General features: G+C 41.0%; 1 protein-coding gene and 3 long non-coding RNA genes across 6 annotated transcripts; 1 reads left to right on the top strand and 3 right to left on the bottom strand.

Moving 5' to 3' along the window:
• The first annotated feature begins 18,192 nt into the window (after positions 1-18,192).
• On the top strand, positions 18,193-80,712 carry TMEM200A (transmembrane protein 200A). Of its 3 annotated transcripts, XM_072996810.2 has the most exons (3): positions 18,195-18,592; positions 73,691-73,793; positions 75,778-80,712. In XM_072996810.2, exon 3 carries the CDS (start codon positions 75,796-75,798, stop codon positions 77,269-77,271), a length of 1,476 nt encoding a protein of 491 aa, XP_072852911.2. In that variant the 5' UTR covers positions 18,195-18,592; positions 73,691-73,793; positions 75,778-75,795; the 3' UTR covers positions 77,272-80,712. The 3 variants fall into 3 exon arrangements, with proteins under 3 accessions (XP_078239484.1, XP_072852911.2, XP_020646344.3); XM_078383358.1 differs by lacking the exon at positions 73,691-73,793 and having other exon boundaries at positions 18,193-18,592; XM_020790685.3 differs by lacking the exon at positions 18,195-18,592 and having other exon boundaries at positions 70,202-73,793.
• On the bottom strand, positions 32,281-46,360 carry LOC140706493 (uncharacterized). The gene is made up of 3 exons (XR_012086116.2): positions 41,964-46,360; positions 40,804-41,137; positions 32,281-36,152 (listed from the first exon to the last, which is right to left on the bottom strand). It is a non-coding gene; the product is annotated as an uncharacterized LOC140706493 (long non-coding RNA).
• On the bottom strand, positions 49,267-57,565 carry LOC144585972 (uncharacterized). The gene is made up of 2 exons (XR_013540627.1): positions 51,189-57,565; positions 49,267-49,429 (listed from the first exon to the last, which is right to left on the bottom strand). It is a non-coding gene; the product is annotated as an uncharacterized LOC144585972 (long non-coding RNA).
• LOC144585973 (uncharacterized) lies at positions 80,095-82,826 on the bottom strand. The gene is made up of 2 exons (XR_013540628.1): positions 82,619-82,826; positions 80,095-81,083 (listed from the first exon to the last, which is right to left on the bottom strand). It is a non-coding gene; the product is annotated as an uncharacterized LOC144585973 (long non-coding RNA).
• Positions 82,827-108,638: the final 25,812 nt, after the last annotated feature.

Here is a 108,638-nt window from a genome sequence, read left to right as displayed (position 1 = left end):
CAGCAAGTCCTGGACCCTTTGTGCACGGCAGGAGAGGAAGATGAACACATTCCATATGCGTTGTCTTTGATGCATTTTTGTTATCACCTGGCAGGACAAAGTTCCAAATAGAGTAGTCCTAGAACGAGCTGGAATTTTCAGCATGTATATATTATTGAAACAGCAGTGTCTACGTTGGCATGGGCATGTCATGAGAATGGCTGATGGTCAGATTCCAAAAGATCTCCTGTATGGAGAATTAGTGCAGGGAAGCCGCCCCCGAGGGAGACCATAACTGCGATACAAGGACATCTGCAAGCGGGATCTGAAGGCCTTAGGAATGGACCTCAGCAGATGGGAAACCTTGACATCTGAGCGTTCAGCCTGGAGGCAGGCGGTGCATCATGGCCTCTCCCAATTTGAAGAGACCCTTGTACAGCAGGCCGAGGCAAAGAGGCAGTCCCGAAACAAGCAAAACCAGGGAGCTGGACAGGGGACAGATTGTATTTGTCTTCAATGTGGAAGAGATTGCCACTCTCAAATTGGCCTTCTCAGCCACACAAGATACTGTTCCAAGACCTCCATACAGAGCACATTACCATAGTCTCTTGAGACTGAAGGATGCCTACTACTACTGCCCATTAGATTTTCCAAAAGGCAATCTTGTATTTGTAAGCTATTATACAGTTTTAGTTCTTGGAATTACAGAGCTGGAAGGGGCCTTATGGATCAGTGAGTCCAGCCCCTTTCAAGGAGGCACAGGGAGAATTGAACTCCCAGATACCTAAATCACTGAGCTATCCAGCAGCTTGAACAAGTCCACTTGTTTAACCACTGTGCCACAAGCCTCGTGGCACAGTGCTTAAACTGCTCTGCTGCATCCCAAACTCTGCTCATGACCTGGGGTTCAGTCCTAAGGAGCTGGCTCAAGGTTGACTCAGCTTTCTATCCTTCCAGGGTTGATAAAATGAGTACCCAGCTCACGCGGGGGGTGGAGAGAAATGTGTAGCCTGCATAATTAACTTGTAAACCGCCCAGAGAATGTTGTAAGTACTATGGGGCAGGATATAAGCAGCACACTTTGCTTTTTTTGCTTTGTGTATGAACAGTTTTCTTTGTTTGAAATTCAGGCCAATACATTGTTTTCAGAACTGGGCGGTACTTTATCTATTGGCGGAGAGAAAAGGTACCCACCTATCTCTCTAACATGAATGCTGCCATACGTATGTGTGAACAAGGCCTTGGGAATTTATTTTATTTATTTATTTTATTCATTCATTCATTCATTCATTCATTCATTCATTCATTCATTCCATTTCTATACAGTCCATCTGGCTACAATGCCACTCTGAGCAGTTTACACTCGAAATGACAAGTGACAACAGCCAGTACCTGTTCAATTTACTGTGCAGGGCAATCACAGAAGCAATTTTCTTCATTCTCCAGGGCATTTGTTGCATGATGGAAATACGGCCCTAAACGGTTTGGGACCTCGATACTTGGCGGAACGCCTGCTCCCACGATGATCTACCTGGATCACCCGCGCGAGCCAGGAGGTGAGGCTGAGGAGCCTGACGCTGAGGGAGGCCCGGTGGGAAAAGACGCGAAACCGGGCCTTCTCGGCGGTGGCTCCTCGCCTTTGGAACAATCTCCCTCCTGTGATTCGCATGGCCCCTACGCTGGGTACATTTAAAACACAATTAAAAACATGTCTCTACACCCAGGCCTTCCCTCCTGCCAGCATTTAATTTGACTTAATTTTCTTCTTTTTTCTATCTATCATTTATTATGTTTATGGATTTTTATTTTAATTGTATATCCTTGCTGTTAGCCGCCCAGAGTGGTATGATATACCAGATGGGCGGGATATAAATTAAATAAATAAATAAATAAATAAATACATAAATAAATACATAAATAAATACATAAATAAATACATAAATAAACAAACAAACAAACGGGAAATATCAGTGCATAATGGAAATACTGGAGAATGGAGAAAACCCCTTTTGTGGTTGCTATTTCATATGTGGTAAATAAAACAGGATACTGGCCATAATTCAAGAGTAAACAATCATCCTGTAATTGGTGTTAACAACAGCCCTGAATAAAGTTATCTGAACAGAAGGTTTGCAGCTCTTTCTTGCTTGGCTCAAAGGATGCTTGATTTTACAAGGTGAAATCTTACAGAGCTTGTTTCAGATGAGGCTTTTATGATCCCATTGTCTTGCCTCATTCACTGAATTTTGTAAGGACTTCACACAACATCTTCTCTGCTAAAAATCTTCCCTTGTTTTTTATTGCTTCTTACACATTTTTCCTCACCACAGAAAATCTCTTAAGGAGAAAAAAAGACAGAGTAGCTATATAGAACCAGATTGTACAGTACTAGTCTGAAGAGCCCCCCCCCCAACCTTTGCAAACACCCCTAACTGTAGCTCATAAGCAAATACTGCCAGGCAGGATGTGAAGCCCCCTCATTTGTTTCATCACAGCATGGTGGAAGGGAGAGACACCTGCCCCTCCTATGCCATGCTGAGAGGAAGTCTGATAACCATAATTTCAAAAGTTCTGGACCTTAAAATACTGACCAAAATAAAGTGCAGATATAGAGCTGGACTGAAGTCCTAGCACTGTATGTGAGAATATACATCAATTCATTTAATCAAATCTTTCTTGGACCAAAAGCTGGCAGGGTGAAGTCGTTTGTTATAATGACAGACTTGTACAGATTTCTTGGTAAATTGTGTATTTGTTTTAATGATCATGAATGGACTAGTTCTGGGTTTGATTTGAATCTGGGTTTGATTTGCACAACCCGTTCTGTCACAATGAAACGAAGTGCAAAACTTTGTTCTTTTTGACCCTTTGTTTTGTATTCAGGCAGAGCAGATGCCCACCCCTGCCCCGTTGCCTCCCTTCCTTGTCTTCTAGCCACTGCCGCCACCGGCTTCTTACACGGAAGCTGGGCCTTCTGTCTGTGCATATATGTCCACTGCTCAACTGAGTAGTAGGCAGATGCACACAGACATGGCTTCCATGCGAGGAACCGGGCTTGCTGCCTCTCTAGATGGCAGTGGCAGAGGCGGTGGCAGCTTCAAGACAAAGTAGGGAGGTGGTTTGTGGTTCATGGCTACCCACAAACCATGAACCACCGTGAACCACTGGTTTTCAGTTTTGTGTCCATCTCTACATATTAATAAATCTCAAGACTCAGGGTGAACTTTCGAAAGGTTCATTTAAATCATTTCAGTATTCCAGATGACGTTCACTTAATTAAATGGTTTGTATTGCTCAGTGATATTTAGCTGGGGATCTGAATAAGGAGCTTGCAGCAGAACCTTCAGAATCACTACTAAACATATGCCAACATTTGTACTGAATCACCTCCCACATCACTACAGCATGAAATACCTCTTAATGTGTTGGAGTTTTGTTTGCAATCTTGCATGCTCTCTGTGCTGGGTGTGATGGGGAGGGACTTCTGGGCTGAGGTGAGTGTCTATCCAGCACTAACTAATTGTTCCTTCCAGTCTTTGAACTGAAAAATTCTGATCCGTTCAGCTGGTTGCCAGTATATATGCACAAGTCTGCAACATCAAGCAACAGTAAGTAATGTTTTTTATTTTTTTCTACTACATAGTGAGTTATTGAGACTGTAAGTGCTTTTTAATGAGAAAGGGCTGGACTCTGGGGAACTTGTAGCTATTCTCTTCTGTGAGTCTCTGTAGGTCTACTGCAGGGGTCTCAAACTCAATTTACCTGGGGGCCGCTGGAGGCAGAGGCTGGGTGAGGCTGGGCCGTATCAGATTTTCTGCCAAGCGGAGCAACAGCCCAAGGAAGCCACCCAGGAGTTTCCTTAGCCCGGCTGGGGCTCCGAGGAGGAGGAGGGGCGTGCAAGCCCTCGTTGCTGGCCACGACCCCCTCCAGCTCCTTCTTCACTGTCACCACCAATACCAGCAGCAGAACAAAGAAGCGGAGAAGGGAGGGAGCACCGGTGACTGCCTAGTGGGGGGTGGAGGGCACGACATAAATTTTTTTTTAAAAAAAACCCTCACAGAATTGCCTTGCCAAAGGAGAAAAACCACCATCGATACCCGCAAAATTAAACAGAATGGGGCGCCCCCCCCACAGGTGCTTGTGGGCATGTGCGCACGCACAAACACACACACACACACACACACACACACACACACACAGAGGTCCGGCAACTTTGCTCTGAGGGCCCCACTCAAAAAAAGGCGCACTCAAGCAGCAGCAGCTACCCCCACCATGACAGAGGAGCAAACTTTGCGAGGCGAGCCCAGGCAGCCTCCAGAGCTGAGGCGCCTGAAGCAGGACGAAGAGGAGGAGGAGGAGGAAGCAACGCTGGGTGCTGAGGCGGCCGCTGGCCGGGCTGGTGCTGGGGGTGCTGAGAGAGAGAGCCAGAGAGCCGCTTCCCTGGAAGAGGCGGCGGTGGCAGCTGCTGTTGGCAGCTTGAAGGCGCTCTTCAAGGCCGGACTGGGAGCAAGCTCCACTCTCAAGCATCGCTTGGTGGCAGCTCAGGCGCTGGGGAAAAAGGACTGGCAGTGCACCTCGCTCACTGACTCTTCCCCAAGACAGCGCCTCTTGCACCCTCCATCCGGCAGACAGGCTGGCTGGCTGGTAGGCTGCAGTTCCGGATGGAGGGTGCAAGAGGCGCTGTCTTGGGGGAAAGCCAGTGAGCGAGGTGAGGCTTTTTTTTTACTCTTGACAGCAGAGGATACGTGGGTGCTTTGGGGGGCAGGCAAGGCAGGGCCCACAAACTATCAACCGGCAGGCCGCAAATGGCCCCCGGGCCGCATGTTTGAGATCCCTGGTCTACTGCATAGTAAAAGGGAAATTTTACCAGTGTCTGGGATTTCTTATTTTTAAGCCTGTCAATAAATAAAACACATTAAAGAAACCTAACAAGGCATCATAATTCCAATTTGGGAGAAATGATGAATAATAATTACTAAATATACCAGAGGCATAGGACCTAGACACATCTCCTGTCATCTCCCAAATCAGAGTTGAAAACACATTCATGTTTTTTAGAACTGAAACTTCATCAAATATTGTCTGGCATCTTTTAATTCTTCTGTGTATTTAAGGCAGACCTGTAATAACTGACATAATAATAACCTGTTCATCATTTATCATGAACTTGGAGAATATTGTTTAAGTTTGTTCTCGCTCCACCCCTTCTATCTGTCTTCATCTGATCACTTTTTGTTCTTAGTTACTGAAATGATTATTACTACAAAAAAGAGTATCCCTGTCTATTGAAGGGTTGTGTGTAATCTGAAATAGTTCAGGTATTGTACTCGTATGTAGCCAGTTCAGTGAAATATATTAGGGCCAGACGGGCATTACTAATTGATTGTTCAGAGACATTTAAAAGTAAAGACAACAGGCATTCTTTTCCAGTCTCCTCCCCCCACCCCAACATGGAAGAGGGTAAGGGTAGGGTCAGACTGGCTAGGAAAGTTAAGGGCAATCTTATATGCACAGATATACCCCACCGTATTTTTTAGCCTTCACATGAGCAGGTAGAACACTTGACTTGGCTTGGGCCCATATATAATTCTGCAATAATGTAAAGGTGTGTCCAGCCTTAGGCCTAGCTGGAGATAGGTTGCCATGGTGCTCAGGTACGACACAGGTAAGGTAAGAGGCACATGAACCAGAAGTGGGAGGCATGGGTGTGAACTGGCTAGCAGCCAGGTATTTGATCAGGCAAACATAACCTGAGGACCAGAATGAAAATAAGCAGCCCGAGAGTGCTTAGTGGTCAGATATTGGATTTGATAGTCAAGGTGACGAAAAGGAAGGAGAAGGAACCCATGTTGTTACTGAATGCAACAAATTGTTTCACTGACAAATTAAGTCTGGAAAGAAGGGCTTTATAGTAGTGGTCCCCAAACTTGGGCCTCCAGATCTTCTTAGACTTCAACTTCCAGAAATCCTTGCCAGCAGAGGTGGTGGTGAAGGCTTCTGGGAGTTGTAGTCCAAGAACATCTGGAGGCCCAAGGTTGAGGACCACTGCTTTATAGGACCTGGAGTCTTCCAATAGGTCGAGAGATCACCTGGCTATCTTCTTCAGGCTTGCATGTAAGGGGGTCACCTGACAGCTCTTGGGTGGAGGGTTTGTGCTTCTCCATCTGCATTGCTATTCCAAACTAGCCAGATCCATCTTTTGACTGGAATGTAGATGCTCACTTGAATTCAGAGCAATCAAAAACCACCTGTGACTGCAACAGAATTGGGGCCACTGACTCTGAAGGACGTTTTGACATAATGATATATTTTTTTTGGTTGATTGACTCTGAATGGAGGGGTCTGAGTAGAATGGCCTTCTAATAGCACATTATTTGTGACATTCAACCCCTATATAATTTAGTACTAGAAGCATCTGCACATGAAAATGTTTTTGTTCCCCACCTCCTTTTTTAAAATATATATATAATATATATATTTAAAACTGTCACTGACAGAAATTTATTCCAATAGCAGTATTGAGTTATGGATATTATGTCTTTGCCTGCAAGCATTTATTCATAAAACTGCCACATTTCCCAACACTGTGCATATTTAATACATTGTCTTTTTTTTCTCACTCTTAAAAAAACATAGCAAGGAGTCTTTCACATTCTGTGTGAATCCAGGCAATTCAATGTACTGTACACAATTAGGCACAAAGTTAATGTGAAATTAGTTTATATGATGACATAATTTGGGCATTTGAGAGAGAGAGAGAGAGAGAGAGAGAGAGAGAGAGAGAGAGAATAGTACCTAATCTATTTGCTGCTCGAATTCAGGACACTATTCCCAGGGAGAATTATGCTTCACTTCTTCCATGTTTTGTCAGTTCAGCTATAAGTCCCTGATGGAATTTTGTAGAGAGACAGAATTAATAATATTCTCATCACCACTCATGTGTGGGAAGTCTGTTGTTATGGAATCAGGTAGTGAAATATTCTTCCTTCCTGCAAACAAAGGGTGACAGTTCCTTCTGCCATTCCTTTCGTAGACAATCACTGATTCAAATATTTTGAGGTCATACGTCTAATTCCACACATCTTATAAAATATACAAAGGAAATCAATAGGAAATCATATGACAAAGGCATGTCTACTCATGTTGTCATAGTCAAGGAAACAGATAGGTATGCTACTTCTGATGCCCATAGTTTGTCACACTCTTTGACATCTCACATTGACTGTCATGAACAACTATGGAACCATTAAAAGGGATGCATTCTGCACAGCTTGCTTTTGTTCAGCATCAGTTTCCACATACCAAGTTTGTCACATCAACATTGGGGATATACTGATATCCTTTCAGCCAGGTCCTTTTCCTTCCTGGACAATGCACACGTAACCCCTCCCTGGTTTCTTGCCCATTCCAGAAGAAAGCAGTTCTGAGACAGTCATACTGGCTGAAATCATGTTTCACAGTTAGGTAAACAGTGTACCTTTTTGGAAAATGAGTTGCCATAGTTAAGAAATCTCCACATATTCTGCTGTATATACAGCCTTATATGCTTGCCTCTATTTCTTTGCTCTGTTCATTTAAGAAGGCACTCTTTGTCTCTCCTTGCTATTCTTTGGAAGTCTGCATTCAATTTTCTGTAACCTTCCCTATCTCCCTTGCATTTTATTTCCCTTCTCTTCTTTGCTATATGTAAGGCCTCATTGGACAGTCACTTTGCTTTCTTGCTGCCTCCTGTACAATGTTATGAGTCTCTATCCATAGTTCTTCAGGCACTCTGTCCACCAAATCTAGTTCCTTAAATCTTTTCTTCACTTCCACTGTGTATTCATAAGGGATTTGGTTTAGATTATAACTGACTAGCCTAGTGGCTTTTCCTACTTTCTTCAGTTTAAGCTTGAATTTTGCTATAAGAAGCTGATGATGAGAGCCATAATCAGCTCCAGGCCTTGTTTTTGCTGACTATATAGAGCTTTTCCATCTTTGGCTGCAGAGAACATAATCAATCTAATTTCGGTATTGCTCATCTGGTGATGTCCATGTATAAAGTCACATCTTGTGTTGTTGGAAAAGAGTGTTTGTGATGACTAGCTTGTTCTCTTGACAAAACTCTATTAGCCTTTTCCCTGCTTCATTTTGAACTCCAAGGCCAAATTTACCTGTTGTTCCTTTTATCTCTTGAGGATGAGATCTTACTGAGTCTTGATTGGACCAAAATCTGACAGTCTCCCATTATGAGAACAGGGCTACCCCTGGAACAACTGAAGCTGCTCCCTTACTTTAAACTTATAATAAAGAATTTGAAGTTGTTAATGATTTTATATGCCTTGGTTCAATAAGCAGTCCAAATGAAGACTACAGCCAAGAAATCAGAAGATATTAGAGATGTGATGTTGAAGGAGATCTTTACAGATAATAAGAGAACCAGAAAGAGAAATAAGTGTGTGTTAGATCAAATCTGAACTATTCCTAGAAGTCAAAGTCACTGAATTGAAGCTATGGTGCAATATCATATTATAAGAAGAAAGGAGTTACAGGAAAAGACAACACCACTGGGAAAAGTTGAAGACAACAGGACAAAAGGAAGAATAAAGAAGAGATGGATTGACTTCAAAAATGAAGCCATGGCCTTGAGTTTGCAAGACCTAGATACTAATTAATAGGGTTGCCATAAGTCACAAGTGACTCCTGGGTATGCAATGACAACACAGACTAAAGGTTTTGGAATCTATACATTTGAAACAGAACCTGAAATCTAGTGTAGAGAACAGAGCCAATTTTTAGGCTATAGTATGTATAATAGAGGACACATATGCTAAAGAATGTGAGAAGCAATGAGTTCGGTTTGGGAGGATCTACTCACTCAGGAGCAGAAGCTCTAAAGCCAATCTCTGGAATTCTGTTACAGCTGCTTCTAATTTACAGTGTTCCTATGAATTAATGACCTCCAAAAAGTCCAGTCATTAGCAGCTCTGCTCAGTTCCTGCAAACTCAAGGCCATGGCTCTTTCACAGAGTCAATCAATCTCATGTTTTGTCTTTTCCTACTGCCTTCCACTTTTCCTAGTACTATTGTGTTTTCCAATGGATCTTGCATTCTCCAAAAATGCCAATAGGTGGGCCATTTGAAGCTAGGCAAAAATTCCAGTCTGATGCCATGGAAAGCTACTGCCAGTGTAGATAGTCTTGAGTTAAATAGACTAATAGGACAGTGAGAATATGTTTTATTCATAAATACTGAAGCAGAACTGTCCTCTGTAACAAAGCAGCTCCATGGATTTGGGTTCAAAATACATGAAGATGAATCCATTTTTATGTTTTGTGGTCAGATCTGTGGAGGTTACATGACTGAGTTTCTCAAACAAAATGCCTATTTTAATATGAACTATTAAAATGCCCTTGTTTATAATATTCAGCAATATTTTGCACATTTCCTCCTCAGTAGTAACATCTGTTAAGCATTTAATCCTACAGTCAGTCATAACCATCATAATGTGTTTTTCTGTGCTCATTCTTGCAAGTTTAATGGCCATAGTAAACTGGTTTTGAAATAATAATTGCTCAACAAAGTGAGAGCATTGTAATTTTGGAAGAAACCCAGGCAAAGCCAGGGTGTTTTATATACAAAAAAATCCCCAAATTTTTATATATATCTCAACAGCATCCACCCAAATATACAATTCACCATGGAAAAAGAAATAGAGGGCCAGCTCCCGTTCTTAGATGTCATGGTCCTACACAAAACTGACCTCCGACTGGGACACAAGGTCTACAGAAAACCCACCCACACAGACCGGTACCTAAACAAAAACTCCAACCACCACCCACAGCAAAAAAGAGGCATAATCAAAACACTGGTAGACCGGGCAAATCGGAACTGTGAAGCTCAGTTTCTCAGCACTGAACTCAACCATCTGAATTGGGCCCTACAGGCAAATGGCTACTCCAAAAATGAAATCACAAGAGCCATCAAACCTAGAAAACAACACCAAACTGAAGAAGAAAAACAGCCACCCACAAATAAAGTATTTCTGCCATACATCAAAGGTGTCATGGACTGCATGGGGAAACTTTTTAAAAAACACAACCTACAAACAGTATTCAAGCCCACTACAAAAATACAACAAATGTTATGGTCAGCAAAGGACAGAAGGGACCCCCTCACCACTGCAGGAGTATACCGGATACCTTGCAGTTGCGGCCAGGTATATATGGGAACCACAAAACGAAGCATCCACACCAGAATCAAAGAACATGAAAGACACTGCAGACTAAAACAACCAGAAAAATCTGCAGTAGCTAAACATGCCCTGAAACAAACTGGACATGAAATTCTATTTCAAAATACTGGAATACTGGACAACACCAGCAATCATTACGTCAGACTGCACAGGGAAGCCATTGAAATCCACAAGCACAAGAACAGTTTCAACAAAAAAGAGGAAAGTATGAAGCTCAACAAAACTTGGCTCCCAGCTATCAAACATACTATGTGCAAAAGGTCAATGACCTCTACCCACCCACAAGGACAGGGGATCACCACACACAAAAGACCAGCTAATGACACCCATCAACCACAGGAACAGATCTCTTCCCCTTAGCACAACAATACACCCACAACAATACACACTAATCACCTATCTACAGAAAAAGACAAAAGCCTATGTCACAGACATAAATACTGCACTCCCAAGCCAACTACACCAGAGCACAGGTTGCTGTCCTCTGAAGATGCCAGCCACAGAGACTGGTGAAACGTCAGGAAGAACACGGCCAAAGAGCCCAAAAAACCCAGAACAACCAAACTCCTTTCCTTAGATACAATTTAACTCCCACTCCCCTTCATTCTCTTCATCTCTCCTTTTTATATCATCTGTTGGCTCCTTTGGATTGGCTATCCTTTCTGACATCTAGCCAATCTCTTTCATTCTGTTGTTGTTGCTGGGTAAAATAGGTGAGGGTTCCTTCAGATTCTCCCTGATATTTCTCATCAGGTTTTTCAGTATTCCTGAGAAGCAATGAATTCAAAATTGCCCATCTCTTTGCTCTGCCATTCCCTACATGTATTTACTTATTTGGCCAATTAGTGAGTAAATTAATTAGTTCAGGAGATTTTCCATTGCAGGACCAAAAGCAGCTTACAATATAAATTGTGTGTGTGGGGGAACCCAGATTAATTTAGACATCAAAATAAATACAATATTAAAATGGCACTAAGTAATTATCTGATTACTTACAATTACTGTAACTGATTAATTATAATGTACAATTAAAACAATTTATAACAATTCAAAATCCACTGAAATAATTTAAAAACAAGAAAAACAGCAAAATGAAACACAGCAGTATTTATTTGATTGTTTGTTTGATTGATTGACTTATTTATATACCAACCCACTGGTCAACGGCCACTCTGGGTGGTTTACAACACAAAATAGCAACAAACAGACCTCACAAAGTGCAACCAAACAACAAAAATAATGTAGAATAACAATAATCAGACAGTTTTAAAATACATTCTAAAATATCTAAATCATTTAAATTTGTGGTAATCGGTTTCAATATAAGCTGTAAAAATCCTGATCAGTAGCCAAAGGCCTGTTTGAATAAAAGGGTCTGTGCCTTCTCACAAAGACTATGAGGAGGGGGTAGCCTAGACCTCCTTAGAAGGAAGACTGATGCACTGAGATCAAATAAAATATTCAACCTTGCTATAATAAATCATACTTGACTTGCTAAAATTACAAACAGAAAAACAATTGTTAATAAACTCTCAGTCAGTCATGAATTTAAAACAGGTGATAATTAATTAAAATAACAGCATCTAGCTAGACATGGGAGCTTTGTATTCATATTTCAGGGGATACAAGTATGAAGTGCAGCACCACAGGTGCCATGGAGGTCCATTCCCTCCCCCAGAACCATCCTAGTCTACTCATCAGGCTTTGTGTGGCATGTGTCGCCATCGTCGGTATAACCTGATGATCTAACACTAGAAAATAAAAATATGTAACTGCATAGCACAACTAAAACACCTTTTAAACGGGGTCATCCCCCATGAGTCTGGAATTAAATTAATTACTGAATTATTGTGGATATATTAAAAAAAAGAGAGGGGAAAAAAACACTGTCATGATTAATAGCTCAAAGCAACAATAGAACTGTATATCTGGTTTGAAATGGAAACTAGAGTGTCAGTCATTGCTCTGAGATAACTCATGCTACTGGTACTCCACTCATTAATCTCTGTTGCCAGCACAGTGAAAAAAGGAAGCTCTGAAAGGACTGGGACTAAGTAATAGGAATGAGTGTCGGCATTCTAGTTAGGCCCATCCTCTCTGTCAGTTCACTGAGACTACCTTCCCCATGCTGGTGGGGGGATTCTGAAGTCAGGAACTTGTCCTATGTGTGGAGGATTGTTAAGTGACCCAGATGTAGAAGATTATAGATCACTTTGCACCTGCACACATAGAGCAGAAACCTCCTCTCAGATCTTCCTGCTCCCAACTATTGAAGACAGCACTTGAGACATGAAGGGAGAGAAGGGTCCTTCTGGGTGTTTGAGGTTGGGAGACCTCTCTGCTCAGATCACAGTTTGTTTATGAAGACATTGCAAAGGGGCTCAGAACAAACGTAACTCCGTTGCCCTCCCAACTGTAATTATGTGAAGGAAAATGTCCAGATACTTTTGTGTGCATCAAGTCATTTAATAATAATAAAAATGTGCTGTCAAGTCTATTCAGATTTATGGCAACTCTTTTCAGGGTTTTCAAGGTAAAGAATACTTAGAAGTGGTTCACCATTTTCTTCTTCTGGGGGTCTACTGGGACTGTGCATCTTGCACAGTCCTGGCTCTATGCACTGGAGGTACAGTGGGGAATTGAACTCCCAACCTCTGTCTCCATAGCCAGATACCTAAACCATTCCTCCCATACAGATCAAGGCAAAGGGATTTTGTTTGACAAAGTCTTCCATGTACTTCTTATTCAAAGCCACTACAGGTTCTTTAAAACCCTCTTCCCTTGGCTTGAATTACAGATTGTAGCAGTATCTTCTTGGCTCTTCCAGGGCCACCAGTGATTGAGACAAATAATCAGAGATCTCTTAGAGACCCACAGTGGCTGGTGTCCTGTGCTCTCATTAGTATCTTTACTCCGACCACTGGGTGCAAAACGGATTACTCACCAATGACCTCTGGTTCTGTAACAGGCAATAAGGGTATACTTGTTTTACAGCCCTCATTTGCATCTATTTATATTATAGTCTCCTTTGATTCTCTTTGTATAGTTCTTATCCATATGTATTTTCTTTCCTTGGCTCATTCTTTAGTGCTGGTAATGTTATAAAAATGTTAAATACGCTTCCAGAGCTGTATCCAACAAAAACAAGGGAAGAAAAACCAGCAACGCGCTGTCCTGATACAGCCAATGTCCTTTATTTTATTTGACTTAATTTTATTTTGAATAGTGTGGACTGTATCCGTTCTTAAACGATCAAGGTTGTTATTTGCCTTCGGGATAAGTGAAAGAGCACGGCATGGATATTAAGCCCATCCTGCAGAGACAAGAAGTGCTCAGCCATTAAAAAAACAAAACAAAACCAACGAGCCCCCCCCCCGCCCAACTCCTACCTCTCAAAGAGGAAGAAATTATCTCCTCTACATCTGATTATCTCCTACATTTTTGCATATGTTCCCCCAAGCTCTACAAATGTCAGAGTTAGAGATCTCTCATACAGCAGTGCAATCGAAATGAATAAATATGAATCCTGGGAGACCAGAACAAAGGGCACAAATGCTGCTAATAATTGATAACTGTTGTTAGAGCAAGAGGATATTATAAACAAATAGTCATTGTTACTTAAGAATGCAGCAGAACAGCCCTGCTGGACCAGATCAAAAGCCTGGTTCGTTCAGCAGTCTGTTCCCAGAATGGTCACCCAGATGACTACAGAAAGTCAACAAGCAGGATCTGGGTGCAGCACCATATGCCCCACTCACGTTCACCAGCAACTGATCTTCCGAACTGCCTCTGAAGCTGTTGTTACATGTCATCAAGTCACTTCCAACTTACGGCAGTGGATGGATCAAGAACTTCCAGACGTTTCTGTCATTAACAGCCCTGCTCATGTGTTGCAAACTCAAGGCTGTGTGTGCCTTCCTTTATTGGATAAATCCATCTCGTTCCCAGTGTTGACACTGGCACTGAAACAACCTGGAGGTTCATGTGGTCATCTAAACTGAATATAGTCATTCCGATTTGGCTTGCCCGTGGCTGCAATTGAAAATAATGTAGCTTTGCACTAGCTTGATTCATAGTTTGTTTCGGCGATCATATGAAGACCTTGGATTGTTTCGGTGGCAGTGTCCACACTGTCTCCGCAATCCAACGTGGCTTGATCTGCACCCACAAAACCCCCTTCCTTTGATCCACCCCTCCTGCCAATCCCCTGCTTTCATGTTATGGTCCTCTGTCATGCCACTGGTGTTATTTAAAGGGCTGCATAATGGTCAGGAAAAAGGAACAGTTTCCCAGAGTTCTCTCCACATGTTGTTATACACACATGCATGAATATACTGCAGTATGCTGGATTTTGTCAAAGTTGTTTCGATTTTTTAATCATTTCTTTTTCTTTCTTTCTTTCTTTCTTTCTTTCTTTCTTTCTTTCTTTCTTTCTTTCTTTCTTTCTTTCTTTCTTTCTTTTCCCCTTTTTCTTTTTTTCTTTTTGGCCTGTGCTGAAGCAATTTAGCATGACTCCAGTGAAAGGTTACGGAGTGGATGTTCCTGCTGTCCCAAAAACAGCACATCCCAGCTTACTATGTCACCAGAGATCCACATAAAGTTACACCTCCTGGTCCTTCGGCAGAACAAAACAAATGCTCACAGAAGGAAAACCCTCTTTGGATCATTAGGAAAAAGTAGAAGCCCCTAGCAACAGGGAAAAAGAAGACTAATTTGGAAGCAAAATGAGGACAGACTGATTCACATTGATCTTTGCATCTTGCAGTCATGGAAAAATCCTTCAAATTAAGCCATGCCAATTCCACAGCAAATCCCAAAGTATTTGTTAGTGTAGTCACTGACATACTGTTGACTGGTATGTTTACTCCGTGGTGTCAATTTGCTCTGCACCAGTCGTAGCTGCCAGGCAGTCGTATGTTTTAGACATTACTGGAGGGAGGGGAATTTCATCTTCTCATATAAGGATCACAACAGGAGGTGGTCACATGTTGAACTTTATAACCTCAGGAGTGTACTATAATCTGCTTCCAGTTTAATTTAAACCACCAGAAGGGTTGTTGGTATAACTATTTCTTTTATTATTGGTGTGAGTGACTGAAAAGAAATGAGTCCTTAATATTTCCAGGTACAGGAACCTCACACCTACTTTCGAGGTTTGAACACAATTATTGGCTTCCTGTGTCAATGGAGTTACTTGTTTCCAGAGTCAATAGAGTGATGTGCTGGGCTTTTATTACCACAGCAGGAAAGGATTATGTACCCAGAGCAGCTGTTGGCCACAGCAATATGATCACTGTGAATTGTTTGTAAGTGCTTACTATGTGCTTTGTGTGCTATAAAGCCAAATAATAAGACAAAAATATTTGCCAGTGAGATCAGTTTTCTCTCTTGTACATAGACAGCCACAGCCACCACTTGGGGGGGGGGTGTCCTTTAAAATAGGATAAGAAATTGAGTGCAGAGGGATGAAATATTTGGATCATACCTGCTTAAAAGGTTTTGCCAGTTTTGTTTTGTCCCAAAGGTGAGAAATTCAAAATACTATATATTTTTAAAATAAACAATGTTTTTGTGTGTTTGTGTGTGCATGTGTAAGAAAGAGAAAGGCAAGGTTAGAAAGCAGTAAAGAACAGTAATTTTCCTTCCTGAAAGTTCACATTCTTCTTGAGAAGGCACCAGAAGTGAACCTGTTTCTTGGAGACCAACATATTTCCAACATCCCAAGTAAGTCTTGCTAAAATTAAAATATTTCAAAGAATGCACCACCCCGTTATCCAAACAATTCGCTCCAACAGCACCAAGACTTTTCTTACTCATTGAACAACTCTGAATAACAAGGATGTGAAATCTCCAAGGGACCCAGAAGAAGAACTTGGTTCTCTGACACAAAAGTCCTTTGGAATGCCACAGGTTCAGAAGGGGCTGTGTCCCCCAACACTGCTGAAAAATAACCATTTCTCACCCCCTGCCAGATATGCTCCCTCCCACCCTTGCTGTGCTGTTCACCACCGAGGAAGCCATTGTAGAACATATGGAGACTTTTCTTGACAAGTCCAGTGAAGTTATCAATGGTACACTAATGGTGATGATGCCAAAAAATACCCAATACATTCTTAAGTACCGTGTTTGTTTGTCTGTTTCCCTTATTTTCTTCCAGATATGAATTATTCATAGGGTGATTTTCCTTACTGCACATAAAATTTTTGCTGGCGTTCCCGATGCCCTTGTCTTCTGCATTAGCGTTGATATATTCTAACTTGATTTCTTCCACCGTGCAGGCTTCTAAATGCACTGAATGTAACTTTATAGATAGAATAAGGGAAATCTGCAGGTGTGTTGCAGTGGCATGCAGTAACCAAATTTATGCTCATAAAACAGAGCTGGGACTGGCAGGAGGTACAGTATTTTGGACTTATAACCAGTCCAGAGGATCAAGCAGGAGGAGTCTCACCCTCGTATTTTGTGTGCGTGTTTTGTGTTCTGGCCACAAGCTGCTTACGGCTATAACTTCAGAATTTCCCAGCAAGTGGTCAAATTAGTTGTTGGTGGTGGGAAGCCTGTGGTCTATGAAAGTAACTTTTTCATGCTCTGGTCGCATACCATTTATTCCAGAGGAAACATCTGTCCTCCCATAAGACAAGGCTAACTCCATCTGCTCATGATGCCTCAGGAAAACGAGACCTTTCTGCGGGCCTGGGAAACATGCCATTGTCCATAAGAAGAAGGGGACATTTTCTCTCCCCCGCAACCCTTTGGGGAGTTCCGCCCGTCTCACCCGCACTCGCCCCTTCGGGCTCAACATAACGTATGTTCAAGGAAGCGCCGCAAGAAGCCTCCGCGAGCACTGGGGTAATATTTGCTCTCTTGAAGCTGCAAAGTGGCGCGGGGATGAGACGGGAGATCGGGGTGAGACGGGGTGAGATCAAGGGAAGGGAGACAGCAGGAGTCCGGCAAAAACTCCAAAACACCTAACGTGAGCTGGGGTGGTGGTGGAGGAGAGGTGGTCTCACGTCGCATCAAAGCAAACGCTGCCCTTGCAGTATGGGAGGCGCCCCTCTGCTGACTCCTCCTTGTCTCCCCCCCCCCCTTTGTCCTCTCGGGTCACGCTTTCCCCTTTTATTCGTTATTCTCCGTCTCTGTTGACAATGTTTTGCGCCCCCGCGCCTTTTTAGACACAAAGATTTTGGGAAACGGAGTTTCGTTGACAGCGATCATAAAGAATTCCTGACGAAGTTACTTATCAGCCTGCCGGCTCCGATCTTCCCCGGACCGTCGGATGACGGGAGCGTTGCAAAAGCGCTTCAGTGCCCAGGGACGCTTTTGTCTACAGAACCGCTCGCTATTCCGGATCAGCCAATGCGAAGTATTAGCAGAGTTACTACTAGGCAAAACAACCAACGATAACATAACTTGCTGGTGGGGAAAATGCGCGCGCCTACACTGGTTGGTTTTATTCTAGGAGCTCCTCCAGGCCACGGGGTTCCGTTTCTGTTGCCCACACCCAGGAATCGCGTCAGTTGGACAACCTGACGGTCCCTGGAAAGCGCGGTCCAAGAGATTTAGTGGCCGCTCCCTGGGGAACGAGTTGGAAGGCGTGGCGGGGAGCGAAGAGCGAGCTTCTTCTCCACGTCGCCCACCCCTCCCCACCGATAGGGCGCCGATGGTTGTGCCCAGGCAGAATGGCCTTCTGACCCGGCTTAGCTTGGGGTCGGGAGAGCGCATTTCTACCACGCGGAGGGGGGGGGAGAGAAGGAGCGAGCGGGAGGGGCGAGTGGCTCTCGAATCGAGGAAGAGCAGCAAAACTTTTCGAGCTCGCCTGTTGTTGAGCTGCTGTTGCTCTCCGTTCCGCCCCCCTTCTCTCTCTCTTCCCCCCCCCGAGCCGCGACCCCATCCTGGGAGACGCCTCCCATTCGCCGCTGCCGAGGAGGTGCCCGCTGGCCCCGCCCCCAGGAGGGAAAGCCCCTCCCGCCCATGGCCCCTCTCTGCCTTTCCCACGGAGCCGCCGGGGCTCCCACATCTGGCTGCGCTTCGGCGGAGGCGGGCAGGCGGGAGACGAGCGGGAGCGGCGCTAGACCTTCGCCAGACGCTCGCCTAAGCCCACCAGGCGTGCCCTCCTCGTGCACCCCTGCTCCGCCCTTTCCCTTCGCCGGCTTTGTGTGAGTGCCTGACACCTTCGCCCCGGCCTCCCTCCGTGGCTCTTCCTTCTGCCCCAGCCCCGTTGGGAACGCGGGGGGGGGGGAGGATGGAGCCAGGCGCGGCTGCCCCGGCGGGTCTGCCTCACGCGAAGCCGCCTCGCCGGTGAAGGAAGGCACTCCGCGGACCGAGGCGGCGGCGAGAGGAGCCGCTCGACCACCGGGGAGCCTCACGCCTTTGCTACAGGTAAGTGACGGTGACGCCCCGGGGAAGGGAGGGAGTACCGGACCCCCCACCCCACCCCCTGGCCCCATCTCTGCGCAGTCGTCGCCCTCCCGCGCCTCGGTTCCTGAAAGAAGCGCCCGCAGAACAGGGGAGCCGCCGCCGCCGCGCGCCTCGGGATTCCCGCCGAAGGGAAGGAGCCACTCTTTGTTCTTCCTGCGGCTTCGGCTGCGCTGAGATCGGGAGGGGAGGCAGGCTTCCGATGACGAAAGAAAGGGACGGGAGCGAAGAGCGGGGACTCCTCGAAGAGGAGGGCGCCCCTGCCTCCTAAATAGGGTCACCAGGCTCGCCGGCTCCTCTCTTGTAGGCTTGGCTCTGAAGGAGCCCGAATTTCTTCCGCAACCGTTCCTTGTAAGCCTCTTGTTGCTTAAGAAATGGACCTTCGCCTGGGGTGGATGGGGGGAGTTGGTGTTCTCTCAGGAGTAGTTCCGAGGCTACATTTAAAGGATCGTCGCTTTTTATATATAGGATTTATACCTTTCGCGCACATAGTCTCTCTCACACACAACAGTTGTTTTGGTTCATGCATGGATGAGTGGAACAGATGGAAGGTATCAAAGGTGGGGGGGGGCGGGAGCATACTTTCCTTACTCAGGGTAGCAGTAACAAGGCATTCCGGTCACTCTGACCTTAAATCGCATTAGAACTGCATCCCGGATTGTTAATTAATCGGGCAGATGGTGGCAAGCAGAGTGTCACACACAGATGACCCGTTAATGAAGAGTTCAGTGGTCCCTAGTTAAAATTCGCTATGTTTGATCGCTTCACACAGAATCCATATGCTGCACTGCAGAAGTCAAAGTGTGGAGACTTCCTTAATCCAGAATTCTTTTGAAAGCAAAATAGTTTACTTTTAACCTGAATTCTAGTGTAAGCCTTATTATGTTTACTTAGAAAATTTATATTTGTTTCCATTCTATATAGGATATAGACAAACTGCACTTGTAAAACAGAACACCAAGTAAAACTAGAAATGAAATCCCAAATGCTAGATTCTGACTAACTTAACTTTTTGAAAGTTGTGGAATTAATCAGAGTGGAATCACAATTTGATCAGTGTTCTTTAGTACCATACAAGCTTTTCTCTGAAATCCTACATCCAAATACAGTTTTAAAGATGAATGTTTTAGTCATGTGAGCTGCAATCTTGCACACAAGAAAGCAGTTTAAATGTTATAGCCACTGTAAGGGGAGGATTGTGGCCATAGGAGTGAGAGCTAGAATTTTCTCACTCAGTAAAACTCTTTCTCGAGAGAAGTTACAAAATTTGTGACGGATTTCAGTAAGGTGATGATGTCCTTTGGGATGACGCAAGTGAAATATGCTCCTATTCCTAAAGTAGGTGTGCAGACTGACTAAGTGTTTTCCTTCAAAAAAGAAAAATCAATCTGGGAAGAAAAAGCAAGAGATAATGGCTATATTATTTAATGAGAGTATTATAGCTGAGTGATTTGGCAATCATGGTTCATCTTTTTTTTCTTAAAATACTGTATAACACTTTAACATCTATACTGTGTTGCCAGTAACATTTCTTTTTTCAGCACAATACTTGTTAGAGTATAATTATGAGGCAATTTGGGTAATTTAGTGCATGGATAACAATGTCTTTTTCTCTGAACAGAAAGCAGTTTTCACACGGAGAAAAGCTGAGGTGCAGATATATAGTAATTTGGAGAAGAAAATCGTATGCATTTTGTATTGTGTTGGCATAGAAACATATTTTACTTGTTGCTCCTTTGTTGGCATCAGCATGATTCAGATGTAAGCTCACTGTGAGGAAAAGAAGGAAAGGCTTGAATTTACTCTTCTCTCCACTTGTGGACAGTCAGGCTAAATAAGGACTCCCACCTGTCCTCAGAGACAGACCTTGCTTGGACTTACAGAATGAGTCTATAATGAGACTGACGTTTTAGCTGTCGAGCATAAGTGAATGTTTAGTGTCCTTCACACCAATAAATCTGGTTACCCAGCAGTTCCTCTTGGTGAGATTTCTCTTTCATATAAATACCTCTGTCAACCTGCCCCAGCCTGCCAGACAGGGTGGACTACACATTGGCCTGGGGTGATGGAGTTGCAGGTGACAAAGGGACCCTTGCATGTCACCTCACCAACTGCTGCTCAAAAGTTTGCCTCTTGTCACTTTCTGTTACATTCTCATCTAAGCAAAGGGAGAAAGAAGACCTGAAGTATAACCCTTGTTTGATGTGGGTATGAATATTCAATATACATACTGTACAATATAGAAATTGCATTTTGCACTGGTATACATGCCAATACATGCAGATTTTCATATATGTAACAAAGGAGGATGAGTATGCCTTCATTAAGGAACTCCTCTATCCCATGTATGGAGATTGAATGCCGTGTCACAAATGCATAGGAAGCCTTACGTTGAGTCAGACTGTTGGTCCATCCAGCAGAGATGTAACCACTTAATTTCTGAATGTAAATTTATTGGGGGAGGCGGTCTCTGCGCCCTCTTGTTCTTTGATGCTTCCCTGAAGGAGTGGAGTGAGTAGGGGAGCAGGCAACACAAAACCACAGACATAAACAATATTCCACAAAGTTTGAGTTTTGCAACCCTTGACTCAATGTGATTAAGCTTTGTCCAGTCATTTCCTATCCAGATCAGCTTTCCAGGCTTACACAGGAACACTAGACTGGAAACCCTGAAAATGTCTTATCTTGAAACCGAAGAGCTAGATGGGACTTTGTGGATCACAGAGTCCAACCCTTGTCAGGGAGGCACAGTGTAGAACTGAACTTCCGGCTCCAGAGCCAGATATTTAAATCACTTTCTTGGCTGTACTCGTGTCACTGCCTCTCTGTTACTTTCCACATATAGAAGAGGACAAGGGAGATGAGAAAGGCTTCTCTCTAAGCATGGTGAGCTTATCTGTGTAGGAATACTTGGATAGGACTTATGAAATGCCTCCTTGGGGTAGTGTGTGTGTGTATGTGTGTGTACACACACACACACACACACACACACACTGCACCTCTCTTAGCTTCACATACGCAATGGAAGTGGCTCATTTTTCTCACCCTATTGTGGCTTTGTGATCCATTGCAGTATTATCTTGCTGACTGGCAGCAAATTTCCAAGCTTTCAGGAAGGATTCTTTCCTAGTTCTACCTGGAGTGACCAAAAATAGAGCCTGGCTCCCTCTGTATGCAGTACGTATGCTCTATTATTGAACTGTCCATTGCCCTTTGAAGGTAAAATAGGAAGCAGTGCGACATCCTGGTTGTTTTTTTCCTGGTGGCTGGGCAACCCATTGACTTTGGCAAAGATGTCCCATTGTCCTTTTTCAGCTAATAATCCTAGCATGCTCTTGTTTGTATGCACACAGATATTCACACAAGTGGGAATCTTTGTAGAATTGACTCTAGAAATCTAGCTGCCTCTAGATGGCAATTTCCAACATTACCAGTTGTCTACACTACTAACGGCTGGGGTGCTTGAGCAGAAAATCCAGAGAATTGTACAGGACTTTTGTTAGATAGAGTGTATTACCAAGTGGTGTCTCTGCTGGTTCGTCTTTTCTGTCATCAAGATTGGTAGACATGACCGAAAGAGCTGCCATAAGCCCTGGATAGTTTGGACATGATGATGGGTGCCAAATGTTCAACTCTATCTAACATGAATTTTTTGGACATAAGGACATGCTGGTTTTTACCATTGGGTAGGCATGAAATAAACTTTGAAATCAACCCTAATCCCAGCTGCAAAAGAAAAGGAGGGGGTGATGAACATATCATCAGTAGAGAATCACTAGACAGATCCAGACTAATGTTATCATTTATAGCACTGATTTCCCCCATTCTAACCCATGGTTAAACTGGTGCAGTTTCATTGTAGCATCCTTTAAAAATGGACACAGTTATCAATGTCTGTAGTAGATACAGCATCCTCTACTATGGTATTTTTCTGGTGAAAGAGTAGCTATGTTTCAACCTTAACAACAGAGGCTGTCAGCATTTGGGATAGGATTCTGCTATCAGTTGTGAAGCACTTCTAAAGACTCTCTTCGTCGCTTTGATGAATCTGAAAGCTGATGAAACTGAGAAATCAAAAGGACATTCTTTGATACACTGTCATCAAGGTTCCTTTATAATTCACTATGAAAGGGTTCTCTTTTTTTCTCTCTCTCTCTCTGTATGTATGTAACTACAAATAGCGTGCAAAATACATGGCAGTATATATTTATTGCAAAATTCTGTCTCACAAGACATATCATAAAGTATGGAAAGCATTTTTGAGCAGGACCCATTACTCAGGAAAGAATTCAGTGATGGGACTCTGATGGTTACTGTAAGGTTTGTCTTTTTCTGAGAGTTAAAATGCTGGGGAAACAAATTCTGAAAAAAATGGGCTGCAGGCCATGACAGTGAATGTGAAATAAAACTTGATAGTCTTAGATCTGCCACAAGACTTTTTCATGATTTTGCTGCAACGTACTCACATAATGTATCAGGCTGTAAAGTTTTAAAAGCAGAATTTTTTTTGGGGGGGGGGGAAGAAGAGCTTTTTATCACATGATAAAAAGGTACACAAAGTTACATAGTTGAAATCTTAATTTCCTTCTTTAATTATGCATTATTTTGTAGCATGATTAATTTGAGCAGAGATAATATTACACGATAAGAGCTGTGATAATTTTTCAATATGCTTCACGTAGTTGGGAACTTTTCAATTAAACTTTGCGGGTGATTTGAAGAGATTAATTAAAAAAATTCTGAAGGGTAAAGTAGCAACCACCTGTAAATTAATTAAATGTGGCAGAAGTTAATGAGTTTCTAGTGCATTTAGTGAAGGACGTCCATGGAAAAAAGATCACTGTCTCTTGGAAAATCTTTAATTTAAAGCCCTGCTGTTGAATACATAGTTGGGTTGATGGATCTGAGATCTTTATAGAGTTACAAGGGAGTGAGTCCTACTCTGATTAATGGAACTATCTCAGCCAAATATGTTTGCCATGGAAAACCTATGTGAAACAAAACACTGTAAGTAACAATCCTCCTATGTTTGCATTGGCATACGAATGCTGCAAATATTAACGTATCCTAAGTATAGCTGGCAACAGTTTTTCCTAGATTTGCTTCTGTGTCATTGCCAGCTTCTTTATATGACCAAATGAAGTGGTGAGAAAACCCTCTTTAGAATTTCTGCCCATCAGATGTCTGTTTAAAAATGAAGTAAGATCAGTTTTAAAAAAAACTAAAGGTAGCAGCCCAGCTGAAATGTGTGTTTTGAAAGCCATCTGGTGTTCTGGGTAAAAATGTAAAAGTAAGTGTTTCTTGTCATCATTCCACCTTAAACATGTAAACAATAGTATGACAAGTCTAGGATCAAACCATTAGAGCTAATTTGTATTTGTTTTTAAGTTAAATTCATATTTTCAGAGGTAAAACCTCAGAAATTATGAATCAACTATAATGCTTTGACAACTATTTGGAAGTAACCTGCTCTTCCCACAGAGAAAATAAACACTTTGGTGGGTAAAAAAATGCACATTTTCTTTAAAATGGTGGTGAAGAATGGAACTAATGCTTCAAGCCACAGTGTTGGTGTATCTGTGAGAAAGGTGATCCTTTCATTAAATGTGAAGCCATTATAGTTTTTGTTTGTTTTGTTTTGTAAGGGACAAATGTAAGCCAGATCTAAGCCTCAGGATCTGTTCAGTACCAGTACTTATCATTGCAATATGGTAAAGGTAAAGGTTCCCCTTGACATTTAGTCCAGTCGTGTCTGACTCTAGGGTGTGATGCTCATCCCCTGTCTCCAAGCCGTAGAGCCAGCATTTGTCCATAGACAGTTTCCATGGTCACGTGGCCAGCGCGGCTAGACATGGAACGCCGTTACCTTCCCACTAAGGTGGTACCTATTTATCTACTCACATTTTTACATGTTTTCAAACTGCTAGGTTGGCAGGAGCTGGGACAAGAGACGGGAGCTCACTCCGTCACGTGGATTCAATCTTACGACTGCTAGTCTTCTGACCCTGCAGCCCAGAGGCTTCTGCAGTTTAACTGGGAGTGCCACCACGTCCTTTATCATTGCAATAGGTTTTGTTAAATTTATAGTGAAAAGAATAGTACTTGTTGGCATGTGCAGAGTACTAAATAACCCCATCTACACATCTGAAATTGAAAAGGAAGGGTCAAAATGATAGATATTTCTGACAGCTTGGTCTTGCAATTTAAATACTTTTTGCACATACTTAGGACATTCCCACAAAGGATTGCTATGTGGAAAACCACAGCCCTGCTAAATCCTTTATTTAGTTCTCTGATAGTGTTTAAAAATGTTGCTCTATGTGGGTAAATTTTTCTTGGTAGGAGATAAATTCATCCTTGAAGATCATACTAGTAAGAGGACAGACTATGATGTAGATCATAAATTAAAGGGTTCAAAGAAGGTACTCTTTGAGATTATATACATGAACTAATTTTGTCACCTGCCCATTCTCTAGGGCATGATATATATTATTCTAATGCCAAAATCTAAGCCTACATTTCAATCCATACCATCTCTTGCAAAAATTTTCATAAAGCATAAATGTAATAGACATATAATAAATGCAAGACAATGCAGGTACAATACTGTGATCAGGTAACTGGTGTTCTTGTCCAGTCTGCTGTCAAGTACTGTTGATGGGTACCTTTTTGTAGTTGTTTTACTCTGAAACTGGACTTTGAATGGAAGGTCATTCAAAATAGAGAACTGTCCTCTGTAAAGTGGATGTATGGAGAACCACTGCCAGTCATCATAGATAATAATAAGCTAAATGAGGCAATGGTCTGACTTAGAATAGGTTTGCTTTGTGCAGTTGTATGCTATGGTTTAAACAGAGATCACAAAGGGTGCTGCATATTTAAAACTACAAGATATCCTGGTTCAAATCTTTTGAACTCACTAAATATTCTTCAGCAAGCTAATTATCCTCTCAGACACAGCACTCTCCCTGCAATAAGATGGCAGCAAGCTTCTTGTAAGGATGGATGAAACAATGTTTGTGGAACATTTGGAGTAAAGCACTTATTTGCAGGAAATTTTTTATATACCTATATTAGCAATACTGAAACACACTGCAGGTTTTGGGTGAGCCCCAAGTTTTGAAGAATGATAAAACCAACAGAATCCTATTAGTGTTTGTGTAAGGTTTTCATAACCTGCCATGGGTAATTGTGATTAATTGAGAGAGTGCTTGGAGGGGTTCTCAACTGTGCAGTGAGGCACCTGAACAGGCATTCAATGTGCCCCAGCACTATATCAGTTAGCTGCAGTTCACTGTAACAAGTTATACTGTTCTTATAGAAACACCTGTAGGATTCTAGCCAAAATCTTTTTCTGGTGACATCCACCCAAAAAAGCTAGTATAGAGAGAACAGGTTCAGTGACCATGAAATGCTGATTTGACCAGGAAAGAGACAGGGAAAAGAGGGGATTTGGCATGGAACATCTGCAGTGTAGGTATGACTGGGGGGGAGGGGCAAGCATAGAATAAAATATTGTATAGGACAGCATAACCGGCTAACTGGTTTTATTGATTTATTTGATTTATATACCACCCATCTAGCAAATTGCTACTCTGAGTGGTGAACAACAGAAATGAAAAACACATTTTAGATAAAACATAAATTATATAAAGATTAATTACTACAGACTCTCTCATTGAGAATAACAAGACTGACAGCAGAATAAAATGATCAGTATGTGTCTCTCCTTCGTCTTCCTCTATCCCAGTTAATTGGGGAGAACCTTCTCAAAATCTTCTCTAAAAAGCTATGTTTTGAGATGCTTTTTAAAGACACAAAGGAAGGGCACTTGATGTAACCCTTTGGTCATTGCATTCCCTAAGAAGGGCATCTCTGCTGAGGAGGCCTGACCTTAGGTTGTTGTTTTCCGGGCCGTTGGTGGCGTTAACACCCATAGGCAGGAGGTCTGTAAGCACTGGGTCAGATGGGCAGTCGAACCTGGCAGAAGGCAAATAGCGAGGTCCTAAACATTTAGGGCTTTAGATGTTAGAACCAAGACCTTGAATCTGCATGGTAACCAGCGCAGGCAGACCAGAATTGGGGTTATATGACTGAATTTCGAACTGACTAGTACAATAAGCAACAGCACCCTATGTACAACATTTTGTTTCATTTGAGACACATTACTGTTAAGGGACGTGGTGGCGCTGCGGGCTAAACCGCAGAAGCCTGTGCTGCAGGGTCAGAAGACCAGCAGTCGTAAGATCGAATCAATGCGACCGAGTGAGCTCCCGTCACTTGTCCCAGCTCCCGCCAACCTAGCGGTTCGAAAGCATGCAAATGCGAGTAGATTAATAGGGACCACCTCAGTGGGAAGGTAACAGTGTTCCATGTCTAAGTCGCACTGGCCATGTGACCACAGAAGATTGTCTTCAGACAAAACGCTGGCTCTATGGCTTGGAAACGGGGATGAGCACCGCCCCCTAGAGTCGAACATGACTGGACAAAAATTGTCAAGGGGTACCTTTACCTTTACCTTACTATTAGCCAAAGGACACTGGGAGGAAAGTGTATCTGCTTGTACAGCTGGGTAGCTCAGTGGTTTAGGAAGCTGACTGTGAAGTCAGAGGTTGGGAGTTCAATTCTTGCCTTGACAGGGGCTACACTTGATGATCTATAGCAGTGGTTTCCGATCTTTTTCAAGTCACTACTCCCTTTTATAATAGGCAAGTAACCTGTGACCCCACTGCCATATTTGCCTAAAAAAGCATTTTGACTGGGGTAAAGTCATCCCATTTTAGAAAGCAGAGGCTTCTTTCTCTCCCGAGGGCCTGTTTCTTATACATACACATACACACTAATTTTAATATCTGGCTCTGAAAGGTCAAGGTAGAAATTATTTAACAAGGATGACAACACATAAGGTGACTCAAGACTTCCCAGAAAACACTTTGTCGCCCCCTTGGGAGTCATGACACTCAGGTTGGGAAACACTGATCTATAAGGTCCCTTCTAGCTCTGCAGTTCAAAGATTATATAAATGGTTCCAGGATTATGGTAGTGATAAGCACCCATAGACCATCAAGAAAGGGTCCTTTTACAGGTCAGTGCTCTTGTACACTCAAGAAACATTATCTCGATTTAGCAAATCTCTTCAGACTTTGAATAGGGCTGGATTATAGCTGGCACTTAAGAGTGGTCTACTTTCAGGATAGCCCTACCATAGGGCAAAAGAAGATAGTCACTTCATGTAAAAGGTAACTGAGCATGCAAAACTGCAGAAAATAATACAAATGTGTGACTCTAGCTGCTGTGCTAACATCAGGTGCAATGGGGGATGCCCTCTCATTGGCAGTGAAGTAAGATTTTGCAGAGAGCCTGTTTAGTTCTTCTTCGTGGCCTCTCTGAATCACACTATGGGTGATCCACTTCTGCACGGAGCCTCTTTGGAATATTCTAGAACAAGGGTCTCAAACATGCGGCCCAAGGGTGATTTGTGGCCTGCCGAACAATAGTTTGTGGCCCCCACCTTGCTTGCCTCCCCTGAAGTGCCCACGTATCCTCTGCTGTCAAGAGTAAAAAAAAAAAAGCCTCGCCTCGCTTCCCGGCTCTCCCCCAAGACAGCACCTCTTGCACCCTCCATCCGGAACTGCAGCCTGCCAGTCAGCCCACCTGTCTGCCGGCTGCAGTTCCGGATGGAGGATGCAAGAAGCGCTATCTTGGGAGAGAGCTGGCGAGCAAGGCACGCTGCCGGCCCTTTTCCCTGAGCGCCTGAGCCGCCGCCAAGCAATGCCTGAGAGCGGCGCTCGCTCCCGGCCCCTCCTCGAAGAGCGCCTCCAAGCCACCAACAGCAGCTGCCACCGCCACTGCCTCTTCCAGGGAAGTGGCTCTCTGGCTCTCTTTCTCTCTCAGCACCCCAAGCACTAGCCCAGCCAGCAACAGCCTCAGCACCCAGTGGTAATTCCTCCACCTCCTCCTCCTGCTTCAGTCGCCTCGGCTCTGAAGGCTGCCTGGGCTCGCCTCACAAAGTTAGCTCCTCTGTCGTGGTGGGGGTAGCTGCTGCTGCTGATTCACACATCCCGCCCATTCTCCCCACTGTCACGCCATGCGATATTTTTCTCCTTGCGGCAGTTGACACAATTGAAGGCAGAGTCCTGGTGCCAAGGTACTTATACCAAGGGGGGGAGGTCTATTCTAATGTGCTTTTTGCTACCGCAGAAGCTCTAGAATATTCCGAAGAGGCTTTGTGCAGGCATGGATCACCCAGGGTGTGAATCACAGAGGTCCACTCGAAGAACTACAATTACAGGCGAATAACCTGCCGTTTCTGTATGTGAACTGAGGGAGTGGTGTGAAGGATGCCATCTTTTCCATTGCCTCAGCCATGAAAGTGTCTTTGGCTTGCCCTCAGTGTTGCTGTTATGTAGAAGCCACTATCAGCCTACTTAGCATTTCTCTTCAGAAATAAGTCCTGCAGATGTTGTGTTGAGTATTACTTTCAAGTAAAAGTACATGTGAGTTTAAATTGCTCCTTGTTGTGGCTGTACAGCACTTACACAGGACTGCCCTCTGTGTGAGGAGGTAGGATGGCTCTACTTTGCAGGATCCTCTAGCTGAACCCTGAGAGACTGAAGGATGTCAAAAGAATGCTTAAATGGCCTTGTTCTCTGGAGCATGTACAAAATGCTGCAGCTGTGCTTATTGGATCTGAGGCTGAAGAAGGGTTTCCCTTTCTCACTGACTCAGCACTACATTTTATAAAAGCAGGATTTTTTACTTGGCAACCATGCACAAGCAGCAACTGTCACTCTTTAGGGAGCAGTTGAACTTTTCTTGGGTTTGATCTCAGTGAAAAGAAAGTAGGAAGCACACAGAACTTACTCATTCTGTTGAATAACGAGCTGAAGGAATGGCTGTTTTGTTAGTTTTATTTTAGAACCAGGATACTACAGGGGATTTCTCACAGATTTCTTTAGGGAGATATATCTTACAGTCCCCCTGGAGCTAGTGGAACAGCCAAGATTGCCTTTTGCAACGTAAGGAGCAACGAAAGACCAAACACAGCTCTCTGCAGCTCTGATCCAAAAATAAAACATAGCTATGAATTAGTATCTTTTCTTTTTAAATTAAATGTCCTTTTTAAAAAACTGCTGTCTCTCAAATCCTAAGCAATAATCTTCTCCAGGCTGATCTGACAAAACGTCCATAAGCTTACAATATCAATGTTGGGGATAGATTGTTCCTGAGTCCGGAGACACTTAATCTAGATCCTCCTGCCACATTTGCACACTACTCTTCATTTAAATTGTTCCGGACACAATGCATGCCAGCTTGTCCCACGTGAGGATGGGCCTAGGATAAATTGCACTTTGGGAGAGAAGTGACTTGAACTGCTAACTCTGTCGGCTTGTGCAAGGCCACCCCAGGACATTTATGGGGCTTGGAGCAGGTGTGATATTGAAGGTTTTGCTACTGCTGCCTTCTACAAGGAGCCAAGCACAAAGCTGTGTCCCAGTTTATTTTCTTACTTATTGCAGAGTGTGCCAGTCTGGAAATTGAAAAAGAAATGTAATTTATAACTGATTGGAAGAAGATTATTTTTCTAGTTAAGATGGTGACTGAAAAATATTTTTTCTAGTTAACACCCAAACAACCTGTAGCATGGTTTTGTTTTTGTTTTTTAAAGCTACAGAGACTTGATTTTGGCCATCCGTGTTTACTGCAGACGAGAGGAATGCAGATTTGTGGTTTTGGAGTACCCAGAATTGTCCAGGAACAATTGTCCCCGAAGACAGTACCTTAACAAATAAGAAGATGATGACATAGCCCTTGAGCTTAGTTTGGCATGCGTTGAGCTTGGCATCCCACATCGCCACCCAGTTTTGTTTACCCAAAATCCTATTTTGTCTTCATGGGAGCCCTGCAGAGAATCTTGAGCTGAAAGAGAACATTTGGCCCAAAGCCTGTTGGGGACATCCGAAGCCAGGTCTTTCAGCTCTTCGTCCCACTGTCTATCATACTGTATAACACTGGATTTGGGGCAAATACTTCACAGTTATGGAGTGCTCATTGCCTTTTTTTTTTTTACTGGATCTCAGTGATTAGAGTATATATTTTAATTGCATTTTAATTATTTTATCTTTTTATTTTAATTGTTGTAAACTGCCCAGAGACCTTTGGGTAGTGTGGGTGGCATATTAGTTAGTTAGTTAGTTAGTTAGTTAGTTAGTTAGTTAGTTAGTTAGGTAGGTAGGTAGGTAGGTAGGTAGTTAAATGAATGAATGAATGAATGAATGAATGAATGAATGAATGAATGAATGAATCAATCAATCAATCAATCAATCAATCAATCAATCAATCAATCAATCAATCAATCAATCAATAAAATGTCATTGGGGGGAATAGTATAAGAGCCAGGATACAACCTCCCAGGTCTGTTGCTAGAAGTTCTAAGTTGGGGTGGCCTTTTGTAAAAAAAAGATGCCAAGAATAGTTAAGTGAAAAGTAAACTGAGTCTTGATGGGTTGGTAAACAATTAAGCAGTTTTTGTATCCTCCACCGGGAAGTGAATACGAATTTATGGAAGGCAGGTGAAACCTCATGAGGTTAGTAGTCCAAGGGATATTTAGGGTGGTTGCATCTGCATTGACTCTCCTCAAATTCATCACCATGGCTGTTGGTCTGTTTCTGTGTTATTGAAATGAAGGAAGCTGGGTTGCATCCTTGCCTGGATGAGAGGCTGCCATAGAAATGGATGCATGCAGTCTTGAGCTCCATGATGGAAGAAAGATGGGATGTACATATACTAAATAAATGTATAAGTAGATCTTTTCTCTACATAGATTATTTTTACTTTCTATTTTTAAAATACTCACTGGGGCAAAATTTAAAAACCTGCCCACAGCAATGTGGCTAAAATGCATGACATCACGTCAGGTCCATAAATCACAGTTACTCAGGGTTAAAGAGGAGTTAATTAGATGCCAAAACACCATTCAGTAAGGTACTGTTGAATCTGGAGCACAGTCCTGAAACATCAGCTTCAGTTGTTTGCCCCAGGGAATGTAACAAAGCTGAGTCAACTGGATATATATCTCTTGCTGAGATAACTTTGTGCTGGTCAGGATTTAATACAGAAAGAGTATTTTATAGTTTAATAAAGATCTGTGTTTTTCAGCACTATTGCTATATTGGCCCTAATCAGAGGCACTGTCTTGATACCACAGGAAAGATCAAGTTCTTGACTTCTGCTCTTGTTATGTGAGGAAATGTCGCCTTCCTAGTTTTCTGCAAATCTATAAATAGTGGTGCATTTTTTTAAAGTATAGACTAGATGATGCCTGATTTTTGTGCTGGGCTCACTGGAACTGCAAAGAGAGGCCTGTCAAGCATCTGTCATACTATCTGGCTGCAGAGCCAGAAATTGGGAGTTTGATTCCCCATTGTGCCTCCTTGAGAGGGGTTGGATTCCATGATCCATAGGGTCCATTCTAGCTTTGCGGTTCTAAAATGATGATGATGACACCACAGTATACATTGGCTTAATGAGTCACAAGTACCATTATCTGGTTCCACAGTGGCATATTGTTCAAGTAAATAGAAGCTATAGGTCCCAATTTATTTTAGACAGTTTTCAAGAAGTAAATAGTTGGTTGGTGCAGTTCAGTACATTTGTATGCACATAAAGAAAGGAAGAAAAGGGAGAAAAGAGGGAGAAATACAAAGAAAATAGGAGGGCAGACAAGTCATAGAACAAAGAGAATAGTGAAAAGGCTTTGAGGTCAGTATTTATTTAAAACATTCAATTTAAAAACTTTAAAATTTCAGTTTAAACCACTTTGGTCCATGACATGACCCCTTTAAAAATATCCTTATGACTCATCCATGCCTGTAATCTGCAAAAATGGCAAAAGTGTGAGTGCAGTTGGTTGGAAGCAAGCTCCTTTGAAGTTTGTTGGATGTGTTTCCAGGAATATGTGGGGAGCATAGCATTGAACAGTTATTACTTTTTTTGTAACCCAATAAAGCTGTAGGTTTCATTATTTAAACAAACACAAATGTGTGTTTGTTTGAGATGTGCTTAACTAATGAAGAAAAGGAGTCCGCTTCATGGATTTTCCCCAGCATGGTGTCACTTTGTGAATAGTAGTGGGTATAAGAGGGTATCCTGTAAACCATATGTACTGTTGCTATTGATGTTGTCAACATTCAGGCTGCCCTTTGCTTTGTAAAGCTTGGCATCATTTTTCCTGCTGGCAAAGTTGGCATTTTCGTTGTATGGTATACTGTGTATATACTTACAATGACAATAAATTATATTATTATTATATTGTGCAGCAGTCTCACGCCACTTCCGTTTTTTTTTAATCATATGTACAAAAGCACAATATCCCACATTCATAAACCGGAGGTTTTGTTTTAAGAATTGAATATTCTACAGAAGACAGAAGGGCATTTCTTAAAGTTAGACGGTGAATAGTGAAATATCAGATGGGTTCAAGAAAGAAAAGCTGGGGTTGCAGAAGAACAGCAAGAGCAAGCCAGAGCCAAGAAGATGGAGACTTAGTTATGTGTAAATGTTCCTGAATCAGCAGGACTTAAGTGAGCTTCATCTTAGACTGAATTGTGCCTAAGGTTCAATATTCTGACTGCTGATACATAAACTTATCTAACTTGACATAAATAAGTGATCGTTCTCCCAGCTTGTCTTGTTCAATAGAACAATATTTTGGATGATACAGATTTACTCAGCATTTTGTGAACCTTCCTTATACAAGTATATCACTTCTCCATGTATGAGTGGTTAATATTGCTGAACATCTACATTTGTCTGGGTGAAAGGAATGTATGGCATTCAAATAAGGAAAACATGTTGTGCTGAATGTCAAGGTGATCCGGATTAGAGAGGCCCACATTAACTACTGAGTTACACTAACCTGATTTTCTTGGTTCCAGTAAAAACTCTGTGTCAAATGTACTGCTGGCTGGGGGAAATCTCCCTGCCTGGTACTGTCCTGACACCATAGTCCACCCTGTCTAAGCAGTGTTTTCACTGAGTTACCAAAACTCCACGAGGTTAAGCGCTTTGATCATTAGATCAACTCTGCAAGGCAGGAATGTCCAAAATGCCCACAAAACACACAATCTCCTGGTAGATGGTCGAAGCAAGCCTAGTTTTATTATGACCACCCTCTTAATCCAAAAGAACCAATCACCTGTAAAAATTATATTTTTTAGAAGATGGTGAAAAATCAATACTTACATTCTGGTATAGCTTCAACATAATTCCACAGCATATACAGAGTGCAAATCATATAGCAAAGCAGCAGATGAATATAGCAATCTCTTAAGTGATAACTAGGCTAAACAAGTAACTTCTCTCCCCACTTTTATACCCAAAATCCAGTTTCCTAACCATTCCAGAAGATCTGCTAGTCTGGCATTGAGTTTGCCTGAGCTGTCCCAAAGAAGATAGTAACTTCTTCCCTCATTTCAGCTGAAACCATTCCTGTTAATTAACTCAGTATCATGGAGTGAGTTCAGTTTGGCCTTGAGGTAAAGTGCATGTATTTGCTGCTTTCCAATTGCTGTGAGCATTCTTCCTCCCTCTCATCAACACAAAGCCTGATTTTCTAGAAGAGCAACAGAGATCACTATCCCTCATTTCCCCTAATACATTATCTTGATACTGAAGAGCTTATTATGTAGTTGGCACTTTTCAAACATCAATAGAAGACATGTTTGGCTGTTCTCTGTGGTCATTAACAGTCTTCCTTTCCTCTTTCAGAATATTGTAAACACATATGTTTAAATGATCTGCAAAGTTGGTAACTTGTCATATTGATAACAGAATTCAGTTTGTGTATGGAGCATTTTCAAACATATAGTGGGGCCGGAATAATAATAATAGGTAGTTTTTCTTACAGAACATACTAATTGATTGGAATGTCCAAGTGAATATTTAATTACATTTTAATCAGAACTCTTTAAAAGGGTGTTGGAACTATTGACATTGTTTAAATAGCCTATTTATGTTTCTCCGCAGCACATTTGAAGCCTTTCATATAATAAATACTTCATAGAGTTCATTACTCAAGATAAAATATTAAATCCTTAAAATAATTTTACATTAATTTTTAATTTTATCCATGAAGTTAAGTTAAACAACAGTCAGCAAAAACCTGACTGGGACTGGGTTCATACAGGCATGCACAAAAGCAAACCTAGCTAGCAGTCTCACATAAGAAAAATTGAGAGGGAGTGGTTGCTGGTCTTCTGAGCTGAGCTTAGTCATGCAAAGTGGAGTTTTCTTCCCACTGAAATTAAGTGGGAGAAAAATTAGCTATACCATCTCAAGCTGTTATCACAGGAAGCCCAGCCCAGGCCTTCTCATGGGATGGAGGGTCTTTCGATTCAATAGACCAAAATTGCTTCCATCCTGGCCCCAAAACATTCAATTTCAGGACCTGTCTCCAGTGGCCAGTTAGTTGTGATGGAGCTGTCCATAGAGCTGTTAGAGGTCTTTGGGAAACATTCCATTTGGTTTCTCTTGGAGGTGGTTGGTTGAGCTAAATTTTAGAAGTAATCTTTGGGATATATGGAATTGCAAAACCAAAAAAAAAAACACCCCATATTCTATAGCAGTAGTTCCCAACCTTGAGTAACCCAGGTGTTCTGGGACTGCAGCTCCAAGAAACCCCAGCCAGCAGGGATAGTGGTGAAGGCGTCTGGGACCTGCAGTCCAAGAATACCCTGGCTAGACAAAGTTGGGATCCACTGTTCTATATCATTCTCTAGAATCTATCCATACATGGGGCCTTCTCACAATGATTGTTCAGAGTATCTGGTACTCAGAGGTATACTGCCTCTACACATGGAAGCTTCATTTAAGAGGTTTTCATGTAATTCTTCCTACTGGTCAATGTAAAGCCATTTTGCTATGACAGTTTATTTTGATTAGTAAATTAATGCTCATAAGAAATGCCTGTCCATAAAAATTCAGATAACCAAGCACTTCTATGATACATTGCATTATAACTCCCATCCCATCTCCCAATGGATTGTGTATAGTGGTTAGATGTCAAGAAAGTGCTAAGGGAAGCTTTCCATTGTAACATGTTCATCATAATGTTTGCAACAAGCAATGAATAGAATCAACCACTTGAGAGAATGTGTGAGCATTTTCGTGTATTTTACAAAGGTTGCAGCAATAACACTAACACAGTAACAATAAGGAACAGCACAAGTTACTTTTGCAGATGGGATAATGATATTGATCATAAGTAGTGTGTAACAATGGGTTCCTTTTACAAATTAATATGCTGGGCTCTGAATAATTACTTAATTACATGTTGTCATGTCAATTCTGACTTGTGGTAACCCTTTCCAGAATTTTTAAGGTAGAGAGTCTTCAGAAGTGGTTTACCTTTTTCTGCCTTTTCTGCCAGGAACTGTACAACTTGCTGAAGGCTACACAGGCTGGCTCTTCTCCCAGGACGCACAGCGGAAAGTTGAACTCATGAGCTATCCATCCACATAGTGTCTATCAGCAAAATAAACAGAAAAAACAGGCAAGAATAAGAATTCGTGCTTATATTTTTCTGCAAAGCTACTTTGAATTTTAATGCAGGCATAATTTTTTCCTCCCACTATTCTTCCAGATACATGGCTTGAATTTTTTGGGTCCTGATCTTGCTAAGATTTTGGTGCTGTTTGGGCTTTCTACATAAGGTTAAACACGTGAGGAGGGGAAGTCAAATGGCCATCCCTTGGCATTGTTGCTTTGCTCAATAAAAAGTAGTACACTGTATCTGCAGGGGAAGCTTTCCTCTTGCTCTGAAAGCTGTCCATGTGAGTCAGAGTTCTGTCCTGGTTCATGTGGAGAAGCTCCACACATAAAGGAAGCTCTCCTCTTCAGATCTGTCACTTTTCACCTATCGCAAGAACTGAGGGTGCTTGTGTGCTCCCTCTCTCATGCATTTACTTATCCTTTGTGTAGAATGCTTGAATCAGGTTACATTGTTATGCAGTGCACTTCTCCACAATAAGTTGAAGAAATACAGCTGTCTAAAGATGTCTATAGAGTTCAAGCACAGAAGCCAGTTTATTCAGGAAAGCACTAAACTCAGCCATGTGCCGGAATCTCTGTCCCATAATGGAGAAAGGAATCAGGAATTGGGTTATTTCACACATTATACTATTTCCCCCAGGATACTCTGAAAACAAGGTTGGGTGAAAGCTAGCACTGTTTGCAACATTTTTGTTATAATAAAGCAAACTAATAAAGCAAACATCATTATTCCTAACATGTCACAAAGAGGTGCTACATTTCCAGTCCTCAGGGTTCTTCATCAATTTGGGAACTACATTGTCAGTCATGATACTACCTCAAACATCGCAGCTATTACTATGTGTTAATCTGTTTGTGTGGAGAATTTCATAAAATGGGTTGGGCAAATTTTCTTAACATCACTGAAAATGTTTAAGTCCATTTAGTAAGTCCATGGACCACATGGTAAACTGCATCACAAATCTATTGTACTCACATCATGATAATAGCCGCTACATGAAATTATAGACTAAATAGTAGACATGAGTCCAGATCCCTGCTTGGCCATGGAAACTCTCTGGAGGTGGGGTGGATCTGATAAATATCCTGAAATATCTCACTGACCTTGAAAGCTCACTGACCTTGACAGCGTATAAAACAAACAAATGTAGTATTATTATACTATTAGTTTTCCTTCCACATTGAGGCCATGAGTATGTGAAAAGGGAAGAAAGTGCTTGCAGTGTTAAATTGCTGGGATGCTGCCTGGTGTTATAGTGAAAGTGGTTAGTGCTAATGGCAGAAGGCTGGATGTTTGTCTATTACTATGTTTGTGCCTTTAGCAGAACACTCAGGAATAGCAGTTATTCACCTGCCCTTGAAAATCTTCTGGAATATTTTCTCTGCAGGAATGCAAGCCAGATGTTCCACCAAGCATAGCGGGGGGGGGGGGGAAGGGAGAGGACATGAATAGGTTGTTTATTTAAGCTAGTCCTTACTATCCCGCCGGGTAGGTAGGGCTCGTCAGCCATGGAAGGCAGCCCATCTAGGAGAAGGAAAACTCCGATTTCAAACCTCCACTGCCTTGTGGCTATATCCACTCATGGAAAAGGCTTCAGGAGTTAACCTCGAGGCAAAATCCAGAGCTGGAGTCCCGAAGGCAGCATGTGTCGTTCTGCCAACTCCTGCGACATTGCTGGAACCAGTTGTATTGGCTCTTGCCTTTCCATTGGACCATTACAGCAATGTGGAGAGGGGGGATCTGCTGCTTGGGTAACAGCCTATCCTCCATATTACCTTACCCGGGCTTCATGCTCTGGAGAGGACACTCCTCGATTCAGAGCATGTTACCATAGTCTCTCGAGACTGAAGGATGCCTATATATTACTGTCCCATCCTTCGTTCACTTTAAAGATCCCCCTTGGGCAGAGACGACAGATGTCCTGTCCCATGTCCACACTGTAGGAAGAAAAACCGTGCCAGAAGGAAGAAACAGAAAAACAAGACGTGGAGGTAGTATAAGTTACAAATGGAAGATGTTTCAGAACTGATAATATTCAAAAATTATCAGTTGGACACATTGAAACAGGAGGGGAAAATGGCACATTTTGGTAACAATTGCCACCATTAAACTGCATATAAAAGCACAAAGCTGCATTCAGAAAATTCCTTAGCAGAACATATCTCTCTTCCTGGCAGAAGGTTAACAATAGTTATTGAAACACTTAAGGCAGGAGACGTTTAAGAATAGTTTTGAGAAGGCAGGACAGCATATGCTTTGATTGTATTCCTGCATTGAGCAGGGAATTTGACTTGATGGCTTTGTAGTCCCCTTCCAAGTTCACTTTCCTATGATTCTATGACTAACCCGGCAGGAGGGACAAATCCTCAATTTTCACGAGAGGTGCCCCTGCTCAGTCCATAAATTAGCTTTGATGGGTGGGGTGATGTTAGCTACCCTTGGATATGATGTTAAATCGTAAGTGTTAACTATAGTATAATAATAACAACTGTAGTATAATAGCTCTGACTTGTTTCAGACAAATCGTCATTTGCTTCAAGCAAATTGCCATTAACCACAGTTTGCTTCGGGCACAGTTGACATTAACCACAGTTTGCTGATTCAGAAAAAGATGACAGACCCACAGTTACACAAAAGTTGAAGTGAATACTTTTGAACTCCTCCTCATGTAAGTGCAGCTGGTTGGTCAGATGGGGAGTATGTGAGCTGAAGTGTTGTTGCAGCTTGCTCCGGCTCTTTTGTGTCATGCTAAGTAATGTTGTGTAGCAATGACAAACCTCGACAGCATCTTAAAAAGCAGAGACATCACCTTGCGAACAAAAGTACGCATAGTCAAAGCTATGGTTTTTCCTGTAGTGATGTATGGAAGTGAGAGCTGGACCGTAAAGAAAGCAGACCGCTGAAGAATTGATGCTTTTGAATTGTGGTGCTGGAGGAGGCTCTTGAGAGTCCCCTGGACTGCAAGGAGAACAAACCTACCCATTCTAAAGGAAGTCAACCCTGAGTGCTCACTGGAAGGACAGATCCTGAAGCTGAGGCTCCAATACTTTGGCCATCTCATGAGAAGAGAAGACTCCCTGGAAAAGACCCTGATGTTGGGAAAGTGTGAAGGAAAGAGGAGAAGGGGACGACAGAGGGTGAGATGGATGGACAGTGTCATCGAAGCGACCAACATGAAATTGACCCAACTCTGGGAGGCAGTGGAAGATAGGAGGGCCTGGCGTGCTCTGGTCCATGGGGTCACGAAGAGTCGGACACGATTAAACGCCTAAACAACAACAACAAATAATGTTGTAGTGAACATGGCTGTTGTATGCCTGGTGTTCTAAACAGCTTCTGACAAAACCCCTCACTGAAGATTCCTTGTTAATTTAGTTGGGCTGCTGCTTCTGAGCATGCACCTGTAAAGTCAGAGGCAGTGGGACCAGGTAAGCCCTCCTCCAGCATGAACCTAAAAAATGAACTGTGAACCACTAGTTTTCAGGTTTGTGCCCATTTCTAGTCACAAAATATGAAAACATGTTCTTTTATGCTCTAAATCCTGGATAAAGATCAGGAGGTGTAATACCATGACAGAAATAACATTATTTGTAGCTGAGTTCTTTACCCTCTGTCAGGATGCTTTATTGAGGGGACCTATAAAGAAGCACTTAACAGTAGGCTCAGGCTCTGTAGCACCAGCTGAAAATGCTCACCAATGTTTTAAGTGAATTTCTCGTTAGCTCATGGCAAAAATTTAAAAACAGTCTGTTCTGAATGAATCAAAGCTGTAATAATTAAGATTAATGCATTTTCCAGCTATCTGAATGTACTGTCTCGTTTAGGATGAACAACAAGAGTTTAGAACAAGTCATGCCCACTGTAATGCCCATCAGATGTTTTAGACAACTACCAGAATTCTTGAGCATTGTCCATACCAGCTGAGGCTTAGCAGCCACTGAAGTTCAAAACATCTGATAGGGGAAGACTATTTGGGACCATGCGCATGGCATGTGCTAGATAGTGGATTTCTTCATTCCACAGGAAATTAGGCTACGTGGTCTTTGAGGTCCATATCTGTGAGATACAAAGTTGCTAGGTGTTGAGTTCTCAAGAAGCACTTGCCTGATAAATGTGTGCTGGTTTCGCTCTGGCAGACACTCTGGAAAAAAATGGGCTATTTTTCCAGAGTGACTAAAAGTTCCCTTTGTGTTTCTCTTCAGCACAGACCAGAATGTGCCACAAGCAGAGAGAGCAAATTCATTTCAGAAGGTATCTGCAGAGCATCTGAAGAGAGATGTCAATTTTTAAAGCTTGCTGCTGTGGCTTTGCCTTGTGCAAATAAACCTAACCTACCATACGTTTTAAACTCAGAGAAGTTGCCTACACAGTGAAAATAAATTTTAAGAAATGATATTTTTAATGTAGCAAAGGCACATAATTGGAGCACTTCTCTCTTTTTTAAGAAGGCTAATTAAATGGGGATACTTAACAAAACTGGCAGCTGGTGTCTCCAACATGAGACCCAGATACACATTTCGCTCACCTTACTGAAGCACACTCCCAGCAGACCCTTCTTATGTTCCCCCTGCAGTATGTTAAATGCTTATTTAAGAATATATTTGTAACAGAACACACAAATACCTTGTCTGTAGGATGGCTCCTCCATTGGGCAGAGTGAGGCAGTTGTTTCAGGTAGCAGATTTTAGATGTAATCCAAGACCAGCAAAATTGTTTAGTTACTTAATTTATTATGTTTGTCTGGCCTGCACACCTTGGCTTTGTGGGGTTGGGATGGAGACAGAGGGCAAGAATTGCTATTTCGGCTCAGGTAGCAAACCGTTTTGTTCCTTTTCTGCACCTCTGATCCTTGCATGCTATAACTGAGTCACAACAGGAATGACTCGTATTTAGACCACCTGTGTATTGGAATATGCTTCATGTTGCTGCCAGTTGGTTATGCTTCCGTGTGTTTTTCCTGGAAGAAAAGAAAATGGAAAAAAGTGTTTATTATCCTTCTTGAGTGTTAAGTTGAGAGCAGAACCTATAGAGGCAAGGGTCCTGAGTAAGTGCTCCACCCCAGTGCTCATAGGAGAAGAGGAAGCATGTCAACCTATATTTATAGGTTTTCCTACCCACTGCACAGCAGCAGTCCATGTGGAAGCCAATAGCCGTACCAATCCACCATGACCTCAATGCAGGCTGATATGAGATCCTGGGCAATGGTCTTGTTTTGCAGCAATGCCATAAGCACACCATGTTCTGAGTTACCCCGTCTCTCCCTTCCTGGCCCTCTCAATTTTCCTGTTACTATGTATCCTAAATCAGTTTTGTAAACAAATTGAGGCAGCCTTAGAAAGTACTAGTTCACACACTGTTACATCACATAAATCAGACACCTGCATTCTCTCCTGCATTCAAAGGATACTGATGCGACCCTTGGCTGCAGAGGTGGGCTTACATTTTTGCAGCTCATTCAGTGGTCGCCACTAGAAATCTCCATCATCATCCAAGAGTCCACATAAGTGCAGGTGAACAGCTTGAATGATAAGTGACTCATTCTGAAATTGCAACTTACATGCAATTAATAAAGGGATCTTTCAGCTTTTTCATCTGGCCAAAACTTTATTTTCATTTAACTAGCCTTGTGTTAAGGCAGGTGCAGTAAAACAAAGGGCTAATTAGCCATCACTTCACTTTAAGTTTCCCTATGACAGCCGGGCAAGGAAAAAGTTATCAGAAAAATTCAGCCACTCCTTTCAAAACCAGAAATCATATATATAGAAGACAGACAAGTAACTTACTTTGGCATTAGTTTCTTCTTGTACTTTGTCTTGATCTCAGGGATGTCATTGATGAGGGGTGTGGGGAGGAAAAATGATGGACCTCTTTGCAAAAGAAAGCAAACATGTCTTGTGTTAAAAGTCCTAGGTCAATAATTTGTGAGAGTTTAATCAGCCTTGAACTGAACATGTCTACAAAGCAAATTGGCTAATATGCTGTTGCACCCTTGGGCTGATGGAAGAAGCCTGTGAGCTGATCTCTGGCGAGGCAGTGTCTTCCCTCATCACACAGCTTCCACACATCTGTGGCAGGAACCTCTTTCTTCCTCTTCCAGCCTCCACAGCACTTGACATTCTGTTCTGGATAGTTTCACATCAGACACTGAGTGCATGTTTTTCAAAGAGAGATACATGCCATATTCCAGATTTTCTTCCTCAGTCAAGGCCAAATGAGATCCTTTTAATTTGTTGTTTGTTTGGATTTCTTTCTTTTTTGTTTTCTTTAAACAACGGTTAAAACAAATATAGTCAACTATTGTCAAATACAGTGGTGCCGTGACTTACAACCACAATCCATTCCAGAAGATGGACGTAACTTGAAATGGTCATAAATCGAAGCACCATTTTCCATAGGAATGCACTGAAATGCAATTAATCCATTCTGGTCGAAGAAAAAAAAAACACCCCAAAAAAATCACTGCAAGACTGATTGGAAATGCAATTAATCCCTTCCGGCCGAAGGGGGGAGGAGAAAAGAAAAGCAATCAAGCGTGCAAGATCCATTGGAAATGCACAGGAAACAAACGGAGCAGATCGGAAATGCACAGAGAACAAAGGGGGCAGTTTGGAAATGCAAAGAAAACAAAGGAAAAAGCAAGGGAAGCATGCAGAACCCATCAGAAGTGGGGAAAAATCTCCCCAAAAGCAAACAACCCCCCCAAGACCCATCAGAAATGGGGGGAACCAAAAAAACCAAACAACCTCCCCAAGACCCATTGGAAATGGGAAAAAAACCCAAAAAGCAACCAAATCCCCCAAGATCCATCGGAAATGGGGGGAAACAAAAAAAAAACAAACTCCTCAAGACCCATCACAGCACAGAAACATAACCCCCCAGCCCAAAACCACGCTGCAAAAACACCCAGAACAGTTTTTTTTAAAATAGAAAACAGCACCTTACCTTACTAGGCATCCTGAAGCCTCCCTACAAACACACACATATGCTCACTCAGAAGGAGAAATTCAGCAGTTCCAAGCCTCCTCCGATGCACACTCTCTAACTGCTGGGGTGAAAAAGCTATGAAGAAGCAGCCTCGTCACCACCTACAGTTAGAAATTTGAATTTCCTGCCTTTTTCCCCCTGCCTTTTTCTGTTCGTAAGTGGAAGCTCTGGTCGCAAGTAGAAGCAAAATTTTGCAGCCAGATCTGGTCATAACTCAAAATGGTCGTAAGTAGGGACGTTCATAAGTCGAGGCACCACTGTATGTTGAACTCTTGATTCCTTTGAGCCTCAATCAGCATCATATTTAGTTAGGGAAAATGGAAGTTATTGTTCAGATGTTGGTGGGGCACAGGTTGCTCACCCAAAAGCTAGGGCAGTGTTTCCCAATCTGGGGGTCATGACCCCCAAGGGGATTGCAGCATTTATTTATTTTTCTTTGGAGGGGGCTCATAGATCACCTTATATGTGTTGCAGCCCTTGTCAAATAATTTTTCTTGACTTTCAGAGCTGGATATTAAAGTTAGTGTGTTTGTGAATGTATGAGAAACAGGCCCTTTGTGGGAGAAAGAATCTGGGGCTTTTTTTTTTTACAAAAAAAAAGGAATGCCAGTATAAAGATATAATTGCTGCCACTTCCACAAGAAAAGGATTTTAACTGTGGTGTGTCACTTCTGGAAAGCCTAAAGAAGGGGAGGAAAAGGAAACAGAAGTGAGGGGAAACCACACAACAAAAAACCTCAGAAGGAGACACAAAAACGAGTAGCCTGTCTTTGATGCAGCAGGTGCAAGAAAAGCTTTGCGCAGATTTCCGAGGGGGATCCTCTCACCCTCTGACCCAGTTTTGAAGTCCTTTACTTTTCTTCTCCCCACCTTCTTCTCCCCCCCCCAGCCTGTTCCCTCCCCAGTTTTGAAATGGTGGCAGCGGAGTTGGCGGCAGGACGAGTAGGAGGGCAAGGACAGCCTATTTATGCAAATGTGGGCAGAGGGTCTCAGGTTATTTGGCTATTATAAAAGGGAATCACAACTTCAAAAAGGTTGGGATCCACTGGGCTAGGATAATACTGGACAATTGGCCTCAAATCATGAACATCACCTGGCATCTTGAGGGCGGTTTCTATTCACTAGTGGTAAGGAAACGACATTTTAATGACAAGTATGTGGTACGGAGAGAAAATAACACCTTTGAGCCCTAATTTGTGAACTTCCTTAGTGAGTTGGCTGGCAACTAATAAGAACAGAATATTGAATTTGGTGGACTATTGATTTGATCCAGCAGTTAACTGCACATAGGAGTGTTACTTGGAAAAGATATCCAGAAATGATCTGTTCAACTCTGTGATACAGTGATTATTCAACAACGGAGCTACTCCTCTGTCTTACGTACAGTAAAACCTTTTTTAACTTTTCATATGGGTTCCCCTCCAAAGTATTTCCTTTCCAAAAATTAATTTTTCTCTAAAATTATTTTCTATCCCAATCCAGTCTTTTAAATAAGTGTTTTCCCTTTCATGAACATCATCACACAGTTAATTTCACCTTCCAAAATAATTAGCTTCCCCAGATTTTTCATGCTCTTTCCTGGTCTGTTACCTCTCCCTCAATAGGAGAAAAAAGAAAGAAATCTTTATTTTTCCTCAGTCATGCCAGCTTGCCCATCTCTGTTGGCTCCTAGCTCTGATTCCAGATTAAAGGGAAAGAAGATTAAAGCAGTGACATGTTAAAAAAAATTAATAAAGAAGGGTAGCTGCTTGTCAACTAGGAGTTGCTGACCCATACTGGGTCAGCCTGCTTGCATTTGTGTGTGTGTGTGGAGTGTGCTATTTAAAATAGACTCTTCTTTAATTGTTGATTCAGGTACAGGACATACACTGATTTTATCTTTATTTTTGCTTTTTAGCAAAATCACTGTTTAGTGATTTGGCCATGTGTATCAGGACAAAATGTGGCTTACTGAATTCTGAAGGACTGAGACTAGTGGTTGTTTACTTGCTTGTTTGTGAGCAAACAGTTAATAAGCATGGACAATTGTAGCACTATGATGGACAGAATGTGTCCTGTGCAGAATGGAAAGTCCAGTAAAAACACTCATGATTAGTTTTGGTGGCTGGTTGTTATGCATCTCCTTCAGAGCAAAACTTGCCTGTCCATGTCCAGAAGATTGCCTACAGCGAAACAGATGCTGTCTAGTTTAATAAAAGTTTGTGTAAGATTGGCATTCAAAAGAAGAAAAAGACAGAGGCCCCGATTTAGAAAGTCATGGGTACCAGAGTGTGCTGTTGCTTGTTGTTGAGGTCTGAGTTCCACCAACTCTGATGATCTGTTTTGCATAATTTTAGACAAGGTGCTCCTTCGCGTGTTAAGCAACTCAGGTATGATTTTCCTGTTAATTCACATGTCTTTGAGGAAATCCTATTGTGGGAGGTGAAACATCCCCTTAACATCTGGTTTTGAAGAAGTGCTCCTTCAAGTGGTCAACAACCCATTTGTCTTAGCATGTGATTTACTGCTGAGGCCCATGTCTCTGAGGAAACTGTGAGAGGGAAAGCAGAGTTAATTCTAGGAAATATGCATTCTCTTCAACATCTAGTCCAATCCAAACTTTGTGACTCTGTGCAAGTTATTTATGGAGGATGTGTCAGAAATATTGCCAAGAACTCTCAAAATATGTTGCGTGATAATCCAGTCTCTAGCTCTTTTTTCACATGCATTACTTTCCTTAAAAGGTTAAGGAAACAGTTTAATTTTTCTGGCTTGTAGCTGATATTTTCATAAGGCAGAAGGGCCCATTACTGATACTAACAGAATTCTTGATACCCACAGGAGTGCTTTGAAGTGTCAAAATCCTTTCCAGTCTGTTTGGGTGATGTGGGGAAATCCCATCATATCCAGTAGTACAGGATTTCTTTTGCAAGTGTGCCAGTAGTATCAAACCTTTGCAGAGAAACCCAGCATGTTACTTACATATCCTTTATATGACACTACCCATCAACTCTTGGGAAGCTTCTCTTGGTACAAACACAGTAGCCTGAGTTGTGGGAGCACAATACAATAGCAGGAGCCTACATCACTGGTTACTTCTTACCATCAAGACTTGTTCAAAGTGTTACTGATGATGCAGAACTTCTTAAGTATGTCTGAGAGAATCTATGCCTCTGTATTTCTATATGGACTCTAAAGTCAGTCGCAAATTCGTTGTTAAAACACTGGATCTGCACTAAATCAGGCATATGAGCACGTAGCTGAGCAACTTAATGGCTTCCCCTTGGGCTTTAGAATTTTCTCTAAAGTGAAATTTGGATTTAAATGAAAACCTCTCCCAGAAAAGCACTTACAATGCATTTATTCCATGCAACATTGATAGACAACCATAGGAAGGAAAAGGATACTGTTATTTATGTTTGAGATGGTTTCAGTGTTGCAATATTTAATTCCAATTATATGTATAAAAATGAATTCGAAAGGCAGTTTGGATGAGTAGTGCTTCAGGATTTGGAACTAAAGTGAATAGACCAAGAGAAATTGCTGTGTGCCTTCACTCTGCCTGCCCCCATGCAGAAGAAAGAGAGCAGAATTAATCCATAGCTTAAGGACCAGTGTTAACATTTCCTGAGAATATGAAAGCAATTGTTCTTTGTCAATTGCTGGGGTGGAAAGGGGGAGGGAGAAGATGCTCTACAGTTATTATTAATGTCTTATCAGTTATTAAAATCTTTACAATAGTGAGTCCTGTATCACAGAGCATTTAGTTCCTTATTTGGTTTGCTGTTCTTTCGTCAGTGAGAACAGATGTTCAGACAAAACTGATGTGGCCCATAAAGGGGGGGGAGTTGATGGCAAATGGTTTGCAGATGTGCTCAATTTGAATTCATCCTTGAATGCTATCACTCTAGTAAGAATAAATGCAATTTAGAGATTGGGTTGGGGAATCTAGGCTTCTGTGTTTGTGTTTCTCCCTCTCATGCCCCACTGATTACCTGTCTTGAACATTTAGAAGGTACTGAAACTAATAAATGAGTTATGATGCCTTAATTACTAACATAAACAGATCTGATTTATACATGGCAAACATTTACCTTTGCCCAATGGAAAATATATATCAATCGGCTGAAAGTTCAAAAGCATAAAATGTTCCATAACAGTTGAGTAAGGGGCTGTAATTGTGACACACTGACAATTAAAATATTTGTCAAGTTCTCCAAGTTGTGTTTTTTTAAAAAAACAGGCTGCTGCATAAAGTGTGACTCTGTCTTGCGAACATAATGGAAGGTGGTATATGTTGAGCTTTATATGACAGCTTTAAAGTGCATTTCCTTGTACGGTAGAACTATTCATATATATTAATTGTTCTGAATTTTTATTGTATTTTAAATGTTGTAAGCCGCCCAGAGATCTTTGGGTAGTGTGGGCGGCATATAAATTAAATAAATAAATAAATAGAGACACCTAAATTTTGCTCACCTGGAGAAAGGCCTAGCTTGAAGGCTTCATGGCCTAGCTCTAGGCTAACTTTCTATTAAAACAGAAAGCTGCCCCAGATGAGTTAAATTTAGGTGACTGTAGGTGTGAGTTTGTCAAGAGCCCAAAAGTTTTCAAATGTCACATCCCAACTGCGCACAAGGTGTATATTGGCACATTTACTTAAATGTGGACTGGAGGCATAATATGTGAAAAAATAAAAAGTGACTGCACCATAGCAAGTGCTTCTGGAAACAAAATGTGTAGAAGACCCAAGCAGATCAGCCAGCCTCAGTGCTTCAGAGCAGATCTAATATGGTCACTAGGTAGGACTGGTTATAATGATCAATCTCAGGGAAAATGAGCCACATAGACCACAGTGAGTGCTTCAAGATGCATCAAAATGTTCTTTGTGTATGCTGTTTTCATTAAATTACTTAGTGTAATCAGACACTATTTACAGTGAGAATACAACTTCTTGATATGGTCTTCTTTCATTTGGATTACCTTGCTTAACTAAAATATTAGACAAGGTATTCTGGTCTTCACTTCATCTAAACAACTGCTTTTGACTATGTGTGCAATTTGTGAGGCCCAGTAACAGCATTGCTGGAGAGGCAGGAACAGAAAAAATTCTTTCTAATGACTCGATTTGATTTAGGTTAACTCAATTATATTCAGTGGAAGATGGGATGTAACACAGATCTGCTCTGTAGTTTTAAATCCTTTCATGAAAAATAACACAAAGCGGCTGCGGCTGTTTCTTCCTGTTTTTCTTTTTGTTTTCATCCTCTTGTGTACTTCCTCCACCCTCATTGCACTTGAAGCAATGGAGAAATGAAAGGGAAGTAAAGAGCAAAAAGAGGAGATCCAATGACTTGATTTTCCTTCTTTGTAGGTTTTCCTTTGGAAATATTGGATGGCATGTTGATACTGAAATTGCCACATGACTGAAATTCAGGAAATCACTGGAAATAAACAGTGATGTACAGTATATGCAGAAGTAGGGATAAGAATAAAAGGGGCAAGTTTGGATTTACACAAAAATACAACAAACTAATTTCTGAATCTGGGGAATGTGCTTGGCGACTTTATACTGTACATGCCTAAGCAAATGTAACATCATCCTCGCCACTCTTATTTAAACAAGAAAGTTACTTCTGAATGGCCAGTTGTTTATCAGAAGAGTGACAGGATGTGTGTGTGTCTCTCTGTGTGTGCGCGTGCACACGATTAGTCCCTTTTCTGTTTGAAACTCCATGGGGCTTTGGGGAAAATGTGACTGGGAACAGGGACACAGATGACTAGGACAGAATTAAGCATTTCTCTTACTATTTGTCCAGTGGCAATCTCTCTCTCTCTCTCTCTCTCTCTCTCTCTCTCTCTCTCTCTCTCTCACACACACACACACACACACACACACACACACACACACACACACACACACACGAGTGAGAGGGCGCAAGAGAGTGAGTAGCTTTTCCTGTTTTAATAGAGTTGTTGGTAGTTTTAACATGTATCTGCTGTGCATCTAATCTGACCCATGCTACTTATTCTGAGAGGTGTTTGGCAGTATCCCTTCACAAGTACAAAGCCGGGATTTGTATCCATGCTTGTCTGAATAAAAAATATTGCCTCAGAATTTACTTACTGTATTTATTTATTTATATATGAGTAAGAAATCAGTCAGGCACAAAGTCTGCTACTCTTTGAGGAAATCTTCTTTTCACTTTCTCTAATTTTGGAATGTTTAAGATTAATCTCTGATCTGAGGCTTCACGGGTTCATGGTGGTGTCTGAATCTTTCTTCCTAGGACAGGAAAGGCACTTGACTTGGGTTCTTATCCCTTCAATGCTGGAGCCACATAAATAGTTGCATAACGATTAGCCATAAAAAATGAATTGCTAATCCTTGTACCATTTATGTTTGTTGGAGGAAAAGTTACCGACCACTAAGTTAAAGGGAGTTTACTTCCAAGGATGTGGCCTATCTTCATTTTAAAGCATGATTTACAGTTAGGGATCTAATTCCTCTGGTTGCCTGCTTTGAACCCAGTGATACAATACAGTCCGATTCATGGGCTTGTTCACTGACTTTGAGCACATTGCTGTTTCTCACTCAGCCTTGGTTAAGTAAACAATAGTGACCTACCTCACTAAGATTCTTCACATAGTATTTGTATATAACGAGGAATGATAATTTAAGAATCATGTGATCTGTATGATTTTGTTAATCCAAGCAGGAGCAGATTCATGGCCTAATACTGTCATCAGTTTGGGCAATATTTTGAACATTTCTCCTTCCCATCCTCAATGGGTCCTAAATAATCCTTTTCATTGTTGAATACAAATGAGGGTCTTGTGGGAGGACAGGGGGAAGTCTTTAATTACCAAAAATTGCAGTTACCAGTAAAAACATCCCATTGGCAGGAATCTGCACTAATGAAAGATTTCCTCCTTCTTTCCTGAAGTCCCATCTCACCAATGAAAGAGATTACTCAAGATACAAAAGATGCCATGGAAACTCATTGTGGTGGGTGGGGTGTAACTGGCAAAATCACTTCTTAAGCACTTCACTTACCTTGAAAGTGCTATTAGGGTGGCTTTAAGTCAATACTGACTTGACAGCACAGCAACAACAATATCCAGCAGCATTTTATGTTTGAAGCTCTTGCCAGTTTGAAAAATGATGCTGTTTAGGTCACAGGGCTACAACTCCCATAATCACCCAGCCACCATGGCTAGTTAAAACAGTGGTTCTTAACCTTTTTGAAAGAAACGCCCCCTTGAGCCATTGAGGAAGGTATCATCGCCCCCCCTTCCCGTGGTGATGATATCTTTCTTTCTTTCTTTCTTTCTTTCTTTCTTTCTTTCTTTCTTTCTTTCTTTCTTTCTTTCTTTCTTTCTTTATTTATTTATTTATTTATTTATTTATTTATTTATTTATTTATTTATTTATTTATTTATTTAAGACACTTAAATCCAATGACCCCTGAAAACAAAATTAAATTCCAAGAAAATGAAATGCCCCCCCAAAAAGTAACATTTAATGATTTAGTGGCAACTGACTTTTAAGACGCAAAAAGAAATATAAAAAGGGCATAAAAACAAATGCAGGAACTAAAAATTTCAAGACAAAAAGTCTGAAACTAAATTAAAATGGGAGGAAAATATATATTCATGCACACTGTAAAAAGGCTGCAGCCATCTTCACAGGTTTGGCTTGCTCCAGCGCCCCCCTACCGCCCCCCTTCTGCTCCAGTGCCCCCACACCGCCCCTTTTCGTTCTACCGCCCCCCTGAAAAATGAAATCGCCCCCTGGGGGGCATTATCACCCACGTTAAGAACCACTGAGTTAAAACATAATCTCCCAGTTATTTAATTTGAGAGTTCAGTAGTATCTGTGCCAAAATTCACATTTCTGGATCTTATTGGCCCAATGTACACATATCCACATACAAAACATGTTTTTGTGGGTGTTTTTTTTTTTTTTTTTTTTTTTTTTGCTATACTTGAAGATTTATTTAAAACCATTTCCCAGAAATCAAAGATTCACAGTTGGCATCTACCTCAGCTTTATTCTTTGATCTGTCTTTCTTGCAGTTCCTCTTTTTCTGGAAAGAGCCAGCTCAGCTCCCAGAAGTCTGTGAAAGATAATAAAAATAACTTGCATTTTTCTTGTGCTTATATTCTCCTCTTTTATGTTTTTGTGAGACCAGCTTCAACTATTTACAAACAGGCTTTCCCCCCAAACTGTAACATTTCCCAAAACTTCCCCAAAACTATAACAGTCACTAGGAAAGTGCTTGGACATCTACACACATAGACTAAATACTTTCAAAGGTAGCAGCAGGCTCATTTCTCCCAAAACAATTAGTAGTTACTGAAATAGTAACCACTTATTTTGCTCTATAATATTTGTATAGGGACTAGAGGCTTGCCTCCTGCCCACCCTGTTAAAGCTGTGAATTTGGGTTGGCTAATGGTGCAGCTGGGCATTGGGAAGCATAGCTAGAATCTAGATAAAATCTGGACAATTTGCCAACCCTATAGTGTACTCAAATGTAAGTTCTACTGAGTTCAGTGGGTCTTAGTCCTCAATAACCAATATACTGTAGAATTTCACTTTCCGTTTTAGACAAACCCATTCTTCCAGATAATCCAGCAGAATTTTTTTAGATCTCTAAGGTATCTTTTTGCAAACCCAGCCAGCTTAGTTTTTAGAATTAAGAGATGGACAGAACTTCGAAAAAGACATTGAAGTATGTAGATCCATTTTACAACAAGATTAATTAATAGTTTTGCTGCTGGATGATTTATGTGGTGCAGATAATTAGAGGAATCTGTGTTCATGATCACTCAATCGGTTAATGAGTTTAAAGTTTCTGGGTGGGGTGGGGGATCAAATTTATTTGTATGCTCTTCTTGTTTGTTACTTGAGCAGACCCAAGGTATGGAGCGGAGGAGAAAGCTGAGAGAAGAGAAGGAGAGAGTAAAGAGACAGAGAGAGGAGAGAGAGGCTGGAGTGGAGGGTGAATGAAATAAGGAGGAAGGGATACAGGGAGGACCCTGGAAGACCCCCATACCTGAAGGATGTCCCCTGTGGGGTGATGGACGAGATGACGAGACTGTGCCCCTGCTGGAAGATGAAGTGGGACAGTGAATCTGAACTTCTTGACAGACTGGCTGGGTCCGTGGTACTCTAGTGAAAGAAACCCGTCCCTGGAGGAAGAATGGAAGCCCCTTCCCGACCCGTTGTCTGAAGAAGAAAGACTTTGGAACCATTTAGTTGACACTGGTTATTTGTTAAATACCCCAATAAATATCTCTCCTGTTTCAAAACAACAGAAGTCACCTGATTTCTTTGAACAAAGGAAGGAGCCTTAAGTCGAACCCTCACAGTGAGCTATATGGAAGCAATAGCAAAGTAAAATAGAAGGGTCATGCAGGTTGAAATGCTCTGTAGATTGGCAGGGATTCAGGAATGGCAAGTTTTAGACAGAAAACAGTTGGTAGTTCTGAAATTTGCTGAATACAGGTTCTTTCTTGAGCTGCAACTTGTATTGAGTGTAAGAGGCATTTCACAGTACATTACATGAGAAAAACAAAAGGAACAGCAGCCACAGTATTTGTTATTCTTTTGTTTGTATTTTCCTCCTAATGAATCTTCTTGTTTTGTAGTTACTGATTTTGCAAAATTTCCTGTTTAAAATGTTTCTTCTTTCTCCTCTAAATAGCTATCAGAACAACAAACAGAATGTAGGTAGAATTCTGAAAATTGTATATCTCTCCCCCTCTGTTCCCTTTGGGTGGCTGAGATTTCCACTATATGTTACACTAGCAGCAATGGAAGCTTTAGATTTATCATAAAACGCAATCTAGAATCTGTTTCTCTCTAGTAACTCCATGTTTCATCTTGTTCTGATTGTTTACTGGAACTCTGCTTCCTTGGTCTCTCACTGGAAATTCATTTTCTGTTTACTGCAACCGTGCTTCCCCTTCTTATTTGGAGATTAAAAGGAAGCAGAAGGTGCAGCACTTCATGTTGATGGGAGCACTATTCATTTTTCCACATAAATGGGTTGTTTTGCTGTGCAACTGAAATGGTGCACTTTTGGTCACGGACTTGAGCCAACAGCTACACTCATTGAGAAGTCATATGGCAGTGGGATACTATAATTTACGGGTTCTTGTCATGGCCCTAGTCTCAAGCTCAGAGTCACGTCAGGAAGAATGACCAAATCTAGGGTTTGCTGTAACTGAAAATAGTAGGATAATGGAGTTGGAAGGGGCCTATAAGGCTATCAAATCTAACTCTCCTCTTCAATGCAAGAATCCAAATCCAAGTTATATCTGATAGATAGCTGTCTAATTTTCTCTTGAATCTCTCCAGTGTTGTAGCACTCACCACCTTCCAAAGTAATTGGTTCCACTTTTGTCTTCTCTGACATTTAGGAATAATAACAATTAAAATAAAGAGCATGGCACTCAGGACTAAGCCTTGTGGTATCTCACTTGTTACCTCGTCCTAGTTTGAGAAAGAGCCATTGATAATTTTCGTAAGCCGCCCCGAGTAGACGTTGTCTAGAGGGGCGGGGTAAAAAAAATTGAATAAATAAATAAGAAGTCTCTTGAATATAGTTCTGTAATCAACTTTGTATCCACCTAATAGCATATGGCCATCTGTTGTCATTTTCCCATTCCCATTGAGTAGCTGATCCACTATTTCTGTTCTCCTGTCTTTTGCTACGCGAGTACCTGAACAATGTTTTCTTGTTGTTTTTAGCTGCTCTTGCTAAAGTCAGCTCATTCTCAGCTTTTGCCTTCCTAATGCTATCTCTGCAATTCTTTGCTGCTTCTTTTGTGGCCTGGCCTTCCTTCCACTTCCTATATATGTCCTTTTTTGTTTTCAGGGCTTCTTTGAGCATTTCATGGAGCCACATTGTGTTTTGTTTTGTTGTTCTGCTGCCTTCCATCTTTTTTTATCTTGTTAAGAGTTGTTTGTAACTGTGCATTTAGAAGAAACTCCTTTTTAAGAAACTCCCACCCATCTTGGACTCCTTTTCCTGTTAGGATCTCCTGCCATTTGCCTTTACTTATCATTGTCCTGAGTTTATTAAAACTTGCTCTCCTAAAACCTAGTGTATATGTGCAACTACACTGTATTTATATTTCCTTTGAAATAAAAAACTGAAGTAGAACATGTTCACTTTCCCCCAGAGTTCTCCTTACTGCCATTTCTTCCACCAAGTCATCTCTGTTGGTTAGAATTAAGGCAAAGATTGCTAATCTTCTAGTTTCTTCCTCCACTTCTTGTAGGACAAAATGACCAGTCACACAAGCCAGGAATTTATTGGAAGGGCCATATTTGACAGAAGTTGTTTTCCAATGGATATCAGGATAATTGAAGTACAGTTATCCCATTACTACTACGCCATGTCTCTCTCAAATACTTGCAATTTGTTTTCAAAAAAGCTTTCATTCTCATATTCTCCTTGGTTAGGTGGTTGGCAGGAGACTCCAACTACCATGTTCCTTTTTCACCAAAAATATTAATTCAGATGTTCTCAATGGGATAACCAAGCACATGCTCCTGTATTTCTGTGCAGGAATATGTATTCTTGACATATACTGGAACTTCACCTCCTTTTCTATTCTTTTGTGAACAATTATTATCTTTCAGTGGCTGTATTCCAATCATGGGAGTCATCCTATCAATATTCAGTTATCTTTATCAAGTCATATTTACCCACCTGAAATAAGATTTCCAGTTTTTCTTGTTTGTTTCCCATTCTCCTGGCATTTGTATATAGACAATGGAGGTTGTGTGATTTGTGACCTGCTTTTAAGTTTTTATGAAGATTATTGTTGAGCCGCATTTGAGCTGCTTGGTCTAGTCCTCTCATTATATATGAGTCTTTATTCATCTTTACCTCTGAGGTTGCATCTCTCTTCCCTTTCCAATTCAGTTTAAAGCCCTCCTGATAAAGTTCTTCATGTTGTGGCCAAACACATTTGTCCCAGTCCTTGTGAGGTACATCACTTGCCAGCAGTCCATCTTCCAGGAAAAATAGCCCATGGACCCAAAATCAGAATCCTTCTTTCTGTTCCTCTTTTGAGTACTGGTACCGAGTACTGGATGGGAATGCTTGTTACTCAAGTGAGTAGACTAGGTCCTTTACATTGAGGCCCCGGCTAGATGCACAGCTTGAAAAATTTACTTTTTTGGACAATAATTCTCAGAATTCCCAACCACCACGAGCAATAACGTTTCTAAGACCTGGCCAAGAGTCTGTCAAACATGAGCCTTGTAAGCGCATTCTTCCAAGCCTGGTTTACCTGAGGAGTCAGGTACCTCTGCTCCACCATATCTGCCCAGTAGCAAAGGCAACACACCAGGTAGGAGGCTGCTGAAAGGAGAGAAGGCATTTCTTTCAGTCTAGAATTGGCCCTCTAAGGCTTCACCTTAATCCTGAGCCACATGGCCTTTTCCTAATTCTTTTTGGAGTAGTTATTAAAATTATAGAATTTCTAGTCCCAAAATGTAGTGGTGACTACCAGCTTCAGTAGCTTTTGAAAGGAAATAGGTAGACAAATTCATGGAGGATCTGGCTGTTGTTGGCAGTAATTTGTGCTGATCTTGATAGTTACACGTTACTTGCAGAGTCTGAGGCAATATAATTCTTAATGCCAGTTCCAGTGGAATGCAAGCAACAGTGTGCTATAGCTTTCACATTATTCCTTTCCATAGACATCTTATTCTAGGAACAAAATGCTAGATTTGGCCCTTGGTGTGACATAGCACAGGTCTTCCTAGATTCCTATAATCTGAGCAAATGTACATCACATTTCCTAATACAGGGAGGGATTCAGAAACCTCTGGAGGTGAAACTTGAGAGAATTTACATTCTTCACAAAATTCCCTTTCAAATTTAGAGGGGAAAAGCCAGCTCTGTTTTCAGGACCAGACAGACTACATTTTCCTTTAATAGTTTAATGCTTCTAAGGTTTATAGTTAAAGAGACATTCTTTGTTACTTGTGTCATATAAAGAATGATTCTCTAGGTTTGCTTAAATAATACATTTTTAAAATGCAAAAGGTTCCACCTCCCCACCCAATATATTAACCTCTGCAATCATAGGAAAGAAAGAATCTGACTCAGATGAGTCCTGCTGCCTCTCTCATTCATTCATTCTCTTGCTTTCTCTCTCATTGTGTATAGAGAGAGTTTGCCCAGTTTGTTCACCCTGGAAGAAATCCATCAGGAATCACCAATGGGTGGAGTCAGAACAAAAAAGGTAGCATTTGCAGGATATCTTATGTATTCAGTTCCTGTACTAGACTGCCTCTCCTCCTCTTTGTGACTAAGTCTATGTAAAATTAGGCCAGGGGAAGCCTGTGGGCAGCTGTTTCCCAATCCGTGGATTATAGGTTTCAACAAAGTTAATTGCAGTTGAGGTTTGGGGTGGGGGGATTGTAAAGGAATTTTTCTAATCAGGCCTTCTTTGTATCTGCATGTCATAAGAGCCCTGCTAGATCAGGCCAAGGGCCCATCTAGTCCAGGTTCCTGTATCTCACAGTGGCCCCACCAAATGCCTCTCAGAGACAACTAGATACCTGTCTCCTGATACCCCTCCCCTGCATCTGGCATTCTGAAGCACCTTCCTTTGAAGCCTGGAGATTATACGTCCCCATCATGGTTTGTAACCGGCAATGGACTTTTCTTCCAGAAATCAGTTCAATCTGCTTTTAAAGGCATCTAGGCCAGATGCTATCACCACATTCTGTGGCCAGGAGTTCCACAGACTAATAACACGCTGGATAAAGAAATGTTTTCTTTTGTCTGTTCTCACTCTCCCAACATTAAATTTGAGTGGATGTCTCCTGGTTCTGGAATTGTGTGAGAGGGAGAAGAGCTTCCCTCTATCCACTTTATCCATCTACTACATAATTTTATACATCTCAATAATGTCCCCCTTCAGGCGCCTTTTCTCTAGATTAAAGAGCCCCAAACACTGTAGCCTTTCCTCTTAAGGGAGTTGCCCAAGCCCAGTCATCATTTTAGTCGCTCTCTTCTGCACCTTTTCCAATTCCACTTTTCAAAGAATTGTAAAAGGTTTGTGAGGCAAGACTTACCCTTACAGAAGCCATGCTGATTTTCCCTTAGCAAGGCTTGTTCTTTTACTGATTGTCCACAATCATTAAAAGAAATTAAACACTTGGTGTTAGATGTGCCTTGCTAGACTTTATGTGACTTGGAAACATCAGCTGAGAAGCTGAAGTCAAGCTAAGGTATATTTTTCCCTTGCTAATAAACCATAAACCTATTAATTGTTGTCTCATACGTGACAAATGCATAACTGTGTACTTGAATATGTCTGTTAATGAACAAGAGGCAATATTGTGGTGTTTTTTTTGTCCGGGATTGACCTGTAGCTACCCACATAAACTCACCAGAATATTACAAATGTTTCTCCCTAGGGATGCAGAGAGAAATCTTTCAGATGTCATTTGAGGATGTTTATTCCCTCCCCTAATCTCTTCTTTCTCTTCCTTGAGTCCCTCACCAGCACACAGCAGCAGGCAGCAAAGATAATCCAGGAAAGGGAAGAGGAGCAGGAAATGTCCCAAAATCCAGGAGAAAAAGAACAGAAAGGATCCACAGACATAGAGCACAGTCCAGATGGAGGGGAACACAGAGATAAGCAGCACACAGATCCCACCTCCAGGGCAATTTGACAGGCAAGAGTTGAAGGAAAGGAAAATGAAAGTGAAACATGAAAGATTCCAAAGCTTTTGTAATCCTCCTTTTTCTTAAAACAAAACATTCAGATTTCAGAGGCTGTCTTTAAGGATTAAACAAAAGAAGGTGTGAACAAAGTAAGAGCTTCTTTCATGTGTAACCCCCAACCCCTGTCAGTTGATCCCGAAAATCCTTCCCTATTTCTACCTTCCTAACTCCCAGTGGGACTGTGGGCTCCTATAAATGAAATTTCATCAGCTGAAGAGGCTTATTTTATTGTCTGTAGCTTCTTTTCCTTCTTGCCTCCCAAGAAATCATGCACACTACAAGGGCTTAAATCAAACATTTCCCCCTTTTGTGCTCCTCCAGCTTAATTGTGTAATATATGGCCCAATGAAGTGATGGTAGCTCAAGACCTCGCACTCTTTTCTGTGGTCTTTTTGGCTGCTTTAATAAAGATACAATCCCACTATGGATACCCCTACTCTTGTTGGCTAGAAGAACCTTTTGAAACCAATTCATTAATAGCTGCAACAACAAATAGCAGTCAGCTGTCTTTGTGAGATAATGAGTTTACCTTGGTAACATAGGTTACATCAGGTTATGTGTCCTTTGGGAGCTGCGAAGATCAATTCTGGATTGAAAGGATAGGCCACAAGACCTGTAATTAACAATTTGGGAGAGAAAGCTCAGTCAGTGCTCTGCTTCTTACATGCATGCATGTTTTAGAACTATAGGGCATTCTCTGGCTACAATCTTGGGATGCCTTTTCTTCCACATTCTCTGAGATCAAGGTTTTCAAGTCTCCATAAATTGGTGCATTGGATTGCCCTGTAACAGGGATGAGCAAAATGCATGGATGCAGACCCCAAGAGTGTTTTTGTGTCTCTCAGTCATTCCTGGACCCCCACTGTGATCTCCAGGGAGCCTCAGCACCTCTATGTCCTGCTATATTTCATAAAAAGAATTTAAAAACACACAAAACAACCCTGTACACTAAAGACTATGAGGAGGCTTTTTCCATTCTAACTGTCCCCCCCCCCCAATTTTTTAGAAGTTAAACCATTTAAAATAAATAAATAATGGAATATGCTAAATTGTCTCATTTGCTATTCCCTTTCCCTTTTATCCCCTCCTACATGGAAGTACAGCTGTTTGGCTGCTCACAGGTCTGATAAGTGGTCCTCAGTTGCATGAGGTCACCTGCTCCAACCCTAATCACGTAGTGCTGTCAACTGACATATGGTAACTGGATGTGAAATACCATGGCTTTAAGTAACAGTTACAGCAAACCAGTGAACCTGCCACATAGAGAGAGAAACAAGAAAATACTGCTCAAGTCCTTTTCCAGCTTTCTCCCCCTATGTGGTAGAATCATAGAATAACAGAGTTAGAAGGAACAACAGTTCTTTATTCTCAGGTGATGTTTGTATCTTCTGCATGCTGAATCCAGAATTAATTGATGCCTGCAGACTTGTAAATCCAGTTTAATTTGATGGCATTTTCAAGAAACGTGTGGTACAAGGATACATGATTCATTTTGCTTCTTGTTAATCACAGCTTAGGTTATTCATGATTTGTCCCATCAATTTCACCAGGTTTCTGATATTTGTATAAGTCACCTTGTTTATAGGAAGAAAGGTTTTTCTTTGAATGTTTTCTCCTTGTCAGATGTCTTAGAATTTTAAAAATCAGTTCCAAGACAGATGAGAAAATAAGGGAGGGGGGAGCACAGACAAAATATAACTGGGAAAGTGAGGAGGGGGAAGGCAGTGGGTAGCAGGGATGGAAATGTGGGGATTATAACCCTGTTTAGCATGTTTTGTGGAATGGAATAGAAATATAGAGAAGAGAAACAGTTGTTTTGGCAAATACAGCTGCCAGGAAAGCAGGTAAGATTATGACTGATCTTCAGTCTTGTTCCAAAAAAAGACTTTCCTCACATCAAAACTCAGTAAGCATTAACATCCTCATTTAAAGTGGAATGAATTACACTGTAAGTTGTTAATAGGCCACTTGGCATTCCATGAAACTTTACAGAATATTGCTTTCCTGTTATTGTAGAGTGGGTTCTGGTAGATAATGACTGTAGACTCTTGAAACGCTTACGGAATGTGGTGTTACACTATAGGCAGCCAAGATCAATGAAGAAGCAAAAGTCTTGATTTTCTGTCCCATTACAGAAGAGGACAAGTTTGCTACCACAAAGAATTTGTGTGGATATGAAAAGATTGACAAATTTACTGTAGCACACTGTTTCATGGACTGAAGTGGGCTCTGCTAAAATGAATGCTGTAATAAGTATGCTGGTCTTTAAGATGCCACAGTACTTAATTGTGCCTGAAGTCCAATGGTATCATGTCACCATGTACATGTAAAGCCTATCTAAACCATAGTATCCATAGCAACCATCTTTGGGTGAGGAATAGCACAGGTGTGAGCTGGGAATACAACACCCAAGCATTACTTACTTACACATCTTAAAGGGGTTATTATTTTTTCTGCAGGGAACAGAAGTCCTGGAATATTACTAGGTTTTCACTGCATTTTAAATTCACTGTCAAGGACTTTAGGGCAGTTCTGTCCTGCACAGCTCTTCTGAGTTTAGCATATATCCATATGCTTTGCCGAGAGGAAGAAAACCCTAATTTTTGTAAGAGACATTTTGTGCAAATTGCGAAACTTTGACCAGGCCCTCTCTTGCTCTTGCATGGGAGTTACAGAACTCTTGACCAGCTGCCTCAATTTCTAGAGTCAGTGTCTCATTTGGGTTCAAGTTATTTATCATGATTGCTTCACATTTGTGCGTGAAGACGAGAGGATCAGGTATATGTAGACAGTCTGCATTATTTTTTCAGGTTACACACAGACAAAAAGGAGTAGATTGTAATGGGTTTGTGTCCAGGACACTAAATTGTTTCTTCATGTTACCCCAAAACTAATAATAGCACTTCTACTAGGCAAATATGAGCTAACAGCTTGCTTATGTGATAAAAATGGAGGTTATTCTGTCTATTTGATTCCAAATTAGACAAGTGCAAAAACTGCCAGAGGAAGTCAATTTGCACTTCCATTTCTCTTATCTTGAGCAGCAGATTTTCTCAGAGTTTCTGGCGATTACTTTGAATTTCAGGAGGTTCAGATGTTCATCAAGTCATCCAGTACAATCAGATTCTCGCTCGAAAAGTCTGTGGGTTTCATCTGCAGCTACCAACTCACCTGTAGTTTTGTGGGTTTTGAGGCTGAATAAGAGGCTCTTTCACAACTCTGTATGTTGTTAACCCTGGTGAGGCACAGCATGACAGAACAGAAGCATTATAAAGAGGGGATTCTGTGCAGAAGGTGAAAATGCCAAATGTCTACATATATCACGTGAGCCTACAAACAATTATTTGTGTAAACCTGGCCAGATTGGTCAAATGTATGTTGGAGTTTTTAGATCATAAAATTTGGACATGAAATTGCAATAACTAACTGGCATTTGAGATTTATTTTCAGATTTCTGGGACAAAATACACCAGTCCTAACAGGCTTGAGGGACAATGATGGTGTGTAATGTGACTATCCGTACTTTCAGTACATTTGAAATGTGGTATTGAAAGAGCTTTACAGATGTCAAGGACCTCCAGGAAGACAAGTAAATGGATTCTGAATCAAAGAAACTCTTAACTCTCTGAAAACAAAAATTATCAAATTGAGGGTATTGTCCTTTGAGCACATGACAAGAAGAAATGTCTAACTGAAAAACACAGTGCTAGAAAAAAATAGAAGGCAGCAGGAAAAGAGGAAGACCAGACATAAGATGAATTGACAATAGGAACCATGGCCTTGAGACTACAAGCCTTGAACAGGGCTGCTAGTAATAGGGCCTTTTGGGGGTTAATTCAGAGGACCTCCATAAGTTTGAAGTGACTTAGAATCATAGAGTTGGAAGGAGCCTATAGGGTCATTGAATCCAATCCAGCTCAGTGCATGAATCCGGATCATAGTATATCTGATAGACAATTGTCTAACTTTCTCTTGAATGCCTCCAGTTTTCGATTGCTTGACACTTCCTATAATTCCCATAACTGGTTCCGTTGTCATCTGCTTTTACTGTTCTGAGGTTTTTCCTGATATTCAACTAAAAGTTGGCTTCCTGTAGCTTGAGCCCATTATTACGTGTCCTGCACCCTGGGATGATCAAGAACAGATCCTGCCCCTCCTCTGTATGACAACCTTTCAAGTATTTGAATAGTACTATTGTATCTTCTCCAATCTTCTTTGCTCAAGGCTAAACATGCCCAGTTCTTTCTGTCTTTCTTCACTGGGCTTGATTTCAAGTCCCCCGATCATCCTTGTCACCCTCCTCTTAAATTGTTCCAGTTTTTCTGCATCCCTCTTAAAATGTGGTGTCTAGAACTCAACACAGTACTCTAGATCACTGGTTCTTAACCTTGGGTTACTCAGGAGTTTTGGACTGCAACTCCCAGAAGCCTTCACCACCAACTGTGCTGGCTGGGGTTTCTGGGAGTTGCAGTTCAAAAACATCCGAGTAACAAAGATTAAGAACCACTGCTCTAGATGAGGCTTAACCAGTGCCAAGTAGAGGGGAAGTACGTAGTACTTCAGAGATTTTGGAGACTTCTGTTAATGCTACGTAAATTAGCACTGGCCTGTTTTGCAACTACATTGCACTGTTGGCTCATATTCAGCTTGTGATCACCAGTAATTCCAAGATCCTTCTCACTCATAGTATTAGTGAGCCAAGTATTCCCTCATATTTTAATGGTGCATTTGGGTTTTTTTTCTTAGGTGTAGAATTTTTAACTTATCCCTGTTAAATGTCTTTCTGTTGTTTTCAGACCAGTGCTCCCTCCTATCAAGGTCATTTTGAATTTTGTTTCTGTCTTCTAGGGTATTAGCTATTCTGCCCTATTTGATATCATCAAATTTGACAAGCATTCCCTGCATTCCATCATCCAAGTCATTAATAAAAATGTTGAAGAGCACTGGGCCCACTTGTTATCTCCTCCCACCTTGAGAAGGAGTCATTGATAAGTACTCTCTGAGTACATTTCTTTAACCACCTTTTCATCCACCCAACAGCACATAACAACCAGGAATGTATCATCTGGATTTTTGGACTTCAACAAACAGAACTGTCTGGGAATTCTCCAGGCAGAATTCTGGGAGTTCCAGCCCAAAGACCCATACTACAGACACCTTCAAAAACCTTTATTTCACTCACCTGGAGCAGGGCCTGGTAGTGGTTTTTCCCCCCTCTTTTCACTATTCCAACTACTTTAACATTCCTGGTTCCATGTACATTGTGTTTCTGATGGTTCCAAATACATTTTTATCATGCATGTATACTCAATAAGGGACAAAGACTGGCCAGAACTCCCACTGCTGAAGCGATGCACATTAGCACTAATTTACAGCAATGGAATTTGCAAACTTCTTGAACTACAAATCCCATAATTATCCATTCTGGAAATTCTACCTGACATAAAGATACCTAAATATGGCTGCCGTGGGAGAATGCCTGGACAGTTTTGAGGCTGAGCTAAGTCTAGTTCCACCCAAACCTCTTGTTCCTGCTTCAGTGTTAGCTGAAAGCTTTTTCTCTCAGAACTAGGCCTAGTAAGCCTCAAAGCTAATTTAGGCCTTTCTGCCAGGGCTAGCAATGGTATGAAATCAATGTCAAAGGCTAATGTTCTGTTAATAAAAGAGAAGGGGGAAACCATAGCTGTGGAAGTGACAATGAAAATCTTTAGTCCAGATTTGTTGTTGAGAAGTGTGTTCCTCTTTAATAATACAATTATCCCAAGGAAAGATGACAACACATTTGTGGAATATTGTGTTGGGAATGTGACAGAGTTTGGAAAAATTCACTTTTGGGACTACAGCATCCAGAATCCACTCAGCTGGAAAGACCACAGGCCATGTTAGGTGAGCAATTAGGTCCAAAAAAGAATTTTTCCAAGCTCTGGAATATGAGACAGGGTGCATAACAGTCTGCAGATGATCAGATACAGAAGACCAGATGTGTCTGTATATTCTTCCCTTTCCATTGTGTAATGCAGTGCTTATGCAGCAGGCATTAAACTTGCTTGGATAGTCATTGAGACATTGTACCTGTACCTTTGGCTTCCTTAAGCATGAACTAGAATACAAACAAAAATTTGGGGGGAAAGTTTCTTTACATTGGTTTCCATAAATCTGTGCTGCTGTGACTGCTGCTTTGCTTGCCTATGTAACAGTGTTGTTCAGAAAAAATGACGAAGGAGAAAAGAAGGGAGGGACTATTGAAATGTAGGGAAAGTGGGGTCCTTCTGTATTTGTCAAGGTATAGTCTTTGGTTGACCCAGTTATGTTTATCCTAATACTATAATCTTTGTATGCATAGTTGTTAAAAAAGCTATACAAATGTGTTTTCTGGCACTGCTGCCTCTGTGTAGAAGAAACTGTTACTTTTATGTCATTGTATCATGTTGCCATTCTGCTTGTCTCCACTTCTCCTGATTTATGGTAGGTATGGCTCTTATGTACTGAAGTGGGTTGTGAGCTCCCATTTTTAAAGTGACATTAAAGGATTTTTCTAATAACATTCCCCTCTTGACAAACGAGAAAAAAGACAAGTAAATCTTCAGTAACAGGCTTTCTTTCTTTCTTTCTTTCTTTCTTTCTTTCTTTCTTTCTTTCTTTCTTTCTTTCTTTCTTTCTTTCTTTCTTTCTTTCTTTCTTTCTTTCTTTCTTTCTTTCTTTCTTTCTTTCTTTCTCTAATTAGTAGGGTAAAGGCATCACTAATAAAAAAGTATTATTTTAACCTTTGCAAACTGATTCCTCACCACCACTTATTTTGAGACAGTTTTTTTTCTTGTGATTTCTAGAGGCAAAAGACTGCAATGTGGAAATCTGGATTGCAAAACCAAAGAATGGTGTCCTGAAACACAAAGAAGTATCATAGTTCAAAAGAGTTTAGGGCAGTGGACTACAGGATGTGTGTACCTCTTATAAAACGGTTTCCCTTTGTTTTTAACTGTGTTCCATTTGCTCAGAATTGCTGAACAGTCTACAGGCTAATCAATGGCATTGGATCTATAGAGGAGATTGAAGAGAAATATTAATTAAAAGGTGTGTCTTTTACTAGTTACATTGTTGTGGGAATATGTTTGCTAGTATCTTCAAGAGTAGCAGGGGACAGCATTTGAAGACAAAGGTGAAAAACTTCTTATTTTTCAGTTTTAGTTTTGAAAAAAGTATGTGCCACAGCACTTAATTTCGACAGAGAAGGTACCAGGCTTCAAAGCTTATAGAGCCTGACACCTGAGGAACTGCCCCTCTGTCTGAAACTACCTGCACACTAAGAACTGCCCTGGACATGCCTCTGAGTGTCAAAATCTGCAAGTGGGTGGCTGTGACATGAGTCTGATCCTTTTGCTGCAGAATGTTGTTGCATCTATTACCTAACTGATTGGTTAGTTTTAGATGCCAGGCTAAAAATGTCACATTTTCCCACATTTGCTTCAATTGGGGAATAGAGGGAGAGAATGTTGTTCCTGTTGTGAGGGAGGGTGTGCTTTCATTTCACATATGCATCCGTTTTCGTGACTAACAGAAAAGAATACTGTACTTGCTAAAACCATGCAGTTTTTGAACCAAGCATGGGGACGTTTCTGCATCTTTAGATTTCTGTCCTGACAGCTCATAACCATGCATGTCCTGATGAGAATGCAACCTTACAAACCTGACTTCACCTAGTGCAGTGTAGTGATTGCAGCAGTCAGGAGACAGTGAGTGGCATCCATTTCCACACTGCTTCCTCCCAGTCAGGAAGGAGAACAGCCTGTGAAGCTAGCCACCCTCTACTGATTTTTCCAACTGTTTTGCTGCTCTTTCTCTCCACATGTGAAAGAAGGGGGATGAATGAAACTGACTGCTCTTGCCCTATGTTTGCAACAGCTGGATGAGACTGCTTCTCCTCCCTCTTGCTCATATATGGATCAGGTATATGATAGTTACCATAGCAATTATTAAAGATAGTTCCTACCTTTCTTATTATTCAGTAGTTACAGAAAATAATTTATTACTCAAAGGTAATAAAATAGTACCTTTTGATTTTTAGAAAACAATAGGCTATTACTGTTGGCCTGCACTGCACAAACACATTGAAATAATGAAGCCACACATACATTCACCTTGTAGTTACAAAATAACTAAAATACAGTTATATCCCCCCCAAATGTGCTGCTTATATACTGAGCCATAACTCAAAGCATTATTTTTTAACAGTTTAATTATGCATGCTATACATTGCCTACTCTCCAGCAAACTGAGTACTCAATTTACTGACCTTGAAAGAATGGACGGCTGAGTGAACCTTGAGCCAACTACCTCGGATTGAACCCATGTTGTGAGCAGAGTTGTGGCTGCAGTGCTACAGTTTAACCACTGTGCCACAAGGCTTCAAAAGGCAACATAATCACTTACTATATTAGCCTTAATGGCTGGGATCCTGTTGCTCCATACACTTGCACACTCTTGTGTGAGCTGTGGGTTTTCCAGAATGTGGGCAAAGAGTTTATCCACTACCCCCTGATGCCAGTGTAACATCCCACCAAATGCAATGTAGATGATTTGTTCATGGCCAGCAGAAACTCTGCTTCATTTGGCATTCCCGCCATTGCTCCATGTGAGTGCAAGGGTGCATGCGTATCCAACCTTCCCATGCCACACCAGAGAGGAAGGAAGCAGAACTGGCAGCCCCTCCACTTCCTCTTCCCCCACTGTATACAGTAGGTGGCAGGGAGTCAGTAGTGGAGGTGGCATTCTACTGTGCCTGAAGTAAACAGAATGCTGGGTAATAGTAGCTTGATTATTTCTACTTAATCTTTAGTTAATTCCTACAAAAAATAAATACTGCCTGCTTGCAACAAAATGGTAATAAGTTATTTCCAAGTTCTGGGATTAGGAAAGACCAGGAAAGACCTCTGGCTGACACCCTAGAGAGCCCCTGCTATTCACAAAACCCATCACTGGGCAAGATTAACAAAGCAGCTGGTGAGAGTCTCCAGCTGCTGTTTCTCTGCTGCAAACTGCTTATTCCCTTTTGCTCCTTTTAAAATAAAAATGATGATGGCTTATTGTTTTTTCCTCCTGACTTGAGTAAGGGCTGCCGCCTTATAACCCAAATAATATATCAGAATATGGCATGAGATGAGGCATCAGAGGAATTGTAACATTAGGTGTCCCCACCTCACTGCCCGTCCACCACAGGGGAGTATGTTGCCATTCCTGCTGCGCAGCTTCATGTGCAGGTTACTGAGAGCGATGCAAAGAAGAGCAGGTGCTTGAAGACTGAATGCTCCTGAATACCCAGGGTTAACCTCAGAGAGTCACTGGAGAAAAAGTGACATCTGAAGTACTCCTGAAGTGTGTTTGGAATTGCTCTCCAAGGGGGCACCTTGTGTTTGATTAGCATTCCCTTTATGGAGTATCAGGTATTAGGGCCAGTTCACTTCACACAAGTGCCTTGGGAACCAGCTGGTTACGCCACCAGCTGCCACATTCCCCTCATGCAAAGATACAGGGTGCTTCTAGATGAGGCTTTTGACATCCTGTTTACCTGCCAGAATTGGAGATTGCAGTAGAAGGAGACAATATTGCTAACTCTTTGCACCATTTCCCCCTTCCTTTTCTCTTACTGCAAAGAAAATAAAGAAAACAACTGCCATGTGTGCATTGTAACTGCTAGCATTAAAAGCCCTCTCAAAGTGCTCCTAGTTTGCCAGAACAAGCAGCTGCACTGGCCTGTTAGGACAGCCAGAGAATTTAGTTTAGCTTATCTTAGTTTATACCTTCTCCTTTTTCTTATAATTGTGACCTAATTTGATTTGTCTGGTCACAATGGGGGGGGGGGGGGGAGAGAGGTTCTCCCTTTCAGATTGTGCATGGTTAATGGGTGGTAACACTAGTCAATCAATCACTGCTGTGCTTGTTATAAAGGAGGTGCCCTAGTTCATGTAGTGCTGAGCATATCTGTGACACCCTTTATTTAGCTCTATTTTTAGTCTTGCAGGGAATGTGCAACAGCTCTACCAAGTGTTGATTTTGTCCCCCTGCTGCGAGGCTGGCCAGCAGTGGTGTACTTGTTCTTGTGCTACTGCTGTCATGGCAACAAGCAATACCACCACTCCCACTGAGAGGCCTGTAGGCTCAGCGTCAGTGCCTTCTTGTTGCTAAGCATCTGCGGTGCTTTGCTCCAGGCAGGAGTAGCTGCTTCTTAAGAGTAAATGAGTAGCAGTGAACCATTCACTTCACTGAAACCAGTCATCTTACAAATACACAATGATACTTTCTTGTGCATGCATGTGTAAGAGAAATATGTATACAGAAATTTAGGTCTATTTTTGTGCTTACGAATGGCAAGAATATTTGTAAGCTTCACAAAAGTTGCTGAGAAATGACTTAAGAATCCAAATAAGCCAAGGAGGTTTTCTTCCTTTCTTATAATCTCCTCTCCTGCAAATTCAGTACTTTTAGTATCAAAACTGTGCTCACGACCTGGGGTTCAAATCCCAGGTAGCCGGCTCAAGGTTGACTCAGCCTTCCATCCTTCCGAGGTCGGTAAAATGAGTACCCAGCTTGCTGGGGGGGCAATGTGTAGCCTTTATAATTAAAATTGTAAACCGCCCGGAGAGTGCTTGTAGCGCTATGGGGCGGTATATAAGTCCAATAAATAAATAAAATAAATAAATAAATATAATTTCCCTTGAATTTACTAAGTTAGGTTCCTCCCCTACCGGTGTTGTCTGTCTCCTGACTTACAAACACTTGCTTGAACCACTCCCTGCTTTAAAAACTATTCTGATGTCACCTAATTCCCCTCCCTAGCATGTGGAAGTCACTTTTAAGACCACTGTGGACAGCAGTGCAAACTGCTATGTCTGCATCACCAAGTATGACAGCAAGACAGCAGAGGTGGCAGGGAGAAAAGAGAAGATGACAGAGGTCAGGAGGAAGCACTCAGCTGCCAAGAAGGAGAATAGGGTTGAGAATAACAAGTGAGAAGAAGGCAGAGGTCATAGAGTGTACCCAGCAAGCAAGCTAGAGAAAGGACTTATGAGGGAGAACTGAGAAGAAAGCAGAGGTCAGAGAAGAGCCCCCAGGAAGTGAGCAAAACAGAGGAGGTGTGAAGGAGAAGACAGCGGAGGTTACATTTATCATGCATGAACATTCTCCAGGAACCAAAGCCCTGTTTAAGCTTTGGTTTGAGCTAATGGGGAAATATATATATATTTTTACAACCCCGCATGCTGCCTTTAGTAGGTTTGGCTTGGGGGGGAACTTTCTGGGGTGGCGTGACTGTCAGTCTATTCAGCACTAATCAATCGATCCTTCCCTGCCTCTGAATTCAAAGAGAGTCCTGCCTCTCTGTTCTGTGTCTCTTTCCCTCTCCTCAGTGTGCTGAAGTCTGTCATTGAAGGCAGCCATGTTGATCAGTTTGCTGTTTGATCTGTTCAGAGCAATAAGTAAAGAAAATTGTTTTTATTCATTCTACTACTAACATCATTCTACTACTAAAATGAGCCTGATGGCGCAGTGGTTAAGCTGCTGTACTGCAGCCAACACTGTGCTCCTGACCTGGGGTTCAGTTCTAAGTAGCCGGCTCAAGGTTGACTCAGCCTTCTATCCTTCTGATGTGGGTAAAATGAGTACCCAGCTCACTGTGGGGAGGCAATGTGTAGTCTGCATAATTAACTTGTAAACTGGCCAGAGAGTGGTTCAAGCACTATAGGGTGGTGTATAAGCAACACACTTTGCCTTTTTTTGTCTCAGAGTGAGTTACTCAGACTGTAAGTGCCAGTTAATGAGAAAAGAGGTGGACTACTTTGGGGAACTTGAAGCTATTCTGCTCTATGAATCTTTACACTTCTGCTGCACAGCTAGAGAAATGTAACCATAAATTCAAAACTCTGCAACAAATATAGGGTTTGACTCATAGTAGCTCACTTTACAACCATTTAACCAGATATAGAGTCTGCTTTATAAAATTTTACGGTTAAAACTTATCTAGTTTTAAATGGATCTAATTAGGCCAGCTCTAGCCACCTAGAGTGGTCGTTTGACTAGATAGGTGTGGTACATATATATATATATATATATATATATATATATATATATATATATATATATATATATATATATATATATATATATATATATATATATATATATATATATATATATATATATATATATATATATATATATATATATATATATATATATATATATATATATATATATATATATATATATATATATATATATATATATATATATATATATATATATATATATATATATATATACATACATACATACATACATACATACATAAATGAGGGGGTTTTGCTATAGTCTAAGGACAAAATAGTTATCTCTACACATTATCTAGAACTGAATTAATTATTCAATCACCTTTTACAGAGAATCTGTTCCAGTATTTCCTTGTTTGCTTTTTTTAAGCTGCATATTTTAAAATTTAATGTTGGAATGCTGTTGTGTCCAATATGGACTTCTAAAGAGCTTCTAAGTTTTCTCCCTGCAACTGGACTCTTCCTAATAAGTTGTGATGCACCTGTCCAAGCAGGAGGTGCCAGATTCTATCAGCTCTTAAAACTGGAGTGGGAGATGCCAGGTTTTGAAAACATTCAGTAGTAATATCTGTGCACTTCTGCCATTGAGATCAATGGGAGTCAAGCAAGAGTAGATTTGAAAGAAGTATCTGCAGAAGAATTTCCCAGCATTATGTGAACTGCGATGGAGTGTGTGGACTTTCCATATCTGATGTGTATATGGGGCAGCCATATGCACAAATACACTCCACTCACTTCTGTAGAATCTCTATGAATGTGAATTGTGGAATGAAACAGTAACACTACAGCTTCATCCTTCAAACTGGCTGGTGTATAAGTGATATGATCCATACATACTTGGACACAGTGGATTCGATACAAATTTTGTACCCTTTGGACACAAGGGATCCTTAAGCGTACAGAATGTTTTTAAGCCAGTGGGAGAACTGTGCTGGTAGAAAGAGGTGGGAGGCAGTTTTGTTGATTTTTCTCTCTCTTCCTCTAGCTCACTGTATCTCACAGTCTGCTGTGAGGGTTAAAGCCTTTCCAGAAGAGTGGAATGACCCTGGGGGCTTGTACAGGGAGTGGGAAATTTGGCAAACATTGTGCCCCTGCCCTTCTACCATTGAGAGTATTCTGAGATGATTTCTGCTCAAGAAATGCTCTTGCTGTTAGAAGCAAACTCTTGATCCAACCCAATACGCCGTTGTGACAAATATGATAATGGTGGGTTCTTTTAAGAACCCTTGGAAAGATTTCATTGGCTTTTTGTAAGCAAATATAAATTATCCGGGTTGTTTTGTAACTCATCTCACAGATAAATGGCCATATAAATTTGAAACATTGTGAATGTAAATCTCAGTTTTAATTAGTTGTCGGCAAACAAAATGTATTTTCAATACATTGTCCCCGTATGGACATTAAACTGTTTTCTTAAGTTAACTGGAGGCTCATTTCTGCAAGTTAGGTAGTTGGACAGAATGAAGAGGCCATTAAGAGTATTACAGTAGCCAATTTACTTCATCTGCTAATGTTAAATTGGTTCTCATTATTGTTTTATATCTATGAAAAACAAAGTAACAATTTTATTGTAAGCTAAAACCAAATTGTATACAGTGGTGCCTCGATAGACAGCTACCCCGCACAACAGTTTTTTCGCTAGACATTAACTTTTTAGATTGCTATAGTGATTTGCAAAACAGTGATTCCAATGAGGGAATTTCGCTGGACAATGTTTGGTTCCCTGCTTCGCAAACCAATTTTTGCTAGACGATGATTTTGATAGCTCCCTCCGCGCTCGCAAACAGGTGGTTTCGGGACCTAAGCTTCGCAAGACAGCGATTTAAACAACTGGTCGGCAGTTCGCAAAGTGGCTTTCCTATGGCTGATCTTCGCTAGACAACGACGATTCTTCCCCATTGGAACGCATTAAACAGGTTTCAATGCATTCCAATGGGGAAATGCTTTTCTCTAGACAATGATTTCGCTAAACAGCGATTTCAGTGGTACGGATTATCATGGTCTAGCGAGGCACCACTGTACTACACTCTCTCTCTCTCTCTCTCTCTCTCTCTCTCTCTCTCTCTCTCTCAAAAAGGGGAATACTGGGCTTAGAAGTCTTCATGAATGGCAATTCTCTTCTAAAGCTTGATTCTGTGTCCGTCTGTGTCTGTCTGTATATTTTCTCTGGGTATTTGAAAATAATATATATTATATAATCTCCCCTGTGAACGCCCAGGGGGGAAAGATGATTCCAGTCATAGGGAAAAGCCCACACCTTTCTTTTATTTATTGGTTGCTTGGTTGCTTAGTTGGTTATGTGTTTAACCTGCCTTTCCTTCAGTGAGCTTAAGGTGGTGTGAATGACTCTCCATCTTCCTGTTTTATCCTTATAACACCCCTGTGAGGCGAGTCAGGTTAGAGAATATGGTTGCGTGAAGAACACTCAGTGAGTTTTATGGCTGAATGGAGATTTGAATTGAGATGTCCTAGTGTACAACACTAGTCATATTTACATGCCTGACCATTCCTGCTGTTTATATGAGCAGCCATGAACCCATGTAAAAGCTGGCTGTGCATATAAGTAAAGCCTAATGTTCTTATGAAATTAGGAATCAGTTATCAGTCTTGGGCATTTGGCTGGTATAGTTGAAGAACTAGGTAAAGAGAAATCAAATCCACAGAGGTATCCATGTACAAAACAAAATTCCATGTGCATAATGGATAAGGATCTAAATAGGCACCTGAATTGATATCAACCTCTCCATTATGATGATATTTGTAAAATATGTATGTCTATAAAAACACATCCACCAATATACATATACATTTATTTGTATACATCTATTCTTCAGATGATGATGTATGTTTCCCTCTAGAAACTCATTCATTTAACTTTGGAAATTACTGCTTTTTTGCTTTGTGGCTAGGGATAATCTTAATTGATGTTAGCAGATCTGTAGTGACTTTATCTTGTTATAATTTCAACCATTCAACCCATCTTGACACTATACAATTGTCTGAAAAAGAAAAAAAAAAACCAAAGATGTTATGTGCTATCAAGTCATTTCTGGTGTGGTAACAATATGAGTTAATGACCTCCAGAATGTCATATCATTAACAGATCTTGCAAACCAACAGCAGGCTGAACTCAATGATACATAGGGTTCCTTCTAGTTCTGCAGTTCTACGATGATGATGATGATGATGATCTTATATTAGCTTGTTCTCTCTTCCTATTGTCCCCTGCCCTTTCTAGCAGTATTGTCTTTTCCAGTAAGTTCTTCTCTGGTCTTCCGCACTAACGGGCATGACTTCCTTTATTGAAGACAATCTGTCTTGCGTTAGATCTTCCTCTTTTCCTACTGTCCCCCTTTCCCCAGGAATATTGTCTTTTCTGGTCAGTTCTCCATTATATGTGCATGGCAGGATAACCTCAGTTGACTCATTTTTACTCTAGTGAAAGTTCAGTTTTGACACCTCATTTCAAATTAGTTGATTCCACCACAACCCCGGCTTTCTTCACAGTCTTTCTATTACATATTATGGATGATGTTGTCCTTGGTTTCCAGTGAAAATCTTTGCCAACTCTGAGCCCTCCTTTAAAAAAAAAGATTCTAAAAGGAAGGGGACATCTTTTGAAAAACATGTACACAATATGTTCATGGAACTTTTGGTCTGATATATATATTTCTTCTTCAGGGTGCCTATCCCAAGGAAAGTGTTTGGAAATTGGAACATAGCTTTCAGACCTGCATTCTGTGGACCAGGCATGGCAACATTAGTTTACCTGAGAAGTTAAAAGGTGTGTATGTTTCTCCATCATATGTTTTACACTTACACCTTTGCTTCACCATTACATTAAGGCCAAAAACAGCTCCTCAAAATATTTTGGCAGAGAGGAACTGCAGGCACATCCTTGCTGTATTTGCTTCTGTCCTCTCCCAGTAGCCATTATATAGATGATGTGCTCATTTTCTGGGATCCACTAGCACTGGGTAATTCTACATGAGGGACGTTTCTCTTGGAATTTGTGTGTAGTATATGAATACTTAAACTTCCCTTTTTGAAAAACCAGGAAATTGAGTTCTGTTAAAAACAACCATTGTAGGAATGTGGGATATTATGCTTCTGTATCCATGATTCAGAATGCCAGGAGATAGCCTGTTGTAGCTGCACAATATTGTGCCTTCCTTGCCAGCAGGAAAAAGGATGCCGAACTTTACATAGCAAAGGGCAGTCTAAATGTTGACAACATCAATGGCAGCTGTCAATATGATCTACAGGACACCCTCTTGTGCTCACTATCATTCACAGGGTAAAGAACAGCCCTGACAATTGTTCTGTATGTGAGTGAGAAAAAGTTAACTGGAGTGGGGTTTTCCCTTGTTTTGTGTCATTTTGTAAATGGTAGTCAGCAGAAGAGGGTGTCCTGGAGTCTAGACCATTTATTCACCTCTTTGCTTCACCATTTTATTTGAATCATGCACAATACCCCACATTGTCAAAATGGAGAGCATTTTTCTTTTTAAGAAATGAATACAGAAAAAGCTGTGTAGTTATTCTCTTGCCTCTGTTGTCTCAGAAAGTTAAAACATAGGATATCTATGACAAACTAATAGAAATACAGACACACTTGCTTGCATCATAAATCAGTTTCAGATCACCACATGGTTCTAAACTATTACTGATTATATTACAAGAAACAGAAAAAAATAGACACTGCAAGAGAGTTTCCTTGTGTTTCTTAAAAATAAATCCATAGATGCAGTAGCACTGGTAGTTGTAGAAGTCTTAGCAGTTTACTGAAATCTGATGTTCCCATCCCAGTCATTCCATAGCATGAGGCCTTGGTAACATTAGGAGTGTGCTATTATAGAACAAAATGCTTTTCTGATGCAGGAAAGGCAATGTTAAATATATGTTGCAGACTGGCTCTGAGTCAAAGGAATGACAACCCATATCTAGCGTCTGGTATACGTTCACAGAAAACAGTTGGTGTTCTGACAGCATCAATCTTATGTTTAAGGGTGTGGTTCTGAATCTAGGGGTGCCTTCCTTCCTCCTCCACCCCCCATGTTTGGGTAAGTTGACAGTCCCACCATCTGTGAATCAGACGAGATTCTTGTACGAAGCATTATCTGTTAAGTGCTCTGCTGCATGTGATGATATTTGGATTACGTTGTTCAATTTTGACAGCCTGAGAAGCAATTAATTCAGGATTACCCTCGCAATTCTTTTTGTCAGATAGTGGCATCTAAGAATGCATATTCAACAGATGAAACCTCTTCAGTTCTGCATTTGTCTAGACCAGGTTAAGTTGCTTCTCATCAGAAATGTTTGTAGCCTGGATGCTCCTGTTATTTCTTCACTGTATTGAAATTGATTTATTGATTTTCAGATAATATTTTATAATTATATGATATGATATCATGCAAATACTTCATACATGATAAAATCACTGAACACTAATTTTTGTACTATTAATGTGTTAAAATGGCTTATCATGCAAGCTTTCTTAAAGATGTGATATTTAGGTGTATATATTACTGGCCACTTTGTAGTTCTGAATTTGCATCCTGTGATTTAATTGTTTCAATTGATGTGTCAGTTTTGTACATCACTTATTTGGGATTATTTGGGAATGCTGAAGACTTTATAATTATTCTAAAAAATAAATAATCAGGCAAGTTAAAAACATGACAAATTTGAAAATTCAAATGCTTTAAATGCTGCTGCTTATGTGCTGCTTATTGTAACTTTGTGTGTTTTTTTCTTTCCAAATCTAGATTTAAAACAATACCATTATGATTGCAACTGGGGGCGTCATAACAGGACTGGCTGCCTTAAAAAGGCAAGATTCTGCCAGATCCCAGCACCATCTAAACCTCACAGCATCACCAGCCACTGAAGAACAGAAGCCTGCCAAACCCCGTCCCAGGGCAGATGTTGTTGTGGTCCGAGGCAAAATTCGACTTTATTCCTCATCCGGATTCTTCCTTGTCCTGGGGGTGCTCATATCGTTTCTGGGGATTGCTATGGCCATCCTAGGATACTGGCCCCAAAAGGACCCTTTTCTAGAGCCTGAAGACAGCTTGTCACTTAATGAGACACAGGCCGCTGGAAAAGAAGGTGGCATTTTAATTCGTTTCCTCGAACAGCATTTGCACTCTGATAAGATGAAAATGCTGGGGCCTTTCACCATGGGGATTGGGATCTTTATCTTCATTTGTGCTAATGCCATGCTCCATGAAAACCGTGACAAGGAGACAAAAATCATACATATGAGAGACATCTACTCCACTGTCATTGACATACATACTCTGAGGATCAGTGAACAAAAACAGCTGAATGGGGCCTACACGGGCTTAGTGGGAGAGAATGAAGCCAAACACTGTGGAAGCTCTTGCGCAACACAGCTGGCTGCAAATACCGTGGCACCGTTTTCAGGCTTTGCAAGCAACTTCCAGGTGGAGGGCAATGCTGAGGAAGATGACATTTCTGTGAGTGACAGCAAAAATATCAGTCACCTGCTCCCACCTTTGTTGACTGAGCGCTCAGGCTCAGTCTTTGGCCTTTACTCACATTCCGGGAAGGCAAAAGATGACAAGAGTAGTGGCCCACTGAAGTGTGAAACAAAGTCTATTGTGTCATCTTCCATTAATGCGTTTACACTACCCGTAATTAAACTTAATAACTGTGTCATTGATGAACCCAGCATAGACAACATTACTGAGGATTCTGCATGTACTAGAGGAAGGCCGAAAAATTTATCCATGGACTCTTTATCTGTCCCCTTGCCTGATACCAATGACAGCTACAAGCCTGCCAGTGCATTGATACCAAGAAACAATCTGTGTCAAGATCCTTCATTTAGTCAGTCCAAATCTTCAATGGCTCTTGGATCCAGCACAGGAAAGCTTCTGTCACCTGGTGCAGCCAGAAAACAGTTTGGGTCCAACAGCTCTCTGCATCTTTTGTCTGTTCATTCAAAATCCTTAGATTTAGACAGAGGTCCTTCTACTCTCACTGTCCAAGTTGAACAACGAAAACATCCAAGTTGGCCAAGACTGGACCGGAGCAACAGTAAAGGTTATATGAAACTGGAAAACAAAGAAGACCCAATGGACAGGCTCCTTGTACCCTCTGCCTCCGCCAAGAAGGACTTTACTAATAAAGAAAAACTTCTTATGATTTCCAGATCACATAATAACTTGAGTTTTGAACATGATGAGTTTTTGAGTAACAATCTAAAGCATGGCTCTTCTGAGACAAGGTTTTGATAGCAAGGTGACAATGATTTGTCAGTATTTTTTTAAAGACTCACTCATATTTTGACACATATTTGTTGGGGGTTTTGTTTCCAGTACAAGCCTGTTTTTACCCAATGTTTCTATTCAATGAAAATTGCCTTGTGTTAGCAATGGTTATTTTTCACCTCTACAGTGCCAAGTGTTTAATGTCAAGCAGCTTGTTCATCAAAATACTGGCACAATGCCAATTGGGTGGTGTTTGTGCTAGCTGGTAATTAGATGATGGGCTGAGAATTGATGTCTTCTTGATTTACCACTGCAATACCACACATTAGCAGTGCTCAGAGTATTTGTGTGCCTCAAATAATTTTTCCTTCCAGTCAGTACTCTTTTGTTTCTGTATAAGCATGCTATCTTTCACTGCTATGAGTCAACAGTAAGACTGAACAAGCTTCAATATTCAGATTCATCAGTAATGGCAACATTTTCAATAATGGTGCCTTTAGATGAAGATGGAGATGGATGCAAGTTTTGTAGTAGTAGAGCAAAATTTACCCTCCTGGTTGTGATCCAGAAAGCTACTTGAAGTCCACCCTCTTGACTGCCTTTTCTTTTGAAAAGCAGATCCTTTATTTTATTATTTTAATGTTTTTAAAAAAACTTTTAAACTTCTTTTTTGAACTTCCTCATGCAGAATCCATCAAGGCAGTATGGTGAATTAGGGATTCTGGGAGTTATAGTCTTTTAAATTTTGCAAGTTCTAAGAAGTAGGGGTGTGGTACTTTGAATTCAGGTCATCAAGTAGGTAACAAACACAATCCACATGGATGTTTCTGCTGCAGTCATTCCTATTCATTTCCACAAGGCTTGCATGAAGGAAATTTGCAGTAGGGTGTGCCCATTTCATTTTACATAAGATGGTAATCTAGACATACATAAATATTTAGTAAAAACTGTTACCATATTGAATAGGATTTGGGATACAGGAAGAAAATGTCCACAGTGAAAACATTTTTGCGAATTTCCTATAATCTGCCTAATGCCAATGACATATCTGAAGCTGATCCATTATAATAATGCAATGATACGGTCATAGAATAAGTGAGTCAGCTAAGGGTGATAGTTTCCAACTTTTGGACCCAGTTGCTGTTGGACTACATTCCTCATCCTTGTCTAGTGGCCATGCTGGATAGGAATGTTAGGAGCTGTAGTCAAGACAACATCTGGGGATGAAACTTTTGGCTACTACTGTCCCTAGAAGGACAACAATCTGGTAAATAAGAGCCAACAAAGCCTATCTTAGTTTTTCTTAGGAGCTGATAAAGAAGAGGAGAAGGGTTGTACTTGACACCTTTGATAACTGGGTGCTATTTATACAACATATATATGACAACTCTGTCTGGCAAGGTGGGATGACAGCGTATTCAAAAAAGACATTTAATTATCTGACATATGGAACGTGGGTGTTTAACTGTATAGAATTATTTCTGTTTATCGTGTGAAATGAAATGCAAATATTTCAGTTCACTAATCATTGTTAAATATGAAACTTAGATCAGGGGTCTCAAACATGCGACCCGGGGGCCATTTGCGGCCCAGCCCACTGGACAATAGCTTGTGGCCCCTGCCTTGCCTGCCCCTCCCAAAGTGCCCACGCATCCTCTGCTGTCAAGAGTAAAAAAAAGCCTCCACTCACTCGCCGGCTCTCTCCCAAGACAGCGCCTCTTGCACCCTCCATCCAGAACTGCAGCCAGATGGAGGGTGCAAGAGGCGCTGTCTTGGGGGAGAGCCGGTGAGTGAGGCGTGCTACTGGCCCTTTTCCCCAAGGGCCCGAGCCGCCATGGCACAATGCCTGAGAGCAGAGCTCGCTCCCGGCCCGCCCTCAAAGAGCGCCTCCAAGCCACCAACAGCTGCCACCGCCGCCTCCACCTCTTCCAGGGAAGCGGCTCTCTAGCTCTCTCAGCACCAGCCAGGCCAGCGGCCGCCTCAACACCCAGCGGTGCTTCCTCCTCCTCCTCCTCCTCCTCCTCCTCCTCCTCCTCGTCCTGCTTCAGCCACCTCGGCTCTGGAGGCTGCCTGGGCTTGCCTCGCAAAGTTTGTTCCTCTGTCGTGGTGGGGTAGCTGCTGATGCTGAGGGGGCTTTTTTGAGGGGGGCCCTCAGAGGAAGGTTGCCGGACCTCCCTCCCTTCTCTGCTTCTTCATCCTGCTGCTGGTGATGGTGGTGGTAGTGAAGAACAAGCTGGAGGGGGTCGTGGCTGGTGACAGGAGCTCGCACACCCCTCCTCCTCCTCCTCCTCCTCCTCCTCGGAGCCCCAGCCGGGTTAAGGAAACTCCTGGGCAGCTTCCTCAGGCTCTTGCTCCACTTTGCAGAAAATCTGATGCTGCCCAGCCCTACCCAGACTCTGCCTCCAACGGCCCCCCAGGTAAATTGAGTTTGAGACTCCTGCTTTAGATAGTAAAATTTTCTACAGCCCTACTGAAGTATTCTATAAATATAATAATGATGTTATGCTGTTTATTATGAATAAGCAAACAATGGGGATTGTACTTGCTGTGTACTCCTTATTTCAGAATGTCCATCACTATTTGCCTTTGAAGATTTCCTGAAGGAAAGAAGAAACACAGAAGCTCTCTCAATGATTCAGAATACTAGAAACATGGGATTCTGAACTGCATGGGGAGGCTTTCCATCTCAGAAAGTCATTCACTGCGTGAAGAAAGCTACAAAACATTTATGAGGAGGAGGTCAGGTCTAATGTGCTTCCCCTCCATATATTGGATTAGTCCCTTGCAGGACACTTGAATAGGGCTTGGAATTGGACCACCACTCATTGCAGTGATAAACAGTGTAGGGAAATGTTGCAAAGAGGGAAACAATGATTGATGGCAAAAACTCAATTCCATCCAGTTGGCTCACCATTAAATTGGATGTTATTGCTAAAGAAACAGATAATATGAATGGGCTTACCAGAAAATATCCTGACTGTGTACTATTGGAACTAAAGCCTAATTGTGCTGACTTGTCCATTATAGTTCAGTCCACCCATGTGGTTTGGCCGATAGGATCACAGTGCTAATTGGCCATTTTAGCAGATGTTTCATGTTTTCACTTGACCTAAATAAACTCAGGAAGCTTCTCCCGAAACAATCAGTTCTGTCAAAATGTTGTAATTCAGTTGACTGTAAAAGACAAAAGACAGAATTTTCTATTAATGTTTGGCTCTGTATTCTAACAATGCAATGTTCCTGTCACCAAAAAAAAAAAAAAAAACCCACAAAAAAACCCAAATCACAGAAACGCATAACCTGCCCAGTGACTTGAGGCATAGTGTTAAGTTGTTAGAATCTCAAACCTATATATTGTAACAGAGTTGGCTAAATATTTTGCTATGAAGCTTTTAATAACTTTCTGGTCAGTGTTCTTAATACGTTTGCTATTTTTTTAAAATAAAAACCAAACTTACAAACATGCATATATTTTAAACGTGTTTATTTTTATTATTGAATAGCTCTTTTTTAATTAAGGTAGTGAACAACAAGATAATTTTTCTTGAGTGTGTGCTTTTATTCCTCCCTCCCTTGCCTGAAACTAAGTAGTAGTTGTGCTCCTTATTCTTAGGTCACAAAAATGCAAAATGTGTTACAATGGATCATTTGTATTATTAACATAAAGACTGTGTGTGCACACACAGCAAAGCTCACCTACCCATCATTCCACTGAGACAGAGAATCCACGCCTTCAGCATGCCTCCTGCCCTATGTCCCAGTGTTTCCACACCTGCTAATTCTACCTGGTGACTTTTATACATTCAGCTGATGGTTGAAATAAGAAGCCTGCAGACCTGCGACAGGATGAGAAGCAGAGGGATGTGGAGTAAATCTATCACAACCATACATGTGTCATCACCCTTATCCAGACATTCCACCAAATGCATAGTTACAGTATCCTGTTCAATCTTATTGCACATGGATATTCAAAATGTAGAAGCTGCTGTTGTGATTTGACAGGGTGCCTGAGGCACATGACTAGGCACAAAACCAGTACCTTGAAAGATGGCATGGTAGATTCCACAGTTATTTGCATAAATATGGAATAGGATATTTGCCATAATAATCAAAAGGGAAGACCCTTTTGATTATAGTAGAGGCAAATGATGCAGACCTGTTTTTTTAATCTATGTATTTACTATCTTCTCTCTAGTGGGACAAGATGCGAACCTACATTCTAGAGGTGATGTTACAGTAAAATTATACAGTACTTGGGTGGGGTATTGTTTTGGTTGATCAATAAAATAAGTTTTTTCTTTTTTCTACATGTTCTGCCATTAAGAGGTGGTCCACACATGCAAGGGAAAACACTACAGTACTGTGAATTACAATTACAATTCAATACATTTTTATTTTATTTATCAGTTCATTGCATTTTTATGTGGTCAAAACACTCTGGACAGTTTGAAACAACACCCCTAAAACCAAATACAGTGGTGCCTCGCTTAGCGATTGCTTCGTTTAATGTTGAAATCGCTTAGCAATGACTTTTTCAGAGCGATCTTGTGCTCCATTTAACAATGGTTCCTATGGGCGATTTTCGCATAGTGATGTTTGGGACGATGCTTCGCATAGCGATGACAGTTTGGGCACCCCTGTTTCGCTTAATGATGGTTTTGACAGCCTCATGTTGGCTATTTTTTAAATGTTTAAAAATATTTAAAAATGTTTAAAAATGTCTAGAATGCTTGAAATCATAAGTGCACTTAATGAACCGTTTGTTAAATTAATTTGACTTTGTTCTGACTCTTTTTAAATTTGTTGTAATTTTTTCCCCCATTGAGATGCATTGAATACGTTTCAATGCATTTCAACTGAGGAACCGTGTTTCGCTTAGCGATGTTTCCTATGGCGATTTTCGCTTAAGGACAGCAATCCGTTCCCATTGGAATGGATTAGCTGGTTTTCAATGCATTTCTATGGGAAACTGTTTCACTTAGTGATGAAATCGCTTAACAGCGATTTTTTGGGAACCAGTTATCATCGTTAAGTGAGGCACCACTGTAATATGAAAATAGAATAAAACATAATGTAAAAAATAACAGAATCAGTCTAAAGTTTAAAAAAAAAACAGCCGTAATGCAGATAGAAGAAATTACAAGCATGACTTAGAAATAATTCATGACCATCCTCATGGCATCTTCTGAATACTGTTGTAATAGGTTTTACAATGATTTCAGTCGTATCAGAAAAAAGTAGCATACATTTCTGATACCAGCTGACCCTGAGAGAAAAAATGTAACTAAATAATACCTGTCCCTGCCACAGCTTCATTACCATTTTAATAGGAAGATCACACTGATACACTATGAAGGAATTATGTGCCCACCAGTCATGTAGCTGCTTTGTCTGACTATCAAAGGCTCACAGCTAAAGAGTTCCAGTATCGAATGTCTAGAAGGTGCTTCAAAATGAGGAGAGTTCCTGAAGGATATTATTCCAAAGTAGATTTCTGTGGATCAAAGAGTACAAGTAAAACTGTTTGCATTCAGACTCTGAACACTAACAGTGAGTATTTTTAAAAAATTCATATTATAAATGCTGGTGAAGAAAATACACTTAAATTATAGCTCATATATAAAACCCAGCTGGAAAAATGATACAGGGTATAATGAAATGTATTGGTCACAGCCCAGCACAAACTTAAGGATACCATTTGACTTTTCTGTACTTTATATTTTCTCATCCCTGTCTGTGTTGTCATATAGTGACATAACAGGAAGATCCGAAAATCAGAATTGTCCAGTTATGTTGAGGAAAACCACAAGTAGAAGATATTGCGGAAACATATTTAAACATTACTGAAATACATTATAAAAACTCTTATGTTTTGTGTGAAAATGGCCAGCATCCCGGCTAGACTATTGAAGCAGGAGTAGCATCTCCGGTAATAGCAGATTGTGCTAGTTAAATACCCATTGCTGTGATTCTGAGATGAAATCATGCATGACCCAGAATCAAAGCAGGGAGTCTTCATATTATAATGTCTGCCAATGACAGTGACATCATTTGTTCTGTGCCAGCCTGGCTATATAATAGGAATTTGACTGATATTTCTTTTTATTATTAATATCTCTTTATATAATCATATGTTACAGTAATACATACAATAAATGGAATTTAAGTCTTTAAAATGTGTGTTTATGGATGTAAAAACAAACATGGTGCTTATATACATACTGACCCATAGCACTTAAAGCACTCTCTGGGTGGTTTACAAGTTAATTCTGTAGGCTACACATTGCCTCCCCCACCCCAGCAAGTCAGGCACTCAATTTACCGACCTTGGAAGGATGGAAGGTTGAGTGAACCTTGAGCCGGCTATCTGGGATTGGGCCTAGGTTGTGAGCAGAGTTTTGGCTGCAGTAATGCGGTTTAACCACTGTGTCATGAGACAGTGGTTAAACTATATTTGATAAAAGCCTTGTTTTTTTTAGTGGGGCCTATTTTATAATTTAGTCTATAGATTCAGAGGTCTGTACGTGACAATGGTTGTGCAAGGATAGAGATGGAAAGGTTTCCATTCACTGTAGAGTTCTGTTCTACAGCCTCTGCTTCCAGTCTCTAGGACCAAAGGTGAGCTGTCATGTAACTGATCACATCCAAGGCCATTCTGTTCTTCTTTCCATCCTTTGATGAGAGTACACAAGGGGACGTCTGAGGTGTTAATTAGATGCAGAATTACTCGCTCTCAGCATTTCCAGTCCTAATGACTCAGGACACAAACCAGATAATTAGCTGGGTAGTTCTAATAAATGAATAATAATTCCTCATTTAATACAGGAAAAAAGGTGGATAACCTTCTACTTGGGAGCCAGATTTATCTGTATCTTTTTATTGTGTATTCCCCATGGCACTCAGCACATCTGTTGCTGAATAACCCTTTTCCTCTTTGCAGAGTTCAACATTGAGTTCTTTTCTGGGAAATATACATTTTTGTGGAGGAGACTGATTTCTTTGTGAGGTCTTTATTGATATAAAAAAATTAAAAGTTTTTCTGTTAGAACATCATGTTTTTAAAGCTCTTGAAATTGTGTTGAGACCCCATATTCAAACAAGATGCTGAAAGAGCATATGAAATTACGAATCAGTCATCCCAAAGTGGAGCTGGTTCTCTAGAGATGAGTTTGTGATATATGAAAGCAGAAACAGAGAGCAAAATGCTTGTCAGATGATGAGTGGGTGGACATTTGACATCCACTCCTACTGCCCTTAGAACATAAGGCATACTATAAAAATAGATCTGGGCACTTACAAGCCAGTCTACAGGTTACACTGTGCACAAAAACTGGAATCCCCTGGAGATCCTTCTCTGCTTAATGTATCTTTCAGGATAATCTAAATGCCCCATGCAAAATTTGAGTTTCCCTGTCAAGCTTCCTCTCTACCGGGCATGGGAAGGTGCCCTATGTCATGGTGCAAATGTTCTCCTAAATATTGTCACTGCTGACCAAAATCAGGGGTGGGAAACTTGCAGAGGTTTGTGTACAGTGCCTGTGTATCTCTGGATGTTGGATGTAGGTGTTGTGTATAGTGGGGTGTGTGTAGTGGGGGCAGGGATGGAGGGAACATCAAAACATAGTGAAACTGTTTCTAATGAATGCCCTCTCAAGGCAGAAGGAGACTTTTTGAGCTAATTTGTTTCCAACAAAAAGTCTGCACATTTGGAGAAGATCTACAGGTATTAGGGGAGGGGCAAAGGTCCCATGTGCTGTATGTTGCCTACTCATGTCCTAAATGACATGGCTAAGAGGCTAACACATCACATGGATTAGTTTTTTCTAGCACTACCTAAAGGAGTGGGTCCAAATCTTGGGTCCCCAGATGTTCCTGAACTGCAATTCCCAGAAGCCTTCGCCACTAGCGGTGGTGGCCAGGATTTCTAGAAACTGTAGTCCAAGAACATCTGGGGACCTAAGATTGAGAACCACCAATTTAAAGTATATGTAAGTAGGGCCTGACAAGGTTGCTTGCATCATACCACTTCTGAGCACTCTCTACCTAGAAAACATTGGGAAAGGTCACCATAAGTCAGAATTGACTTGATGGCTTATTATAATCATCACCATCATCTAAAGAACTGAAAGCCAAACAGCATTATAAACTTAATCTGCTGATCCTTTTGTGTGCAAGGAAAGTAATTTTAGGAGTGGGCAATTGGGGGACATGTAGCAGAGGAAAAGTGCATGTAATCCTTTCACTTCCTCCCATTTCTTCCCTCTCAGCAATTTCTCAGCCACCCCGCTCTCTCAGGGTGCAGTCAGACAACATGGAAGGTGTGCTCTGAGTGTTAAAAGATCTCTGGGAGCCATGTTGTAAAAGAACAACTCCCTTCCTCTCAGCTGCTAGAAGAAGCTGCTTGTCGTAATCAATTTTGATTATCAAATAATTTATTTACAAAGCTCAGTAAATCAAACACTGAGCTATTAGTAGCCTTCACAATAGTCTCTAAACATTCATATTCAGTGCTATACATATGCATATGTTCAAGTATGTTTTTCTAGTCCTAGCTAGCATTTCTTTGATTAGAATACTTTGTACAAATAGAATGTATATGCATGTGTTTGTTTAATTGTATACTTTATTTTGATGACTCAACGTCCGATCCCTTTGACATCCAAAGTGGAGTGAAACAGGGCTGTGTCCTCGCACTGACCCTGTTTGGAGTCATTTTGCTGTCATGCTGAAGCACGCCTTTGGAACTGCAACAGACGGTGTCTATCTCTGGACTAGATCAGATGGAAAGCTCTTTAATCTCTCTAGATTGAGAGCAAAGACCAAAGTCCAGCTGAAATGCATGCGGGACTTCCTCTTCGCTGATGACGCAGCTGTTGTTGCCCATTCTGCTGAAGACCTCCAACAACTTATGAATCATTTTAGTAAGGCCTGCCAAGACTTTGGATTAACAGTCAGCCTGAAGAAAAACAAGTCATGGGCCAGGGCGTGGACTCACCTCCCTCTATTACCATCTCCACACAAGAATTAGAGGTTGTTCATGACCGCTGTGCTGCAGCCAAAACTGTGCTCACAACCCAGGATTCAATCCCAGGTAGCCGGTTCAAGATTGACTCAACCTTCTATCCTTCTGAGGTCGGTAAAATGAGTACCCAGCTCGCTGGGGGGGGGGGTGCAATGTGTAGCCTGCATAATTAACTAGTGAACCGCCCAGGGAGTGCTTGAAGTGCTATGGGGCAGTATATAAGCAGCACGCTTTGCTTTTGCGTTGCTTTCATGTACCTTGGCTCAATTATTACTGACACTCTCTTCCTAGATGTCAAGCTGGATAAACGCATTGGCAAAGCAGCTACCATGTTCTCTAGACTCACAAAGAGAGTATGGCTCAATAAGAGCCCCGCATAGCGACGTTAATCCGTTCCAGGATTAACGTCGCTATCCAGAAACATCGCTAAACGGAAAGAAAAACCCCATAGGAATGCATTAAACCTTGTTTAATGCGTTCCTGTGGGGCAAAAACTCACCGTTCAGCGAGGATCCGCCATAGGGGCAGCCATTTTCGGTGCCTCTTAAGCGAGGAGTCCATCCAGGAAACAGCGGGCAGCCATTTTGGAACTGCCGATCAGCTGGCATTTCCCCCCAGCTGGCCAGCGGGCCCTTCAGAAGGAGTCTCCCAAGGAAGAGGAGGAGGTGAAGCGGGAGACGGGGAGCCAGGCGCCAGGGCCCTTTCCCTTCCCCCTTCCCCCTCCGTTGGCCCGGGAAGAGCAAGCCAACGGCTGCCGGCTTTTGGAAGAAGAGGGTGAGGCGGAGCCCGGCGCCCCGCTGCGCCAGGGCCCTTTCCCTTCCCTCTTCCCCCTCCGTCGGCCCGGGAAGAGCAAGCCGGCCGGCCGCCGGCCTTTGGAGTAAGAGGAAGAGGTGAAGCGGGAGACAGGGAACATCGCATAGGGAACATCGCAATGCGATCGCTTTTGCGATCGCAAAATCCGCATCAGTATGCGGATTCGTCGTTAAACGGGGCACCCGTTAAGCGAGGCACCACTGTACCAGTATCCAGGTCTATAGAGCCTGTGTCCTGAGTACACTTCTCTACTGCAGTGAGTCCTGGACCATTTGTGCACGGCAGGAGAGGAAGCTGAACACCTTCCATATGAGTTGTTTCCAATGCATTTTTGGTATCACCTGGCAGGACAAAGTTCCAAATAGAGTAGCCCTAGAGCTAACTGTATTTTTAGCATGTGTAAATTACTGAAACAGCAACGTTTATGTTGGCTCGGGCATGTTGTGAGAATGGTTGACGGTCAGATTCCAAAAGATCTCCTGTATGGAGAATTAGTGCAGGGAAAGTGTCCCCGAGGGAGACCACAGCTGCGATACAAGGATACTTGCAAGCAGGATCTGAAGGCCTTAGAAATGGACCTCAACAGATGGAAAACCCTGACATCTGAGCGTTCAGCCTGGAGGCAGGCGGTGCATCATGGCCTCTCCCAATTTGAAGAGACCCTTGTCCAGCAGGCCGAGGCAAAGAGGCAGTCCCAAAACCAGCAAAATCAGGGAGCTGAACCTTTTTTCAGTGCTGGCTTCCCCACTCTCTCTTCATCCCAGTGCTCACTCAGCCCAGTACCCAACCCATGTTAAAAGCCTCAACCCAGTATCCTCTCCTTCCCCCATCTTCTAAACCCTTTCTTTCACATTGCTTTCTCGCTTGCTCTCCACCCTGATTCAGCTTGTACCAACTTAGCAGAAGAATCCAGCAACAGGACCTTTGAGGAAATCAGTTTTGATATACAGCCAAACCCATTATTTATGAAATCTACCGTATCCTTTCAAAATGTCATGTTTCCAGTTGCACTACTGTATTTCAGAGATATTTCAGAAAAAACAGTTAAACAATAGAGGTTCTAGTGTTGATGCTGAATTAGTTCCTCTGTTCTTTTCTATATTATTTAAACCAGCAGGTCTCCTACCCTGATATCAGATTGGTGTACATGTGTTCCTCATTCTTCTGCTCACCAGCACTATTGAATTAGATGGTGCAGGACAGAGGAAACATTTAAAAGTCTCATAGCACCTTAAGGACTAACAGGTTTATTTGGCTTTTGCAGAATGTAGCCCATTTCATCAGATGCCTGCAGCATTATCCATATGGGCAGATATGTTTATTTGATTTTCACTGTTTCCTAAATAGAGAAAAGCAAACAAACAAGTTTTGTAGTGTTTAGAGTTGGGGGTATTCGTATTTGTATATGAATACCCCCATCTCTAGTAGTGATACGGATCTCTCTGAATAGAAGAGCTGAATATCAAACATAATGACACTTTTGTTCCTGTTCAAGACATAGACAGTAGAGTCAAACCTTTTGATGAATTCTTGTTCAGCTATTGCCAGTCTTGGAAGGTTTTCTGTTCCTGGAACCTTGTGATCAGAGATCAAACATCATGGAAGACTGAAGTGTTCACTCACTGGCTTTTGATACTACCATTTTGGTGCACAGTCACTGGCTCATACTTGTCCTAGAAAATGCTGTAGGGGATTCTGGGCAAGATATAGTTTATATATATATAGGTCACTACACGGGTTAATCATATGTTAAATTCTGATAATTTTGCAGTGAATTCCAGCTGACAAAATACAAAATTGCTTGCTTTGAAGGGATCATGTCCATACTTTTAATGAAATTGTCCTATTTTTTGTAAATAAAAGCATTGTTGGAATCCAGCTGAAAATATATACTGGCATAACTTCATGGGTATAAATGTTAATTGCCAGTTACCACAAATTAAGAAGTAAGCATAAGCATTTGTTGTTCTGCTCTGAATCACACAACTGGTGTAAAACAACAAGTTCCTGCAACCAGCTTCTTAGTGTGTGATAATTCACAGCTGAGACTTACACTGATGAAAGTAAGGAAGCATTAAACTAACAGGATTTTGGGTGTTGCATTGTTCAGAAAGGTTGTTACCACACACCCCACATTTATCGTTTTTGTTTTCTCACTTAGAAAATGGACAAATTCAAAATCTTATGCAGCATTCTACTCTACTGCAAGGCCAGAGGCTCAGCAAACAAAATTTGCACTTGTGATGCTGCAAAGGCCACACGCTATGTGATTCCAAGTGCCTCTGAAGGAACATATTTCACATTTTTGTTTTCTTGAATGCGAAACTATTTAGCATGAATTTTCCACCACTAGTGCTGCACTTTTGCCAAGAGCAAATAAATAGCAGATTTTGTGCAGCTTTCTGGCCGACTACAGTGAAAAAGCTGGGCACGGTATTTTTCACAAAGAACACACCAAACTTGGGAAATTTGAAAATGTATAGAAAAATAAGTATTAGGAACCTGTTCTTGATTTGTAGCTAGGAGTGATCCCATGTACCATCAGGGTTCTGTTACATATAAGAATGATTATTTTTGATTGTTTACAGATGACACACTCCTTCAAAAGCTTCTGGCACACACAGAGCACTACCCCGACTTCAGAGATGGAGGGAATATGCATTGCAAGTGAAGGTCACAGAATCCCTACAAAGAAGATTTTGAAATTACCATCAGGGCATTTATTTTGTCTTCTTCATCTTCTTCTTCTTCTTCTTTAACTTAAACACGACAAGAAGAAACCAGATCACTGTGATGAGATTCTGCTTTCCTTATTTTATGTATAACACATGGAAAGTGACTAGAGACCTTCCTTCTCTATAGTCTTCTATACGTTTGACTACATGTTGCATAGATAAATCTGCATATTTTTAAACATGGCCAGCTTCATCTGTGGGCAGGGAAGGAAGAATGCTCTCTGTGGAGCCCTTTCTTGTTTAGCAGGTTTGTTTAGCTGGTACCGCTGGGTGGGATAGCAGTATCCTTACCTGAACCAGAAGGTCACCATTTTAATTCCTTAGATTGCCCGAGGGTGAAGGTACATTTGGGGCACTATAGAAGTTTAAAATGTCCACTGCTGGACACAGATTAAAAGGGAAAATTTATGGTGGGTGTCTGTGATTAGGCCTTGCTGGGGAGTCTGGGCCCCCAAAGCAGACCATAGTGGCCATATATTGGCTTTTGTCTGTCTATTTTAGCAAAAGCCTAATACATTAAGGTTTCCTCATCTCACCACTGAATTTCACCTGTGTATTTCCATTTGCTGCTGGCTGGATAGCTCAGTGGATATCTGGCTGTGGAGCCAGAGGTTGGGACTTGGATTCCCCACTGTGCCTTCTTTGAGTGGAGTCAACCTGTGTGGTCTTGGGCAAGCTGCACTGTCCCAGGGCACCCCCAGAAGAGGGGAATGGGTAAACCACCTCTGCGTGCCCTCTACTTGGAAAACCTTGAGAAGGATCACCATAAGTCAGACATAATGGTGCATGATTATTATTATTATTACAGTGGTGCCTCGCTTAACGAGTGCCTCGCTGAGCGATGAAATCGCTTAACGAGGCACTCTGGGCCATCGCTGGAGCATTCGCTCAGCGATGGCCCCTATGGGGTTTTTTCGCTTTGCGAAGATCGCTAAGCGATTCGCTTAGCGATCTTCGCATAACGAAGCCGGGGAGAACAGCTGATCGGCGGTTCCAAAATGGCCGCCGGAAGGTCCGCGCCGCATTTTCGCGCCCTGCCCTCGCTTAACGAGGGCACGAAAATGGCGGCGCTATGAAGAAACATGGCTGAACGGTGAGTTTTCAAGCCATAGGAACGCATTGAACGAAGTTCAATGCGTTTCTATGGCTTTTTTTATTCTGTTTAGCGATGTTTCGCTATAGCGAAGGTTAATCCGGAACGGATTAACCTCGCTATGCAAGGCAACACTGTATTTCTATTTGCTCTGCCACAGTAAAGGGCATAGCATTCTGTGTTCATAATCACATGGAGTCAACCCTGGGTTTCTTTCAGGTATGTCATATTGTTCTCAAACTTGAAAAATTTACTTTCTCACATGGCGTGACCTAGAATTCTCCAGCCAACATGGTAACTTTCCCGAGCTCTGTGTCACGGGAAAGGATAGGCTCTGCAAAAGAGAATGAAGAACCATCTGCTATTTCCCATGCTTTGTAAAACCTGCCTTATCTTTTAAAGCCATGGTAGCCTGGTTAATATGCATAGCTTTTCTTTTATTCTCTGCTTTTCAAGCTTTTGATGCTATATCATGTTTTATGGTTCTGCTATGGTGGTTCAGAGTTTGTTCAATCTCATCAGGATTCATCTATAGCACCATTTTTTGAGAGAACAGTAGAATGCAAATGCAATAAATAATAGATTTTAAAGCACCGGTCCAAATAAAAGTCTTAGGGGCCCATTCTTGCATATCTACTTTTATTTATTTATTTATTTATTTATTTATTTATTTATTTATTTATTTATTTATTTATTTATTTATTAGATTTTTATCCCATCCTTATGTCTACTCAGGGCGGCTCACAATAAAATTATTCATAAAACAATTAAAACCCTACTTTGTAGGAGCTGTCCATTTTTTCCTACTATCTCCTTTTTACTGTTCAATCAGTTACTAGTCCATAGGACTGCAGTTAAATTGTGGCAAAGTTTTGTGCAGCTGCAGCCAAACGTTGTGAAGAAAACGTTTTCAGTAAATTAATAATTAATTTGATTTAACAGAACTAATAACAGTACTAATTATGCCATTAGAAGATTTTAGTTAATTTGTTAATATGGTTTAGGGTGATAGTAATACTAATCCTGGGAATAATGTATTTTATATATTTATGGTTTGTCTGTATTGTGGATACAGGGACAGGATTTTATTTATTTTATGTATTTATTGTTGAATATTTGTTGTATTTCTGTGTGTTTTTAATGTAAGTATTTTTGTTGGGTATTTGTTGTATTTATATGTATTTTTAATGTGCTATAAACCACCCTGAGTTGGTTTGTGCACTATGGGGATGGTATAAAGGTAAAGGTAAAGGTTCCCCTTGACAATTTGTCCAGTCATGTTCGACTCTAGGGGGCAGTGCTTATCCCCGTTTCCAAGCCACATGGCCAGTGCAACTTAGACATGGAACGCTGTTACCTTCCCACCAAGGTGGTCCCTATTTATCTACTCGCATTTGCATGCTTTCGAACCACTAGGTTGGCGGGAGCTGGGACAAGTGACAGGCGCTCACTCCATCACATGGATTCGATCTTACAGCTGCAGATCTATAGACCTTACAGCACAGAGGCTTCTGCGGCTTAATCTACAGCGTATACAAACTGAAAAATTAAATAAATAAATAAATAAATAAATAAATAAATAAATAAATAAATAAATAAATAAATAAATGAATGAATGAATGAATGAATGAATAAATAAATAAATAAATAAATAAATAAATAAATAAATAAATAAATAAATAAATATTAGAAGCTACTACAGAACATTCGACAGCTAACAATATAGTGCAATACACTGAAATTTTTTCCTAAGCAAAATTTGTGGAAAAATATGTTTGTCGCTATTTAAACAGTCATAGCAAAATCAAGCCAGTCTGTCTAATTAGGAGATTGCAGGCATACCAGATAGCCTACTAAGCCATTCCCAAGAATGCTAAATTCCTAATTTAGCAGTCTACATTATAGCAGAGAATCAGAGAGAAAGCAAGGTCAATGTAAAATAACATTTTCCTCACAAAATAAACACATTTCTAAATCACCCTGTTATTGAGCTGCCAGTTGAGCAAAGGAATGTAAGCATAGTAAGCAAAAGTAAAACAGAACAAGATAATATAAAGATACTTAAGTGAGAGAGACAGCAAGGAGCACTGTCAGCAGACTTCATCACCACAAGTAGACAAAACACACAGGCAAGATCCAGAGGCATCTAACATGGAGTTCCCTCCATGAATCATACTTCCTATGTCTGGGTAAACACAATTCTGATGTGTATCAGGATATGCTAATAGCTAAATAATTGCTCTAAGCCATCATGCTTACATTTATAACATTTTTAAGAAATGTAATATTTAACTTCAGAGATGCAATCTCTGCTTTTTGAGTATGCGTTTACAAAATGCACTTAAAACATCTACATAATATAAAATCGCTTTGTAACTGTCAAATCAGTTATCAACTTTTTCCTCAGATTTTCTCAAAGAAATGCAGTCTTCAAACATGTAGTAAAAGAAAGTCAGCATGTGAGTCACCACAATATTCTCAGATTGTGTAGGACAAGATGGGAAAAACATCTGTCAATGGCATGACTTGTTGAACTATGTTGGCCAATTGTGTGAACGTTATAAACTTTGCAGAGCTCTAACACAAAAGAAATTTCACAGCAAGCTTTTTGGTTTTTACATTACGTAAACTTTAGGATAGTTCCTAATATAATTATTCATATTAAATAAACTGTTATCTTACAGTGCCACAATATGTCAGGCGCTTAAGAAAGAGGAATTTGATCTTGTTCAGTACTTCAATTCATTGAATTATTTTTAAAAATGCCAGTTTATGAATGAATGATATTGTGCTCGGTAACCATAATTCTGAATGCCAGGTAATGGCCTGATATTGCTGTACATATGCATGCTCAGTCTTATAACAAAGCGGCTGTTTTTCACTTGTGAAAGGTCATTTTCAAGGATTAATAGTTCAGTCCCTGCAGCCTAGATTCCTTTCAAATAAAAAAAGTAGGTGGAGTCAGCTATTTTTTTTAAGATGAGCAAAATTGGTATTTTCAATTTGTTTGATCCATTTTAAATCTGGGGGAATTTAGGGTTGCTTGTTTCTGAACAGGTGTAAAACAGTTTTACATTTTAAAAAATCATCACTCAAAAAACCTTTGCCCAAACTTCCTCAAACTTCGCACAGAGCAAGAACAGACTACATCTGTGCCAAATGTGGTGGTCACATGAAGTCCTATTTATAAGTTATATAATTTTTTGTTTGGGATGCCCCAAATTAAAATATTGCCTTGTAAAATGTTAATTTGCTTTGTTGTACAGTAACACCACTGCATTCTTGTGTAATGATAATATGCAATCATAATGGTTAGGTTACCTCAGGAGTCTTTGGTGAGGGACTTTGGCAAATGTTTTTTGAAGGGTCAAGTGTACAGTTTTATCAGATCAACCTGACCCACATGGTTGCCAAAGAGGTGATATGCCGTTATTGAATAGATTTTACGCCAAAATACAGATTGGAAGAAATGTTGTTTCCATTGAGCAGCAGGGATTGTTTCTTACTGTTTGAGACAGAAAAGGGTTTTGCATACTTAGAGTAATAAACATGTTCCAACTTTAATTGCCTTCTTCTGTTCTAAGAGTTTTTTTTAAAAAAAATCACCTCTGACAATTATATCTACTCCTCGTGGCGCAGTGGTTAAACCACTGTACTGCAGCTAAAACTGTGCTCACGACCTGGGGTTCAAATCCCAGGTAGCCGGCTAAAGGTTGACTCAGCCTTCTATCCTTCCGAGGTCGGTAAAATGAGTACCCAGCTCGCTGCGGGGGCAATGTGTAGCCTGCATAATTAAATTGTAAACCGCCCAGAGAGTGCTTGAAGCGCTATGGGGCGGTATATAAGCAGCACACTTTGCTTTTGCTTTTTTTGCTGTAATTTAAAATGAAGAGTCATAATATTGGGCCTAATTCTCCTCTAAGAAATAAGGAAATTAGGTTGAAGAGCAAAACATCTTTCCTTGAAACCCATGATACTGGTACTGTGTCTTGAGGTCCACAGAATGCAGGCGTGAAACTAGAGTCAGAGTAGGACAGAAAAACCTTGCTTTCCAGGTTTTTTTCACACTGTTGTCCTGTAGTGGTACAGTATATTTCTGTTCTGCTTTACTCCACTTTGCTCCAGTGTAGAATCTCCTTGTGTGGATATGAGTACTCTCTTGTTCTGTGCTGACTGGTACTCCTTAGCGAATCATTTGATGACATTCCTTGAGGCAATTTTTCTACTGGTCAATCTCCACCACTTTGTGCCTCATGGACAGTAAAGCAAGGGAGGGACAAGAGAGTGAAGTGGGCAAAGGGAGGGCAGAGAAGATACACAAAATCAGAGGGCAATCTGTGCTGGGAGAGAGACATCAGGGAACAACTCTGAATGTGTGGAGGCAGGCAGTACCAAGACAACCTGGTGTATCCCAGTACATGGAGCAAGAAATACTTTGCCGAAGTATGGACACAAATATCAGGATCGTCTATGCAAATCTGCAAAGAAAAATTTACCAGAATGACCCAGAGCAATACTGTAATGAGCAAAGACTCCACTATTGTGCGGAGAAGCTCCCTGTCAAGATTGTGAAGATAGTAAGGAGCTCCTGTTATTTTCCATAACTATGTAAAAACAGAGCTGAAACTCTCTTTTTTTCTTTTTCTTTTTCTTTTTTGGTCTTTGAACCAAAGAATGACTACCATAATAATGTCTCTGTGCTCCAGGTCAGAAGACCTATACTCTGAGCCGCTTCTTTTTACTTCAGCAGCTATTGTGCCCAAAAAGAGGACATAAGTTAAATAAAAGAGAGGACATAAGTTAAATAAATGAAATCATCAAGAAGAAAATGAAGGTAAACTCACAGCACTATAGTTTCTGAGAAGAGAGGTATTGGAGCAGGGAATAACCTCTTTCTGCCAGCAAGGAACCGATGTTATTTTTAGGTATATGTGTATTCATTAGCTTTATACCCGGCCTTCCTCCTAGCAAAGGGACCCAAAGAATTTTAAAGCACGTGTATTATACAATTTAAAATAAAATACATTACAATATTAAAAATAGTTAAACATATTAATCGTTAAAAAGAACAAATTTGTTAAAAATGTAAATGTTCAGATAAAGGCCTTGGCCTCTTGTACAGTATTCTGAAAGTGGTCAATTCCCCCCTCCCTTTCTGATGAGGATAGGTTTGGCCCATGACTTCTGCCTGCCTGCCTGCTGCTGTTACCTCTTCAGTGACAGAAGTGCTGATTCTGGAGAAGTGACCTCTGGCACAGGGGACACAAATGTCCCCTGTGCTGTCTCCTTGTTTTTGTCCCCTCCTTTCTTTTACAGCTGTGGGTGTCCTCCTATCACTGTAGCCCACCAACCACCTCTACTGCTGTAGTGCACCTTCTTTTTCTCCTTTCTCTTCCTCTTTCCACTGCTGTAGCATCTTCTCCTTCTAAGATGGCCTTGTCTTCTATAGCAGAAAGGGATTCCATCCTGCCCAGCGGAACAACTACTGTACTGTATACACGATGAAGCATAATGTCGGGAGAGTTGCTTCCCACATCAGAGGGTGGGAAAACCTGGGCTATCCCAAATCAGCCAGTCCTCCTTTGCTCAGTGTGTGTATGTATACGAACACATGAGTACATTGCTTCTAATTGGGGGGTGTGTGTTTCAAATATTTTACACAAATTACAGAGATCATCAGTTGAAAAAAAAAAGTTCTCTTTGTCTCTCCATTCCCACTGGAGGATATAATCCCCCAAGGCTTTAAAATCCTTTGTTGAGGTGGCTTGTTCTATCATAACCAACAAGAATAAGAAGATTTATTTTGTATTCTTTCCATCTCCACTTCTTTCTGTGGCTGACCTGGGATCATCTCCTGCCCAGAACACTTATGTAGTGTCCTCTCTCTCTCAATCTCTCTCTGTGGGTATGGTTACATGATGTAATATTCTCATTTTTGCTTTGGGTTTAGCACACTTGAAATGGATTTAAAAATTTTCCAGCCATATGACACACAGCTAAGTGTGCATTGTTTTTGGACAGAAAGGAAGTTATTTTAAATAGCTTCGAAGTGGCTATTATAACTCAATAGTGAGCAGGATTATTTTTTTATTTTGGATTGTTTTGGCATGTGTGAATGCCTGTGTCAGAGTAAATAGTGTTTGTGGGTAGTGGCTCTGCGGGGTTTGCTGAAATGGGGGGGCCAAGTTCAACAGATACCCTGAAGGCTGAACTCTTCCTCCCCACCCACCCATCCATTTTTTATTTTTGCTCAAGCGCTATGCCAGTTCCCAGTTCAAAATTAAATGAAACACAAGGAGACTTGGGATATTGTCCCCCCATCTGAGTTTTGTTGCCGGGAAAACAGAGAGAAACCCTCTCAACACACTGTGATAACAGGGAACAGGAGGGGGAGTGATGGCAGCAACAGAGTCTGGGATCAAGCCAGACCACATTTGCCGAGTGCAGGAGCCAATGAGGAGGTGATGGCAAGGCCATTGCAGCAGGCAAGGTGGGCAGCGTGTTTACATATTTACAGCAACAAACAGGAGCTCTCGGGTAAACTTTCTAGGTAAGGGAGGAACTTTGCTGCTTCCCAGCCAACCAGCCCTTCCTACTGTTTGAGCTCATCAGCCAAATGCAGGCCTTGATGCTGATGCTGCCATTGCTCTGGGTGACTATGAGGACATGCACACCAGAACAAAAACCACATGAGATTAATTCCAGCTTCCAATTTATTTCCATAGTGTAACTGCCCCCTCCAGTCCAGTTCTCCAAAGGTGGACACACTAAGCTTTTAACAAATTGCACCTTGCAAACTGACTTGTGGGCCTCTTCAAGGAAGATGAGCTGGTTCAAGTTCCATCATTATTCATGCGCTGTTCCATTATTGATGAAGAAGGATATTCTCTTAAATGAGTCCTGAAAATCTCTGGCAATCTTGGTGAATACTGGCTATATATAAAACGTGGCTAAGTGATTATCGGGACTCACCCAAATTTCTCTTCCTTAATGTGTGACATTTTTGTACAACATTCTGATAATGAGATTCTTCCTTTTTTCATTTTTTACTTTTGATTTATGACATGCTAAGTGTGACAAAGAATGGTAATTAAGTCTAACTTGGTTACATCTATATGAGTGACTCATACAGCACTTACATTTCAAGCTGCTCCAATTCCACTGTGAGAACCTTTGGCATTTCTTTGATGTACATAACTGCAGCTCAACAGAATCAGGACTGAGAAATGTGGTTGGTTTTGTTGAAGTTTTTTACAACCTCGCATGCTGCCTTCTAGTTTGTTTGACTGGGAGATTCTTTCTAAGCTTGGAGTAACTGTCAATTTGCCCTGCATTAACCAATGGTTCTCTCTCTTCTAAATTCAAAGATAGCCCCATCTCTCTGCTGAGAATTTTTTTTTCCTTAGAGAGTCTGCTAATCAACCATTGATGTTGGTTGGTAGAAAATGTCTGTTAGAGTATATTGCTAAAAGTTGCTAAAAGCAGTCATGTAAGTTAGCCTTGTGGCCCAGTGTTTAAACTGCTATACTGCAGCCAAACTCTACTCATGACCCAGGGTTCAGTTCCAGGCAGCCAGCTCAAGGTTCACTCAGCCTTCGATCCTTCAGAGGTGGGTAAAATTAGTACCCAGCTCACAGGTAGCTTGCAGAGTTAACTTGGAAACCTCCCAGAGAGGGTTTTATGTACTATGGGGCAGTATATAAGCAGCACACTTCGTTGTTGATATGTTCACAATTGTAAGTGAAATGTTATTATTCTATATACTACTAATGTCTCAGAATGTGTAATTGAGAGTGTAAGTATCAGTTAATGAAAAAATGGGTGGATTATCTGAGGAATTAGTAACTGTTTTACTCTGTGAGTCCTAGCACTTCTGCTGCATAGTTGAAGAAAGTTAACCAAAATTTCGAAACTTCGCAACACATTTTTCTGCACATACTATATGGGCCTAAATTAAACATTCCGAAAACATTCATTCAAAACACATATTTGTGACTCGCACGCAGCACTCAAAAGAATAAATGAGTTCAAAGGAACAAAAAAGATACAAACAAACACCCATCCTACTATGATGTGATTATTGTGCTGTTTGAAGACATTGTTAATATGTATCTTCAGACTGCAAATTGGTGTAGTAGGAGCTAAGCTGTTGACATTGAGTTTCAAGAGCACAAAGCAGAAAAAGGCAAAACAGGGTGCTGCTTATATACCGCCCCATAATGCTCAAAGCACTCTCTGGTGAGTTTAATTTTTAAAAAACTACACAGGCTACACATTGCCCCCCTCCTCCCCCAGCAAACTAGGTACTCATTTTACCACCTTCAGAAGGATGGCAGGATGGGTCAACTCTGAAATGGGTGTCAGGTCCATTGGTATTGAATGCTGACTATGAGCGAAGTTTTGGCTGCAATACTACAGTTTAAACACTACACCACAAGACTAATACAATATGAGAGGCCATCTAGGAATTGGATGTGGCAGCACTGACATCACCTCTCTGTAGGAATGTTTAAGCTGTATTTGCACCTATATTCAACCTATATATTTGTATATAAATACAAACACTAGAGAATAGAACTAGGTCCATGTGATACTGGCAGATGGAAGCTTTAAGCCAAGCCATTACCTACACAAGATGCTTATAAATCGGCCTGGTGCCAAGTTCACCGTCCAAAGATGAAGTGGTGGTAAGATTCAGATAATCCATTATTTGCCAGAATTTGGAAAAGGGATCGAGGCAAGAGATTAATGGCACATACATCCCGCTCCCATACAGGATAGGAGCCTTAAATTTAAATGTTACAATCTCAGTGGCCTCCACCAACAGGGAAAATCAATGACCTTTTTGCATTGGAAACCTGGGGAGAGTATCCTTCAAGCTTCTTAATTTGGGGTGTTTGTAATACCATGTAAATGGCCTAGATGCCTTTAAAAGGGGATTGCGCAGATTCCTGGAGGAAAAGGTTACAAGCCATGATGGGGACGTATAATCTCCAGGCTTAGAAGGAAGGTACCTCAAAATGCCAGATGTAGGGGAGGGGGATCAGGAGGCAGGGATCTAGTTGTCTCATGTGCTCCCAGAGGTGTCTGGTGGGGCCACTGTGAGATACAGAAAGCTGGACTAGATGGCCTGTTCCAGCAGGGCTCTTCTTATGTTCTTAATAATGCCTTTCTTAGATCTGTATTCAACTGGATGCATAGCTCAGTGGTTAAGGTATCTGGCTACAGAGCCAGAGGTTGGGAGTTCAGTTCCCCACTATGCCACCTGCAAATAAAGCCAGCTTGTGCAGCCTTTGACAAGCTGCACAGTCCCAGAAGAAGGTATCTGGAAAACCCTGAAAATGGTTGCTATAAGTCAAAATTGACTTGCTGGCACATGGTTGTTATTTGTTATTAGATCTGTATTCAGTTTTAGACTAGAATAGACAGACAGATTTCATGTTGAACTGCCATCATTGAGGGGTGGCTGTTAGAGGACAACTGTTGCACAATGTGGTGGTGACTATGCAATACTGCTTACCAGAGAAGAAGCTGAGTACATGTACATTTTGGGGTTTTTACAACAGAATGTAACTTATTATTATCCAACCATTATGACAGACTGAGCCTGAAGGATGCAATGAAAGATTGATGAAGAAGGCTTAACATTTTTAATCAGCTGGATTACTTTCTAAAAGATGTTGAACTTTGAAGATCAGCTAGCATACAGAATACAAACAAACATCACCATTGCCATGGAAACATAGATCACCTTGGAGATTATTAATATTAGGAAGACTTGCAGTGGTGGTGGGGGAGGAACTGGGGATTGTGTGCATCTGAAAAGTTCTGATTTAATTATACTTCAGTATTATAAACTGTATGTTAACATCTTGGTGCTAGAATGTTTGAGTATTTGCCAAAAGAAAAAACTGTACAGTACTTATTTTAGCTTTTATGAACAGAAGAAAATGGAGGTTTCCAGTTAACCACAACCCTCCAAACATGTAAAAAAATTAATTTTTAGCTATGGAATTTATTTTTAAACTGCATCAGCTTTCCAATTTTGCACAATAAACACTTTGAATGCATTTCAAAGTTCAGTTGGACAAGCTATTATTATTATTATTATTACTATTACTATTACTATTACTATTACTATTATTATTGTTGTTGTTGTTGTTGTTGTTACTATTACTATTACTAGTAATTACTAGTACTAGTATTTTAGTATTTTAGTATTACTGCTGTAGTGCACTTCCAGTTTCTCAGCATTGCTGGTGCCTGGGGACAGACCTAAAAGTCAAACCTAAAAATTAGGAGTCAGGTCCTAAAACTCTGAAGGTAAGATTACATGTCTGCAAAATCACTGATTTTTGGATTTCAGAAAGAGCAAATGACTGTAAATTATTCATCAAATATTTTAGTTGCTGAAATTAGTATGGGGTGAAAGATTACATGATCTTGCTTCTATATTCTTTTAATTTCTTGCAATAATATTTAATACTTCACAATTTTTGTACTTTCTGTACTTTTAAGGTTGCTCATTAATGGAACTCCAACTTCTATAAGGCATGCTTTTCTTTGTTGCTTATGTTATCAGCCATTTTAGTTGTGATAACTTGCTTATCTCTGTACAGTATTGAAGTTTTGCTTTCTAAAATTGGGGGTATCTGGAATATACAGTGGTGCCTCGCTTAACGTGCGCCTCGGTTAACGACGAATCCGCATAGTGATTTGGTTTTTGTGATCGCAAAAGCGATCGCTTACCGATTTTCACATTGCGATCTTTTTTAAACAGCTGATCGGTGGTTCCAAAATGGCCGCCGGAAAAAAATGGCCTCCCACAGTGTTTTCGCGCCCTTTCCTTGCTTACCGGGCAGCGAAAATGGCAGCCGGATGGAGGATTTTCGCATAGCAGTGAGTTTTTTCCCCATAGGAACGCATTAAACGTGTTTTAATGTGTTCCTATGGGTTTTTTTGCCCTGCATAGCGACGAATCCGGATAGCGACGATTTTTTTGGAACAGATTATCGTCGCTATGTGGGGCACCACTGTATAATATGGAGGAAAAGATGTAAGTAATTCGTAAGATTTAGCCAGTATAATATGGAGGAAAAGATATGAGTAATCCATAAGACTTAGTAAAAGCCTATTTCTTATGTCATAATGGCCAGTTAATTTTTAATTAAAATAGTAATATGTTTCTAAGTAGAAGTGGCTAGGTACATCAGTCTGGCTGGATAGCTCAGTAGTTTAGGTATCTGGCTGTGAAGCTACTGCCACAATTGGGATGTAGAAGATGACCCCAGCCATACGTGATGCACACCACGCAATAAGCCATCTGGCAGGTTCTGGGGATGGGTGGTAATTGGGCAGGCCACCTGTGCCAGCAGACTTCCTACTCATATATGAAAACGAAGCCCCCCTCTCTAGTCATAAATGAATGACAACCTCTTTCTACAGCAGGGTTCAGTATCATATTCCACACTGTTCCAGAGGGTCCCTCTACTCCCGGTAGCACAGGGAAGGAAGGTATACAAGAGCTAAAATGGACTGGCAAAAATCGAGCACCCTATCTTGTGTAAACAGAAGCTTTTTATAATACTTACCCACAACTAACTTCAGCTGCATCATGACCATTGTAGCACTACCTGGACCAACAGAGAAGATTAAATAAAATAAAATACTGACAGAAAAAAATAGAAACAAATATATGTAACTAAAATCTATTTGTTATTGTCTTTGTAGTTCCAGCTGGAACCAGTCGTATTGGCTCTTGCCTTTCCATTGGACCATTTCAGCAATGTGGAGAGGGGGGATCTGCTGCTTGGGTAACAGCCTATCCTCCATATTACCTTACCCGGGCTTCATGCTCTGGAGAGGACACTCCTCGATTCAGAGCATGTTACCATAGTCTCTCGAGACTGAAGGATGCCTATGATGATGTCTTTGTAGTCCCTTCTGATATGGTGGCTAGACTTTCAAATTAGGGACAGAAAGACCCGGATTCAAATGCCTACTGAGTGATAACAAGGTTATGTTGAGCTAGTGACAATAATTCAGTTTTAAAATAAAAAAACAGAGAGAGAACCTCATACGCCACCTTGATTTTTTTGTGTGTGTGGAAAGGGAGTGATATTAATGAATAATTATGTTCATATTTATAACCCAGATATAACCAAACCATAAAACCTGACCAAGATTCCAGTTTTAATTACCCTGACTTGCAAAAGAAAAAAAAATATTTGCTTCTTGTCCTTGACAAAAAGCCAATCTGCCTTCTTCTGTGGGACATTCAGTATTTTTACTGCTTGAGAATGTTAGGATATCTGAAAGGTGTGTGTGTGTTGGGGGAGACAGAAATTCATTTGTGTTTCTTTGGGGTTTTTTTCAGAATAAAACAATTTATGCTGGCTGTAATCAGTATTACAATATAAATTCAATATCTATAGTGTGTTTTTAAAATATTAGGGTGGGTTTTTTAAAAAAACTGAACCAAACGTTTGAATAAATTCTTTGTCTTAATTTTGTTTTGAACCTTTGGGAATTGAATAGAAGAACAATGATCATGAATGTTCCATTTCTTAGTTTTCTTAAGAAAGCAGATCCCTAACAAATTAATGAATATCAAAAGACTTGTGAGACAGCATAAAAGGAAAGAAAGGAAAGAAACATAGGAAGCTACTCTATACGGAGTGAGACCAGATGTTGGAGATTAAAGTGAGAAACTTGCCAAGTAGATGCTTCGCTCCTGCAGGTAGTCAAGCCCCACCATTAGGTAGAGGGAGATTGCCACCTCACACACGATATTCTGAGTGTTATGAGAAGGCAGTAAATTGCTACTTACTTCATTTGTTATGGCAGTTGCTTTATTGCTAGAGATGGAGAGAAAAATTGGAATGATTTTCTACCTCTTGTGCAAAATAATTTGAGTAGCCTTGACGGGTTATAGATGTATGGCATCCTTTGTTTGAGTGGGTGGAAGGTGTATTTTCTTTATTATAACATAACACCATCCAGCAGGGAGATTTTCGATTATTTAAAGTCTTTCTCCATCCATTCTGAAGCCCCCATGGTTCCAGTGCAATGAAGCTGATTAAATACAAGCTTGGCAAGCTGTAGAACAAAGGTAGGAACTCTTTAACCCTAAAAGACCTCTCCCGGCTGATGATGACTTCCCCCTTCTGCAGGCATAACTTACACAACATGATTTGTGCATTATTTGTAAGTAATAATTCTGTTTGGATTCTGGCGGGATTTATGGCTTTAACACTCAGTAAATTTGTTTTGATGAAATTAAAATATTAAAGATGCAACAGATTATTTATTTTACACATATATTCATATCCAGTGAGATTTATTGTGCGCTATCCTTTATTAATTATTTCTTAAATTTATATCCCACATTTCTCTTAATAGGGGACATAACATGATTAGGTAAAGGTAAAGGTTTCCCTTGACATTTAGTCCACGTGTGTCTGACTCTAGGGGGCAGTGCTCATCCTCATTTCCAAGCTGTTGAGCCAGTGTTTATCCGTAGACAGTTTCAGTGGTCATGTGGCTAGCGTGACTAGACATGGAACACTGTTACCTTCCCACCATGGTGGTACCTATTTATCTACTCGCATTTAGATGCTTTCGAACTGCTAGGTTGGCAGGAGCTGGGACAAGTGATGGAAGCTCATTCCGTCGCATGGATTCAATCTTACGACTGCTGGTCTTCTGACCCTGCAGCACAGAGGCTTCTGTGGTTTAACCCACAGCACCACTACATCCCCTATTCTATATAATGACTCTAGTATTATCTTAGAAATAATGTTTAATTATAATGATATATGAATATAATAGTGTAAATTAGCATAAGCAAATAAAATGTAAAAATGTCCTCCCTTTTGATAATGAGTATCCTCCTTCCATTATCCATGTTCCATGTCCTCTTTTTCAGTGATGGCTGTCCTCCATTCTGGTGAAGAAGCCATGGCCACTTTGCCTTCTATTGAGTCAGACCACATAGCCCAGTAATAGCTCCCAGGAGCTGTCCAGGATTTCAGATATCATTCTTTTCCAGCCCTCTCTTGGGAGCCCTAGAATTCCTGCAAGGATTTTGCATTACAATTTTGTAATGAACCGGTCTTTCATCTCCGTTTGTTGTAGCCTTATTTATAGCTTGTTATTCTGTAATATTCATATTACCCAGTGGAATTAATTTTCCCTCTTCTAAGGTCCACAAGGTCACACATGATAAAATTTATACTTCCATTTCGTTATAGCTTTCTACACAGAAGGCTTTAGGGAGTACAGAAATATTGTCTTGCATGATAGGCTGTGGACATAAAATAAGCAACCAAGTATATGGTTCAAATACATTAAAGATCACAATCTGCAAGAATCTGTGTCACATTACAGTTTGTCTGGCTGGGAGCTAAGCTAAAAGGAACAGGTTTGAGCTGAACTTGAAAACAGTTATATATATGTAGTCATATATAGGTAGCTATGCTTTGGTTACCTCCAGACTAGATTACTGCAATGCATTGAATATGCTGTTGCATCTTAATCTGATCCAGAAACTAATCTGGGGCAAAATTTGACTGCCCAGATACTGCTGGTAATGGTAGGGGGGAATCTGAACACTTAACTCCAGTCTTATCTCAGTAAACATCAATTACCAACATTTTTTTTTGTTACATTGGCTCTCGGCATATAACACAGGTACCTCTTAGAAAATTCTTTACTTACTCAACTAGAGCAAGAGTCACTTTGGGATTTTATGTCTGAAAATGCCCTTTGTTGCCTTGTTGTACCTCTTTTCTTCTGCAAATTTGAATCTTCTTGAGTTAGAGGAACTGTCCTAGAACAAAAGTAATAGAACAAATGCAACTTCTGCCCTATTTTCTAGAGAAGGAGATACTAAAATGGGCGTGGTTCTTTTCTTTCTTATAAAAAAGATGATAACAGCCACCTATCAAAAAGAAATTTATATTGCATATGATATGCTGTAGTTTTATAACAAACTCACAGAGCTAGTAACAAAATACACATATTCTATTTCAGAAATTTCATTAGGGTTTTGCTATCATGATGCTTCACTGGGTTGTTGTTTTTTAAAATCCTTTTGTCAATTTATCAAAGGCAACTATATCATCAAAATTAATGAGGAGCAAACCTCTACATTTCATACTTATAAATTAGTTTTGGTGTTATTTTAAAACTTCAAAGAAATAGCAGTAACAATTGAAAATGGATTTGGTTTATGCTAGGCTATAGAAAAAGGGAGCAGTAAAACCATTTATGAATACTATAATTCTTTAAATTCATAGAAAGGGTTGCCATAAGTAAACATAGACTTGACCCTTGTCAATGAATGTTCCAATCCAGGATCCTCACACCCCACCTAGTCTTCCACTCAGCCCAACATGGGACCCCTCATGTGGGACAACAAAGAAGGAGGGGCCATCACATGTTACTCTGGTGAAAGTGGGAACCAAATGGAGGCCTACATTGTCAGTCTTAGGGATTGGAGGGCCCTTTTTAAGAGACATGGCGGATATAAAGGCTGCCCTACTTCCAGGGGAGGAGGAATGAGAAGAGACTCTGAGACGAGAGAAGACAGGGTACCAAACAGACCTAGAGAAGGCTGAGGAGTCGAAGAGGGGGGAGAAAAGCTCCTTGGTGGAGCTTACAGGGAAAGAGAACAGAAACAAGACCCAGGGAAGAGAGAAAAGGTGCCACTGGGGAAGCCGTGGAGGAAAAGCCAAAGGAAGGTGACAGGGGAGACACCTGGGAATATTGGTCTGGAACCTATTAGGCAGAATCCCCCAGAAGAAGAGTGAAAGCCTCCAGGAGAGTAGAACTATGTTTACAAAGAAGACCCATGGAAAAGGTTCTGGTACAGCTCAGGGTACCCAAGGGGGAAGGGGCAGAAACAAAACAAAAAACAAACCCAAGCTCCCTCACTGTTCATCTTACCTGGGAGAATGTGAAAGGAGGGCAGGATGGGAGGTGGGAGACCTGACCTCCAAACAAAGCTGACACTGGCACAGAAAGAGATAGCAAGTATGCCAAGGCCAAAAAAGGTCCAAGGAGAAGGACTCAGGGAACTGGAACAGGTGTGGTTTGCTGAAAGGAAGGCCTTCCCATGCCTGCCCTCATGGCAAACATAGTGAGCCTCATTGTTAAGGGCAATCCAGAGATGGGGAAGACCAGGGCAGTGGTCTCACAGGCTTTCTCACGAAGGAGTCCAGTGAATGGAACCAGGGGAGCAAGAGATTGTACATGGAGACTTTGGGTCTGTGCCAGGAACTAAAACTAAAGAATTGAGAACATTCTCAGAACCAGTTGTTGTTAACCCCCTCACAAGTTCAATAAAAGTTCTGTTTCAACCTGTTGGTTTGGAGTGTATGGATTCCAGGACGGAGAAGGGGTGCCCTGCTGACCAAGCTGCGGCTGGGAGGGCTCACATGTTTTTACATGCCTTCAAGTTTCATGCAATATATAATGACTCTAGTATGATTTTCAAGGTATGTGAGATGTTTAAGGAGTGGTTTTTACCAGTGCCAGCCACTCCCAGTGAGTTTCCAGGGCTGCGAAGTGAATTTGAATCCAATACTTCAGAGTCTACCCTCTGAACCTACAGAAAACAAGCTTGTTTCATTTTCCACATGCCAGCTATCTGGAAGAAGGAGCAAGATTGTTTTTTATATGTTCTGAGGGTAGAACCTGAAGTAATGGATGCAAATTACAAGAAAAGAGATTCTACCTAAACATTAGGAAGTATATCTGGACAGTAAGAATTAATTGACACTGGAATGAACTGTCTCAGAGGGTGCTGGACTCTCCTTATTTGGGTGTTTTTAAACATTCATTAGATGGCTACCTGTCAGATTTCTTGCTTTGGCAGAAGGTTTGAATCTACGATTCAGGTGAGGCTCTTCCAGCTCTATGGTTCTATAATTCTAAGATTGCTAGCATTCCTTTGCAATTTCATGCAAACACACCACCAAATATAAACTTCTGAGTCTTGGTCTGTTTATTTTGCAACTGCTGTAAATTAGACAAAACAGTTAGTTTAGAAAACTATTCATTGTATTCTCGAAGGCTTTAATGGCCAGGATCCGATGGTTGTTGTAGGTTTTTCAGAGCACTGACAGTCCTGACTCCTGTCCTCTGAAGATGCCGGCCACAGAGACTGACAAAACATTAGGAAGAACAACCTTCAGAACATGGCCAAAGAGCCCAAAAAACCCACAACAACCAAACTATTCATTATTCACCTCTTGTAGGCCTGTTGAAACTGTGGCCTTCCAGAGTCATTTGACACCAGCTGCCAGCCTATTAGTAAGGTATGGTCAATCGTTTGACAACATCTGGAGGTACTGCTTTATACTACACCAGGTGATTAGTTTAAAATCACTAGCTGTTTAAATAAATCGGAACCATCTTGATAATGGGAAGCAGTAGATTTATTTTCTGCAGAACTCTGCAATGTTTTCAGTATGAGGATGTTGCTGGTTTTATGGTCCTCATTAAACCATTACCTATAGTCATTGTGTGAATGGAATCCAAGTTAAACTCATCACCAAGATACAGAGCACAGGTTATTATAACAGAAAATTATTTTTAAAAGATTAGTTTTCCAAGCTTTGAAAAGTATTTTAAGCATATATAGTTTTTCCCTCAAAACTGAAGTTAAAATGGTATTGACAGACCTTGCTTTGAAAATCACACAAGATGAACGTTTTGTTCCAGG

Source organism: Pogona vitticeps, chromosome 1, assembly GCF_051106095.1.
Source record: "Pogona vitticeps strain Pit_001003342236 chromosome 1, PviZW2.1, whole genome shotgun sequence".
NCBI lineage: Eukaryota > Metazoa > Chordata > Lepidosauria > Squamata > Agamidae > Pogona > Pogona vitticeps.
Note: the sequence above shows the minus strand (reverse complement) of the source record. Positions and strands in the feature narration are given on the sequence as shown.

Coding starts and splice junctions, on each gene's coding strand:
- TMEM200A (XM_078383358.1), top strand. CDS start 75,796: ATGATTGCAACTGGGGGCGTCATAACAGGACTGGCTGCCTTAAAAAGG.